Below are 143,171 nucleotides of genomic sequence, written 5' to 3'. Positions count from 1 at the left end.
GCGTGGTTCTGGAGAAAGAGCATTCCAGGCAACAGGAAAAATACCAAAGCCCCCAAGGCCCCCAGAGTGGCCGGAGCAGACAGGCAGCGTGAGAGTGCAGCAGAGAAGGGTGAGGAGGTAGAATCTGGGGGCAGTTCTAAGTGTAATGAGAGGCTAGTAGAGTGTGTTAAACAAGGGAGTGACATGACCCAATTTAATGGACTCTAGGGGTGCAGGAGCAGACACTGAGAGGCCAGTAAGGAAGCTGTGGCAATTAATACCAGCAAGAGTTGATGGTGGCTTGGACCAGGGTGGTGGCAGTAGGGAGTGAGAAGCAGCTGTGCAGGGCGGCGGGGCGAAGGGGGCCGACAGGCATCGTGCTTGCTCAGAGTCACATACACCACTCCAGGAACGCTTATACGTGTGTGCAGACCCATACACACGTGGAGTCACACCCATGGCAACGTGCACACACTAGGTATACTTTTAGGCAGACCCACCCTTCCACACCCTCTGAGTCACTCCAGGACTGAGTGGAAAAAGTGTGATCAGGAGGCCTAAACGAAACATGTTTCCACGCACCCAGCATGGCTGTGTAGCTGGAGCTTTCCCAGGGCCTGGCACAGGGAGCAGGGAGTTCTAGCTAGATAGTCCCTGGCTCTCCTATTCCCCAGAGCTCGACAGTACCCCTCTTCACACACACCCCAACATGAACTGGTCTCCCAGCTTTACCACCCACCAGCTGTGAGACCTTGGGGAGTTAGTTCCCCTCTCCCAGCCTCGGTTTCTTCTCTGTAGAATAAGATTCAGCCCCGACCTCACAGGATGGTAGCGAGGCATCAGCGAGGTAAGGTGTAAGAACCGGGTCTGGGCAGGCATCCAGCAGAGAAGGGGAGAGAAGGTGATGGACAGCACAGCCCTGGCACCCACAGTCCAGCCTTGAATCCAACTCTAGTTTTATTTATTTTTTTTAAATATATTTTATTGATTTTTTACAGAGGGGAAGGGAGAGAGACAGAGAGTCAGAAACATCGATGAGAGAGAAACATCGATCAGCCGCCTCCTGTACATCCCCCACCGGGGATATGCCCGCAACCCAGGTACATGCCCTTGACCGGAATCGAACCTGGGACCCCTCAGTCCGCAGGCCGACGCTCTATCCACTGCGCCAAACCGGTTTTGGCCCAACTCTAGTTTTAAATGATTGACTGGACCTCTGTAGATTTCATGAGTGGCCAGCATTTATTGAGCACTTACTATGTACTAAGTACTCTGCAACCCTTATCTTTGTAAGGGTAAATGAGGAACCTAAGAGCATCTGCCTCGTGGGGTTGTTATAAGGATTAAATGAAATCCTGCACATAGAGTGTTGAGCTCTGTGCTTGGCTCAGAGTAAATGCTCGATAAATAGGAATTGTTATTCCTCCTGGTATACTAGCTCTGTGACTCTGGGCAGGTTACTTACCCTCTCTGCCTATTACCTGTAGCTCAGGCAACATCATATCCCTGATCTCATAAGGTCTTCGCCGTGATCAAATGAGTCCATCCACAAAGAGCTCAGAACATAGTAAAAGCTCAACAAATGTCACCCATTCATTAACATATGGTCTTCCCTGTTATTCCATCAGGTGTGCACGGCCCCGGGCGCCCCTACCAGGCACCATGGACTGGAAGACGCTCCAGTCCCTACTGAGTGGCGTGAACAAGTACTCCACAGCATTCGGGCGCATCTGGCTGTCGGTGGTGTTTGTCTTCCGGGTGCTGGTGTACGTGGTGGCTGCAGAGCGCGTGTGGGGGGACGAGCAGAAGGACTTCGACTGCAACACCAAGCAGCCAGGCTGCACCAACGTCTGCTATGACACCTACTTCCCCATCTCCAACATCCGTCTCTGGGCCCTGCAGCTCATCTTCGTCACCTGCCCCTCGCTGCTGGTCATCCTGCACGTGGCCTACCGGGAGGAGCGGGAGCGGCGGCACCGGCTGAAGCACGGAGACCAGTGCACCAAGCTGTATGACAATGCGGGCAAGAAGCACGGCGGCCTGTGGTGGACCTACCTGCTGAGCCTCATCTTCAAGCTCATCATCGAATTCGTCTTCCTCTACGTGCTGCACACCCTCTGGTACGGCTTCAGCATGCCACGCCTTGTGCAGTGTGCCAACGTGGCGCCCTGCCCCAACACCGTGGACTGCTACATCGCCCGGCCCACGGAGAAGAAGGTCTTCACTTACTTCATGGTGGGCGCCTCTGCCGTCTGCATCGTGCTCACCATCAGCGAGATCTGCTACCTCATCTTCCACAGGGTCATAAAAGGCATACGCAACCAGAGGGCCCCTGGCAGCCGCAACCGCAAATCCTCAGCCAGCCGGGCCTCCACCTGCCGCTGCCACCATAAGCTGGTGGAGGGGGAGTTCGTCCTGGGCGCCCACGGCGACAAGCCGCATGCTTCAGCACCCGCTCTGACCCCCATCTGACCACGGGCCGGGGGGTGATGCCTGGTCTGCCAACGGGGACAGGTGGGGAGGTATCGCGCCGGTGGAGGGGTCCTGCAGGTGCTGGGTGCCCCCACTTGGAATTCACCGAGCTATCCAGTTTCATTCGGGGCAGATACTTTTTGAGTGCTGGGCACTGTGCTGAATACTTGGGTGTAGGTCACTCCACAGGCCCAGTGCCATCTCTTGGGGGAAGCCAACACTGAAACGAGCAAATTAACTACTGCGCAAGGGGATGCTTAGGGCGCTCATACAGGGCTTCTACCCAGCCCAGGAGGGAGCGATCAGGCGAGACTTTCCTGAGGAAGTAAAGTTTAAGAGAAGTGAGAAGTGCTTCCAAGTGGAGAAAAGAGCAGGCACAGAGGCCTGGAGGCTACAAGAAGAGACATGCTTGCCCTGGGTTGGGTGCACCAGACCAGAAAGAATGTTCCTTCCCTTTGGAGAAGCACCTGGGTCCCTGCGGTGCAGAGGAAGAATTCCCCCAGCAGAGGGAGGTCTGGAGGCCTGAGGATTCTTGGGAAGAGGAGGAGGGGGCTCTGGTGACACCAACAGGGATCCTCTGAGTCCCACTGCTCTCAGGGCAGGTCCCCCTCCGCAGCCTCCACTCTCCCAGCCTCAGGAAGCTTCGCTCCCATCTTCCTCCCTGCAGATGTGCTCAGTCTGGTGCCAGCCTTTCAGACCCTGCTTCGTGGGGCTCGGGGTGGATGTCCTAATAGGAACATCCCCACGGCAGTGTCCTTGAAATCAATAAAGGCTGGGTTTTATACAGGTTGGCTCCATCCTCTGTTCTTCTACACTCCCACCAACAAGACCCTGAGGTCAGGAAAGGTCGCCCTGGGAAGGAGAGAGAGCTCCATGGCGGGGCGGGGGGTGGGGGTGGGATAGGTGGGGTGGGGAGGGGGGGTACAGCTAGGGTGTGGGCTGAAGTTAGGCTGGGGCTGGGATTGACAGGCGGGAGCTGGGGTGGAACCTACTGTGATTGGAGATGTGACCACAAGAGGGCGCTATGCTCCCGCTATAGTCGTTCTAGTGATTTCATAGGGAGACTGTCCTGAGCGCACACAATCACTGCCCTCTCATTACAGACAAATCACAGTCCCTCCTCTGTAACCCAGGCACTGCCATCCACAACCGCATCCCCACCCTGTGTACACAACATCCCTGTTAGTCATACTCTCACTCTTATATGCTGCCGGCAGGCCTGTCGTCTCCTCTACAGGCATGCGGTCCCTGCCTCACCAAGCGTTATTCAGCTCCTTTCATTTTCCTGAGCATTTTTTCCACACCAGGCCCCCAGCAGGATGCCGGGGCTGCAGAGGGGGTAGGAGCTGAGCTCAAGGAGCTCAGGACCTGGGGGAGTCAGAAACAAACTCTTCTGCATTAACAGCCCTCTGGGTGGCTCAGCCCCTCTCCCAGCACTGTGTGAGGACCTGAAACTTAGGGCACACCAACATCAAGGCCCTACTAGGATGGGAAGCAGAAGAGGTACAAAGGCTATACTGACCTGGAGGTACATTTAGTGACTATTAAAGCCAAGGCCAGGAGGCAGCCCAGAGCCAATGCAGGCAGGGAGGTCAGACCATCGTGCAGACACAACAGGCTGTGATTCATCTTTGCTCTCAAGTGTGGCCATTAGTGAGATGGATAAGCCAGCCAAGTTTAAGGTCCCTGGGCAGGGCTGATATCCACCCCCCAGGTGTGAATCATAGCTTAACCACTTCCGGATCACAGCTTCACCGGGCTACACCTTGGCAAGCTTTCAGAATCTCTTCTTGTCACCAATACAATGGGAACCATATCAATCAGGGTCCTAGCAGGAAACAGATGACACAGTCAAACCGAATAATGTCAAAGAGTTTCCCGGAGGGGCTGTTTTAAAAGGTGTGGGCATGATTAAGGAAACCCACGAATCCTGGGGTAACTTCAGTATCCTGGGGCTAGTTCCAGAGTAGCAATGGACAGGGTTACTACACAGGTGCTCCATCCAACCACAGCAACCAAATAAATTCCCCAACTTCACTCTCCCATCTCCTGCTCACCTGCTGGTGGCTCCCACTGACCCAACCCAACCAGAAGCCAGAGATCCAAGAGGCAGTCAGCCTCCCAAGGCACAAGGCAGGGTGGAGAGGGGGGAAGAGTAGACCAGAGGGACAAAGGGAACATATTCGTCCCAGCACTCAGGACATACCTAGGATTGTTGTAGAGGTAAAAGGAGACACTGCGGGTAAGGCATTAGTACAGCGCTAACAACATAGCCAGTGACTATCCGAGTGCAACCATGCTCAGGAAAGTCTCTGCCTGCTCCCCCGGCCACATGGTACCTCAGCCCCAGCTTAGACTGGATGGTTGCAAAGGTCTTAGGGAGAAGGGATCTCTACCTATCTGCCACCATGCATTCCAGCATCTTCCAGGACATTCTGGCTGCCTGGCCAAGGATGGCTTAGAGATCAGAGCAATCAGGGCACATCAGTGGCTATCCCAGAATGGACTGAGCTTCCAGCCCGACCCTGCTTCTCCAGGGTGCAGGACAGGACCATGGATGAGGGACATTCCAGTCCTGGACATCCTGCCTTGGGCCTGGGAGCTATTTTGAGCATCACAGCTTGCTGTTCTCATCCAGTATGTGTTGGGCTAATGTTCATCACCCAGAGTCCCCCAGTGCACATCACTGTCATCAGAAGATAGCCCTCATGTCCCCTTGGCTTTCTCTGCTCAGGGTACACATCTCTATTTCCTCCTTCCTCAACTGCATGAGCTTCCTTCAATTGTGCATCTGATAGATTTCAATTTCATATACACAGCCTTCAAGCCCACATCTACTGAAAGATGTAACAGCCACCCTGCAGCCCTAGGTAAATAGATTATTTTGTATTCATCACCCTGGTCCAAGTCCCATTATGGACTGAATGTCTGCATTCCCCCATAATTCCTATTTTGAAATCCTAACCCCCCAATGTGCACAGAGAACCAGTCCAGTCTGGCTGGATCACGATGGTATTAGGAGGTAGTGCCTCTGGGAGGTGACTAGGTCACAAGGGTGGAGCTCTCACGATTGGGATTAGTGCCCTTATAAGAAGAGACTAGCCCTAGCTGGTTTGGGTCAGTGGATAGAGTGTTGGCCTGGGGACTGAAGGGTCCCAGGTTCAATTCCGGTCAAGGGCACATGCTTAGGTTGTGGGCTCAATCCCCAGTGGGGGGCGTGCAGGAGGCAGCCCATCAATGATTCTCTCTCATCATTGATGTTTTTCTCTCTCTCTCCCTTTCCCATGTCATCACAAGATGGCCGTCAGGGAGGGCAGTTAGGGGTGACTGGGCCAGCAGGGGAGGGCAGTTGGGGGCAACCAGGCCAGCAAGGGAGCAGTTAGGCATTGATCAGGCTGGCAGGGGAGTGGTTAGGGGCAATCAGGCAGGCAGGTGAGCGGTTGGGAGCCAGTAATACCTGATTGTGAGAGGGATGTCTGAGGGGTCCCAGATTGGAGAGGGTGCAGGCTGGGCTGAGGGACACCCCCCTCCTCCAGTGCATGAATTTTGCGCACTGGGCCTCTAGTAATAATAATAAAGTATTAAAAAAAAAAAAAAAAGAGTGCAAATGATGTTCTGGGGAGTAATACCCATAAATGAAAAGGGGAGGAAGTAGACTGAGCAACAAGACCTGTGGCAGGGAGCTCTATATCTGGAGACAAATATTGTCTGTTAGAGAACCCTGCATTGGGTGGCAGAGGTTGGTTCACTCATCACTTGGGGCCACCCCAAGCAGAGATTGGCCACCTGGACAGCTGAAGCAGACCTGAAAGTGTTAACTGCTGGAGGCTGTCAGCTGACCAGATTCCGCACAGTTAGGCAACAAGTCTTATATTAAAGGGGGCCTCCACTGTTCATCACCCACCTCCATAGTGTAGTCCCAGCACAGCAGCCAGGGTGATCCTGTCAAAACCAAAGTCAGGTGATGTCACTCTTCTACCCAAAACCTCCAAAGGCCCCTCATGAAACCAAACAACAAATGGGTCCAGGCTGCCTGTCACTCCTTGAGCCAATTAAGCAGAGACAGGGTTGAATCATATATGAGCATTTATTCCAACATTGTGGACAGTAGTGGAGAGCAGCAGGCCATCCATGAAAAATCTGCTGGAACACCTCCTACTATATAAGGGACTAGAAGCCCAGTGCACGAAATTCATGTATGGGTGGGGTCTCTAGGCCTGGTCAATGATCAGGGCCGATCAGGTTCCCCGCCTCCCCACCTCCCCACCTCCTCCTTCCCTCACCACCCATGTCCACCGCCACCCACCCCCCGTTCCCTGTCCCAGCCCAGGGCCCAGCCCCGATCAGGCTATCAGGACCTAACTAGTGGTTGGGGGCAGCTTCTGCATTGAGCATCCGCCCCCTGGTGGTCAGTGTGTTCATAGTGACCAGTCATTCCAGTTGTTTCGTCATAAAGATCGCTTAAGCTTTTATATACTAGAGGCCCGGTGCATAAATTTTATTATATAGACTAGAGGCCCGTTGCAGGAAGATTCCTGCAAGAATAGGGCTTCCTGAGACTGCAGCAAAGCAGAGAAGGTGGGCTTCACTCCCTTCTCTGCTGCCTCGCTCCCTCCCTTCACTGCTTAGCCCTCAGCTCTCTCCCTTCTCCGCCGCTTTGCTCCCTCACCAGGTCACGGATCCAAGGTTTGCTCCCCCAGGCAACGTCACCAGGTCAGGGGTCCGGGGCCCAGGTCCTGCGAGCAGCGTTCACACGCTGCCAGCCCCGCCTGCAGTATGCAAATTAGCCACCATCTTTGTTGGCGGTTAATTTGCGGAGGCATAGCGAAGGTATGGTCAATTACCATGTTTGTCTATTATTAGATAGGATAGACAGGGAAGAAAGGCTGCATGCAAGGGGGGAGTGGAGGGGGGGAAACTGCAGGGTCTGTGGTCCCTGTGTCTCCTTCCAGAATCTTGAAGTCTGATAACAAGGTAGTTAACTTACAATGGTGTTAAAACCCAGCCTGCCAGCCAGGACCCAAGCAAGAATAGTCAGCATTCCTGAGGCAAACTCCCTGAGGGGGGTCAGAATCTAGGTACAGCAACCAAATCAAAGTGTCTCCTGTCCTTTATTCTCAAATGTATTTTCTTTTCTGAGCAATGGACTCTCCTAGCCCCAAGGTGTCGCTTATCTTTTTACAGCTCTGTTTTTCCTTCTTGCACCACATCCTCCAGTTTCCCAGGGTGTGTAAGATAACCTCTTATCGGTAGTCAGTAAAGTGAATAATCATTAAACCGCTGTGGTCCTATTCTTATTGTGTGCCCTTCCCCCCATCACTCACACAGGGCTTCAGGAGCCTGCAAGCTCTGCCTCCGCTCACACCTTGGCTTTCCCTTTCTGAACGCATCCCTCCTCTTGGCTCATCTCACTCCAGCCACACTGACGTCCTTGCACTTTCCCACGTAGGAGACACCAGGGATGCTCCTGCCTCAGGGACTTTGCACTGTGCATTCCCTTAGCAGGAGTGCGGTTTTCCCCAGAGACACAGGGCTCCCTGCTGACGAACAACAAATGTCAGCTGCCAGCCCCTTAGTGAGAATGTCTCCTTCCTTCTGTTCAAAATTAAAACTGCCACCCCCTACACCCTCAACCTTCTCTTCCTACTGTCCTTTCCACAGAGCATGTATTACCTTCTAACACGGTCTGCATTTCATTTTGTCTGTCTCCCCAGCTAGAACGTAAAATCCGCTAGGACAGATTTTTATTCCCTGGTGGCTCTCCAATGCCTAGGACCTGGGGCCATACAGGTTTGTTGAATTAATAAATTCATATATGGGCCTGGTGCCTGGCTACGTGCTGGAGATGTAAACAAGACTGTCCACCCTCCAGGAGCTCACAGTCTAACGGGGGAGGGGTAAAGACAAGTAAACAATACACAGAGGCTGGGGGAGGGGAAGTGGAGAGTGGTTCATGGGAATAGAGTTTCAATTTTGCAAAATGGAAAGGTTCTGGAGATCCGTTGCATAACACTGTGAACGTACTTAACCCTACTAAATGGTACCCTTGAGAATGGTTAAGGTGGTAAACACTCTTTTATGTATTTATTTAACACAAGTAAAATAAAATAAAAATTTAATTCCCCCAGGAGCAGTACCTGAGCCCCTGAGAGCATAAAGGAACACCTAACCCCGTGGAGGACAGCCAGGGGCCTTCTGGGACAAGGCTGCAGGGAGCAAAGGCCTCAACAGCTCGTAGGATTCAGCGTGTAGGGTGCTCCAGGCACAGGGAACAGCATGGACACGGCAAGAGTGCACAGAGAACCAGTCCAGTCTGGCTGGATCACGAAATGACAGGGGAGAGGGATGAGGCTGGAGAAGTGACTGAGGCCAGGAGGCAATGGGGAGTCACAAAGGGGTTTAAGCAGGACAGTGATCTGGTCAGGGAAGGGTAGAGGCTAGGAGACCATTTGGGAGGTCACTGAGATGGCGGCCTCCACAGGATCAGGGCAATGGGAATGGAGAGAGGGGTGGGGCTCCAGGGATATTTTCCAGGTGGAATGGCCAGGTTATGGCAATCACGGTCTTGGCTGACCCTCCCTTCCCTGGGAAGGGGCCAGGTCATTCAAACCCTGACCTCCAGAGCGCCTGAAGAAGCAGTGCGAGCAGGGTGAGGGCAGCCTTGACATCGCCTCCACTCCTCCCTCCTTCCCAGTAGATCAGTGGTTCTCAACCTTGGCTGCACATTAGAATCACCAGGGAATCTTTTTAAAATCCTGATTTCTGGGCCTCATCCTCCGGAAATTCTGTTTCTTTGTTACTACGGTTGTGGCCCCACCCCATAACAAAGAAACAGAATTTCCGGAGGATGAGGCCCAGAAATCAGGATTTTAAAAAGATGCCCAGGTGATTCTAATGTGCAGCCAAGGTTGAGAACCACTGCAGTAGATGGATCCCAAGGAAGGATGTTGGGAGCGCCTGGGCCTTGCCGCAGGAGCCGAGCTCTGGGAGCAGAACCAGCCTCTAGGGATCTCTGTTCTCACGACCTCAGGGGTCAAAACCAAGTAGGCGCAGTTATCAGCTTTGGGAACCCGGAAGACTCAGCTCAGACTGATCCTGATGTTCTGAGGTCAGAGCCAAGCCTGTTAGGTAGGACGTCAGTCATGAGCGGCTGGGTGGGGCCTGCCCTGGGGTCCTGACAGGGGTCAGACCAACACGGCCTTCCGACCATCCCTCGATGGGTGGCCCAGCAGCCAGCAGACCGCCCACGGCACGTCCGGAACCGGTAGGTCCGGAACCAGCCGGTTCTTGGTGCAAGCTCAGAGGAAAAGGACATGGCCTCCATGTGACCTTACTAGGGCCGTGGACTAATTATAATAAAATTTGCATTGTAGTTTTGACCACCCCCTCCCACCCCCCACCCTTGATGTGTTTGTCTGTATGCGTATGGGTAAGAGCATGCGCAGAAGACATATAGTTACATCACCCTTTTCTGTCAACCATCCTTGAATGCAAGTGAAAGTCTCCACCCAGGAAATTCCTCACGGAAACTATACAACCCAGGAGTCTGGGGCATTGTCTCTCTTGACTGGCCTGCTTCTCGCTCGCAGTGTATCTTCAATAAATCCCACTTCGCTGTACTTTCATTTGCGTTGACCTTAAAATCTCTTCTGCTTCGACGAGAAGAACGGAGGTCCCAGCCGGTAACCCCAATTGGTAACATCTTTTTGGTGCCGCTACTCGGACTGCACGAACCGTAAGTCCTTGAGACTGGAGAAGGGGCTGCTTTACTTTTCCTTCTTTTCCAGGATTGGGAGGGTGAGGCAACACAGAAATTAGTGCTTCCTCCTTACCTGTGCCCTGAGACTGAAGGGGACATCACGGGCCTACCTCTTTAAATTGGCCCCCGATTACCTGTATCTAGAGATGCCCACTCTTTGCCGAAAAGAACAGAAGATCTAATACCGAAGCTCTCCACGCAGCTTTAGCACATTCTCTCCATCCAGCAGATGCAGGCTCCCTGGGAAACGGGAACCTTTTACTCACTAGACCACTAATTCCTGACCACAACCTTAAAACCCTTTTCTCCATATTTGGAACAAGCTGATAGAAGGGATAGGAGCTGTCTAGTTTGGAACTATCGGGCATAATCCTCCCAGGGTCCTTATTGCCCACTTTTCTACCCCGCCCTGGAGGCCTTCCACATCTATTTAGGCATTGACTTCGTATGAAACCCCAAAAGGTCTGGGCGGATGACATTCATGGGCCAACTCTAAAATGGGAAATCTGTCTGTCCTCTTCCAGCCAGACCTATTGGGTAAATCTCTTTGTCTATCATCTGCAAATGCTCTCAGGGTTTAACGGGTCAAGTCTCTACAGCACTTGGCGGAAGTACTGCGGTAGAATTTCTACAGTATTAGGGGCTATGGAGGCACAGCGTTCCCACAATCTGGACAATGTAATAACTCTCAGAATAGGGGTCTACCTGTCAGAGTGGGTCACAGAGGGGTCCAGCGGAAATGGCAGAGGCATCATCAAAGGAATACATAAGATACCATGCAGAAGGCCACGGTATGAGACAACTAGGAAGTCAAGGGCACCCTAAATTCACCTCAAACCATTAGTCCTTCCATTTACTGTCTACTACCTCATTACATCAAAGCCTTTTAGCAAAACCCTCCTCTACCTATAAAACCCGTGGATACACTAGCTCTATTTTTTTTTCCTGCTCCTTTGCCCTGGTCGAGAAGACTTGCCTGCTCCCGGATCCCTGGGCATATCCCACCCCAGCCAGGTCTGCAGAGACACCCTTCACTGGGAAAGGCTTGATTTCCCCTCCTCTCCGGTTATGGTGAGAATAGGTGGTGCCCTCAGTCTCCCTGCTGGATGCCTGAGACTTTAGGTACTAATCTTTGAGCCCTGGGACCCCAAGCTCCACAACTGACCCCAGGATACTGGGCTGTCTAATTCCCAATTTCCTCCCTTCCAGATGGGGAATCGACAAACTATAGCAGGCGGGAGTCCCCTGGCCTGTATCTTGGCTAACTGGGCATGATTTGACTCCCGGACCTTCAGAAAGAAAAGAGGAATTTTCTATTGTAATAGGGTCTGGCCACAGTATAAGCTCCCAGATGGGGAATCATGACCTCAGATGGTACTGTCTGAAGGATACCAAGCCCTCACATCCACATAACACTTCTTATTTTGGGGCCCTGGATGGACATCAGCAGCCACCTCTCTCAACCCCAGTTGGTTACAGCCCTCTTCACTTGCTGCCCCAAATGGCCTGCCAGGGCTGAAGACAGGACCCTCGGGGACCCTGGGGCACTAGGAGTCCAAGGACTAAATCCTACTGTGGAGAAGCAGGAATCTTTCTGCCACCAGTCCCAGGCCTCAGCCCCAGGCCTCAGCCCCCACCTGCAATATTCCCCCCACCACCCCTGAGCTTCCTCCCCCCACCACCCTTTCTGCTCTGATATAAGAAACATTCAAACCTGTAGGAGTCAAACAAAGAATACATGTGGAAGCAAGATCTCGACAGACGATAAGATAAATGCTTCCAAGAAATGACCGTTTGCAGCTTCTTTTGTGCATTTGGAATTAAGGGGGGACCCTGAGAAATATTATGTAAAGGTGGGAGAAAGCCAAGCAAGGCCATGTGATTACAGGAGAGTCAATGAGAGTATGTGCTCTCTTGAGGGTGTTCACACTGGAAGGAGGAGTCTAAAAGAGGCATTTCAAAGAGGCATTAACCTTGATGGATAGAAACAATGGAAAGGGCTTCCTTAAGGCAAAGATAAGCCTTTAACTAAAGAAGTCACATGTCTAGGCCAGTGGTCGGCAAACTCATTAGTCAACAGAGCCAAATATCAACAGTACAACGATTGAAATTTCTTTTGAGAGCCAAATTTTTTAAACTTAAACTATATAGGTAGGTACATTGTTATTAACTTAATTAGGGTACTCCTAAGCTGGCCTTTGCTAAAAACGTCCTCAATCTGATTGAGGTACGTTTGCTGAGGTCGACTCCTTCCAATTCTCCCGTCCACACTCGTCTTGTATACTTGTTTCGTCTATCTCCTTTCGTTCATCCTCTCTATTAGTCCAAACCATCTCAACATACCTTTCTCAATCCTCGACACTACATCTTCTTTCACTTCACAACGTTCCCTAAAATTAACTTAATAAACTTTACTTAAAGTTTTAAATCAACTTTGCACTTTACGTGCGCGCCTGCATGTGGTATTTTGTGGAAGAGCCACACTCAAGGGGCCAAAGAGCCGCATGTGGCTCGAGAGTCGGGGTTTGCCGACCACTGGTCTAGGCTATTGACTACTCATCATGTCCTGTCTAGTTAGGAATTTATGATCAAATCACCTTGTGAGGTTACTGAAAGGTTAAAGTTGGTGGTGCACAGGCAGGCTACATAGCCATCTCAGATGGTGATTAAAGAAAAATTGAATTTATTTAAGGAAAGGGGGATAGGAGATGAGGGAAGGGCTACACAGAGAAAAGGGGGCCTTGGAGACAGGTCCAGGGGATAAACCCAGGACAAGCTGCCACTGCCCATTGCTCCCTTGGTTGCAAGTCTCATGGGGTCCCTTAGAGGCTGGGGGGTACGTGCCTGTGGGGGAATGAGAGGAAGGAGGGAATGGCGTGGGCGTACTCCTTGGAGGAAGAGCGCACACTGGGTCCTTTGTCCTGGGCATATTTCTCTCTTTCTTGCAGGTGAACATCTTAGGGGAGATCTCACAGGAGGGTCTCAATAGAATTTTAATCAGCTTTCCAGGTGTGCTCTTTCAGGGTCACGGTCTCCACTGACTGGTCAGTGCCAGGGCAGGGGGTCATTAGTCAATAGCTGGTCCTGAGGCAGCCACGGCATCACTCGTCTGGTTTTGCTACTTTCCTGGGCCTGGAGCTGAAATACGACTGAGGCCTAGATGTTATCATTAGGGAGGAAAAGGTCAGAGTGGTCTGGGGGTCTAACATTCCCCCCTCAAGGATTTTTGACACTGAATTCTTTCAGAGAAAATGGGCTCAGGGTCTCTTCTGTAGCTGCTTCCTGCTGAAATGTGTCAACATTTTCCCTCAGAGCCAAAAGCTCTTGTCTGTCTGTGTGAGGGACAAGGGAACCTGGGCACAGAAGGAGGTTGTAATGGTGTCTAGGGGTGGTATTTCCTGAGGACAAGGAGAACTTGTAACCTGGTGGAGACAAACTGTGTCATAAATTTTATTTTATCAGGGCAAATGCTAGAACAAAAATTATGATAAATGGTCTGGTGGAAGGAATGAAACATTAGTTCTAATAATTCTAAGTAAAAGGATAGGAGAAAAATGAAACATTCGTTTGGAGGGTAGTAGCCAAATATTTAAGAAAACTAGATAAATTCAGGGTCCAGTTCAATTCATAGATGAAAAATAAAACTTTGGGTTTAATATTCACAACTGTGTATTATAGAATCTATTGAAACACAATTTCCCCCCCTAAAATTACTCTCATTTTTATTAAAGAGCCAAATTAAAACCAATTTACTTACTGTATTAAGTCTAGTTACCATTTGGCCTGATCATTTGCATAAACACAATAAGAATAGCAATTGATTATACAAGCTTTTAAAAATCTGCTTTGCCGAAATCTCATGATTGTACTGTAATTAGCCCCTCGGGACAAAGAAGCTGAGCCATTTAGCTGCCATCAGGTTTGCCTGAAATACTTATAGACTTGGGTGAACTCCTTAAGTTCTTGAGGTCCCCAGTGATGTCTTGAGGTTCCTTCCTTCCCATCTCTTAGGAAAGCAACCTTCATTCCTTACCTGGAAAGTTTGCTGTGAACCATAGGACCAAACAAGGTACCAGGCTTTTTCCAAGGGGCTCTTATTGTCTTCAAAGTCAGTCTTCATTCCTTAAAGCTTTCTGGTGACAGTTAGAGTCCAAGCACATATTTTTCAGACATGACATTCCAGTCAAAGTCTTGGATAATAAAACCACAATTGAAAACTGGTCTTATTGAGTTTATGCAAAGGAACATATTGCCATGACTCATTCATTAAGAATTGCCAAGTTCTAGAGGGACAAGATAGGGAGAAAAATAGGAAAGCTTCCATATTGCTTACCTACATATATAAAAGGCTAATAGGTAAAGTGTCCCCTCAGGAGTTCGACCAGGAGACTGGGAGTTTGAGCCCTCGCTATGACGTGCACTGACAACCAGGGGGCTTGAGGAATGAAGGAAGGCCCCAGCTGGCACCTGGAAGGCCCTGATTGGTCCTGATTGCTGGCCAGGCCTAGGGACCCTACCAATGCACAAATTTCATGCACTGGGCCTCTAGTGAAGATATAATTTACTAAATTGTTCTAGGAAAATAAAAACAAGCTTTCTTATATCTGAAAGACAGAAAGCTTTCCATATAACTAATCTTTTGTTTGTCCTGATTATTTGCCAGTATTTTATGTTTTCAGTCATTCTTTAGAGTTCTATATTTTACTTACTTTAAAGAGATGACCTCTTAGTAATTTAGGGTAAGCCAGTGTCCTTGTTATGAATCTTTTCAAACACTTAGCTAACATATTTGTAAATGCATCAGAGTAAAACAATGATGGCCTGTAAATGACATTTAAGTGACATGGTTATAGATTTGACCATAAAACAATTGACAAAGAACCTTGCCATTTTGTAAGATATAACATTCCAAGATAATGATTTTCTGGTAAATAATAATTATTGTGAAATGACATAAGAGAATAATATAAAGTTTATATTCTTAGGTTCAATATAGAGTTTTACAATACATATAAAGAACAAACAACATGCAAGATTTTAAAACAAAGTACATGGCTCTTGGAAGTATGCATTGAGCACTGTAGACAATTCATAAACACCCCAGTGTGTGGATCACAAATATCTGGAGTTCTACTGCCAGATGCTGGGCCAGTGTCACCAACAGGATACCTGTTACTCCTGAGAATTTCCTGTTTAAACTCAGCTCTGAATCTTTACAAGTTCCTTCCTAGAGCAGACTGAAATTTGTATTCATTTTAATAAAAATATATGTATTCTAATAAAACATAGTTATTATTACTAATTTTTTTATTTGACAAAGCTTCCCATGTAATTTTTCAAGTATATTAAATAGGCCTAATTAGTTTAGAAACTTAGGAGAGAGAATGAATCCTTGAGATATTTCAGGGCCCATTGTAATAACTCGAAGTCATATTTCTGGTAAAAATAAATAAATAAATAAATAAGTCTTTTGAAATTTAAACTTTGGGCCTTAGCCAGTTTGGCTCAGTGGATAGAGTGTCGGTCCATGGACTGTAGGGTCATGGGTTTGTTTCCAGTCAAGGGCACATACCTCAGTTGCAAGCTCGATCCCCCGACCCTGTTGGGGTATGCAGAGACAACCAATAGATGTGTCTTACATCGGTGCTTCTTTCTCTCTGTCTCTCTCCCTCCTTTCCATTCTCTCTAAAAATCAATAGAAAAATATCCTCACAGAATTAACAAAAAGAGAAAAAGAAATTTAAACTTTGGGAAGGTTGTCAAATATACTAATCAAAAGATCCTATGTAATAAAACCCTAATATGCAAATGGACCAAATGGTGAAACAATCAGTCCCTATGATGAGCACTGACCACCAGGGGGCAGACGCTCAATGCAGGAACTGCCTCCCCCCCGCCACTCCCCCACCACCACCCTGGCCCCAGTGGTCAGTGCATTCCCACAGGGGGAGCACCGCTCAACCAGAATCCTGGCTCACGGCTGGCAAGTGCAGCAACAGTGGCAGGAGCCTCTCCTGCCTCCACTGCAGTGCTAAGGACCCCTCGGGGGGTCCACCTGCCAACTTAGGGGAGCAGGCCTAAGCCGGCAGGTGGACATCCCCTGAGGGGTCCTGTACTGTGAGAGGGTAAAGGCCGGGCTGAGGGACCACCTCCTCCAGTGCATGAATGTCATGCACTGGGCCTCTAGTTGTATTGTAAATCTAGGTAAAAACAAATGTATATATTATGTTAATAACTTTAAAAGTTATTAATTAAACTTAAACTGGTTTTAATATTAAATATTTTGTCTAGATCATAGGATCCTATTCAATTTATATAAGTATTTAATCTCTGTAGGCCAATAAAACATTATACCCTAGTGGTGCCATCTGGAGGCAGAAAACACATATAACATACAGGTAAATACATGAAGACCATACCCATGATTTAAATTATTAATATTTGTAGAGAAGATATAGTGCAATCTTAGGGGAGGTCCCAGGAGAGGGTCTCAATAGAATTTTAATCAGCTTTCCAGGTGTGCTCTTTCAGGGTCATGGTCTCCACTGACTGGTCAGTGCCAGGGCAGGGGGTCATTAGTCAATGTAGCTGGTCCTGAGGCAACCACAGGATCACTCGTCTGGTTTTGCTGCTTTTCTGGGCCTGGAGCTGAAATATGACTGAGGCCTAGATGTTATCTCTAGGGAGGAAAAGGTCAGGAGGTCTAAACCGCCTGACCAGCGATATGAAAGATCAGGGGTCCAAACCGCCTGACCAGTGACGTGCTACAGGAGGATAGGGGGTCCTGGGGACAAAGTTCTTGTTTTCCCAGTTTTGCCCCTTGCTGGGCATCTGGAGCTTTCTGCCCTGGCCAGTTTCTGTACCTGGGCCATCATCCTTGCTCTGGTGATGTAACAGTTACTTTCCATGGACCCCAATTTTTTTATTATTTTATTTATTTTTGGTCCACAACTCCCACCAAGAACAACCCACGGATCCATTTTGTCACATGATTTTAGCCACCACTCAACTTGAAAATTTCCTGTGTATCAATAATATGCTGTGTGCTTTGACTCGATCGCCTATCAACCCTACACAGTATTATTATTATCCCCATTATGCAGAGGACGAAACTGAGGCACAGGGGTTTATGCAAGGTGCCTGAGGGCCAGGGGTCCACAGCCAGGTCTCAATTTCGGCTTTACTGCTTCCACCCACCAAGGCCAGCACTCTGGAGACTGTGGCCAAGGTCTCAGGACCTGGCAACCCCAGGTCCTTGGTCCTTTGCCCTTTCTGTTCCTTCTTCCTAGAATGCTCTTCCCTCAGCCACCCCCACGCCCACTCCCAACCTGGCTAATGCAGTCTCCTCCAGGAAACGTTCCTAACCAAGTCCCCTGTGAGTCCCCCTGTCCTTCTCAGGAGAACTTTGCACATTTCCCAGTTTACTGTCATCCCAAGAGCTGATATACTCCCTTCCCACCTCCTGCTCCAGCTAGTGAGAGCGGGTGGCCAGAGACCACATCTGGCTGGTTAGGATGGAATCCCTGGCTCCATACCGCAGCAGACCCTCACTAATATTCACCAACAGGGTGAAGCCGGAATGAGCGAGGGAGCCGGAATGGTGTCCCACCCTCCCATTTAGAGGCATGAAGATGGGATCCAAGCTAAAGGTCCAGAAAGTCCCCTTCCCCAATGTCAAGTGGTGCATGGAAGTTGCTTGGTGACTTTGGTTGTGTAGTGGGGATGTTTGAGAATTCTGCAAGGATACAGGCTCAGTTGAGACGCAGGCTCCATCACAGACTCTAGGGAGGGCGCTGTGGTTCCCCATGTCCGAATGAGCCTTTATTGCCTGTCCTGGCCCAGTGCAGGCGGGGAGGGGGGCCACCATGGCTACATAACAAATGCTGGTCTCCCTTCTTCTCACCAAGGACAGACAATAGGCCCCCAGCGTGGAGGAAAGGCCCTTCCCTGGAGGCCCTGTTGCATAACATTTCCCAGGCTCGGAGCCTGAAGAGGCTTACAACTCCAGCATTAGTTACATCAAGAGTTTCTTAGGGAGCGTGCATTACTCGAGAGGAGGCACGTCCTGTGGGAAAGATGGTGTGGGCATCCTCCAGCCCTCCTGGCAGGTGCTAAACTGTCATGTCGGACAGGTCAGGATGGATCCGGGCGCTGCGCATGCCCCACCCCATCCAAGGGGAAATGCCTGACACTGGCATGTTTGTGGGGCAGGGCACCAGCCTGTTCCTGGAGCCAGCACCTGTGGAGCACAGGGGAGGGGTCGATGGGTGGGGGTGAGGGGGGGATGCGGATTTAGGAGAAGCGGTCTCCCTTGGGTGGCATCTGGCATCTAGGTATAGGATCTGGCCCCAATCACATCGTAGAACAGTCTCCTCCACACTCCCCCGCCCCATCTGCCCCCCTCACACCCCCTCACACCCCCTCACACCCCCCTCGGGCCAGTTGCGGGATCAGCAGATTCTTGCTGTAATACTTTCAAATACCCCCGCCCCACCCCGCCCTGACAACTTCGCTTTGGAGAACTCCTGTTCCGTCACCAAAGACACTGCGGCCAGGAGAGCTAACGCCTGGAATACCGTCAGCTGGAGGAGAGAGCGCCTTCACCCCAACCCCAGCGCCATCTCCCCAGCCCCTTCCAGGAGAGTCGGGTGTGAGTGCCTGCACCTCCCGTCCCCTCCCCGGGCTCTGAGAAACCGCCGCTGCCCTCCCGCCCCGTTTCCTGCCCCGCCCCTCGGCGCTATTTAAGGCCTCCAGGCGCGGTCCCGGCCTCCAGGCGAGGTCCCAGCAGGGCTCCCCGGGCGCCGCTGGGCCACCGCGCGTCCCCACCAACACCTGGGCCGCCTGGCAGGCAGGCGGTGAGTTGCGCTTGGGGCTGGGGGCTGCTGCGCAGTGCGGGGCGTGAGGGCGGTGGGGTGCGAACCACTTTAGCGGCCTTCATCCAGTCTGCCCGTGGCCAGGCTTTGTGCGAAGCAAGGTTCCTATCTTCTTTCACTTATAACCTCGGGAGGCAGGAATAGTATTATTTCCATTTTACAAGAGAGGTGCTAAGAGGTTGTCACATTAGCGAGGTCTCCCGTTTGTAAGAGGGAGTCAGGATTGGAACCCAGGTCTGGTTCCTTTGCTCCTCCTTCCCCTACCTCCCCTGCCCCAAGATGTTCTGGGAACCTTGCGGCCTGTGCCTCTCCCCTGCTATGACAATTCAATAGTCGAATTTGGCAGCAACAGCGTGGGGGGTCTTGGGATGGAGGAAGCCGGCAGGATCAAGCATTATACTTAGTGCGGGTCCCTATTGCTGGCAGGTGGAGCTCGTGCAGGATACTGACACCCCTCCTGCCACAAACTCAAAAGTTAGAATGAGACCAGAGGAAGGGAGTAGGGACCGAGGCTTTGGGCACCCTGAGAAGCTGAAGATAGCACCACCACCCCCTCCCACTGTCTGGGGACAGCCTGTCCCGGACAAAAGGGACGAGGGACATGGCACAGCTGTGTGACCTTCCTTGGACACGTTCCTCAAATTCTCCGTTCCCATTGGCTCAGGAGCCTCAGTTTGATCTGAATCTTTTTTGGGCTGTGGTCATCCTGGGACTCCGGCTGGGAACAAGAGGGACACGGATGTGTGCGACTAGACAGGGCCTTTGCCAGAGCTTAGCAGCCACCCTCCCAAGATCTGCTTTTAGTCCTGACCACCCTGCTGGGCGTGAGCCCTCAGGCCAGTCCCTTCCCCGCCCTGTGCCTCAGTTTCCCTGTAGGTAAAAGGGCATGGCCCGTCCCGCTGCGGGCCTGTTGCTCGGCCGGCTGAGAAGGTGCCATCCTGACCGTGTTTTCTGTCTCCCTGCAGACAGAAGCCCAGGAGCCATGGGTGACTGGGGCTTCCTGGAGAAGTTGCTGGACCAGGTCCAGCAGCACTCCACTGTGGTGGGCAAGATCTGGCTGACAGTGCTCTTCATCTTCCGCATCCTCATCCTGGGCCTGGCCGGTGAGTCCGTGTGGGGTGACGAGCAGTCGGATTTCCAGTGCAATACGGCCCAGCCGGGCTGCCCCAACGTCTGCTACGACCAGGCCTTCCCCATCTCCCACATCCGCTACTGGGTGCTGCAGTTCCTCTTTGTCAGCACGCCCACCCTGATCTACCTGGCCCACGTCATTCACCTGTCTCGGCGTGAGGAGCGGCTGCGGCAGAAGGAGGAGGAGCTGCGGGCACTGCCGCACAAGGACCCCTGCGTGGAAAGGACGTTGGCAGCCATAGAGCGTCAGATGGCCAAGATCTCAGTGGCCGAAGATGGCCGCATGCGGATCCGAGGGGCGCTGATGGGCACCTACGTGCTCAGTGTGATCTGCAAGAGCATCCTAGAGGCAGGCTTCCTGTACGGCCAGTGGCGTCTCTACGGCTGGACCATGGCGCCCGTGTACGTGTGCCACCGCGCACCCTGCCCCCACTCTGTGGACTGCTATGTCTCTCGCCCCACCGAGAAGACTATCTTTATCATCTTCATGCAGGTGGTCGGATTCATCTCCCTGCTGCTCAACCTGCTGGAGCTGGTGCACCTGCTGTACCGCTACCTCACACGGAGACTAAAGGCCCAGCAGGGCCAGCATGCCCCCCTCGCTCAGGGCACCACCCCGGAGCCCTACGCTAACCAGGTCTTCTACCTCCCCATGGGCAAGGAGCCCTCATCCGAGCCATGCCCCGTCTACAGCGGGCTCTCATCCAGTGAGCAGAACTGGGCCAACCTGACTACAGAGGAGAGGCTGGCTGCTTCTAGGCCACCCCCCTTCCTGGACCCGTACCCTCAGAGTAGCCAGAAATATCCCAGCAGCCATGCTTCTAAGAAACAGTATTTGTAGGAACCTGGGACTTATGTCACCCAACAGCGGGGCCTGGGAAGTCTGGCTGCCTTGGGTGCCCCCTCCTTGAAGGCTCTGCAGAGATGACGAGGGCGGGGGAAGCGGGTGCTTGCTGGCTGTGGGGCCTCACCATCGGTTGTTCTTGGACACCCGGGACCTTCCTGGTGACCAGACGACACCTCATGGTTTCCCCTCCAGAACCTGGCTTTGCCGCAGGCACAGACAGAGCCAGCTCGGGGTGCTCTTGACCGAAGGCTTCGGCCCTCTGGCCTTTTTTTCACTTTGTTCAGGGGGACCCGAAGCCAAGTTACTCCACCCCCACCGCCATGGAAGTTTCTCCTCCACCCAGATTGTCCTCACACCCTCTCCTCGCAGGAAGAGGCTGGGCCAGGCTGCTGGGTAGGCCTGGATTACACACACAGAGCCCTGTCAAGGAGGCCGGCGTCTTGTTCTCATCACTCCTTCCTGGTTCCAGTGTTTATGCTTCTAAAATAAACAGAACTTGATCACAAGTTAGGTGTGTATATTGACGCTGTCGTGATGTGCATCAGGGTGGGAGCTGAGGGGTGGCCTTGCTCTCCCCAGGCTTTCTTTGCTTTTCTGTCCTGGATAATCCGTCTTTGGCCTCTGCAACCCCAACTCCAGCGAGCACCTTTCACCTTCCACCTCATACACCCCGCCTCGCAGCTGCCCTGAGTCCTAAACATTCTGCCTTTTGAAATGCCTCAGGCACCATCCTCTTTCATCCTCTGCCTCAGCCCCTCAAGCCAAAGCAGTGTCTGTCCTCAGCCTGCCCCGTGGCCATGGAGTGCCCCCGCCACTCCACCCCCTGCCGTGTGCTTCCCCCTGGACACACACACCCTGCTCCCAACGCTGCTGGCCAGCTGAGCCCTTCACAGTCCAGCTCAAATGCACCCCATCCCACCTCATCCAGGGCCCCTTGGTATTCGAGAAGGCGGGTTTAGATCACTTGCCCCTCCAACCGTGGCCCTTTCTACCCACCAGAAGGAGCAACTCAAACCTGCATCATGTCTCCCACCGCCTAAAACTCACTCAGAACAGACAATGGCAACAGAGAAAGGTGGGAGGGATGGTGGAGGAGCTGAATCTTGCCTCTAAGTCACAAATGTTGCAGGAGAAAATGAACAATTGAACTGGATCTTGACGGGTAAATAGGAGTTCGCTGAGGAGGAGAAAACACTGAGTATTCAGGCAGAGAAAAAAAGTTCGTGCAAAGGTATGGAGGAGGGGAAGGGTCAGGTGGTTGTGGGAGGTGCTTAGGGCCTGGTGAGCCCTCTAGGAAATGGGAGGAATAGCTGAGGATGAGCCCAGCGTTGGTAGAGTTGACCTTCCATGTGGAAGATGACCCAGGTAGAGGGAACGCTCAGGTAGTGGCCCGTGGAGGCAAGCTGGTCGTTCTCCCCTACCCAGGGATATCTGGAGCTGGGGTTGGAGGAGGGAATGGGGGTCCATCTCACCTGGTCACATGCTTCGCATTAACAGCCTTTACCGCAAGTTGGCAACTTGGACCCTTGCCCATCAAAATAGGTCTCCAAGCCCAGCTGGTGTTGCCCAGTGGTTGAGCTTTGACCCATGAACCAGGAGGTCACATTTCAATTCCCGGTCAGGGCACAGGCCCAGGTTGTGGGCTCGATCCCCAGTGTGGAGCATGCAGGAGGCAGCCGATCGACAATTCTCTCATTCATGTTTCTATCTCTCTCTTCTCCCTTCCTCTCTGAAATAAATAAAAACAGAGATAGGTCTCCAAAACACCAGCTCTGTATCCCTCACCCCAGAACTCATTCACTCACTACTTAACCATCAAGTCTGAATGCTCAGCCTGATAAATGACCAGCTCTCTTACTCTTCCAGCTTCAGTCCCCATTGTTCCCTCTGAATCCCTGAGATCCAATAGCCCAGTGTTCTCCTGTCTCCCCAGACTCATCCAGTATGTCCCCACCCTGCTCCTTTGACAACCTGGAGTACCTCTTCTCATGCACTTCTGAACTTCATCAGTCCTTTAAACACTACTGGACCCTGGCAAAGGCAGAGCCTGGATGCAGAAGAATAAGATGAGCCGTGACATCAGAGGGTCCTCAATTTAAACCATGCCTCTAACATGTACAAAACCATGTGGTCTTAGGTTAATCATTTCACTTCTCTGAGACTCCATTTTCTCATCTATAAAATTTATATAATATCACCTGTGTCACAAGGGATAAGAAATAAAAATAAAAAAGCATATGAGTATGCCTGGCGCCTAGAATGCATGCAATAAAATTCACCTCACCCTCTCCAGCAAAGCCATCATAGGTTCTTTCTCCAGGAAGCCCTCCCTGACTTCCCCAGCCAGCCTCCAGTGATGATCTCTACCTCTCAGGAATCTGGACCGCTGCTTAGTATGTCTATTTCATCTCCCCAGTGAAGCTCTAAGAATCACCAGGGAGACACTTATATTCCCCCTGGGCCTAGCCCTGCCTTCACTTTGGCTATCGATGATAAGGTATTGATTGAGACTGGGCAGAAAGTAGGCTGCTCACCCATTGGAAGGGCATGATCCAGGAGGCTGAGGTCCTTTTCTAAAGGATCCGTCCCCAGCCAGGGTGAGAGGCCTTGGGGCTGTGGTCAGTAAAGGGCCCACGTACGGACTTTTGGCAAGGCTAGGGTTGAGACCTAGGCCGGTGCCAATGCAAACACAAGAGCAAATGGGCTGGGGCTGGGGGAGGGGGTGTTTAAGGGCAAGGATAGTGTATTGGGGATAGAGGGCCACACAGAATGGTGTGGGGGCAGTGCTGCAGGGAGAAGACATCCGGTGAGGAGTGGCTGTCAGCGTCATCCCACCGGTGTTCATTTCCTAGGGCTGTTATAACACAGACTAGGGCCTTCAAAAACAGATACTTATTCTCTCACAGTTCGGGAGGCTGGAAGGTCGAGGTGTGGGCAGGGTTGGTTCCTTCCGAGAGCTGTGAGGGAGAATCTGTTCCATGCCTTTAGCTTCTGGTGGGTGGCTGGTGTTCCTTGGTTTATAGAAGCATCTCCCCATCTCTGCCTTCCTCTTCACACATTGTCCCTGCGCATGGGTCTGTCTCTCTGTCTAAACTTCTTTTTATTTGATTGATAAATATATCTTTATTGATTTCAGAGAGAAAGAGAGAGGGAGAGAGAGCTAGAAACATCAATGACGAGAGAGAATCATTGATCGGCTGCCTCCTGCATGCCCCACACTGGAGATCAAGCCCGCAACCCGGGCATGGGCCCTGTCCAGGAATCGAACTGTGACCTCCTGGTTCATAGGTCAATGCTCAACCACTGAGCCAACTGACCGGGCTAAACTTCTTTTTGATTTATTTATTTATTTATTTATTTATTTATTAAATATATTTTTATTGATTTCAGAGAGGAAGGGAGAGGGAGAGGGAGATGGAAACATCAATGATGAGAGAGAATCATTGATTGGCAGCCCTCTGCACGCTCCCTACTGGGGATGGAGCCCACAACCCAGGCATGTGCCCTTAACCAGAATCAAACCAGGGACCCTTCAGTCCGCAGGTTGACGCTTTATTCACTGAGCCAAACCAGCTAGGGCTAAACTTCTCTTTATAAAGACACTAATCACATTGGATTAGGGCCACCCTAATGACTTCATTTCAACTTGATCACCTCTGTAAAGACCCTATTTCTAAATAAGGTCATTAGGAGGTACTGGTGGTTGAGACTTCAGCATACCTTTTGGGGGTAGACAATTCAATTATACTACCACCCTACCAGCCCCACCTCACCTCCAAGCACTTGTTGGGGGAGGCCAAGGACAGCGTTAAGTATATATTGGACTCAGGCATCTCCCTGGTGATGTGGCCTGGATGGAACACAGAAGGTTCACATCTCTCTTCTTCCTTCTTTGTCCTCCCACCAGCCTATCCTTCATACCACCAAAATCGAAGTGGGGTACAGGCAACTCTCAGTCACAGGAGGAGCCATAGGAGGTTGACTCCTGGCACCCATCCTTCACAGTCACTCGACTGTGGTCCTTTCCCCTCTCTGGGCCTCATTTTCCCTATCGTGAAATAGAAGTGTTGGGTGAGACACAGATATATGGCTGTTAGGTATGAGGAGCATTGCATGAACTTGTCACTCATCATTGACCTGAAGCTCACAGGTGATATGCTATTTTCCATGAATTAAAACAGATTCAAGATTGTTTCTATAATAGGACATATCCCAGTCACCTGAGTTCCACATTGCCTTCCTGAGTAAGAAGAAGAAAAAAAAGGTTTGGAGTTATGTGGAGTGCACTGGAAATTCTGCATAACCCCAAGTCATCTTATCTGGGACCCATGGGAGCATGTGAATGTCATGGGCATGCATAAACAAAGTAGACAGTGGTTGGGCTGAGTGATGGCAAAACTTCTTCCCATCCCGGCCGGTGTGGCTCAGTGGTTGAGCATCAACCTATGAACTGGGAGGTCACAGTTCAATTCTGAGTCAGGGCACATGCCCAGATTGCGGGTTCGATCCCCAGTGTGGGGGCGCACAGGAGTCAGCCAATCAGTGATTCTCTCTCATCATTAATGTTTCTTTCTCTCCCTCTCCTTTCCTCTCTGAAATTAATAAAAATGTATTAGAAGAAAAAAAAAAACTTCCCAATTAAACATGCCTGCTCGCTGACCACTAGGTTGCTGACCTCATGATTCTCACAGTGACCTCCAGAGCCTTGAGTGGGGCTCCTTCATTTCCTTTTCACGTTAGGCTCCGCATGACCACTGATGTTTGCAGGAAGAGGAGTCCACCACGGGACTGTTGGAACTTCTGCCTCCACCTTCCAGCTTCTCCCACCAGCCCTGGCTCTGACCTCAAGGGCCATACGAGGCTCAGGTGCTCTGCTTTCTCCATACAAACACTGCAGCCAGGCGGAGAAAGCCACCAGGCCTGTCCTGCGCCTGCGCTTCTCCTACTCCTCCAGCTGGCTCTGATTTCCAGAGTCTCTGGCAAACCTGCAGCTTGTCTACTTTCCTCGTAACACGTGTCACCCTCCTCTGGGTGCTAGACATCGTACTCCAAGTGATCAGAATCCAGATTATCACCTCTTGCCTCAAAACTTCTACCTTTATTTTTTCATTGAATTTATTGGGTGACATTGGTTTTCAAAACCATATAGGTTTTAAGTGTACAACTCAATAAAACATAATCAACTCACTACATCGTGTCCCCATTACCCCAAGCAAAGTCCTTTTTAGTCCCCATTTTTCCTCCCTTTGCTCACATCCACCTAGCCCCAACCCTCGTTCCCTCTGGCTGTCACCACACTGTTGTCTGTGGCTATGTGTTATATGTGTACTTAGGCCCGATGCACGAATTTACTAGTATGCATGGGTGGGGTCCCTCAGTCTGGCCAGTGATCAGTCCCGATCGGGGCCTATTAGGTCCGGCTGGCTGGGGAGGGACTGCAGGAGGGCTCCAGGGCGTGTTTGGCCCTCTCGCCCAGTCCTAATGGGCCCAGCAGCAACTAACCTACTGGTCAGAACATCTGCCCCCTGGTGGTCAGTAAGCATCATAGCAACTGGTTGAGTGGTCAACAGAATGGTCAACCAATTGGTCAGACACGTAGCATATTATGCTTTTCTTATATAGGATATGTTTTTTGGTTAACCCCTTCACCTTCTACATCCAGTGCTCCCCCCTGACAGCTGTCAGTCTGTTCCCTGTATCCATGCCTCTGTTTCTATTTTGCCCATCAGTTTATTTTATTCATTAGATTCCACATATAAGTGAGATCATATGGTATTTGTCTTTCTCTGACTGGCTTATCTTACTTAGAATAATAATCTCCAGGTGCATCCAAGCAATCAAAAAGAGGTAAAATTTCCTTCTTTTTCAGAGGCGCATAGTATTCCATTGTGTAAATGTACCACAGCTTTTGTTACCCACTCATCTGCTGATGGGCACTTGGGCTGTTTTCAGATCCTGGCTATTTTAAATAATGCTATAATGAATGTAGGGGTGAATATATTCTTTCAAATTAGTGTTTCCAGTTTCTTAGGACACATGCCCAGAGGTGGGATCACTGGGTCAAAGCAGTTTCATTTTTAATTTTTTGAGGAAACTCCATACTGTTTTCCACAGTGGCTGCACCATCTACATTCCCACCAATAGTGCACAAGAGTTCCCTTTTCTTCACATCCTCACCAGCACTGGTTGTTTGCTGATTTGTTGATGATAGCCATTCTGGCAGGTATGAAATATCTCATTGTGGCATGTTTTTTAAAATACATTTTTATTGATTTCAGAGAAGAAGGGAGAGGGAGAGAGAGATAGAAACATCAATGATGAGAATCATTCATCAGCTGCCTCCTGCAGTCCACTGGGGATCGAGTCCGCAACCTGGGCATGTGCCCTTGACTGGAATCGAACCCAGAACCCTTCAGTCCACAGGCCTATGCTGTATCCACTGAGCCAAACCAGCTAGGGCTCGTTGTGGTTTTAATTTGCCGCTCTCTGATGATTAGTGACATTGAGCACTTTTTCATATGTCTATTGGCATCCAAATGTCCTCTCTGAAGTGTCTGTTCAAGTCCTTTGCCCATCTTTAAATTGGGTTGCTTGTCTTTCTGGTGTTGAGTTGTATAAGTTCTTTATATATTTTGGAAATTAACCCCTTATCAGATATGTCATTGGCAAATATGCTCTCCCATACAGTGGGTCCCCTTTTCTTTGTTAATGGTTTCTTTTGCTGTGCAAAAGCTTTTTAGTTTGATTTAGTCCCATTTGTTTGTTTTTTTTCCTTTGTCTCCCTTAACCAAGGAGATACTAGTATATCAGCAAAACTATTGCTATGTGAGATGTCTGAGATTTTTACTGCTTGTTTTTCTTCTAGGATTTTTATGATTTTTCAACTTACATTTAAGTCTTTTATTCATTTTGAGTTTATTCTTGTATATGGTATAAATTGGTGGTCTAGTTGTAGTTTTTTGCATATACCTGTCCAATTTTCCCAACACCATTTTCTGAAGAGACTGTCTTTACCCCATCATATGCTTTTGCCTCTTTTGTCAAATATTAATTGAGTGTAATGGCTTGGGTTTATTTCTGGGTTCTCTGTTCTGTTTCACTGATCAATATGCCTGTTCTTATGCATGCTGTTTTGATTACAGTGGCTTTGTAGTATAGTTTGATATCTGGTATTGTGATCCCCCCAACTTTGTTCTTCTTTCTCAAGATTGCTGCCGAAACCGGTTTGGCTCAGTGGATAGAGCGTCGGCCTGCGGACTGAAAGGTCCCAGGTTCGATTCCGGTCAAGGGCATGTACCTGGGTTGCAGGCACATCCCCAGTGGGAGATGTGCAGGAGGCAGCTGATCAATGTTTCTCTCTCATCGATGTTTCTAACTTTCTATCTCTCTCCCTTCCTTTCTGTGAAAAATCAATAAAATATATTTTAAAAAAAAAAAAAAAGATTGCTGAGGCTATTTGGGGTCTTTTTGGATTCCATACATTTTTGGAATATTGTTCTATACCTGTTAAATGTGCCATTGGAATTGCATTGATTCTATATAATGCCTTGGGTAAGATGGATATTTTAATTCTTCCAATTCATGAACACGTTATATGCTTTCACTTATTTGTATCTTCCTTAATTTCTTCTTCAATATCCTATAATTTTCTGAGTACAGGTCTTTTACCTCTTTGTTTAAATTTATTTCTAGGTACCTTATTTTTTTGTTGCAATAGTAAATGGGGTTTTCTCAATTTCTCTTTCTGACAGTTCATTACCGGTGTATAAAAATGCCACCAATTTCTGAATATTAATTTTGTATCCTGCTACTTTGCCAAATTTATTTATTAAATCTATTAGTGGGTTTTTTTGGTGGCACCTTTAAGGTTTTCTATGTACAATATCATGTCATCTGAGAATAATGACGGTTTTACTTTCTCCTTTCCAATTTGGGTGCCTTTTATGTTTTCTTCTTGTCTGATGGCTTGGCTAGGACTTCCAGTACTATGCTTAATAAGAGCGGTAGAAGTAGACAGCCCTGTCTTTGTTCCCCATCTTAAGGGAAATGCTTTTAGTTTTGCCCATTGAGTATGATGTTGGCTGTGGGTTTGTCATACATGGCCTCTATTATGTTGAGGTATGATCCCTCTATTCCCACTTTGCTGAGAGTTTTTATCATAAATCGGTGCTGGATTTTATAAAATGCTTTTTCTGCATCTATTGATATGATTATGTGATTTTTATCCTTCATTTTGTTTATGTGATGCATCACATGTATTGATTTGCAAATATTGTACCAACCTTGCATTTCCAGAATAAATCCCACTTGATCATGGTGCATGATCCTTTTAATATATTGCTAGGTCTGGCTCACTAATATTTTGCTGAAGATTTTAGCATTTATGTTTATTAGGAATACTGGCCTATAATTTTCTTTCTTTGTAGTGTTTTTATCTGGGTTCCGACTTAGTATAATGCTGGCTTCATAAAAAGAGCTTGGAAGTCTTCCCTCCTCTTGAATTTTTTGGAATAGTTTGAGGTGGATAGGTGGTAGTTCTTTGAATGTTTGGTTAAATTCGCCTGTGAAGCCATCTGGTCCAGAACTTTTGTTTGCTGGGAGTTTTTTGTTTGTTTGTTTGTTTTTAAATTTTTATTACTACTTCAATTTCATTACTTGTAGTTGGTCTATTCAGAGCTTTTTTATTCTTCCTGATTCAGTTTTGGAAGATTATATGTTTCTAGGAATTTATCCATTTCACCCAGGTTGTCCAATTTGTAGGCATATAGTTGCTCATAGTATGTTCTTACAATCCTTTGTATTTTTGTATGTCAGTTGTCACTTCTCCTCTTTCATTTCTGATTTTATTTATTTGGGTCCTCTCTTTTATTTCCTTCATGAATTTGGTTAAAGGTTCATCAATCGTGTTTGTCTTTTCAGAGAACCAGTTTTGGGGTTCTTTTTTCATTGATCTTTTATATTGTGTTTTAGTCTCCATGTCATTTATTTCCACTCTGATATTTATTATTTCCTTTTTTCTACTTACTCTGGGCTTTGTCTGTTGTTGCTTTTCTAGTTCTTTTAGGTGTAGGGTTAGGTTGTTTATTTGAGATATTTCTTGCTTCTTGAGGTAAATGTAATGCTATGAACTTCCCTTTCTGGACTGCTTTTGCTGTGTCCCATAGATTTTGGGTTGTTGAGTGTTCATTTTCATTTGTTTCCAAGTAATTTTTATTTCTTCTTTGATCTCACTGATAACCCATTCATTGTTTAATAACATGCTATTTAGCCTCCATGTGTTTAAATGTTTCTCAGTTTTTTATTGTAGTTAATTTTTAGTTTCATACCACTGTAGTCCAAGAAGATGCTTGATATGATTTCAATCTTCTTGAATTTGTTAAGACTTATTTTGTGTCCTAACATATGGTCTATCTTTGAGAATGTTCCATGGGCACATGCTGCTTTGGGATGAAATATGTTATCTAAAGTTGCTGCTGCTTTGTTGATTATTTTTGTCTGGAAGATCTATCCATTGATGACAGTGGGATGTTAAAATCCTCTACTATAGCCCTAGCTGGTTTGGCTCAGTGGATAGAGTGTTGGCCTGCAGACTGAAGGGACCCAGGTTCGATCCCGGTCAAGGGCACATGCCCAGGTTGTGGGCTCTGTCTCCAGTGGGGGGCATTCAGGAGGCAGCTAATTAATGATTCTCTCTCATCATTGATGTTTCTATCTCTCTCTCTTCCTTCCTCTCTGAAATCAATAAAAATATTGTTAAAAAGAAAAAAATAATAAATTACATAAAAATCTTTAATTAAAAAGACTTAAAAACTAAAAAAAAAAATCCTCTACTATGACTGTATTGCTGTCAGTCTCTTCCTTACTGTCCCCCAAGATTTTTTTATATATATTTAGGTGCTCCTATGTTGGGTGCATATACTAGTATGTTTACAACGGTTAATCCTCTTGTGGGATCGATCCCTTCGGTATTATGTAGTGATCTTTGTCTCTTTTATGACCTTTGTTTTGAGGTCTATTTTGTCAGATAAAAATATTGCTATCTCAGCTTTTTTTTTCATTTCCATTTACATGGAATATTTTTTTCCATCCTTTCACTTTCCGTCTGTGTGTATCTTTTGTTCTGAGGTAGGTCTCTTGTAGAGAGCATATATGGAACAGTTTTCTTATCCATTCAGCTACCCTGTATCTTTCGATTTGAGCATTTAATCCATTTACATTTTAAAACTTCTACCTTTATTAATGCAACCTACGACTACATTAACTTTTCTATCTTCTCTTTTGCATATATATAGAAATTTTTATTCAGATTATAAAGGTAATGCATAATCATTACAGACAATGAGATCCTATCTCCCAGGGGTAACAACAGTTAATATCCAGAACTAATTTCTTCCACCCTCCTCCATACATATTTTTAAATAAAATCTGAGTAAAGGTGTACCTATAATTTCATATTCTGCTTTTTTCATTTTACATTAAATTATAAACCTTTCCCTCATGTCATAAATCTTTGGAAACACCACTTAATGGCTTTATCATTGCCTACTTAAATGTAATCTTGATATTGAATTTTTAGATTGTTTACAACTAATTTTCCTCTATTATAAATTGTACTAGGGTGCAGATGCCTGTACATAAATGTTTTCCAAACTGCCTATTTCCTTAAAAGACAAACATTCCAAGAAGTAAAATTACTGGGTCAAAAGGTATGAAATTTTAAATTTAAAAAAGTTAGGGGCTTTTTTCTGATTATGAAAGAAATTCATTGTGGGTGATTCAGAAATACAGAAAAGCACAAGTCAGTTACAAGAAGTGAAAGCACCAACTGCCTCTGAGAGTGGGAGAGAAGGTGGAGGTGAGAACAGAAGAGCTGACTGAGAGCAGCCCATGGGTCCCCTCCTCCCCAGCCCTGTGGAGGGCCCGAAGCTTCCTCCCTGGGAAACGCCGTGCACAGTAGAGGGTGGACACACCATAGAGGAATGAACTGAAAGTTCACATACTAAATGGTGAGACCCTCAGCCTTCTCCCCGCAAGTTGCCCCACGAATGCTGGTTGACTGATGGTTAAGGCTATCAAAAGAGGATCTAATCTAGACTGTGGTTTGTGGAAGGCTGTCTTGAGGATGTGAGCTGCAGCACCTGAAAGGTGAGGAGGAAGGGTCCAGGGTAGAGTTGGGAAGAGCATCCCAGCAGAGGGAACAGCATCCTCCCAGGCTTTGAAGAAGAAGGAAGGGGCTCACTGTATTCACTGCTCAGGATTATTTTTTATATGAACGACAAGATGCTTTCCAGAAAAAGTTACCTGTGCATTCAATAGCACTGTATTTTCAAGGCACCAATACCGCATTATTAAAATTTTTAAATTCCTTTGTTTATTCATTATTAAGCAGGTAAAAATATGGGATCACCTTTCAGTGCACAGGCATTGATTTTTAGTGAGGCTAGCATTTTAACATATACTTCCTCAGTACTTGTGTTTCTTCTGTATGTTTTTTTGCCCATTTTTCTCTCATAATCATATCAATAAATGCAAAGAAAGCAAAATCCAACACCCATTCATGATAAAAACTCTCAGTAAACTCAGAATAGAGGGAAACTTTCTCAACCTGATAAAGAATATCTACAAAAAGGTAAAACAATAGCTCACACCAGACTTAATGGTGAGAAAGTAGATTTCCCACTAAGATTAGGAGCAAGGCAAGGATGTCCCCTCTTACTACTTCCTTTGTTGTATTCAAAGGAGTTGAAAATTAAGGCCTCACAAAAATGTACACTCAAATGTTTACAGCAGCTTTATTCATCATTGCCAACACTTGGAGACCACTGAGATGTCCTTCAGTAAGTGAACGGGTAAATAAACTGTGGTACATTCGGACAATGGTGTATTATTTAGCACTAAAAAGAATAAAGCTATAAAACCATGAAAAGACACGGAGGAGGGGGAAAAGGAGACATATGTAATACTTTCAACAATAAAGAATTTCTTTTTAAAAGAAAGACCTGGAGGAGTCTTAAATGCATAGTGGTTAGTAAAAGAAGCCAACCTGAAAAGGCTCCATACTGTATGATTCCAACTAGATGACATTCTGGGAAAGGCAACGTTATAGAGACATTAAAAAAAACAACAACAGCGGTTGCCAGAGATCAGGGAGGCGAGAGGAATGAGGAAGCATAGCACAGATGATTTTAGGGCAATGAAACTATTTCCTATGACATTATAATGGTGGGCATATGCCCTTACACAGTTGTCAAAACCCATAGAATGTGCAACACCAAGAATGAACCCTAATGTAAACTACACACTTGGGTGATGATGATGTATCAATGTAGGTCCATCGACTGTAACAAATGTACCACTCTGGTGTTGTATATTGTTGGTGGGAGAGGCTGGAGTGGGCGGGTGGGGAAGGAGGCAGGGGCTAAATGGCAGCTCTCTGTACTTTCTGCTCAATTTTTCTATGAACCTAAAACTCCTTTGTAAAAATAAAACCAAAAACAACAAAGTCTATTTAAAAATAAAAATAAAAAGGATGGGAAAAATATACCATGCAAATACAATAGTTGAGTGGCCATATAACTATAAGACAAGATATACTTTAGAACAAGAAATGTGACCAGGGATAAGAGGGACATCTCTGATTCCAGGATACAGAGGGATCCTAAGTGGGTATGCATGTACCTAGTGATAGAGTCCCAAAATACATGAAGCAAAAGCTGACACAACTATTAAAAACAAGACAACAGGGAGGTTTGATTCCGGGCAAGGGCATGTCATGGGTGGAGGGCTCTATCCCCAGTGGGGGACATGCAGGATGCGGCCAATCCACAATTCTCTCTCATCATTGATGTTTCTATCTCTCTTTCTCTCTCCCTTCCTCTCTGAAATCAATAAAAATATTTTTTTTAAAACAAAAAACAAACAAACAACAAAAAAAAACACAAGACAACAGGCATAAAATGGAGTCACTTAAGCTGACATACATCACCAAACCAAGACTTACAGTTTCAGCTCACTCAAAAATGGAATCTTTAACCAGTCAATCAGGAATCGCCGGATCAGCACTACTTAAGTAATCAACCTGATGACCCCTGCCTTCCCCTAAAGCAGAGGTGGGGAAGGTTTGGCCCGCAGGCTATGTAAGGCCTGCAAAGGCATTAGGGGTGAGTTAATTAAATATTTGACCAAAAACAAATAAATAAAATAAAATAAAATAATAAAATAGCAATGAAAACAAAAAAATAAAGTTAATAAGTAATAAATTAATAAATTAATAAACATTTGACCAAATATAGCAGGCTAATTTTTAAGTTGATAATTCTGAATGGCCTGTAATGATGTTATAAATATCCAAGTGGCCCTTGACAGAAAAAAGGTTCCCCACCTTTGCCTAAAGTTATGTAAGCTGCAATAACCAACCTGCTTTTTTTGCCTAGAATCACTTCTTTGTTCCCACTCCCTTCTTCCTATAAAAATCTTTCATTTTGTGCAATTCTTCCAAGTTCCTTTCTGACTGCTAGATTGGATGCTGTCCGACTCATGAATCATTAAATAACACCAATAAGATCTTTAAAATTTACTCTGTTGAATCCTGGGTATTTTTTAAAACAAGGAAGAGACAAATCTATAATTACAGCTGAATATTTCAGTTGTCTTCTTTCAGTAACTGATAGAACAAATAAACCAAAAAATTGTCCTATATAATAAAAGCCTAATATGCAATTCGACCAAACGGTAGAACGACCAGTTGCTATGACATGCACTGACCACCAGGGGGCAGAAGCTCAATGCAGGAGCTGCCCCCAGCCTGCAGGCCCCAGGCCAGCCAAGGCGGGTCCCAGTAGGGGACCCCCTAATCGCCCCACCAGTCGTCCTGCAGAGGGCGGCAACCTGCGGCAGCAGCGGGTGGGGCCGGCAAGTGGGTGGCACCAGGCCAACCAAGGCGGCCCCCCAGTTACCCTGCTGATCACCCCCCAGATCAGCCCTGATCGCCGGCCAGGCATAGGGACCCTACCCATGCAAGAATTTCATGCACCGGGCCTCTAGTAAGGATATAAAAGCCTTTAACAACATTATCGAGCAACTTGACCCAATAAACTTTATACAATTCTCCTTCTATTAATAACAGAATACAGTATTTTTTAAGTGCACATGGAACATCATCAAGATAGGTCATATATTGGACCATAACACCAATCTTGATAAATTTAAAAGTATTGAAACCATATAAAATATGTTTTTGACCACAATGGACTTGAACTTGAAATCAATGGTAGATACCCAGTAAAAAGAAGATAAATTCTTGGGTTGGGTAAAGATTTGTGAACTTAGGTTAGGTAAAGATTTCTTAGATAGAACACAAAAAGCACAAGCTGTAGAGGAAAAAATTAATATATGTGGAAAAAAAATTAATATATGTGACCTCATCAAAAAGTAGCAACTAAAATACATGCAAAGATGCTCAATAACATCAGTAATTAAGGAAATGCAAATTACAACCATCATGAAATACCACTACAAAAAAAAAACACTAGAAAGGCTAAAATGAAAAAAGACTGATCATACCAATAACATGAACGAATCTCAAAAACATGCTAACGGGGGGAAAGACATAGAAGACAATATCATACATGGTTTCATTTATGAAATTCTAGAAAGGACAAAACTTCAGTGAGGGAAGGCAGACTGATGGTTGCCAGTTCCCTGAGCCGCAAAGTAGGAATCATCTCCATTAGTACATTCCTCACAGGGTTGTTGCAAGAATTAAATGAGCACAGTATCTGCACATGGGAAGAGTTCATTCATTGTGAGCTATATATTTTTTTTAATATATTTTATTGATTTTTTACAGAGAGGAAGGGAGAGGGACAGAGAGTTAGAAACATCGATGAGAGAGAAACATCGACCAGCCGCCTCCTGCACACCCCCTCCTGGGGATGTGCCCGCAACCCAGGTACATGCCCTTGACCGGAATCGAACCTGGGACCCTTCAGCCCGCAGGCCGACGCTTTATCCACTGAGCCAAACCAGTCAGAGCATATATTTTTTAATCGTTGATAGGTGTGTGACAGAGCCTGCTAGATCTCACCCCCATCACGCTGTCCTCTTCTTCCTGGACACACTGTAGACCCCACTTCTAGTCTCCTTGCATCTAGATCGGGCCATGCAACCCGTTCTCACACGGAATGTAGATGGAAGTGGTCTGAGTTATCTCTGCACAAGGCGGCTAAGAATGGCTGCCTCCTCCGTGCTCTGTTTGCTCTCTGTTTGGAGAGGATCCAGTGGAGGATTCTGAGCCCCTAGAAGATGATGGAACACAATATGGGAGGAGCCTGGCTGAATTGTGAAATAAGCAAAAAAAGTAAACCTTTATTGCATTAAGCCGTAAAGAACTGGGTGAGTTGTAGTTGTTGTTAATCCTCACCCGAGGATATTTTTGCATCGATTTTTAGACAGTGCAAGGGAGGGTGAGAGACAGAGAGAAACATCAATGTGAGAGGAACACATCACATGCACCCTGCCCAGAACAGGGGATGGAGCCTGCAATCAAGGTACGCGCCCTTGACCGGAATCGAACCTGGGACCCTTCGGTCCGATGCTCTATCCGCTGAGCCAAACTAGCTAGGGTGAGTTGGATAAGTTTTTATGGTTAGTATTGTTGTTACAGCATTAGTCTATCTGACTAATCCAATATACATATACAGAGTGAGGCAAAAGTAGCTTTTTACTTGTGAGTACACAAAAACTGTTTATTCTTGTATGATTATTTATTAATTATTGTATTATTTTCATACAAACAACTGTAAACTTACTTTTCCTCACCCTATGTACATATATACACCCATAGATACAATACTAGTGGCCTGATGCACAAAATTCATGCACATGAAAAGGGAATTAATTAGAGGAAATACTTTAATATTGCTATTTGCCCTTTCTCTGGAATAGAAGTGTCAGAGATGAAAGAAAAATAGTAAAATGTATATGAAAATCTCCCACCTGTCAGAGTCTGGGGCGTGCTGTGGGACCCAGGGTCAAGTCCTCGCCCACCCGTGTGCACCTCGAAATCATGCGAGACCCAGACCCAGCTGGCCCCAACCCCATTGGGCAAGATCCAGATCTGGCCAGCCCCACCCCCATCAAGCCCTGCCAGGTGGGGGGGGGGGGGGCGCAACCTCAGGTCCCCCATCAAGCCCCGCTGGGTGGGGGGGGGTACAGCCTCAGGTCCCCCGGCCTGGTGCCGGAGCGGGGGGTGTGGCCTGAGGTCCCCCGTCAAGCCCTGCTGGGCCAGGGGCGCAGCCTCAGAACCCTTGCCCTGGCTCAGTGCCATGCAGCCTCAGGTCCTTGCTGATCACTCATTATGGCTCATTACGGGAACCCCGCCTCTGCTGTGGGCACAGCCATCTTGTGATGGTGTGAGGGTCAATTTCCATATTACTCTTGACTATATAGGATTACATAGGATTGCTCTATCCTTACCCTTCCTACTCTGAAAACTCTGAAGTACTGAGTACTTCCTACTCTGAAGTAAGGTTCAGAGAGGTTAAGTAACCTGCTGAAAGTCACACAGCCACCAGGTAGCAGAGCTAGAAATTAAACTTATCCATATGTTTGCTCTTTCATTTATTTAGCCAACAAATTATCTCTGCTGCCTGCTCTGTGGCAGGCCCTGTGGTGGGCCTGAAGACACAAAGACGCAGGGAGACAACGTCTTCTGGGTGCTTGCGGGGAAACAGACCTGTGACTCATTAGCTACAGCCCCAGACAGAACGGAGCCCGTGTGATGCCGGCCCCTCTCTCGTCCCCTCCCCCAGCTCTGCTACCTCCCAGAGCTGCGGAACCCCAGCAGCAGCCCAGAAACGTTTCCTGAGGCCCCTGTTTTCCTTGGCCCCAGGGTGGGAGACAGTGCCCAGCAAGGTGGAAAACAAGACGGGCTGGGGGAGGTGAGGAGGGCGCAGACCTCCCCCAACCTGTCCCTGTCCCTGGTGGGAGTGGGAGAACAAACGGGGCTGCCCTTCCACCCTCCCACCCCCAGGCCATCCAGGCCATTGTTCCCTTGTTGTGACAGGGGGTTCGGCTCACTGCGCGCAGACCAGGGCCTTCCTCCCCAGCCGGCGTGCTTGGACAGCTGGAGGAAACAGGCGGCCGGGCAGCCAGCTCTCCATCCAACAACAACAGGCTGCCCGCCCGCTGGCCGCCTTGCTGGGGGGCCGGCCTGGAGCCAGAGAGGCCACCCCACTCCACCCCGCCACTGGCAAAACATGTTTTCTTGTTTTCCGAGGGGGAGGAGGGAGCCCGTACCCATCCTGAGCAAACATGGGAGCTGATAAGCCCGGAGAGCCGGAGAGCCGGGCTGCCAGGCTGCCAGCTGGGTCTGCCCAGGCAGGGCCGGGCCAAGCCCACCCTGAAGGTCACTCAGGCCAGAATGCCAGGTTCAGAGTTAGAGTGGGGACAATGAGCAAGGTCCTCACCCAACCCCCAAGCCTCCCTTCACTGAAAATGAAGACCCAGGGGCTGCCAGGCCCCAAGGACCATCGTGGACCTCAGATGCACAGTGGGCTAAGCTTGGAGAGCTGGGGGCCTGCTTCTCAGTCAGACTCTACGCCAGGCCCCTGCCCAGCATCACCGCTGTCAGTGCTCACAGGGAGTATGAAAGGTAAAGATCGCTGCCCTCGCCTTTGTCTGATGAGGAGCCTGGGGCTCAGAGAGGCAAAGTGACTTGTCCAAGGCCACACAGAGGATGGCCCACATCTCCCAGACCAGAGTCCGTGTTCTCTGCATCATGCCCTAGCCTAGCCCTTCATGTTTATAGGCTGCTGCGTTAATTTCCTGGGCTGTTGGGGAGCCATTATCAACCTGCCATTGCTACCCCTCATTTTTTATCAGGAAACTCAAAACAAACCCATTAGGTTAATATCTTAGTTCGGAGTCCCCCCCAAAGTAGGCCCTGAGGTAAGGGTTTGAGTGCAAAGCGATTTTTCTTCAGGAGCTGATCCCAGGAGCTCCCATGGGGAAGAGAGATAAGAAAGGGAGGAATCTGACCGCTGTGGGCATCTGGGGCTCAGCCCCACCGGGGACCTCTGGGACACAGCATAGGACAAGATTGTCCCCTGAGAGGCAAGGAAGCTGAAATATTTATCCACCACTCCCACCCATTCTTAGAGAAGTGCTGCTCCTGGCACCTTAACTTTTTAAGCTTCCAGACTGCGCTGTGAGGGGACTGAGCATGCTCCTGAAGCCAGAGAAAGTCCTCAGGCGGAAAGATGCAAGTTGACATGACAGCAGGTGCAGGAATAGTCAGTGTCAAGGGGACATGCGTGGGGCCCTGACAGCCCCTGCTGCAACTAGTACAACAGAGGGCATCACCTCGGAGTTAATAAATTAGTAATATGTTCTTAAGATCAAGCGAAGAGGCTTTTCTAGCAGTCCAGAGGAGGAAGCACAACCTGCTCAGCCTCCCCCGAGCGTTCCAGGGATCACTGAAGAAAATGTTCAAAACTTAGGTTTGCACAGAACTCAGATTGAACACTAATCTAAGCACCACGCATTTTGCATCACATGAATGGCCCTAATTCTTCACCCCTCCCTGAACCCACCGCCTTTGTCATTTGACTTTGTAGTTTTTCTCACTGCAGACATGGGCCTACCTTCCTATCCCTTGAATCTGGGCTGGCCTTGTGGCCTGCTTTGACCAAAAAAATGCGACAGAAGTGTCCATGGGCCCCTTCTGAGCCTAGGCTCTGAGGCCTTACATGTTTGCATTTGCTCTCCTTCAAGAGAACATGCCTACGGAAGGATGAGGGGCATGTGGAGCAGGGCAGAGCCACCAGTCACCCCACCAGAGCCAGTCTAGATCAGCCGACGGCCAACGAATCCCTCAAATGTGAATGAGCCCATCCAAGATCAGCAAAGCTGCCTGGCCAGCCCCCCAGTTTACTCCCAACCTATGACCCGTAAACTCTCATTGTCATACACCACTGAGATTGTATGGTTATTATGCATACAATGACTGACCAGCTTCTGCTCACACGCCTCTATCAGCCAGAATCTGATTACCTTCAAGGGCAGCCTATTCCCAACATATTTTCATATTTGGGGCTCACATCTCTCCGTGTCCTTCAAAAAAACTCCTAGATCCACACAAAAGTGACCCAATCTCTCTCCTGGGTCCATCTGCAAGTTCATATGGATGTCATCCAACCACTTCCAAGTCAGCATGTCCAACATGAAAAGCTGCTTTTTCCTCTCTCTCCCTGCTTTGCACAGGCAATCTCTGAAATCTTGTTCTACAGTGAAATTGTTGCCACATCATGATAATTCCACTTCCTCAGAGTCACACATCAGTCTCCAGTGCTGGCCTCATCGCTCTGGCCTAGATCCCTACAACGTTGCCTCCCTGCCAGCAGGGAGTCTTGCCCCACCATTCCTTCCTCCACACCAGCTGCAGCATCCACGCAGCGGCCTTTCATTCAAAGAATGTCACCTTGCACCTACTCTGTCCTAGGTACTGTGCTGAGGATGACGAAATAAAAGGCACAAGCTTTATTCTCAAAGGAGCTCATCTGGTGACGGGGCTCACTTTCTAGCACAGGGGTGTGATCATGATAATATTCTTCTTCTTTTTTTTAACTATAAGAGAAAGTTAAGAAAGTCACAGAGGCAGAAGAATTGAGCCTAGAAGAAATGGACTCAGGAAACAATCTACAGAGGCAAAAGAAGGCCCTTGGAGCTGGGAAGAGAGAAAGGTAAAGGTTACGTGCCTTGGGAGGAGAGCGGAGGAGGGGAAAGGCATGCTCCCAGAAGGGAGAGTACTGATAATATTATCCTTTATTGGATGCTTATTATATACCAAGTACTTTATATCATACTAGAGGCCTGGTGCATGAATTTGGTGCACAGGTGGGATCTAGCTGGGCCCAGCTATGGGGGGTGGGAGGGTGGGGGTAGGCACGGGCAGTTGGCCAGCTGGCCCCACCCCCTGGTCAAACTCCTGGTTGAACTCCCAGGGTCGAGGGGACAATTTGCATATTCGCCTTTTAGTATATAGGAGAATAGCTCAAATCCTTCCAACAATTCTACTGTAGCCATTTTTATGGATGAGGAAATTGAGTCTTAGAAAGTTCAAATGACTTGCTCAAGTCATAGTTCATAGGTGGCAACATTTGGCTGTTGGTCCCAAAACTCAGGCTCTTCCTATGGCACCAAACTACCTTCCAGGCTGTTATCATGTCTCTCCCCTTCTCAAAATTTCAGCAGCTCCCATGTCTAACAGAATAAAAGCCAATCCCTTTAGCATGAAATTTGGAGCCTCACCTGTTGCTATGCTCCTTCCAGGCCATCACGGTCCAGTTTGCCCACCTCTCGCTTGTTCTGTTTCCTTGGCCTGGCTCATTCTCTCTCATATCCCTACCTTCCCAGTCCTCAAGATCCAGCTTGATGCACCTTCTCCAGGAAGCCTTCTCCCCAGCTAGCAGGACCTTCCTATGTTTCCTTGGCACTGTCTCCACAGTAGACCTAGGGGTCCTTGTAGACAAGGACTGAGCCTGACCATCTCTGGGCTCCCCGGCTCCAATCCACTGATGGTTTGCACTCAGTAGCGGTGGAACCAGACAAAAAGAATTGGATCGGATTGCTGAACATAGAAAGTGGGCCCAATCATGTGACAGAAATTGGCTGTGTAGATTCATTCAACCAATATTTACTGAGTACCTACTATGTGCTCAGTCAGGATTCTTGGTTGTAAATAGTGGTGACAACCCTGGCAAACATGCATGGAAAAAATTATTGGAGGGGATATAGAGTAGCCACAGGAAGACTTAAAAACAACATTCAGAAAACCCCCAGGAATCCAGGGAGCTCATCAGGAGGAGCTTACATTCTGGAAGTAGAGGGGAGGAGGAACCTTAGAGATCATCTAGTGCAACATTTCCCAAGGTGTTCTCAACGGAACACCATGAGGACAGGAGTATGAGAAAGGTTAAGTGAGCGACGCTGGCTAACATAGATTTCTTTATTTCAGGACTTCTCAGAGCCTTTGCTATGCGAACATGCCCTGTGAAAGCCCAGGAGTGGAGGAGGTCATCAACTTTGCCCTTTTTTGCCCATGCAACCTTTTTCTTGGGGAATATTCTGTTGGATACCACAGCAGACCACACTCAGGGAAACCCCGATTTAACTCAACCCTCAGTTTCAAACAGGGAAACTGAGGGACTTTCCTGGCCCCACTGGGCCCCTGGCCTCCTGACTGTCAGCCCAGGATTTAGGGAAGGGACTCGTTTCAAGGAAGAGGAGGCAAACATGAAGGCAGGAACCTGGGCCGAGGGACTCAGCAGGCCTTCCTCTATCTGACACTACCAACATGAGCTCACCCTCCAGGTGCAGCCGAACAATGCACACCCTCTAGGCCTCAGGGCCCACTTCCACCCTCTGGAAACCTCTTCTGGGGAAGAGGGGGAGAACAGTCAAGGGCAGCATTAAGCATCTAAGGCCCAGCCCCCAGCTGCCTCAGCACCAGAGGAGAGTGGGCAGGACACCGAGCCCTTAGGAGCTCCGGGCCTGGCTGTGGAGCAGGCATGCTGGAGCCCAGCCCCAGCTCTGCCACGTGGCTGTGGTCCCTGAGAAAGGTGAGTTAATTCTCTGAGCCTTGGTTTCTGTAGCTGAAAAAAAGATCAGTTGAAACATTATAAATGATTCAGTAAAGCATGAAGTATTCTTCCAATATGAAGAGTTGCTAACATATTGGAGACCAGTTATGAAACACTGTGGGGGGACTTCCCACTAAAGGAGGTGAGGGGGGACCTTAGAGATCATCTATTGCAACATTTCCCAAGTTGGTTATATCTGGCAGACATAAAAGAGCATTAACACTGAAGTATGCATCCCAAATATATTTCCCCAGTGCCACTATGGTGTATGTTACACACACACACACACACACACACACACACACACACACACTCCCCATGCTAGCTTGCAACTCATCTCCATGCCCTTGGCATGATGGCACAGGCTGCCTAGAATATACTTTCCCAACTTCACATGGTAAATTTCTACTCATCCTTCCAAACTCATATGAGGTGTCACCTCCTCGTGTCTTCCGGCCTCTCCCTCCCTCCAGGACAAGTTGGATGCCTCCTCTGTATTGTCTGTGCAGATCCTCAGCACTGATCTTCCTGCCCTAGACGAGTTTTACCTATGGCCCCAGGAGATTGTGTATGACCTGAGAGCTATGGGCCTATCCAGGTTGAGTGGATGAATGTGTAACCCAGCTTCCAGCGCTTTCTGTCCTTGGAAGCCGGGGGTGGGGGCTGGGGTGTTCTTCATATCAACCCTTGAAACAAGAGTCCACATGCTTTCACATCTGCCCCAAAGAAAACATATTCCACAAAGCATTTGCATATTGGAGATTTTGTAAAGAAAGACAGAAGACACGCACACCCCAAAGCAAGAGCCCCCAACCATTCATCAGACACGCTCATTCCCAGGCTCCTCCTCACCACCAGTTGTCCTCAGTGGTAGGCAGAATGCTGCCCCCTGCGAGATGTCCCCGTCCTAATCCCCAGAACCTGTGACTATGTCAGGTTACATGGCAAAGGGGAATTAAAGCTGCAGAGGGGATGAAGATTGCTAGTCATCTAACAGTCAGATGGGGAGATTAGCCTAGCCAGTGGTGGGCAAACTGCAGCCCCTTGAGTGTGGCTCTTCCACAAAATAGCACGTGCGGGCACGCACATACAGCGCAATTGAAACTTCGTGGCCACACTCAAGGGGCCAAAGAGCCGCATGTGGCTCGTGAGCCGCAGTTTGCCAACCACTGTCCTAGGCTATCGAGGGGGAACATTGTAAAGCAGAAGAGGAAGGCAGAATGGTGGTCAGAGTGATGTGAGGACTTGAGCTGGCTCTACAGATGGAGAGAGGAGGAAGGGGGCCACATGCCAAGGACCAGAGCCGGCCTTCAGGAGCTGGAAAAGGCAAGAATAGGATTCTCCCTTGGAGCTGCCAGAAAGGAACGCAGCCTGGCAACACCTTGATTTTGGACCAAGGAGACCCATTTTAGACTTCTGATGTCCTGAATTGTAAGAACACATTTGTGTTGTTTTAAGTCACTAAATTTGTGGGGATTTGTTAGACCAGCAATAGGACACAACTACATCCTCTTGCCCTGCCCCTTACCATGTCCAGACCCTGCTGTCTCAAGCAGTTCCACTGTGACCCCAAACTGGCTCCAAACCCTGCAGTTGCCCAAACCCACCCTCCTAAAAAGGCAATTTAGCAGCCTTTGTTGTTACCCAAAGATATATCCCCTGATAAGAGGGCTCACAACCTAGCAACTAGTCAAAATATTCCTTCCAAACAGCCCTTAATGCTCTGTCATCTCCCACAGGGCTCTGCGACTCCAGTGATGAGCTATCTAGGCTCCTAACCTCCCTCTTTCCATGGAGGGTCAAGGCGTTTCTCTCTCTCTCTCTCTCTCTCTCTCTCTCTCTCTCTCTCTCTCTCTCTCTCTCTCTCTCCATTACAGAGGGACAACCCCAGTCTGGAAGGCCGGCCGGATTGATGGTGCATCCCTTGCTAAGTACCTGTCTCGCTGGACTTCCGAAAAGTATAATCTGGAATTGCATTGGCCACTCTGGGGATCTTTTGAGACTCTGCAATTAGTATACTTACATGCACAGTTAGATGCTCTTAGAAATGTGTATGGGAGGCTTTTTTCAATTGGTATTAGAGGCCTCTAAAAAATCACATGATCCAAAGATAATTTTTTTTTTTCAAAGATAGTCTTAACGTCCCTTTTGTCTTTTTGTCCCGCAGTGACAACTTTCAGGGGAACTGATCTTTAGCATGGGATCTTACTCTCTAAAAGTTTCCAAAAAGCTCCTTCCTCGGAAACTCTAGCTAGTTATGTATACAAACGTTTTGATCCCTCCTCTTGTGCCTTTATAATAAAATGGACCAACTTAGTCAAAATAATTTAAACCTCTAATGCCATTAAGGAAAAACTTTGCCTTAAGTCCACCTCAAGGAACTTAAAGCAAAGAGAGAATTCCAAACCTTTCCAGGACAATGGGATTTATTTTAAAAGACAAAGTGACGTTAGAAAAAAAATGACAAAAGACAAAAAAAAAAGTTCTAAAAGGATCCTAAAAGAAAATTGGCCCATGTGAGCAGGCATTGTAAAATTTCCGTCTCTCCAGCCTGAAACCTGACAGGATATATGAAAGTGCTGTAGGCAGCTAGACAGACGTGAGCAGAGCGAGGAGGATGGGCCAGAGGGATCAAGGGGTGAAAAGCCCCAGGGGCCTAGCAACAGACAAACAATTGTAGGGTGGGACCTCGCCCCCAGGGTGGCTTTTCCTCCCCCAGCCTATCTCTAGTCTGGCCGTTTGGATCCCCGGACCTTTCCTCCCTAGAGATAGCATCTATGCCTCAAGTTGTATTTCAGCTCCAGGCCCAGATAAGCAACAAAACCAGCCACAGCTAATGTCAGGACCAGCTACATGGAATTAAGACCCCTTTGTCCTGGTGCCAGCCAATCAATCAGTGGAGAACACAACCCCGAAAGGACACACCTGGAAAACTTTTTTTAAAATATATTTTTATTGATTTCAGAGGGGAAGACAGAAACATCAATGATGAGAGAGAATCACTGATCGGCTGCCTCCTGCCCGTCCCACACTGAGGACTGGGCCCACAGCCTGGGCGTGTGTCCTGACTAGGGATAGAACTGTGACCTCCTAGTTCATAGGTCGACACTCAACCACTGAGTCACATCAGCCATGCAGAAAACTTCTGAATATTCTATTGAGATCTTCCCCTGGGACCTCCCCTAAAATCTCCACCCTAAAACTTTTAGCCCAGCGTTCTCCGTCCTGGGAGCATGCCCAAGCCTTTCCCTTTACCTTCCCCCTCCCCGGCTCCTACTCCCTCCCCCAGGCATGTTCCCTTTAGCTTCCTCCCTCCCAAGCCCCAAGGGCCCTTCCTTTAGCTTCATAGCTTGTTCCCTAAGCCCATCTCTTCTAGGAATTACTTCATCTACCTCTATTATTTACCAAATAAATGTTCTCTTACAGTTTGCGTCTTGCTCTGAATTCTTTCCTAGCCAGAACCCAACTACCAAGGTTGCTGAACCCAGGTTGGGTCTGACCCCACAGGTCAGACACCTGGCGCTGTTCCCACCGCCTACAACAAAAGGATTTAATAACTCCTTATCGGAAATTTGGCCAAATTGTCCTGGCCAGTGTGGCTCAGTTGGTTGGAGTGTTGTCCTGTACACTGAAAGGTCTTGGGTTCAATTCCCAGTCAGGGTACATGCTCAGGTTGTGGGTTTTGTCCCCAGACAGGGCACGTACGGGAGGCAACGTACGGTGGGCGAAAAGGGGCTGCATGCTAACCTGACTGGCTCAGGAAAGGCCTGCACGGCGGCTGTGCAAACTCAGAGATCCAGAGTAACTGAAACAGGAAAACCAGTGGGTCTGGGCTGCCTGTCACCATTTGAGCCAATTCAGCAGAGACAGGGCTGAATCATATATGAGTGTTTACTCCAGTAATGCCGGCAGTGTGGGAGAGCAGCAGGTCATCCACAAAAATTTGCTCTACTCCTCCCCATAAACCAGCTGCTTATATTGGAGAGAAGGACAAAGATTAAGTGGGGGAGTAAGAATTACAGGAATGGGGAAGTAGGTAAGGTATAATGGTTACAGGCAATGCAGGCTGGGGGAAGGGGGGGGGGGGGGTGTCACAGAGGTCAGGTGCTTCCTGACACCTCCAGGGCCAGATAACAGGCAATAGGGGCTGGGGGTGGCAAAGGGCAGGCAAAGAGGCAGGAGCATCCGGGACTAAGTTGTTTCAGCAATGAGGTTGTTAATCTTTGCATAATGACAGGCAGTTCTCAGAAAAGGAGGATGGACTGCATTCCGATGCTGGCTCCCGTGTCCCATGTACAATTCTCAGCCAGGTTAGAATGTGCTTTCTCTAATCAGAGCAATCACGGATAACAGAAATTAATATTTCTTTTTGTTTTTGTTACTGTTAATCCTCACCCGAGGATATTTTCCCATGGGATTTTAGAGAGAGTGGAAGGGAAGGGGAGAGAGAGGAACATTGATGTGAGAGAGACACATCAATTGGTTGCCTCCTGCACACACCAGAGCCTGCAACCAAAGTGCGAGCCCTTGACCAGAATTGAACCCGGAACCCTTTAGTCAGCGGGCAGATGCTCTATCCACTGAGCCAAACCGGCCAGGGTGATTAATATTTCTTACAACTATAGCTTGTCCCCATGATTCTATTTCTGCCCCTGGCATAATCATAAAGGATGGCATGAAATTAAAACTTTTTTTAACTGAAAAGCAGTTTATGGTGGGTAGTCATGTCCTAGTCTGGTATATTCCCTGACAAAGGTCAATCTTTACCTTAACTGAGACTATCTATCGTCTTTTTGCATCTACAATAACAGGTCGTTGGAATGTCAAAGTAATTTTCCTTTTTCCGGACCCTTCAAAGCACAGACACCGCTCTGCAAAGACAACAAATCCCCTCATTGTGACTGAGTTAACTGTTGGCTGTTAACTATCCTGCACCCATCTAAGTCAGAGAAGTACTGTATGTGTCTATCATTTTACCTTGTATCCAGTCCCAGAGGTTTCCCAGCTTTGCTTTCTCCCACCTGACCAATGGATTTCATGTTACCCACTTACTGTTTCCTCTTTTGATTGTAATGCATAAAACAAGATGCAAAACTGTCATTCTCCAAATCATTATCTCAATCCATTGAGATTCTGCTTTTCAGCATTTGTCAACAGTTTGGCTCAAATATATTCACAAAAATTCTTCACAGGTTTGAATGTTTCTTATGTTAACATGATTGATGTTTCTCTCTCACATCGATATTTCGCTCTCTCTTCCCTCTCTCTAAAAATAAAAAAATTTTTAAAAAGGAAACAAATTAAAAAAAGAAAGAAAGAAAGAAAAGTGGCCAAACTGGAAGCTAAATATTCAGAGTCTGATAGGAATTTTTTTTTTTTAAGCCTCATCCCCTAAGCTAAAACTATGTGCTCAGAGAGAAAGAAACCCATTAGGAAGATGAATGGGTAGATCTACCTATGGTGTCACTTAAGTTACAAACCAATTCTTTGACAATTGAGAGCAACTGTCCTTTATTAAAAATCTTTTCAAAACCAGAAATGCAAATCTAGAAGCAGTTCAAAGTCACCTATCTTCACCAACAACCTCAATTACTCAGACAAGAAAAAAATAGGAAACAAGGATTTTTGTAAAAAGCACAAACTGCTGCTCTGGCTCCAAGGCCCCTTGCCAAGGGCAAGTACAAATCTTAATTGTCTTCTCCAAAGGCTTAGGCCCGCTCCCCACAGAGGCTGGCGAGCACAGAACAGGCCTAAGCTATCAGTCGGACATCCCCCCCTGAGGGCTCCCTGACTGCGAGAGGGAGCAGGCTGGGCTGAGGGACCACCACCCCCCCCCCCCAGTGCACAAATCTTGTGCACTGGGCCTCTAATTTCCAAATAAGATAAAACACTGAAGCATTAATTGTTAAATAAGTCAACGTTGATCTACTTTTGTTTTCTTACAGAGAAAGTTAAAAGGTAAATTTGAATCTGTTTTAATAAATGTTTTGTACTTTGGTGAGGAAACATGTTTCTAAAAATTATGAAGTATATTTGCCAATGAAAGAACCCATAGGTTATTAAATATATTTCCAGAGGTTATTAAATATATTCATAAATTTGCCAATCTAAAGAATACTGATGCCCTAGCTGGTTTGGCTCAGTGAATAGACCCCTCAGACTGAAGGGTCCCAGGTTTGATTTTGGTCAAGGGCATGTACCTCGGTTGCAGGCTAATCCCTGGTCCCAGGTTTGATTTTGGTCAAGGGCATGTACCTTGGTTGCAGGCTAATCCCTGGTCCCAGGTTTGATTTTGGTCAAGGGCATGTACCTCGGTTGCAGGCTAATCCCTGGTCCCAGGTTTGATTTTGGTCAAGGGCATGTACCTTGGTTGCAGGCTAATCCCTGGTCCTAGATTTGATTTTGGTCAAGGGCATGTACCTCGGTTGCAGGCTAATCCCTGGTCCCAGGTTTGATTTTGGTCAAGGGCATGTACCTCGGTTGCAGGCTGATCCCCAGCCCTGGTCAGAGTATGTCTGGGAGGCAACCAATCTATATGTCTCTCCCACATCGATGTTCCTCCCTCTGTGTCTCTCCCTCTCTCTTCCACTCTCTCTAAAAATCAATGGAAAAATATCCTCGGGTGAGGATTAACAACAACAACAAAAAAGCTGACTGCTTCCTTTTTTAGCTGTCATTATAAATTAAGGTTTTTAAGGGTTAAGAATGCAAACTAGCTCTGCGCAGTGGCAGTATCGTAGCCAATGAAGTTTATCCGAGGCGCAATTATTGCTAAAAAAAAAAAAAAAAAAAAAAAAAGAATCCGAACTAATATGGAAGAAAATAATATTTTGGAGTTTAATAACATCTCATGGAGTTTTCATGAGTAATCTAAACATATTCTGGTAAAACTTTTTAGCAATAATTATATGATAAATGTATTTTAAGATATACATTAAAAGAAGATATAGGAATGGAAATCCATTTTTGGTAGAATTAAAAGAAAATTGTCTACCTAAAATAAGTTGGTTATTTGAATAAGAAGAGACAAACTAAAAGGCACAGGAAAATTGTAGGTTTGTAAAAAAGAAATCTTGAGAAATGAATTTTGTGTGTGGTCAAGCTAAATAAGATTAAAGTGAATTTAATTAAATAAGCGAATTGAAAAATCAAAAGTAAGCTGATGCAAAATTAGAGTTTGGTTCTTTCTCTGTTAAAAGGACGAAGTTTTCCTGAACTATTCCTATGCTCTTAAGAAGCAATTATAAAAGGAAAGGAAAGATTGTGTGTTTTATTAAAATTATTTTTTGTGCTCTGTTTCATTAGTTTTTTATTGTTTCTATAAATCAAGTTTTTTTAATATTAAAAGAGCTAAATTTTGCTTATAATTATTTAACATTCTGTATTTACCTGTGAAGTCTTTATTATCACTATGATTAAATAGATAACTGAATACTGTTTCACAGTGAATTATGATCCTATTTGATTGTTTTATAAACTTTTGATATGTTTGATAAACTTCCCCATAATTAAATTATCTTTTTCTTAACCTGAAAATAGCTTTGAAATTTTTAAGAAAAATCCCTAAAATATTTCAAAGGACAGCTCTCTCACTTTATAAAAGGGGGAAATTAAACTAATTTCCAAAAATCTAAAAAATCACATAATCATATCAATTGATACAGAAGGCATATGACAAATCCAACACCCTTTTCTGATAAAAACACTCAGCAAAGTGGGAATAGAGGGATCATACCTCAACATAATAAAAGGCTTATATGACAAACCTACAGCCAACATCATACTTAATGGACAGAAACTAAAACCATTTCCCCGAAGAACAGGAACAAGATAGGGATGCCCTCTTTCACCACTCCTGTTCGACATAGTACTGGAAGTGCTAGCCATAGAGATCAGACAAGAAGAAGAAATAAAAGGCATCCAAATTGGAAAAGAAGAAGTAAAATTGTTATTATTCACAGATGACATGATATTGTACATAGAAAACCCTAAAGACTCCATCAAAAAACTACTAGACTTAATAAATGAATTCAGCAATGTAGCAGGATACAAAATTAACACCCAGAAATTTATGGCTTTTTTATACAACAGTAATGAACTCACAGAAAGAGAAACTAAAAAACAATCCCATTTACCACTGCAACAAAAAAATTAAGATACCTAAGAATAAATTTAACCAAGGAGGTAAAGGACCTGTACTCAGAAAACTACAGGATGTTGAAAAAAAGATAGAGGAAGACATAAACAAATGGAAGAATATACCATGTTTATAGATTGGTAGAATCAACATCATTAAAATGTTCATACTACCCAAAGCAATGTATAGATTCAATGCAATCCCCATTAAAATACCAATGGCGTATTTCAAAGACCTAGAACAAACTCTCCAAAAATTCATCTGGAATTTAAAAAAAAAGACCCTGACCAGCTACTGCAATATTGAGAAAGAAAAACAATGTTGGAGGGATCACAATACCAGATGTCAAGCTGTATTACAAAGCCACTGTTCTCAAAACTGCCTGGTACTGGCACAAGAACAAACACATAGACCAATGGAACAGTACAGAGAACCCAGAGATCGACCAAAGCCACTATACTCAATTAATATTTGACAAAGGAGGCAAGAGCATACAATGGAGTCAAGACAGTCTCTTCAATAAATGGTGTTGGGAAAACTGGACAGATACTTGCAAAAAAATGAAACTAGAATACCAACTTACACCATACACAAAAATAAATTCAAAATGGATAAAGGACTTAAACGTAAGATGGGAAACCATAAAAATCTTAGAGGAATCCACAGGCAGAAAAATATCAGACATATGTCATAGCAAAATATCTTTACTGACACAGCTCCTAGGGCAATGGAAGCTAAGGAGAAAATAAACAAATGGGACTGCATCAAAATAAAAAGCTTCTGCACAGCAAAAGAAACCATCAACAAAACAACAAGAAAGCCCAATGCCTGGGAGAACATATTTGCCAACGTTATCTCTGATAAGGGGTTAATCTCCAAAATTTACAGGGAACTCATACAACTTAACAAAAGGAAGATAAACAATCCAATAAAAAAAAAATGGGCAAAGGACCTAAATAGACATTTTTCGAAAGAGGACATACAGAAGGCCAAGAGACATATGAAAACATGCTCAAAGTCACTAATCATCCAAGAGATGCAAATCAAAACAACAATGAGGTACCATCTTATACCTGTCAGGATGGCTATCATCAACAAATCAAGAAACAACAAGTGCTGGAGAGGATGCAGAGAAAAGGGAACTCTCTTGCACTGCTGGTGGGAATGCAGACTGGTGCAGCCATTGTGGAGAACAGCATAGCGTTTCCTCAAAAAATTAAAAATAGAACTTCCATCTGACCCAGTAATCCCACTTCTAGGAATGTATCCCAAGAAAACAGAAACACCAATCAGAAAGGATATATGCACCCCTATGTTCATAGCAGCACAATTTACAATAGCTAATATTTGGAAACAGTCTAAGTGCCCATCAGCAGATGAGTGGATTAAAAAACTGTGGTACATCTACACAGTGGAATTCTATGCTGCTGTAAAAAAGAAGGAATTCTTACCATTTGCAATATCATGGATGGAAGTAGAGAGCATTATGCTAAGCAAAATAAGCCAGTCAGAGAAAGATAAATATCACATGATCTCACTCATTTGTGGAATATAATTAACAACATAAACTGATAAACAAAAATGGAACCAGAGACATAGAAGCATGGAACAGGGAAGGCAGGGGTTGAGGGGGAAAGAGATCAACCAAAGGACTTGTATGCATACACATGAGCAAAACCAATGGACACAGACAGTAGGGGGGTGAGGGTTTGTGCTTGGGGGAGGGAGTGGCAAGGGAGAGGTCAATGGGGGAGAAAAGGAGACTCATGTATTACTTTAAACAATAAAGAATTTAAAAAAGAATAATTATGCTGTATTCATATGCATATATTATTGTTAAAATAAATATTCTAGAAATTACATAAAATTTCTAAGAATCTATGATGTCCAAATATAATTCTTTTATTTGTAATTTTAGTTATAATCTTAAAATGTTGTGTATTGCAGAAAAAAGCAAATTTTTAGTCAATTGTATTGTAATCAGATCTTTAACCATGTCAATTTAAGTCTTTGTCATTAACAGTCATTATTTTATTCTGACACTTTTCAAAAATATGTTTCACCATCACAGAGACTCATAGAGGATTCTAACACTTATTCTAAAATATAGATTTCTGATCAACTTTCAGACCAACCTTGAACCGGGTGAGGATTTGTAGAACTCCAGGAAAAACTGGGTTCATAAAACCACTAACAGAAAGATTAAGACCAATATAAATTAATAACATGGGACTGAATGAACTTATGAGGATAATTATAATTTTTATAACTTTTTATTTGAAATATTACTGGTTCTTCCATTGTTTGCTTACCAGATATATATAAAGGAACCTTTTCTCCTGAGCTGCTTTTGGAGTTCGTTCAACACTACCAGAAGTGAAAATAATAATATAGGTAACATTTGGGAGCACTTACCAGGGGCCAGGCACTGTTCTTAGGGCTTTACATGTGTTAACTCATTTCATCCTCCCAACAACTCACTGAAGCAGGTACTCGTCTCAGCCCCATTTCACCGTCAAGAGAACTGAGACATAAAGACTTTAAGTAACGTGCCCATGATCACACAGCTGAGATTTCAATTCAGGCAATCCGACCCCAGAGTCTGGGTTGTTAACCACTGCAGTATTCTGTCTCCCAGTCCACGAGTAAATAAATAAACGAGGCATAGGTACATGGATGCATGTGTGGTGTATGTCTGTGGATACAAATGCTGAGAAACAAAGTCATTAAGGCAGGGTACCTGGCTCCAGTTTCTCACAGTCCAGCCAGGAGGCAGAGATACAGCTCATCCGCACAGCCCATTGCTCTGAGAGCATCCTGCGTGGAGCTCTGGGCACAGAGGGGAAGGGTGTCCAGATTGGACAGGAGAGGTCAAGGAAAGCTTTCTGGAAGAGGTGGCACCGCACTGAGTTTTGAAGGGTATGTGGGCAGGCAGTCGTGGAGAGAGAGGTAGCAAAGGGCATTGGATCAAAAAGTCCCTGAGGACTGAAAGAGAAATACAGAGACAGGACGAGACACGGAGAGATGGAGAAATACTGACTGCAACTTGTAGAGGCAGAGAAAAGGCCCCAGAGAAAGAGGCAGAAAACAGCTGACTGTGTCGTGACTGACTGCTCCGGGCCTGACCTTCCTCCAGCTCTGGGACAGAAAATAGCCTGGCTGACCCGTAGTGTGCAAAGCATTTCCTGTGCAGCCCTGGGGACCCCTGAGCTGTACTTTCTCAGGGGTGGGGCTGGCTGCGGGGGGTAGGGGGGGGAGGATGAGGGCAGAGAAGGAGGGGACAAGAAGTCCCGGGACTGGATGAATTCTCCAGGAATCGAGTGACAAGATGGGAAGGAAGTGGTGTGCATATGTCAGGGTCCTTGGAGGTGATGTGGATGGGTATGCAGGCGATGAGGGTGCCTAAGGCGCGGGTGATGTGCCTCCACATGTGCACATAGCTAATCCTGGAATTCTGTCTCTCTTCATGGAGAATGCAGGCTAGATGGACACAGACACAGCCCCTCACGGTGGCCACCTCCAGCTCCGAGAGCCTTTTTAAGGGCACGAGTCATCACCTCTGGGAAGCTGCCAGCTTCCGTGTTGCAGAGCAGCTTCCAGTAGACTCTCTCCTGCTGGTCCACGCGGACACCACCTCTGCAGGCTCCCTTCACAGGTCAATTCCCTGGTCCCAACTTTCGCTGAAACTTCTCTGAGGGCCTTTCCCAGGGAAACAGAGGAGAGGTTGGGAGACAGGCCTGGATCCCAGAACCCAGAACATCTAATTGGGGAAGATCTCCTCTCGGGCGATCCCAAACATCCCCCAGTGACTTCTCCACACCTTCAGCCTAGCCCCTTGCCCAGCCTCCCCACTCAGTCCCTGTCCCCACCAGGTTCAAGGTTGTTTTTGAGACTGACTATCTTTAAACCAGCTCTCCCCATCCTGTCTTTGTGCATTTTCTCTCACCCTGTATCCCTATTAGATTGCTCTCATTCCCACATGTGAAGATGTCTTTGGATCTAGAGCATGCCCTTTCCCCTATTGAATGGACCAGCTTCCAGGATCATTCTAGCAGAGGGACTGCTACCCAGGGAACGTCTGCCGGGGAGGGACGCTGGCTTCCGTTTCAGCTAGGTAGGCACGCACACCGCAGGAGGTATTCCAGGTGAAAAGGGGGTTTTCAGGACACCCCAAAATGTATGTTCCCTCCACTCTCTAAGTCTGAGGTCTCAGCCAGGTTACCTTCCCATGTCCTATTGGCTCAAATCCTGACACACCTAACCACCAGCCAGGATCTGTGATTCCACTACATTGGGACTCACAGAGCTCACCCAGAAGACCACAGAAGGGCTGCTAGGCTGGATGTACACTGGCCTCATCTGGCCGGGCCATTCCAGGCCCTCCTGGCCCTCACTGGGTCTGCTCCCCTGGTTCCCCAAGTAGCTACACAAATCAGAGGTGCCACCATTCCTGCCTTCCCAAAGGAGACGAATGAATTCCTGGATTAAGGAAAGGGAAGTAACATTTGTTGAGCACCTGTCATGTATCCCCTTTACCTGACACCCCAACCCTTCTAAAAGGGAACTGCTATCCTGGTAAAGAAGGTTTTTCCAGACAATGCTAAGTCAGGATTCAGAGTTGGGTTGTGTCTGATACATGGAAAGGTTCGTGCTCCCTCCTCCCAGCATCCCTCCTCTCGAAGGGGGAGGGTCTGACTTGGGGGTGGGGTATACGGGAGGTGGGATTCTGGAGAAGGAGAGCCAGAGCAAGGTGAGCTTTCCCCAGCCCAGCTCCCAGGACTGGGTCAGAACCTTAGGGAAAGATGGGAGGGGGGGCGCCGGGGAGCTGCCAGCAAAGGAGCTTTCTTTCCTGGGGATTATGTAAGAGAAGCTCGCACGCCCACTGCTGTGAAGCATGGTGACAAGGTATGATCTGGATTTGGTGAGAGGAACCCTCTCCCCACTTCTTCACAGAACCCCAGTGGTCCAGTTCAGAGAAGACTAAGTGAATGATTCTCTCTCATCATTGATGGGACCTGGCGCTTAGTCTGTCTGCAGGTTTGAGGGTTTGGGGATGGGACTGGACATGAAGTAAGGGCTCTTTCAGGGGCCCGAAGCCCTTCTGTGGCTTGCAGGCCAGGGCCAGTCATAAATAATGGGCTACTAACACATGTCAGATATCCTAGGGGCTCTCTGAGTAGGTAGAAATCTGTGGTCCTATGCATTGGGCGGGGGGGTTACAAGGCAGAAAAAGTGGGGCATTAAGGTCAATGATTTCATTCGTAGCCACAGGTTGATGAGACCAGAAAACGCCCCATCTCACGCACTTTTAGAGGGAGATCAAGTTCAAAGAGGCCAAGTCATTTGTGGGGGTGTTGGAGCTACTGCCAAGCCTGGGTCCACAGCTATGTTCTTTCCAAATTATTAGTCTACCAGGACCACCTCCAATGCCTAGTTCAGTGCCAAGACCCCAGGAATCCTCCTGGTGACTCCCACCACAGTCCCACTTCTAAAGCCGGTGCACTTCTCGTCAGAAACCACCATAGCAGAGAGGACTGAACCCATATTGCAAACCCCTGTCCTGCCTAAGAGACATCGCCACACCTCTTCCTCCTGTAATGTCATCTGAGAGACTGTACCTCCTCTGGGAACCGTGGCCCTGTCCACAGGCCACTGCAGAAGTGGCTGTGCTCTTCCCTAACACTTCTTCTCCAGCCACTACCTATTGGTCAAGGGACAAGTACCCGAGCCGGTGTGTCCCTTCTCTGGGATTTTTGGAATTGGGAACCAAGGATCAACATTCGTCCTGTGACAGAACCTCTAGGATCAGACTCAGGAATCTTCAACACCCCTGGTTTTCTTCCCGTGGAAGAAACAGGCCTGGCCCGGCCTCCGTGGTTCAGGGGTTGAGTGTCAACCTATGAACCAGGAGGTCACAGTTTGATTCCCGGTCAGGGCATATAACCGGGTTGTGGGCTCGATCCCTAATCGTGCAGAAGGCAGCCAATCCATGATTCTCTCTCATCATTGATGTTTCTATCTCTCTCTCCCTCTCCCTTCCGCTCTGAAATCAATAAAGATATATTAAAAAAAGAAAAAGAAACAGAAACAGGTTTGCAGTGAGAAGTTGGATAGAGCCACCGTAGAGAGAGACACAGCGGTGAGAGGCAGAGAAAGAGAGTACCAGTGTCCCTACTGCGGCCGCTCTGGGAACTGTGAAGGTCTTGTTGCCTGGAAAGTATAAGTTGGATTTTGGTTACTTGCCCAAGGCTCTCTGGCCAGCCCCCATGTGCCCTTTCCCATCCATCCCAGAATAGGCAGCACAAAGAGCCGCAGCTCCAGGGAAAAGAAGAGCGGGGGGGAAGGGGGACCAGTCGTACTGTCCCTTGGGTTTCTCCCAACAATGGCGTGGGCAGCACATTGTTTATTTCTGGGTGGAGACACCTCCCCGGATACCCCCACCCCGCAGCTGGCAGTCAAGTGAGGCAGCGACGGGAATGGGTGGCAGGGGCAGTCGCCAGTCTCTTTGGAAACCTTCTGATGCCTGGGGACCACCTCTCTGACCACAGCCCACACAGGCAGGGCTGGAAGGAGGAGAGGTCAGGCGGGGGAACAAGAAAACAACTTGTTCTGTGCTAGGGAGGAAGGGAGTGACCCCAGGCCTGGATGGGGAGAGGGGCTTGGAGAGCTCTGACTAATAGAAGCAAGATGGATGCTCGATCCGACTCAGACCCTCGCTGTGACCTTGAGTCAGCCATTTCTCTTTATTTTCCCTCAGGGTCCCCAACGGTGAAACAAGCATCAGGTTCTGAGCTAGAGAACTCTGATTTCTCTCAAGTGTGGGGACAACTTGGCCTCGTGTGGAATCCCAGACCCACTCCTGTCCTTAGTACCTGCCCAGCTCCTCTGCACTCTAACTGCTGGGGTTGTCTGTGTACCTGCCCAAGGTGGGCAAGCCTAGGGGGCTAACAGCAAAGGCCTCAGGTGCCAGGGATGCGGGGACTCCACTGTTGGGAAGGGACAGGACGCTGTGACTCGAACCAGGCAGGGAGGGTAAGCGACTCCAGGGTAATATCCAGCCCAACACTAATGTCTGATGTTCAGAACAGACAGATTTCAGAGCTGGAGTCTCAGGAGATGGGTGTATTCAGAGCAGGACAACAGTCCACATCTTAGGAGCACAGGAACCCAGCCCAGGCACTTGGGCTGTAGGAGGGGTAGGGGAGAGAAGAGGACACTAATGAGGCTAGTCAGGTGTCAGGGAGCAAAGCAGAGCTTACAAACTGTATGAACTGGGGCAGTGCAGCTGGGACTAGACGGCTAAGTCCAGGGGTGCCCAGGTCTCATGCCCACCAGGCTGTCGGCAACAAAGCTAATTTCAGAGCCCAGAGCCCTGCCAGGCCTTGGGGATTAGCACCTGTGGCTACGCACGGGGATTAAGAAGAGACTTAGAGTCATGGGCAAGAGCCACCGTCTACATGGGGAGGAGCTTGTGTGATGTACGTCAGAGCAAGGCCACGTGAATGGCTCTAGTTTCTAGGCCAAGGATGGGAGGCAAAGGGGTAGAAAGTCTGGAGCAGCAGCCTTAGGAATAAAGAGTCTTATGGGGGTTGTGCCTCCCAAAGCCACTGTTCACAACTGCATGGGGGCGTGGAACACGGGCAAATTGTGTTCATCTGTAAGGCCTGGGGATGACCCAATCCTGGAGCACAGGGTCTTACGGGGGCAGCTTTCATAGCAGTCCCTGGCATGGGAGTGTTGGCCCAAGTGTCCACTGGATTAATTCCACGGATGGAGGAAGAGCACACATGAAGAGTCCAAACACCACACACACTTCAAGCAGCAGGGGCCACTATTTAACTCAGCTCTCGGCTCCCCATTCATTTATGCGTATCAGATTCCGTGATTGCACACACCCTCCAGCTCAGCGCTGTCCAAGAGAACATCTGCAATGATGGACTCATCCTCTTTCCCCTGTCCGAAACAGTAACTACCAGCCACATGTGGCTACTGGACACTGGATGTTTCATTTCAGCTCATTTTTACTTTTAATAGCTGCATGTACTAGCTAGCAGCTACCATATTGGACAGCACAGTCTTGGCTCTTCCATGTGGTGGGTGGGGCAGTAAAACCCTCAGAGGTCCAGGCACTTAACCACTTCCGAGTGCCAGGAAGGATCACAAAGACCTCTATCTTCAGAATGGGGCTGAGGTAACAGAGACAAGAGGGAAAGAGATGGTAGGCATATGCATGACCTTATTCATCCTCACAGAAACGCTGCAAAGTAAATCGATGAACCCCACTTCCAAATGAAGAGACTGAGGCTCAGAAGAGTCTAATAACATGTCCGAGGCCCCACAGTTAGAGACCCAAGGGTCTGGCTGCAAAGTCCATGCTTTTCCACCTCATCACATAGCTGAGGAAGAAAGTGCCCCTTCCTGGCACCACCGAGTTAGGGTTGCACAGGGCGACGCCGGGGCTGTCAGACAGTTCTCCAACTCGCCTCTTCCTGAGCTGAGTCTGCCCCGTCACTTCGTTATTTGGCTAAATGTGAATTTCTAGAGCTCGGACACACCCAGATGCACACATAAGGCCAAAGGCACATGGCCAAAGAAAAATTATCTGCGTCTAGGCCGTCCATTAGTGCAGATAATTAACCGTTGATTTGATATTCTTGGCATACGAAGGCAGAGCTCTGCTTTGTTTGGGCTGATATTAAAACACCTCTTCATCCCCCTACACACGCTGATTCGCTCGCTCACTGGAGGACCGGACAGCGGGGTCAGAAGTGAGCTGGAAGGGAAGGAGATGAGGGTGGAGAAGGAACTCCCGTTTCTTAGATAGCTGCAATGTGCCAGGTACCAAGCTAAGAAGTTCAACAGATTATCTCAAGTGACGATCATCCCTAGGAGGTAACTATGACTATTGTTTTGCCCGAACAGGACTGAAGCTCAGAGAGGTGAGCCCAAATCACACATACAGTTGATAGTGGCGGAATGTGGTCTGCCCGACTCTAAGCCCCAGTTTTTTTGTGTGTTTTTTTTTCCATCCTCACCCAACAATATTTTTCCATTGATTTTATTTTATTCTTTTTTAAAATATATTTTAATTTATTTCAGAGAGGAAGGGAGAGGGAGAGAGAGATAGAAACATCAATGATGAGAGAGAATCATTGATTGGCTGTCTTCTGCATGCTCCACACTGGGGAATCGAGCCCGCAACCCAGGCATGTGCCCTTGACTGGAATCAAACACAGGACCCTTCAATCCACAGGCCGACACTCTATCCACTGAGCCAAACCAGCTAGGGCTTTCCATTGATTTTTAGAGAGAGGAAAAGACAAAAATATTGATGTGTAGAGAAACACATTGATTGGTTGCCTCCTGCATGTGCCCTGACCAGGGCCCAGGCTGGGGAGGAGCCTGCAACCGAGATATGTGCCCTTGACCGGAATCGAACCCAAGACCCTTTGGTCTGCAGGTCGACACTTTATCTACTGAGCCAAACCAGCTAGGGTTCTAAGCCCATTCTGGCTCTTGGCAGAGAGCTAGAAAAGCCACCATGGCTCAGAGAAGTCCTGCACTCCTTTCCAGCTCTAGCTGTCCTAACGCCTGAAGCCAGGCTCCTGCTGCCACCCTCCCTTCTCCACAGTCAGGTTCCCAAGCGCAGGAGAGGATCCCCGCCCCCAACCCCATTGTGCGGTCAATGACAATGAGAGGCAGGCGTCCCCGTCTTACCCACCACTTCCCTCCCCGCCCCATGGGGTGCTGCCAGTTGAGCACAATAGTGCATTCTGTGTCCAACAGCCTCGGCTGGTGGCCCCCAGCCTTTTGCAGCCCCTCCAGACAATGGAAGAGCCCAAAAGGCTTGATAGCCGGTGACAAATGTATGTGAGTGACCAGCTCACAGGAAGTGGCGTTCAATAGTCTGATAGCTTCCTGCATCCTGACATTGTGAAGGCCCACTTCCTGTGCTGTCTCCGAAAATACAGCAAAGCAGAACTGGGGGCAGGGGCAAGGGCTTCCCTGTCTACCGCTCCCCAGGCTCTCCTACAGGACTCAAATATTCATGTCCCCAAGGATGCCACAGTAGACACCGCTGATGTCTACTTCAGCGGTGAATTCCCTGCTGGCCTCTGACCAGTCCCTCCACCTCCTGACCAAACCCCACCCAAGCCCAGTCAGAACTGAGGGACCTATATTTAAAGATTCCACCACCTTAGTCAGTGCCCCCTGCCCCACCCAGTTCCAGGATTTCGGGCTCTCTTCTGGGAAAGGCTTTCCCATGTCCACGTGCATTGATCTCTGCATATGAAACGCACTTCCTATTGTCCGCTGGTCAGTGGACTCTGAATGATAACCTCCGATAGGCTTACAGATGCTTCTTGAGCCTCCCCTTTGGCCTTATCTCCCCAGAGTGGACAGTCACAAATCCTTCAGCTTCCTCCCTGTCACAAAAAGCAAAGCACAGCAAGACAGCAGGGAGGCAGGTGAACTGAGGGACCTTATGACTTTAAATTTAGTTCTAAAGCCTAGCCCTAGAAATCATCCTATATAATAAAACCCTAATATGCAAATCGACTGAACAACAGTACGACCAGTCGCTATGATGTGCACTGACCACCAGAGGGCAGATGCTTAGCACAGGAGCTGCCCCCTGGTAGTCAGTGTGCTCCCACAGGGGGAGTGCCACTCAACCAGAAGCCGGGCTCATGGCTGGCGAGCGCAGCAGCAAGCAGACATCCCCCAAGGGGTCCTGGACTGCGAGAGGGTGCAGGCCAGGCTGAGGGACACCCCCCCCCCTCAGTGCATGAATGTCGTGCACCAAGCCTCTAGTATCTCTATATACAGTATTGGAAATAATACCATAATTAATAACTAATAATACAAGAATAAACTCTGTTTCAAGTACTCACAACTGTAAATCTACTTTTGCCCATCTTGTGTACACACACACACACACACACACACACACACACACACCCGGAGAAGACAGTATAGCCCAGATCTGATTGGTGAACACAGGGCCAGGACCTCTGGCGGCTGAAACGTCTTAGGTTATGTTTCCGTTCCAAAGGTGGAATGCCCCCTGGCTATTTTCCCATGGACTGAAGAGAGGAAAAGACCTCAGAGCTGTCCTCAGACCTGAAGAAATGATTTATTGCCATTACCTCATCTCCAACCAATCAGCTCCCAGCACAACCCTGAACCCCTAACAGACGGTGTCTTGTGATTTTGCCATCCATAATCTGCACCTACATGCCAGGGGGAGTTCCGGCTTTTGAGCATTAGCTTCCTGTTTTCCTGGGTGGCGCCATCCATAATAAAATAGCCAATATTTCTCCACTGCAATTCCCGGTGTTTATTGTTTGGCTCTGCTAGGGCCCGGGCAGACACTCTCTCTGCTCTGTAACACAGGCAGGCCTTCTCTCTCCTCCAGCTGGACACGGGGACAGGCTTCCCAGATAATGCCTCCCCACGCAACCTGCCCGCCAGCAGAAGCTGGTTGAAGAGATCAAGATCCCCTACCAACTAACAGGGAGGTAGGGGCAAGAAGGGAGCTAATGTGCTGAGTGTCTGTGGAGTCAGGCACTAGGCTTCTCCCTCCATTACCTGGTGACATAGGTGATGACGGCGATACTGGCCCAGGGTTGCCCAGCTAACAAGAGGCCGAGCCCCAGTGATGCTTGGTTGGCACTGAGAGACAGGAATAGGTGTAGGGGAAAGGGCAGGAAACCATTCGCCGCCTCCTCTCACACCCCCTTAGGATCTCCACTCCAGATCCCAGACACTGAATCCTCCCCGACTTCCTGGCGCTGGAGCAGCAAGCCTGGAGAGGGGCCCTGGCTGCGCCCACCCTGCCAGCGGCTTGCCTCTGTGAGTATTGTTCTCCACTTTCAACAGAGCAGGCGCTGAATCAGCCTCGGGCCATTGTGGTCACCTGGGGGTAGGGGGGCTGGTGTGGAAGGCAGGGACGGGTCAATAGGTGACACCCATTCATCCAGCCCAGCCACTGGAGACCAGAGGGCTGCAGCCCAGCCAGTTAGGAGCCACAGGCCCCAGTGTCCAGGAATAAAACAAAGAGCCCTCGCCGACTTTCCCACCCTCCTCCGGCCACTTTCCCACCCTCCTCCCCCCACTGTCACAGGGGAAGAAAGGCAAAGAGCACAGGGAAACCAGGAGGGACAGCCTGGGGGGGGGGGGGGGGAGGGACACGGACAGCAAAGCCAGCTGAGCTCAGCTTGCCTTCCTTCCAGCACAATCACCTCCCCCTCTGACTGAGAGGTTCTTGAGTCTCGTTTCCTCGTCTATAATAATGGAGACGTCACTCCTTGCCTTGCAGGGATTTGGGGAGGATTAAATGAAAGATTATAAAGCCCCAGCCCAGGCTGAAACCCAGTGTGCAAGCAGACTTTCCTGCTTTTTTTTCTTTTTTTCTGGGATTGGTCTGCCTCAGTTTCCCGAGACTAACCAGGTCCATGGGAGGAAGAGGTGGCTGCCCTCCAGCCCCTTCCCAAGCTGGCCGCTCCTCCAGGGCAGCCTGACCCAACGCACCCTTCTCCCCCGCCTCCACGGCTGGCTCCTGGACCCTGGGGGAACCAGCGGGCTGCTGACCGCAGAGGGCGGCGCTGAGAGCTGGAAGAGCAATGCAGCGTCAGAGGCCCTGAAATGCTCTCTAGCCTACCCAATAGGCCGCAGGAAAGGGACAGGGAGGGGGGCCCCAGGTCAAGGCCAGGCGCTCACGTGTTATCTGTGGCCAATGCAGAACCCCAGAAAACCACTTCCGAGCCTCTTCCCCACCCTGCATTCTGCTCAGCGGGGAGTGGCTGCAGTAGAATCCACCCTGAACCAACCCCTTCAGGCAGGTAAGCCTTCTGGGAAAATAATGAACGTGATGTTTGGATTCTTGGTGCTGTTTCTATCACTCCCTCCCTAGAAGAGTACAGACAGAGACAGGGTGCAGAGGGCAGGGAGCGCAGCTAGCACAAGGGCGGCCCCTTCAGAGTCCTGCACCCGCACTGGGAGAGCCTGGGACGGTTGTCTAGAGGAAGAGCATCCAGGCTCTGATAAGGCCGGGAGGAACAGGACCCACGCCTGGGGCCCTGACTGTTCCTTCACCCCAGAGACCATGGGGATAATCAGCTCCCAGAGCCTTCCGGCCTAAGGTCTCTTGAGGAGAGGAGGGAGAGGAGCCAGCACCAGCCTCACCCCAGGGCCGGGCAAGCAGCCAGGGACCAGCGGGACCTCGCCTCCAGAGGCTGGGCACCCCATGCCCAAGCTCTGGCAGGGGCCACTCTCCCTGGGATTTCCCCAGAGGCAGACCCTCTGGGCTCTGTCCTGTCTTACTGCCGAATCATCCTCTCCCCAATCCTTATGTTGGAGCCCTGAACCCTGTACCTCAGAATGTGACTGTGTTTGGAGATAAGCCCTTTAACGGGGTGATTAAGTCACAGTGAGCCCTAATCCAATCTGAATGGTGTCTTTATAAGGAGGTTGGACACAGAGAGATACCAGGGCCCTTGCACCAAGGGTGGCCACCTGCAAGTGTAGGAGAGACCTCAGAGGAAAGAGCCCTGCCTAACTTCCAGCCTCCAGCACTGGGAGAAAGTCAAGTCCTGCTGTTTAAGCGGCCCAGCCAGTGGCGTTTTGTTGCCGAGGCCCTAATGAACTGAGACACCTGCCTTGCCTCCCTCATCCGGGGGATCATGAGGAGGGGTGTGGGGGGACTTCCTCCTCACACACTCCCAGCTGAGCCTCCCAGTGGGTTGGTACGCCAAGAGCCGCAATAACCAGGCAGGGCCCTTCAGTCCAACTTCTACAGCCTCCTCCAGAAATCTTCATTTGCCTGCAAGCCAATCAGTGAGCCAACCAAGCTAGGGCCGTGTGGGTGCTGGAGACCTGTCCAACAATGGGGCAAATGTGTAATGGCTACCATAATGAGAAGGTATCATTTTTTAAAATATATATATTTTTTACTGATTTCAGAGAAGGAGAGGGAGAGATAGAAACATCAATGAGAATCACTAATAGGCTGCCTCCTGCATGACCCCCACTGGGGATTGACCCCGACAACCCATGCATGTGCCCCGACCAGAAATTGAATCATGACCTCCTGATTCATAGGTCAATGCTCAACCACTGAGACACAATGACTGGGAGAGAAGGTATCTTAACACCGACAAACAAAGCAAGCAACTCCATAGACCCGTGGTTCAGCAAACTGCGGCTTGCGAGCCACATGCAGTTCTTTGGCCCCTTGAGTGTGGCTCTTCCACAAAATACCACGTGCGAGCGCGCACGTACAGTGCGATTGAAACTTCGTGGCCCATGCGCAGAAGTCGGTTTTTGGCCTGGGCGAGTCTATTTTGAAGAAGGACTGTTGATATTTGGCTCTGTTGACTAATGAGTTTGCCGACCACTGCCATAGACTATAACAACTTTATTAGAGGGCAATTTACTTACAGGGATGTAGGGTCAGAGTGGAGAGATGACCAGCAGGTCTGTGAAAGTTACTTTCTGCTAACAGACCCCTGTTACAGTGCTTTTTAAATAATATAACTCAGGTACTAACGATTGACAAGACCAAGAATGCAGGAGCCATACCTCCTGGTGGTCTTGTGATAGATGATTTTTATAATCGATACTATTACTAGTGTGATTTTTAGCTCGGTTGTCATGCTATTCCAACTATTATTAACAAAAATATTTATGGCTGCCTATTTTAAGGAACACAATCAACTAGAAGGTTTTGTGGGGAGCGGGGGGTATGCTTTGCTAAGGACACTAAGGTTGATCAAAAGCCACAGCATGGAAACTCCAGGGACCAAAGATGGAGTTGGTTTTGTTCACATCTAGATCTATACAGGACCATCTGGGGCTGGGGCTGCCACAAGATTCCAAGGCGGTGCAGGGAGGCAGAGGAGCATCAGATGGCCGAGCCAAGGGGCCTCGGGGCTGAGAATCAGTGTGCACCATCCCCAGCCTCAGCCCAGCATCGCTATGGGCCTCGGTATCCCTTCTACACACAGGCACACCCTTTTAGTGCCAGAGAGACCAGAGTCTTGAAGGGTGGGTTAACCCACGGGATGGAAAAATACTAATCAAAAAAACCAACTCTTCCTAAGCGCTAATTACATTGAGTCTCTGTTCCAAATGCCTTGCATGTTTCCTTTCAATCCTCACAATAACCCTATGAGATAAGTAATGTATTAGCCTCATCTGACACGAGACTGAAACGCCGAGAAGGGAAGCAGCTTGGCAAAGGCCACACAGCGATGACTGGCAGTGTGGGCTTTGAACCCAAGCAGTCTAACTCCACAGCCGAGTTTCATGGAGGGGCAGAGGGAGGGCTGGGATCTGAGCCCTCTGAGGCCCCAGCATGTGTCAGCAAGGCAAACGCCAGCCAAGAACAGGCCTTTAGGAACAACAGCAGCTGAACAATCCACCTTGTCATCAATTGACCACATAAACACACAGGACTGCATCTGTGTGTGGGAAAGACGGCGACCTCCTGCCCTCCCACACGTGGGGAAACAGCTTGGGGAGCATCAAAGGGAGACAGCTACCCCGGAAGGTTTAGCTTTGGTCTGTGCACGAAGCGCAGCCCGGAAGGGGCCGGAAAAGCAGGCTGCAGCCTCCATCAGAGGTTCAATCTGCCAGCAGAGGGAGCTGCCAGCGGAGGGGCTGTGGCTGTGCCCGCTCTGTGCCCGCTGGCAAGCTGGCCCTTGAGGGTGTTTACCCTCATCAAGTCAACTGGTCTGCAGGCCAGCCGACCTTGGTTTGGGGTACGAACAAGAGGCAAACTGAGAAGGGGAGGTGGGCACAGGGTGGCTGCAAGCCCAGCTCTGCCAAGAATGCCCTGTGTTATCTTGGGTGAGCCATTTCCTGCTCTGGGCCTCCGATCCCTGTTGTTAGCATAAGGAGAACCAAAGCTCTTCGACCTTCTAGTTGAAGTCCTCAGGGATGGAGGGACAAATGAAAAGAGGGCTTCATAGAAGTGCAAGACGTTTTACATCAGCTCCTTGATGAAATGAGGAAGGCAAAGCCTGCCCTGTTTGCAAGGATTCCTTCTGCCTCATCCTTCCAGCCTGCTCCACCCTCCGGGCCTCGGCCAGAGAGAGGGACGGCACTGAGGAAAATGGAGACAAAGCAGAGATTCCAGAAGCAGCGGTGTCCTGCTCCCAGGCATTCCCACGCCTCCTCAGGATTTCCGCATCCCACGAGGTCAGCCCTGGGGTCTGCTGAGCTGAGGGCGAGCCCCACCTGGTAAGGGCTTCAAGTGGTCCCCAGGGCCTCTCCCGATTCCTTGGAGCGCTCCCCTCCACCCACTGGGCTGCTGCGGAGCTTTGATCGCCACTACACGAAGGGCTTCCTGAATGCTTTCCTGAGGACATTGTTCCCCACTACAGAGTCATCAGGGTCAAATTCATCACGGCCTCTGCTAGTGGAGGCCCTACCCAGTGGGGAAAGCCAGCCCTCTGCCCAAGCCCCACTTCCCCTGGGAAACGGAAGGCAGCCCTTTGGGTTCAGCTCCTCACCAGCCGCAGGGAAGGCAAAGCTGTAGCAGAACAGGGCTGTCCTGAGCTTGAGGCCGCTGGCCCCTCAAAGCACCTGGTAGACCTGTCTTCCGAAGAGGCTCATCTCTGCGCCCAGCCCAGTGCCTGCGCCACCTCAGACTCACACTCAGGGGCCTCTCCATTCCTTCAACATTTATTGGAAATGATTCTGGTGCCAGGCCCTCTGCAAAGAGCAGAAAGGAGAGTGAGACTTAGGCCCTGCCCTCGAGGAACTCCCGGTCTAGGCGGGGACAGACACTCGCCCATCACAGTGCCTGGTAATAAATGCTGCCAAAGAATGAGCTCAGGGAGGGAATGACAATCTCTGCTTAGGGGAGTGGGTACGGACCCACGGATGCTAAATCCTGGAGTATGATAGCCCAGGAGGCACGAGGCACAGTGCACACAGAGGCATCAGGGTTTGAACAAGCATGGCACGTTCAGGAAATGGCAAAACTCGGTTCTGTCCTGGGGACGGGATGATGGGAGAGAATGGAAGGCAGTGAAGGATCCCGCATGGCTTGCAAGGGGCTTTGGTGAGAGGAGCCACGGAGGTCTGTTTCAAAGATGTGTTTTAGAAAGAAAATGCTGGCAGAAATGGGGAGCATTTTGAGGAAGAGATTAAAAATTCAGGCAAGAGATGATGGGGGCATGAAGCAGGGATGTGAGATGGTGAACAGAGGAGGAGTTCCAGATACAGACGTCACCACGGTGGGTGATGGAACCCAGGAGAGGGGGCAGGGCAACAGGACAGAGGAAACAGACCTGTGCCAAACGCCGTGCTGGGTGTTTTACGAACATCTTCTCAGCCTTCATCACTCTGTGAGGTGGGTAGATTATCCCCATTTTACAGATATTGCTCAGAGAAGGTAAGTTACTTGTCTAGCCACACTAAATTAGAGTTAAACTTCAAACACTTTTAACCATCACACTATTTGGGAAATCTAGACAGAGATGTGCAGTAAGCTGTTTCAGAGAATGACCTAGAGTTTAGGAGGACATTCACGAGAGAGAGATACTTAGGAGTTGTCAAGGTAGATACAAGTAGTGGCTGATGCCACAGATGAGGCTAAAACTGTCCAGCAATGAACTGTCCAGGGTGAAGATGGGAAAACACTCACATTTGGAAGAGTAGAGAGAGCTGGGGCAGGATTCTGAGATGAATCCCATAAAGAGTGCTGAATACTGCAAAGAGCCACTGTGTGAGTAGGGATCATGAAGATATGACATTTGAAGCTACAAAGGCTTTTAGCCAATATGGCTTCATCACAGTAGTGGTAGAGGAGAGCAAACAGCAAGGGGTGGAGGAGCCCAGGGATGGGGTGGGGAACTTAAGGCACTTGGAATACATCTATAATAATAAAAGCATAATATGCTAATTAGGCCAGACAACCGAATGACCTTCCAGATGACCTTCCAGCGAAGCCAGGGCTGCGAGGGCTCAGGCAAGCTGCCATGGCTGCAAGGGCCAAGCCCCTTGCATGAATTTCATGCATTGGGTCTCTAGTATATCTCTATATATAAAAGAGCAAGCGACCATTACGACTGTTACAACCCGTTGACCAGTCGCTATGATGTGCACTGACCACCAGGGGGCAGCGGGCGGTAAGGAGCGAGGGGTCCCGGACTGCGAGAGCCCTGGACTGCAAAAAGGATGTCTGCCTGTCAGCTTAGGCCTGGCCTAAGCTGGCAGGCGGACATTCCCCAAGGGGTCCCGGACTGCAAGAAGGTGCAGGCCAGGCTGAGGGACTCCCCCTCATATATATATATAATCTTGAGCAGCAGTCACCAACCAGTTGGCGACCACTGGTTGGCGACCAAAGGTTTCCTTAAACTAGTAGTCACCAACCTTTCGGACCTCATGGACCACCAGTGGTCTGCAGACCACTGGTTGGTGACCGCTGATCTTGAGGATTATATGCAGAAGCCATGAATGGAGAGCACCAAGCAATAGGGTCATGCAAATATTTCCAGCTGCACTTGGCAGGTCAGGCCCTGAAGCAAATAGAAATGGACAGTGGAGCCAGGGTTGGCAGTGAGGAACAGGGGCAGTGGAGAGGGGCATAAGGGCACAAAGGACTGTGGGCCCTTCTAGACAGCAGAGCTGCCCCTGCTGGCATGCCAGCAAAGATCTTTTAAAATCTCAAATATTTGGAGGATCCATTCGGAATTTTTAAACAAAAACAAAGCCAGGGTTTACCTTTGCCTTACCTTCCTCTTTTGGAAGAATGTGATAAACAGATAACTAATGGTAACAAATTTAAATAAAAAAAAGAATGAACTTTTACAATACATCAGAGGCACCACTGGGACTAAAACACTAAATACTAGTTACTCCTTTGCCAAAACCGGTTTGGCTCAGTGGATAGAGCGTCGGCCTGCGGACTGAAGGGTCCCGGGTTTGATTCCGGTCAGGGGCATGTACCTGGGTTGCGGGCACATCCCCAGTAGGAGATGTGCAGGAGGCAGCTGATCGATGTTTCTCTCTCATCGATGTTTCTGACTCTCTATCTCTCTCCCTTCCTCTCTGTAAAAAAATCAATTAAATATATTTTTTAAAAATGCTTTTAAAAAAATAAATAAATAAATACTAGTTACTCCTCTTTACTCTTAAAGCTGACTCCCCAAAACTCCTATTTAGCAAATATTTTGGGAGACTGTGTACAGAATAGCCATAAAAGAGCATTTATTTCTATTTCATTATTCAGACAGGCTGCCATCCCAAGTCGATAAAAGCCAGGTTTTACTGGGATGTAACATAGCACTTGCCTGTTTTCAAAGCACTTTCTGATTTCTCACTTTTTAGATCATCAGCAGGAATGCATGAGTACCCCCATTTTGCAGTGGGGACACTAAGGCCAGGACAGGTGAAGGCACATGTCTGAGGTCACCCAGTTCTCTTGCCTCCAAGTCCAAGGTTCACCCCTGGCCATTCTCCTGATATGTGACACTCGTGGGCATCCCACGCCTTCCTCCCCACTTCTCACCTGACCTTGCAGACGGCACCAATGGCACCACTCCTTCGCAACACAGGTCTGGAGCTTGCTGGCCCTGGGCTAGCTTGGTTCTTATGGGAGGCAGTCCTTTCTGTAAAACACCCCAAAGAAGCCCTCAACCACCAGGCCTGTGAGCTCACTCTCCCAGCCTACGTCACTCTCGCCTCCGTATCCCTGCCTCACCAGGATCACAAGGATACATGCAACTACTGCAGGAAATGTAGGATTTTCTTGTAAAAAATTCAAGCAGCTAATATTTATTGAGCACCTACTGGTTGCCAAGGACTCCGCTAGGACCTTGACATGTTCCCTTCTCACCACCACTCAGCAAAAATTGGTATTCTCATCCCCATTTTACAGACGTGGATACTGAGGTTCAGAAAGGCTAAGTGACTTGCCTAAGGTCAATCAGCTGGTTGTTGAGGCAGTATTCACTGCTCAGGTCTGTTAGACTCTAGGTCCCACTTTATTTTTAATCCACCTCACTGCCTTGGCTCGCCACTCTACAGGGGCCGAGAGACCCACGCCAAAGTGGAAAAAGAAAAGCGAGCCTTTCATTGTTGTTGCCTGGCTCCCACAAGACGCGGGGGAGCCTAATCCCACGGTGTTTACCCCAACCAACAGCCCCATGAGCTGGGATCCTGGGAGGCTCACAAGAGTCAAAGGGCTCCCCGGCAGGTTTGTCCTGGCAGCTGGCCAGCAGACTTGTGCTAACACAGCAGCAGGCACAGGAAAGGCTCCAGAGAGAATGGAAAAGCACCAGACACTGGGCCACTGAGGGGAGAGAAGTGATTCCTGCCGTGTTCAGACGGGGTGACGCTGCCACCATCACTGGGCCGGGAAGGGACCCCAAGGCAGGGCAAGCGAAAAGCCCCAAGCACATCCACTTACTGTAGTGTTTCAGTGAACAGGACTTCGGGGCCAGTCCGAGAGGGTCACATGGCTCCAAAGTGAACCAGCAGGCATGGAAGAAAACCAGCAACCCTGGCCTGCCTGCCTTTGCTCGCACACATGCCCACCCTGCTACCGCCTGTCACCTGGCATGCAAGACAGCACGCGTGATCCTATAGCAGCACAGCGGCAGCAGACCGCAGCCAGCCCGTGGGAAAGCAAGCTAACCCAGAATATTAATAGACTTGCCAGAGGCGAAATTTAGTGAGGGCAAGCCCTAGGAAATAAAATTATTTAAAAGGGGGCACAATTAAAGTGAGCCTGGAAGAAGGGAGCAACTTGGATTTCCACAGGGAGGGCTTCCTCGGCCCGGCGCTGGGAGGAGGTGCGCCAGCAGTGGCAGGGTTATTCTAGAAAATCCAAAAATATCTTCGTCTATGGGAAAAAAATGTTGGTGTTTCTGTAGCTCTCCTGTCTGCTGATGTTTTGCTTAGGCTGATATTACACTACATATGCGCAGGATGATCAAAACTGTTTCAAGGGAAACCACTCCTGGGATCTAATATTTGCTACAAATTCTTAGGCTGCCAAAATAATTAACTGTTAACTATCAATTATTAATTTACTCATTATTGTCAATTTATTAATGACTAATTATTGATTATGCTCAGGCCTGCCACAGGGGGCAACTCATTAATTAAAAGGAGAGGGGCAGTTTGAGAAGTCAAAAACCAGCAGCTATTGAGATCAAATTAACCCCATGGGTATGTTAGCCTGCTTAGAACTTTTTAGAAAATGAACTGTCATCGGTTAATCAGAAGGTTACACACACACAAATCTGAATTTCTACCATTTTTTAGAAAACCTGAAAAATCTGGTATCACTGGGCAAGCAGCACAAATTGGAAGATGCTGAGTAGCGACTGCCCCCTTCAGGCAGGCCCCGTGCTTCCCAGCTCCTGGCCTGGCGCACTCATTTACGCCACATGACTGACCCCTGTAGGCACCCTGGTTTGTTACTCCTAGTTAAAGCCCAGGGAAGGGAATCACAGACTTGGTCATGCTCAGGACTGCCACAGGGGGGCAGCACCGGTCTGCCAATGAGGCCTGTAACCAAATTGAGCTTGGCTTACCCTTTGGTAACCAGAAATCCCATCCTTACTTGGGTAGCAGATACTCCTCCATATTCCCGATCAGATTTGTTCCCTGAGAAGTTAACAGCAGCTCATGTCAACACTCCCACTAGGTCTGGGCAACCTGACTTGTTCTCTCCTCTCTGGCCACCACCTTCCACATCCTCCCAGCTCCTCTCATTCCACAGCTGATTTTCCCACCTGTTCAGGAATTCGTCCTTCACCTGCTAACACCATCAGGCCTCAGATCCTTCCCCCTTTTAAAGGCAGTTTGTTCTTCATCACATGGGCATCACCTGCCCTTTGCTCACTTAGGGTAAACAGTTGACCACACGAGGCAAGAGGTTATTGTGCCTCGTCCTGCCCTCTGCTCTCACCCCCTTCCAACCGCACCAGCAGCATCTTTTTTATTTAACACTCACCCGAGGGTGTTTTTAATGATTTCAGAGAGAAAGGGAGAGAAAAAACATCAGCGTGAGAGAGACATCAATCGGCCGCCTCCTTTGTGTGGATCAAACCCAAAACCTGGATATATGCCTTGACTGGGAATCGAAACTATGACCTTTCCGTGTATAGGTCAATGCTCCAACCCACTGAGCCACACCAGCCAGGGCCCTGCGGCATCTTAAGTGGTAGCTTTTAGTATGATCTTCTACAGCTCTTTAGGAAAGACATTTTATATGATGTCTTGAGATCCTTAAAACTGCTCATCCCATTTCATCCAGAATGCCATTTACTATTCCTACCATTTAACCCAAAATTCAGGAAAAGCCTTATATATTCATTGCACTATTTATACTGGTGAACAACCAGAAACAACCTAAATGTCCTCCGGCAATAGGGAAATTATTAAAAACATAACAAAATGTTAGCTTTTCAGTTGTATTAGAGCCCAGGGGAGCTGTACTAGAGCCCTTTTTAAAAATCCCTACCAAATGTTCTTTTAAGTACATCGATTACTTTTATGGGGAAAAGTGTGTGTGTGGAATTGGAAAATTTGATAGCAACTGTTAAGCACCCTGGTGTGTTCTAATTTAGATGCTGAAAGGTCCAATAGCCTCTTATTACCATGACAGAAAAGCCTCTGGGAACCTGGGCCTCCAGGACTCACCATCTCCAGGACCCAGGGCAACCACACTAGTAAAACAAAGCCTTCAGGACACAGTAGTCCTTAGTTAAAGGCCAATGTTATCCTATCCTGAAATCCTGAAATGCCTGCCCTTGCATAACTCCTGAGGAGACCCCACACACCATTTGGAAGATAGAATTAGATCAGTATGGTTCTCAGATGCCACTTTAATCAAGTTTTGCACTATACAGTGATGGGGGGGGGGGGGGGATGCAAGATGGTGAAGATTTTCAAGCAGATTCACCTACCCCAAGGTGAACAGCCTTGGGCTGCCAAGAACAGCCCTTCCCCAGCGAGTCCCCCCCTTTCCTGAGCTGGTAGGACAGGATTTCAGCAAGAGTGAGCACAAAGGACTGGGCAAACGAGGGAAGGAACCAGGTAGATTTCTGAAATCTTCCCATGCAAATGAGAACTAGACATGAGGTATCTCTCTTAAGGCAACACCCCAATCCCATGCACTTCAGCTTGAGGCCAAACTGCCTCCCTGCAGGGACTGACAGCCCAGGTTCATCTCATAACACTACTCCCAGCAGTGCGCCCAGAAGCCTGGGCAGTTGTGCCCACCATACAACAGATGCAGCCTGCAGGCCAGAACCCTCCAGGGCCTTCCTCTTCACTGGCCCCTCAGCTTCTAGTGTGTCCGTGTGCCTGGCTGTAGAAGAGCACCCAGTATGTGTGTGGCCGGGTGGCGCCCGAGGGGCCAGAATAAGCAACAACGCAAATCAGATGTGGATTCTGGAGCTGGGTCAACATGGTGGCAGGACCAGTCAAGGCCTATGGAAGGACCCATATGGCCTTGTGTTCTCTACTAATTCTTCTCCGGGCGGTTTCTGTTCAGGACAGCTTTAGGGGCAAATTCCAGCTTGTCCTTAAGGCTCACCACCTGGGTGTGGTCCTTGCCTAGCAGCTCATCCAACTTTCGGTCCTCCCGACGCTCTGAGATGCTCTTCTCCTCCTCCACGGGCTGGGGATCTTTTCCCCGGATGAACCATTCCAGGTGGTAGCCCACAGCCCCGACCACGAAGGCCACAGGAAACGTGACATAGGGAGCATAAGTACGCACCACGGTCCAAAACACGGGCCACATGACATCTGCAGAAGAGCACAAGGCAGCATTAGGGAGACACCAGCTGCCCCTCCCCACCAAACGGACCACTACCAAGCTCCCCACTCACCAGGCAGCCGGGCACCATTTACTGAGCATCCACCCCTTGCAGAGAAAAGCAAGAGAGAACCCTGCTTTATGCAACAGTTGGGTCCCTGAAACAATCCAGAAATTTTTGGAAGATTCAACTGTTAGGGAAGGGGACAAGACTCTCCATTTTATGACCCATACTTTTTGACAGTTATGTAACCATGTACAGCAGAGTTCCCCATGAGGGGACCTCTGGGCTTACCGAATAAAGCTTTAAGTCTTTTTTTTTCTTTTTTAAAAAAATACATTTATTGATTTTTTACAGAGAGGAAGGGAGAGGGATAGAGAGTTAGAAACATCGATAAGAGAGAAACATCAATCAGCTGCCTCCTGCACACCCCCTATTGGGGATGTGCCCGCAACCAAGGTACATGCCCTTGACCAGAATCAAACCAGGGACCCTTCAGTCCGCAGGCAGATGCTCTATCCACTGAGCCAAACCGGTTAGGGCTATTTTTTCTTTTATGAGACTGACCTGCTGCCTACTGCACTAAGAGGGCACCTTTCTTTTTTTAAAAAAAAAATATATATTTTTATTGATTTCAGAGAGGAAGGGAAGGGGAGAGAGAGAGAAACATCAATGATGAGAGAGAATCACTGACAGGCTGCCTCCTGCACGCCCCACACCGGGGATTAAGAGGGCAACCGGGCATGGGCCTGGACCGGGAATCGAAAAGTGACCTCCTGGTTCTCAGGTAGATGCTCAACCACTGAGCTACGCCGGCCGGGCTTTAAGCCTTATCTTGACCAAAGGCCTTCCCTCCATAGTGTGCCAACCTCTCAAGAATGGGAACGAAGTCTTTCCCTCAAGTGCCCCAACCTGGCCTAGGAACAAATCTGTAACCCAGGTACCTGCCCTTGACCGGGAATCGAACCTGAGACTTTTCGGTATGCGGGCTGACGCTCTACCACTGAGCCAGTCCCGCCAGGGCAAGTTCTCTCTTTATAAGCCAACACTCTCCCTAAACAGCAACCCTCGATTCAGATTCCCAATTTTTCTTAAAACGTATCAAGGATGAGTCCACAGTATTACCTGTCACCTGCTGCACCAGGTCTCCCTGTCCTCCTACTCGCATTCTAACCACTTTCAAATAAGTCAATGAATTCATTTACTTAACACTTACAACCATTTCCGCTGGGGACACCTGGTGCTGGCGCACCCCACGTGTCTGCCTCAAAGCACTTTAAGCACCAAGAGGGCAAAGACCATAATGTCTGTGGCCCCCTGTGCCCTATCCAACCCCCAACACCTCCCTCCCTTGCCCGGCCTGGCATAAAATGCTCCAACAAGTTTGTTGAGTGAATGAATGAAAGCACGAGCAACACACTAATGTAAAACCACAGCAGTCATCTACCCACCCACCCACCCGCCCGCCCGCCCGCCTTCAAAAGGTAGCAGGAAGACAGCAGGTGCCTCTGAGGATTACGAGAGACTCGAACCAGCCGCCCCCCGGGGTAACAATACGAATGAGGCCAAGGGTCTCGCACACACGGTGACGCGTATTTCCAGCTCGGCGTGGAGGGGCCTAACGCCAGGTAGAGGTCAACTGGTTGCCGGCAAACCGGCCCTTGTGCCGGGGCCCCGGAGGCCCGATGAGGTCCAAGCCCGAAGTCCGAGATTCGAGAGCTGCTAACAGGGCAGAGGATACCTAACGGGATTGAAGATTAACCCTGACCCTGACTCGAGCTCGGTCCAGGGGTGGGGGCGCAGGTGAGGTCAGGGTCCAAGTATCCAGCCGTCTCCCTCCGCTGGGCGCCCGGCCCCGGCCCCTATCCCACCACGATCACGGCCTCGTCGGCGGCGTCCGTCCTCACCCACGTGCCCGAGACCGGGAGGCCCTGGCCCCGAGGGCCAGCGGGGCGCCCAGACTCGACCTCCAACCCCCTGTTGGAAGGAGAGCCGCCAGGCCCGGCCGGGGCCACAGCGGACACTCGTGATCACCTGTCCGGTAGCTCAGAGGTCAAAGTCAGGAGCCGTCGCCAAGACCACGGGCGGCCGGGCAGCCGCCCCCGGGAAGGGAACTGCCGGCAGGGCCCGCGTGCTCACCCGAGCCACGGCGTCCGGCCCCCGCCCTCCGCCTGCTCGCCCGCACCGCCGCCGCCGCCCCTCCCAGCGGCCCGCGGGGCCTCGCCGGGACCCCGCCCACCGAACCCCAGCTCTCTCGGAGCGCAGGGATTGGCTGAGCTCCAAAGGAGCCGAGCAAGCGAGGCGCCCGCAAGGGAGCCCGGCTGCGCTGAGGTGGACACACGCCCCCTAGGGGCTCGGAGGTTTACCAGGGACGTAACCACGTGCTTCTCGGGTGGAGAAAGGAAAAGGTCATCCGCTCGTTTATTCAGCTGGTGATGATTACTAGGTGTCTTCTAAGACCTAGGTCTGCGCGCGCACACGCAGACAGGCTCACTGACCTCAAGAAGCTCCCTTTAGCAGACTATAATCTAGGGCTTAAGGACTCTTCGGATCTGGGCTAGCTTTCTAACTGTGACCTTGGGAACAGTATAAATCAGTCTCAGCCTCCCTTCCCGCTCCTAGGCAAAGGTAATAGTACTTATTTCACCGGATATTGTGAGGGTTAGATAAGATAATGTAAGTAAAGTGCTATACCAGCCACACAGCAAGCAGAGAAGTAAATTGTTAGTTTACAAATGGTACAAATATAATAAAACCTAAGTTTTACCTGACCCTTTAGGTACAAGTATTCACACACACCCATGTCCCCACTGCTCCCTGTACAGACATCTATTTTTTATTATTATTATTGATTTCAGAGAGGAAGGGAGAGGGAGAGAGAAAAAAAAATCAATGATGAGAGAGAATCATTGATTAGCTGCCTCCTGCATGCCCCCTACTCGGGATCGAGCTCGCAGTCCGGGCATGTGCCCTGATTGGGAATTGAACCATGACCTCCTGGTTCATGGGTCCATGCTCAACCACCGAGCCACATAGGCCAGGCTAGACATCTATTTTATTGCGTATAGAAAAAAACACCAAAGCTCAAGCTCCCACCTAGCCCTGTCTTTCCACTCTCATTCCACTAGTCTCAGCCAGGCATATTTATCGTTAGTAACACAAGCTTAATCCCTCCCTTTCCTCCATGCAGACCACACTGTTTGACACCTCTATGCCTTTAATTATGCTTTTCATCTGCCTGCAGTGCCCTTCCCACCTTTCTTTACCAAGTATCTCTGGCTCATTTTTCAAGCTTGAGGAATACCACTGTGGAAGCCTCCTGGGCTGATTATTACCCTTCCTCTGTAATCTCAAAGAGCTCAATGCTAAGATCTAGCAGTGCAGATGGAAAGAAAGGAATAGTATAAAGAAATGTGCAGGAAACTGTCATTAGCAGAACTTGTTCACTAATTGAGTAGTTACAGAGAAGGGAACAGAACTACAGTGGGGCCTTGACTTACGAGTGTCCCGACTAACGAGTTTTTTGAGATACCAGCTGTCCCTCGACTGATTTTTTGCATTGAGTTGATAGAATAATTTGAGTTAACGAGCTCAGTCTCGGAACGAATTAAACTCGTAAGTCAAGGCCCCACTGTACCTAGAATAATCAGCATTTAGTCGGCCAATTAATTAACATGTGCTAGGCATCAGGGATGTAAAAAATGAATGGGACCATCCCTGCCCTCAGTTCTCTGACTGATGGGGAAGGAGACTGGTCTACAAAATGTCAACAGTATGAGTGCCCTGGCTGGGTGGCTTAATTGGTTGAGCATTGTCTTGTGCACCAAAAGGTTTCCGGTTCAATTCCCAATTGGGGCAGATGCAGGAGGCAACAAATCAATGTTTCTCTCCTTCTCTCCCCACCCCCCTTTCTAAAATCAATAAACATATCCTCGGATGAGGATTTAAAAAAAAAAAAGTCAAGAGAGTGAGAAATGTGGCGTTAGAAGTATACACAAATGGCAAAGAGAAGGAGTCCCAGGAAGAACTAGGGAAGGTTCCCAGAGTAACCTGCCCTTGAGCTGAGTCCTGAGTGACGGCTAGCAGTTCCATCAGGCAGAATTGAGTGGGGCTCAAGACTTAGGAATCAGCCCAGCCAGTGTCGCTCAGCGGTTGAGCATCGACCCATGAACCAGGTCTCGGTTCCATTCCCGGTCATGGCACATGCCTTGGTGGCGGGCTCTCTCCCTAGGTAGGGGCATAAGGGGCATGCCGGAGGCAGCAGATTGACGCTGTTTCTCTCTCATCAATGTTTCTATCTCTCTATCCTGCTCTCTTCCCCTCCCTCTAAAAATCAATAAAAACATTATTTAAAAAAGACTTAAGAATCAGATAGATGTGGGTTCAAATCCTGCATCTGCTGCTTGCTAATCTCAGAAAAACTATGTTTTAAAAAAGACAATAGCCGGACCGGTTTGGCTCAGTGGATAAAGCATCGGCCTGCGGACTCAGGGGTCCCAGGTTCAATTCCGGTCGGTCGGGGGCATGTACCTTGGTTGCGGGCACGTCCCCACTGGGGGGCGTGCAGGAGGCAGCTGATTGATCTCTCTCGTCGATGTTTCTGGCTCTCTGTCCCTCTCCCTTCTTCTCTGTGAAAAATCAATAAAATATATTAAAAAAAAAAAAGACAATAGTACCCACCCCCTGGAATTGCTCTGAGTACTAACTCACATAATGTGTACGAAGTGCACAGCACTCAGTATGTCCTACGTGCTTAGTAAGTGGTCACTGGTATGTTCAGTATACTCCAAATTTATTTCTCCTTCTGTAATAGCCTATGTCCATTTTTGGCATTACTTATTCACTAAGCCAAAAGCCTGAGTGAAATCTTCAAGGTATCTTCATCTTTGCATTATTCCCCAGATCCAATTCATGTATAGAACCTACAATTCCTGAATGTCTCTCAAATTAATCATTATCTCTCACCTGGACCCCCCTAACAACTCCCTCAATGGTCTCTCTAACTTCCATTTTCCCTTTCAGTGTATTTCCATTCTGCTGGCCAAAGGTTTGCTAAAAAAAAAAATTTTTGCCCTAACTGGTTTGGCTCAGTGGATAGAGCGTTGGCCTGCAGACTGAAGGGTCCCAGGTTCGATTCCAGTCAAGGGCCTGTACCTTGGTTTTGGGCACATCTCCAGTAGGGGGTGTGCAGGAGGCAGTTGATCAATGTTTCTCTCTCATTGATGTTTCTAACTCTCTATCCCTCTCCGTAAAAAAATCAATAAAATATATTTTTTTAAAAAAAAAATAAAATAAAAATTAAATGAGCCCTGGCCAGTGTGGCTCAGTTGTTTGGGCATTGTCCCCTGCCCTGAAAGGTTGCTGGTTTGATTCTCAGTCAAGGCCCATGCCCAAGTTTCACTCTCAGGGTCTCACTCTCACATTGATGTTTCTCTCTCTCTCTCTCTCTCTCTCTCTCTCTCAAAAAAAAAAAAATCAATAAACTATTCTTTAAAAAAATTTTTAATAAGATCTCCAGCTTAACCCCTCCTTCCCTTCTCTTTCTTGACTGCAAAACTCCACTTCATCCTGCAAGGCCCAGTTCAAAATGTCCCTCTTGCCCTAGCTGGTTTGGCTCAGTGGATAGAGTGTTGGCCTGGGGACTGAAGGGTCCCGGGTTCAATTCCAGTCAAGGGTACATGCCTGGGTTGCATCCCCAGTGGGGGCATGCAGGAGGCAGCCAATCCATGATTCCCTCTCATCACTGATGTTTTTCTCTCTCTCTTCCTCTCCCTTCTTCTCTGAAATCAATAAAAAAATATATATTTTTAAAAAGTCCCTCTTACAAAGTTTTCCCAGACCATGGCCATTTTGATTCCTGGTCAGGGCACATACCTGGGTTTTGGGCTCGATCTCCAGTTTGGGACATGCAAGAGGCAGCTGATCCAGTGACCTTCTCACACCGATGTTTCTCTCTCCCTCTCTCTTTCTCTCTCCCTCCCTCTCCCTTCCTCTCTCTCTGAAATCAATTTAAAATTTTTTAAAAGTTTTTCCAGACTCCCTGACTGCTAGAGGCTCCCTCCCCGTGTCTCTTCAGCCCCCTGGGAGACCAGGCCTCCCTTTATACTATACCTTTCTGTTTATGTGTCTGGTTATGGCCAGGACTGGGAGCAACTCAAGCACAGGGAGGGGATCTAATCTTTCACTTATCCAGCACAGGCCACAATACCCACAGGAGACTAGCCCCCCCCCCCCTCACCCTCAGCCCCATTTGGGGTGGTTTTGGACATCACGTCTGTAGAAGGATGCCCACACAGTTGCAGGCGCTGACCTGTTTCTCCCTGTCCACTCCCATATACTTCATCGTCCCGGAAAAGCTGGCCTAGTTTCTGGGAAAAGACATAGACCCATTAAAAAAACACGCACACACAACAAATTTATAATGTGGATGGTTAAACTCAGACTCAGCCACTTCCCAGCTTTGTGATTTGGGGTAAGTTTAGCCTCTCCAAGCCTCAATTTTCTCATTGTAAAATGATGGTGATGACAATATCTGCTTCATAGGATTGCTCTGAGTACCTTACTGTCTAGTTCAAATCTCACCCATGACCCAAATATTACAGATGAGAAGCAAGATCAGACAGGGTGTGACTCAGCCAAAGCCTCACTTGGCTGGTCTACAGGAAATAGATGAGGTTTTCTGGTGGAAACTTTTGGACAGTCATCCAATCTAAGTGTTCCCAGACCTAGCTGCCCATCATAATCACCTGGAGCACTTGTTAAAAACGCCGTGGAGGGCAGAGAGTCTAGTCCAGGGGTGGGCAAACTTTTTGACTCGAGAGCCACAATGGGTTCTTAAACTGGACCGGAGGGCCGAACAAAAAAGCATGGATGGAGTGTTTGTGTGAATATAAATTCAAAGTAAACATCATTACATAAAAGGGTACAGTCTTTTTTTTTTTAGTTTTATTCATTTCAAACGGGCCGGATCCGGCCCGCAGGCCGTAGTTTGCCCACGGCTGGTCTAGTCACTAAGTTTTGGACAGGGCCCAGGAATCTGTCTGAGATCAGCCTGAAGTTGATTCACTTTTGGAAATTCGGATCACATGGGGGGCCCTCTCCACCTTCCAGTGGTCTCATGTGAGTGTGTGTGCACGGCCTCTTGCTTTTCAGGCGGTCCCCCAGACCAGCCTGTAAAATACCTGTTCATGTCACTCTTCCGTTCAAACCTTTCCATGGCTCCTCCCCACAGCTCTCAGAATCAGGCCTCCCCTACGCAAGTTGCCCAGTATGATCAAGCTTCGGCAACCCCAATGCCTCTTTCTTCTCCAGGCCCTTGCATAGCTGTTGTCTGATCTCGGAACATTCTTTCCAGCCTCAGGCCCACTTCAGTGGCTAATATCTCATCACCTTCCCAGCACTCACCCTTATATTTTATCTGCTTGTTCACTGTTTTTTCCCATAAGACTGTAAGCTCCATAAGGGTAGAAATTACACTTGTTCAGGGCTGTCTCCTTGGTGTTGGGTGCCAACAGTGATTTAAAAAAAAAATTTTTTCCCCCAGAGACCAAGGGAGAGGGAGAGATAGAAACATCTATGATCAGAGAGGATCATTGATCAATTGCCTCTTGCACGCCCCCTGCTGGGGATCAAGCCCGCAACCCGGGCATGTGCCCTTGACCAGAATTGAACTCGGGACCTTACAGTTCACAGGTCAACGCTCTTCTACTGAGCCAAACCGGTGAGGGCCCAATAGTGATTTTTGATGAATGTTTGCTGAATAAATGAATGAGAATTGGCTACTCCAGTGTGGCCCAGAAGAGCAGCCAAACCCCTGGAAATCTTCTCCTCCTGCTTCAGGGTGACACACCAACCCCAAGGACTACTTAGTGACTGGAAAGGTGGCTTTCTGGGTGGACACTGGGCCAGCTAAAAATTCATGATTAGTCAGACCTGGGTCCACCACCCTCAGCCCCGTGACTTTAGACAGGTCACTTCACCTCCCCTGGGCTTCCACTTTCTCATCTGTCATCAGGATGAGCCACATCCGTGTAACGCACTCACCCTCTGCCTGACCCACAGTACGTATCCAATACATATTAGCCATCAACACTAGGTGTGCCTGCTGTTTAGCTTCCAAGGAAAGTTCTGTTCTCTGCCCCCCACCGAAGTGCCCACCCATAGAGGCATCAGAAAATATGGTAGCACTAACTTGAACAGAGTGTTTCTGTTGCTGATCTGGAATGACTGGAGCAGAGGGAACACCGGGTCCTCAGGGGAAGGGAAACCAATATTGGTCCATATCGAAGAATAACCACACTCCCTGTTTATTGAGCACATGCTGTGTGCCAAGGCACTGGGCTCTGGGCTCCCCTCCCTGGGGGCCCTGGAGGACTGGGAGGCAGAAAGGGAAAGGCCTGCAAAGGTGGAAGTCCTCCCCTCTTCGCCTCCAGGAGGGCCGGGACCTTTCCCCAGCCGGCTCAGGCGATCTTTGCTCTCCCCTAACGGAGAGCTTGGCGCCCCGCCTCTCCCCCCTCCGCCCCCAGCGCCCATGCACAGTGCAGAGGTGGCTTCTTCAGGAGAGAGCGGATGGCTGGAGTGCAGTTCTGCCGTTTTATTATTTCCTGGGATACTCAAGGGGATGTGGGAACAGCCACAGGTGTGGTGAGGGGGAAGCCCCCAGCTCCCCTCCCCAGCAGCTGGGTCAGGGGAGAGGCCCAGGCGCCCTGGTCCTGGGTTGGTCCAGCCACTGTGGTCCCTGGGCCCGGTGGGCTGAGGGCGGAAGGTGAGCCCCCGAGAGGGTGGGGCGGGCTCCTAGGCGGGGTTCGGATTCTTCATAAAAAGCCACGAAGCTGATCCCCACGAAGCCCAGCCCCGCGGGGTCGGGGGGGGGGGGGGACGCAGAGCCCAGATGGGGGACCTGGCCCGGCCTGGCCCGTGGGGGGAGTGGGGGGCGGGGGGAGGAATGGCAGAGATGGTGCCGGTGGGAGGAGGTGGGGACGAAGCGTCGGACCAAGAGAAAGGAGGGTCCAGGTGGGGGCGCAGGGCGGAGAGGCACGGCCCCCGGCCCAGCCCGGGCGCCTTCGCGTGGGGTCAGGAAGGTAAAAAACCCACGAGAGAGCGGCGGGCAGGAGGGGCCGGGGCGTGCGGAGCCGGCGGGGCGGGCGCACGGGCCGCCCGCGTTCACAGTGACCTCGACGCTGGGTGTACAGTACGGGTAGAAAACCGCGGCCGGGCCGGGCGGGCGGCCGGGCGGGTCACAGCCTGGTCTGGGCCTCGGGGATGTAGATCTCGATGCTGTCGGCGCTCTCGGTGGCCGAGCTGTGGCGGAAGGAGGCGGCGCGCTTGGCCGCCAGGAGCCGCTTGCGCGCTTCCTGCCGCTGCCGGTCCACCGAGTCCAGGGAGCGCTCCTTCACCGGCACGCCCCGGCCCCGCGGCGGCTTCTTTGGTATCGGCGGAGGGACCTTCTTCTCCTCCTGCGCGAGAGGGGCGGGCGGGCGGCCGCTGAGTGGGGGGCGGGGTCCCACCGGGCTCCCCAGTTCACGCCCCTCCGCTCTCCCCCCGGGGCTCGGCCAGGTGAGAGCGGTTAGTAACCGTTAGACGCTGCTCTCTGTGCCCGCACCCCAAGCCCCGGGTGTACCTGTTCCCACAAGGTCAAAACGCACATTTTTCTTTTTAAAGAAATATTGATTCGAACGCCCCTGGGTGGCGCCGTTCGAATCAGTGTTTGCTTCACTCCAGGTCCGGAGGGACGCGGGCAAGGCAACGGGAGTGGGGGGGCGGGGGGGCGCTCACACACCAGGCTTCTGGGCCCATCACGACAAGGTCTAGTGGGATGACGGCTGAGGGGCCCCTGTAGGTCCGAGCTGAGGGCAGCCCGCCCTTCGGAAGCTCTAGGTCTGCGCCCTCGAACTGCAGCTGGCCCAGGGTGGCTGCTGCCACCTCGGGTTCTGGCAGCTGCGGCAGCGATGAGCACTCGGGCCAAGCGGGCAGCAGTGCCCCAGGGTGGTCATTTTGGAAGAAGGTGGTCACCATCATCTGTCCAGGGCTGCCTTTGCTGCCCCCGGGTCTCCTCCTGGCCCCCTACCCCCACCCCCAACATGCCTCTATGGCGAAGGGCATTTTCCAGGGTCTGGCTCTTGGTTCCAAGGGACCTGCCCCCACCTTAGGCTCCAGGAGTTTCCAGCTGTTGGCCTTGAGTTGCTGTAGCTCCAGGAACTTGAGGGTCACATCCTCGATAGAGAGCTGCAGGAGGTCCCAGAAACCCGCCAGGTCCTGGAAGGTGGGCACAGGGAACGCAGTGGGGTCCTGCAGAGGAAGGAGACATAAGAGAGGCAGCCAGTCAGGAATGTCTGTGCCCCAGCCAGGACCGGGGCAAGCCCCGCCCACCCTCAACTTGGGAGAGTGGGTGGGGGTGGGAGGAGTGGGAGACAGGGAGGCAAGAAAGCCTTTGGGTACAAACACCTGGTCCCACTTCCAGGCACACACACTGGGCACCTTCCAGGCACACGTCTGATAGGCTCTGCACCCAGGGGCACTCACCATGCTCTGCTGACACAGCCTGAAGAACTGCTGAACCTTCTGGGACAGGAGAAGCTGCGTGCTGCCCACAGCACTGCGGATCTTCTCCAGGACTGGGGAGCAGAAGGAGATTCAAGGAGGGGAATGGTGACTTTCCTTCCCCCGCCTCCAGGAAGTCTGCCCTGACTGACTCTTGCCCTTCCATTACCTGACATTTTCTATGTGTGTCTCCGCCTGCCCCTCCCCATCCTACCCTCGGGTTCCTAACAAGCAGCTCCTAGCCTACTTCACCCTGACATTTCTTCCTTCATACAACCTACATTTCTTAAGTGCTTATCCTCCCGGGTCAGAGAACTGAGAACAGCAGTCCCAGCCTAGCCCGGCAGCCCTATGGCAAGCAGGCACTGGCTCCATGACCACCAGTGTGCGGCTCCTTGACTCCTTAAGAATCACTGAATTTCATGTGTATGACTCCTGTCTCACACGTCACTATCCCATCTTCGGGGTTCTGGGGTAAGGCTGTCTCTCCCCTCGGATTGACCTTGCAGGGAAGGGCCATGTCTTCCTGCTTAATCTTCAGGGTTGCCTGAGACATGCCCTGACATTGTGCACGGCCTGCCCCTGGCTTCTGTCCTGGAGCAGGCCCAGATCCCCACACCAGCGCAGATGGGAAGAATTCCCTTGGCTGCCATGCGCTGGCAGCTGTCGCCTAGAAGGCCCGGCCTGGTCACTTTCCCTAGTCCCAGCCCTGGCCTCTGAAGCTGCTCCCTGCTTCCTTCCAGGAGCTCCAGGAACGCCCTGCTGCCCACCGGGACCCTCCAAGGTTTGGTGCTAGAGAATCAAACCCTTAGGACGGCACCCTCGCGTCCAACCAGAGAGCTCCCGGCCCTGACCCCTCCACCAGAGGCTCTCACTCACTCTCCTCGGGCAGCTCATAGTCCTCCGCCTCGCGTTCCATCTGCTGGCACCAGTGCTCCAGCTTCTCCACTTCCGCCCTCAGCATCTTGATGAACCACTCGCCGTCCCGTGGGCAGGGGGACGTGCGGCCTGAGTCGGGGAGGCTACGTGAGCCGCGCTCCATCCAGGAGTCCCGGCGGCCTGCCCCGGGGCCCGGGGTGGGGGCCGGGGCAGGGCCTGGTGACCCATCGGTGGCCGGCGGCTCGTACGGCAGTGGGTAGCCCTCGCGGTAGGCCCACTGGCCCTGGGTGTGGACGGTGCGGAAGACTGAGTAGGTGGGGGCCCGGGGTCCGGGCTGGGGTTCAGAGGCGTGCCGCTGGAAGGAGCGTCCGAACTGCAGGGCCTTGTCTTCTGTGGCCACCGAGGCCAGGCCGGCCAGGCCCTCCAGCTCCAGGTCTGCCTGCACGCCAGCCGTCACACTGTTGGAGCGCTTGAACCTCGCCCGCCTGGTGAGAGAGCTGGCTGTGATCTCTGCCCTCCCCCCCCGGCCTTCACCCCCCACCCCAGACTAAAAGGAAAGGGAATGAGAAAGGAAACCTATATGACCTTTAACTATATTAGTCCTTGTAACAGGTGGGTACATCATATACCTACCTGTGGCATCGCCTCTGGACAGGGTGATACTTACAATAGTTCATCTGTACAGAACAGCTGCTGGCATATGCCCATGAAAACAGACACAGCCCCCGTGCTAGAGCATCTCCCTGCAGAAGCGGGGTTGGGGGTGGGGTACCAGAGGGGCCAGGGAGGAGCTAGGGTATTTGCCAATGAATAGAGAGGGATTTCAGCACTTTAACAAATGCTGCGTCTGCTTATTTACACCAGCTGTACAGGTAGGTCCTCAGCCCTGCAGACATGAATAAATCACAGCCCAGAGAGACCCATGGGTCCCCAGCTGTAAAGAAGCAGAGCCAGCATTTGGACCAAGGGCTGCTGCTTGCTCCACAGCCCAAGCACTTCCCAAGGCACCAGCTGCTGGAACATCAGGAAGAACTGCCTTGAGCAGCTGGGGGGAAGGGAGGTGGGAGCAGCTGGGAGGACTTCTCCTCCTCTAGGGACCCCCTGGCTCAGCCCAGAGCCTGGCCAGACACAGTCAGCCGGTGCCAATGGAGTTGAATTAAGTTGTTGGCAGGAATGGCAAAAGGCCTGGAAATTTCTTCTTTGAGTTAATGAGCAAATCATATGCAAAACAGAAAGTCAGTTGGTCTTGTTCTTTTTCCCCTCTGGGTTCTATGAAGAAATCGTGGCCCCTGAAGTGCATGAGGCGGGGGTCAGACCATACTTGAAGTCGGAGTCAGGAGATGTAGGGGTGGGTGGAGAGGTGAACAGAAGTTTGAGGTCTGGAATTTCAAGGATCACAAAAGAAAGGCTCTTGTGTCCTAAGCAAACTCTACTCATTATCAGGAGAGAGGGGCTGGGGACCAGCTCTAGGGGCCCCTCCAGCTTCCCAGGAGGTTCCCCCAACCCCCACAACTTCAGCCTTCCTCTTGCTGCCCAGGCCTTCTCTCCCTGCCTGCCTTGCCTGCCTGCTTTCCTCCAGTTGGCAGGCTGCCTGCTGGGAGCTGTTGCCATAGAAACCAGGCCCAGAAGGATGCTGCAGGACCCAGGAAAAAGAGATGCGCTCATGTGCAGTCTCCAACAAGCCCTATGTCCCAACCCCCACCCAGAGAGAGAGAAAGAGAAAATATATCACATTGCCTCTCACATGGTCTTCACCTTGGTGTCTGCCCTGTCCTGCCCTGGTCAAGACCTGCATCACTCTCTGCCTAGACTGTTGGATCAGCCTCCTTTCATACATCTCTGCCTCTACTGAGTAGGGCACAGAAGAGCACTGGTTCAGGAGTCTGACCTGAGTACTAATGCTGGTACTGGTGCTGTTGCTATGTGCCTTTGGGAAGCCACTCACCCTCTAGCTAGGCCATTTAATATACATGTGTGCGTATATAAAATTATATATGATATATAATTATATATGATATATAAATACACACACACTATATAAAATGATAGGAATGGACCAGTAATTGCCAAGGTTCCTCTTCTCTCTAAAATTATACCTTGCATATTTTAAGATCTAGTACTCAGCACGCCCCTCATCAATCCACCCAGGACTGGAGTAGTCTTCCTAAAGTTGACCTCCGCTCAATTCGTTCCCCTGCTCAAACCTTTTCCACAGCTTCTTCATGCCAACCAGGTATAGTTCAAGCTTCCTGTGTTAGCATCTACCCTAATGCTAGCATATCCTCTGGATGCAGTTCTCTCCAACCTCATCTCCCCTGCATTCTCCTTGTTCCCCACGTAGATTATACTGGCCCTGGCTCTAAGCCTTTGCCCATGCTATTCCCCTGCCTAAAATGGCTTCCTCCTCCTTGCTCCCTCTCCATTCTCTGCCCACGTCTCCTCTTCCTCTGTGAACCTCCAGACTGCCTCCAAGACCATCCTCTGTACTGTACCTCCCTCAGCAATCTTCTTGCATTTGGAGGCAACCCAACTGTTTGGTTACACTGTTCTCTGTTTCTGGCGAGTCTTATCTAACTGAACTGTTAGGATGCACTTTGGCTCCCTTCGAATATTTTTGTGCCTTTGGCTCCTTCAGAGCTCCAGCACGGACAAAGGTGGGGTCTGCCCCAATAAACACAGTATGGAAGACATGCCTTCCCTGCTTGCTTTCCTGTTACCCCCATGAAACATGGATCTGTCCTTTGGCACCATTGGGTTTGCTGCCTTTCACCTGTCCTCGCAGGGGTCCTGAAAGGACCACACATTCTTGATGGAATAGGCCACACAGTCTGGAACAAAAGCATAAGTGCCCCAGGCTTCATGGTTCTCAAGTCAGCAGCCACCTCAAGGAGCTCTCTCATTGGGTCTACTTCAAGAAAGACCAACGAAGTTGAGGAGTTTATGGGATTCCTGAAAGCACAATCTTCATCAACACTTCCAGCCAGGGATTTTCACAGCACAGGCGGGGGTCAGTCATCCTTGTGCAAGTGGCATTTGCAACCAGAAGTGTGGGACAAGATCACCCAAGAGAAGAGCAATGGAACAAAGAAGCAAAGCCCCAGGGAACACGGACATTTCATGGCTAGGTGGAGACAGTGTACCCCCTAAGGTGCCTACGCCATAAAGAACAGGGAAGAAAACCAGGACAAAGGCACTTAAAGGCAGATAGGGGACAGATGGGTCTCAAGAAGGAGTGAGCAACCAACATGGAAAATGCAGCCGGGTAAGAATGAAAGGTGTCCATTGATTTGGCAATATGGAGGCCAATGGTGATCAGGGCAAGTCGGTCTGGGGGAGTATGGGAGCAGACGCAGATAGCAGGTCGTCAGGAGGTGGAGAAAATGAGCCAATACAGCTCTTGAAAAGAGCTTGTTGAGAAGGGAGGAAGAGAGAAGATAGTGTACCTTTTTAAAATATATATATTCTTATTGACTTGAGAGAGGAAGGGAGAAGGAGAGAGAGATAGAAACATCAATGATGACAGACAATTATTGACTGGCTGCCTCTTGCATACCCCTACTGGGGATCAAGCCCACAACCCGGGCATGTGCCCTTGACCGGAATCAAACCTGGGACGCTTCCGCTAAGGTGACAGTGTACCTTTAAGGGAGAGATATTTTTTTAAAAATATATTTTATTGATTTTTTACAGAGAGGAAGGGAGAGGGATAGAGAGTTAGAAACATCGATGAGAGAGAAACATCGATCAGCTGTCTCCTGCACACTCCTATTGAGGATGTGCCCGCAACCAAGGTACATGCCCTTGACCGGGATCGAACCTGGGACCCTTGAGTCCGCAGGCCGACGCTCTATCCACTGAGCCAAACCAGTTAGGGAAAGGGAGAGATATTTTTCTTATTTGTTAATTACATCTCAAAAATCTGGGGAAAAGAAGGGAGGGGTATTTTGTTTAGGATAGTTCTCACAAGCCATATCTCAAGTGGGGAGAACTTTGGTGGGGGGGATAAACAGAATAATGACTGTCCAAAGACATCCATGCCCTAATTCCTGGAAGCTGTGGATGTTACCTTCCATGGCAAAAGGGACTTTGTAGATTACTTTAAGGATTTTGAGATGAGAAGAGACTGGATTATCCAGGTGTGTCTAATTTAATCACAAAGGTCCTTATACATGAAAGAGGGAAGCAGGAAAGTCGGAGTCAGAGAAAAAGTTGGGACAATGAAATCAAGGTTGGAGTGATGCCATGTGAGGACAGCCTGCCATTGCTGGCTTTGAATACAAAAGTGAGCTACAAGCCAAGGAATGCAAACTATCTCTATAAACTGGAAAAGGTGACTAAATGGATTCTTCCCTGTGTCTCCAGGGGGATCAGTCCTTGATTTTAGCCCAGTGAAACCCAGTTCAGACTTCCAACCTCTAGAAGCACACTGACCACCAGGGGGCAGACGCTCAACACAGGAGTTGCACCCTGTTGGTCAGTGTGCTCCCACAGCCAACCTCCCGGGGCCCCTGCCCGCCAGCTGGCCAACCTTCCACAGTCCCTTACCTCTGCTGGCTACTCCCCCACTCCCCATAGGCCCCGATCAGGGGGCCAGATAGCCAACCTCCCAGGTCCCTCCTCTGAGCCAGCCAGCCTCCCGATAGGCTTCGATCACCAGCTAAGCCGAGAGACCCCACCTGTGCATGAATTTGTGCACCGGGCCTCTAGTAAAATAATAAATATGTACTATTGGAGGCCACTAAATTTGTGGTCATTTATTAGAGCAGCAATAGGAAATTAATACAACTTGTAAAGAGAAATCAATTGAAGGTAGAGAAGAAAGTAGTCCAAGGTACCAGAAAATAGGGGAATCCTATATAATAAAAGCTTAATATGTTAAATATCTGACCATTTGTTCAACCAGTCGCTATGATGCACACTGACCACCAGAAGGCAGACGCTCCGACCAGTAGGTTAGTTTGCTGCTGGGGTCTAGCCCACCGGGACTGGGCGAGATGGACCGGACACACCCTGGAGCCCTCTTGCAGTCCCCAATGGGCCCCGACTGGGACTGGGCGAGAAGGGCCGGATAGGCCCTGGAGCCCTCCTGAAGTCCCTCCCCACCCCGTGCACCCCACCTGTGCACCGGTGGGGTCCCTCGGGCTGGCCTGCGCCCTCTCACAATCTAGGACCCCTCAGGGGATGTCAGAGACCCGGTTTGGCACAATCCCTGAAGGCCAGGCCAAGGGACCCCACCAGTGCACAAATCCGTCCACCAGGCCTCTAGTAGATAATAACTAACACTCAGTGAGCACTTAGTATATGCTGAACACTGTACGTGAATAAACACGCTCAATCCTCACAAATAGTCCCATGATAAGGGTGTGAGTACCACCCCTACTTACAGATGAGAAAACAGGCTTAACCTCTAGAGTGCCGGGGAGCGCAAACGTGCTCCTCCTGTCTTTCGCCAAAAGTGCCGGGAGCGCTATCAAAGCTTCGAAACGGTGTCCAGTTCTAAGTCTGCTTTTATTAGTGATGATGATATTGCTGAATATGTCAATGTACTAAAGGTTTCCTTAAGTTTTTGAATATGTAACTTCATTTACTTGCGATTCATAATTTTTTTCCTAAACTGCTGTAAAATCAGCAAAAATGCCTTGGCAATTTTAGCATTGTTCCTAGGATATTGGTTGGCACTCAAAGGGTTAAAGAGGTTAAGTGACTCCCTAAGATCAGACATTTATCAAGTTAATACAATATGGCTGAGCGGCCAGCTCTCAAACACTCCACTGCCCACCTAGGATTGAGGGAGAGGGGAGGCTTTAATCGGCAAGAGAGATGACTCACCCCTGAGGCAGGACTGGTGGAGAAGGAAAGGGAAGAGATGCAAGTAAGTTAGGAGTTGGTCCAGAAGTGGAGAGAGGTCCCACCAGATGACCTCAGCCATGATAATTAAGCGAGCAGAAAGAATGCTGGATACTTGGGGGTGGGGAAGTGGGGGGAGGAATGAAAACAAGCAGCTTTAGGGGAGTAGCCTAGCAGAGTGGTTAAGCACCCTACTCTGAAGGCAGACTTCCTGGGTCCAATACCCAGCACTATGGCTTGTGCCTCAGTTTCCTTACATATACAGAAGAATGATAATAGTGCCTGCTCCTAGGATTGTTATGAGACAATAAATGTAAGAAACTTAGAGCAGCACCTGGGCTGCCCATTGTAAATGTTAGCTACTATACAGAGAGGCAGAAAGGATTGCAGCTCTTGCTGAAAAGAAAGGAAGCTGGACAAATAATATCATGGGAACGTAGCACTGAGAACCCAGCTAGGGCATTGTAGTTATTCATTACTATGATTGCTGTTGATCATTGCCATCTGTTCTCCCACAGCACTCTGAATAAAACCTCTTTTATACTCCATATCACATTGTATTGCAGTAAGTTATTTGCATATCTATCTCCCTTACTAAATAGGGCAGTTACTCATCCTTAAATGTTAGCTGAACGGTTGGCTGGAAGAAAGGATGGTAGAGAACACTAATAACCCCCACCATCCATTCTTCCTAAGTAATAAAATCCCACGATTTTAGGATGGACACATGGCCACTTCTAATAAAGATCTATTTACCAATCTCCCTTGCAGCTAGATGTAGCCATGTATGGCTAAGTTCTAGGTCACACAATATAAGCAGAAGTTGTATGTGCAACTTCCAGGAAATGTTCTTCTTTTAAAAAATATATATATATTTTATTGATTTTCTTACAGAGAGGAAGGGAGAGGGAGAGAGAGTTAGAAACACTGATGAGAGAGAAACATCGATCAGCTGCCTCCTGCACACCTCCTACTGGAGATGTGCCCACAACCAAGGTACATGCCCTTGACCGGAATCGAACCTGGGACCTTTCAGTCCGCAGGCCGACGCTCTATCCACTGAGCCAAACCGGTTAGGGCTGTTCTTCTTTTTTTAAAAAAAATATTTTTTATTGAGAGGGAGAGAGAGAGAGAAACATCAGTGATGAGAGAGAATCGTTGATTGGCTGCCTCTTGCACCCTCCACACTGAAGATCGAGCCCGCAACCCGGGCATGTGCTCTGACCGGGAATTGAACCGTGACCTCCTAGTTCCTAGGTGGACAGAACAACTGAGCCACACTGACTGGGCCAGGAAATGTTCTTAAAAGGAGCACATGCCCTTCTTTGTTCCTTCCTCCTCCCTGCTGACCGGAAAGCAGACGTGATGGCTGGACCTCACGCAGCCATCTTAGAACATGAGATGGAAATCAGGGTGGAGGAGCAATAAAATAGTGGGAGCCTGGGTCCCGACACTGTAGAGGACCTAGCAGCCCCTCAGTTGACTCTCTCCGGACTTCTTCTAAGCAAGAGAGAAATAAACTCGTATTATATTTAAGTCACTGTCATTTGGGGGTTTTCTGTAACTCACAGCCAAATCTAATCCTAACTATAATAGATGCATTTTCAGGGTAGTGAAGTTCAGGGCTTATGTCCCTACTTAGCTTTGCATTTGGCAGTATCCGCTGTGGTCCTCACCAATGCTATACACATAGAATAGAAACTGGCTTCAGTTACGAATTGTCACTAATTTATAACAATGCCTTTTCCAGTATTTTCTCCCCAAGCCTTTTGACAAAGTTGAGAAGGCTCCCTCCCCTCAAGTTTTTTAGGGTCACAATGATGACATTTCTGATTATTCTGGAAGTTGCTATCATGGTTACTTCAGGGAGACATTTCTACTGTGATTCTCTAGGGGAAAACACAAGAGGCTCTGGGAAAAAACTGGCTCATCCCAGGAGACACAGTGTCTAATGCTCAACATCCAGGAGTTGTCAAGAGGTTTTGCCAAGACTACTTGGCGGCAGGCTGACAGGAGGTGTGGGGGAGTGGGCAGGGAGGAGTAAGGGTAGAGACATTTCAGCAAGGCTCAGCCATTGTGCTGGCTCCCGCTTTGAGAAAGCATCTAGAAGCTTAAACATAAAATCAATTGGGGTCCCTGAGTGCCCCCACTTCATCCTGGGGGGCTATGATAGGGTGGGAGATTTAAGTAGAGCCATGATGGTCAGTCAGAAACCATCTTGGAGTTGATAGCTGAAGAATGGAGGCAGTGTCCATTCTTCAGCTATCAGGGCTTGTGGTCAGTTAGCAACTCATTGTTCCTGCAGGACTTTTATTGGAATATAGCTTCATGAGGATGCAAGCTTCCTTCCCAATGCGCAAGGGGCTCTGTTCTTTCAGCACACTCCCTTCTCAAGGTCCCAAAGCCACAAATGACCATGATCCTAAGGAAAGATCGTGAGTATAGGATGGCTTTCCTACACAGAGTTCTCCTGACGGCCCTGACTGGGCACAGTGGGTAAAAGTAGGGTTGTCAGAATAAACACAGGACTCCAGTTCAATTTCAATTTCAAATAAATAACAATTTTTTTTCCTACTTCATCTATGAGGTTCGTAGGTGAACATGGCCATAAGCTTCACTGGGCAGGGGCTGTGTGTTCTGCTCACCTTTGTATCCTCAGTGCCCAGCAGAGTAATCCTATATAATAAAAGCCTAATATGTAAATTGACCAAACAGCAGAACAACAGGCGGGACGACAGGTCACTAGATGCAAACTGACCACCAGGGGGCAGGTGCTCAATGCAGGAGCTGCCCCCAGCCTGCAGGCCCCAGACCAGCCAAGGCGGGTGCTAGCAGGGGCCCCCTGGCTACCCCACCGGTTGCTCCACAGATCAGCCCTGATCACCGGCCAAGCTAGGGACCCTACTTGTGCACGAATTTCGTGCACCGGGTCTCTAGTTGACAAATAATAGGGTTACAATATATATTTGGGTGGAGGTGCAGTGGAGATGGAACTGAAGGAGTACCAGCTCCCACCCTTGTGTATTTCTAAGCCAAGTCAACACTAATGATGGGCAACTGGAAGGACCTGCAGATGACTTCCAGGTATCAGAGGCAATAACTCTGAACTCCTCACCCAAAAGGTTAGCAAGGAACAGTCTGAAAGGCAGAAATAGAGACCTTTCCTCCCTGGCAAGTTTTAAAACCAAAGGGGACAGAGAGAGAGAGGAGGGGGGGTGAGATAGATAGAGATAGAGACAGAGACAGAGACAGAGACAGAGACAGAGATAGAGATAGAGATAGAGATAGAGATAGAGATAGATACTGGGACCAGTGAGATAGGAGCAAAGACCAGAAAGTCCAAGAAAATGGGGTGGCAGCAGGTGCGGGGAGAGGGGCAACGAGTCCTCAATATTTGCCTAGAAAGGCTGTTGGTATTCATGGCTCCCTTTTATGTACCGGTTGGGGCATGGTGTGTGGTAAGTCAGACTGAACGTGCCAGGGACATAAGGGACAGAAAGGACAGTGCAGGTGTATAACTAAGGATGCCTTCAGCAGACAAGCAAGGGAGCCTGGCCAGAAAGATGTGCCAGATTTCTTCTCTCCCCACCTGTCACCCCTCTGAGTTTCCAATGTGATCATCCCAAGTAGTTCAGTTCTTTACACATTTACCCAACACCATCTCACTGGCCTTCCCCACCAAGACCTCCCTGAATACCTACACAAGAGCAAAGAAGAACTCATTGTCTGCCTGTCCCTGCCCTTCCTGACTTCACTCCAAATGCTTCTCAAATTGGTCCACTTCTCCCTGGATCTGCTGCTACCAGCCTAGTCCAGACAACTGATCAATATTGTAGATGGAACCAACTTGGGAAGCTCCCTCCCACACCTTAAACATATAGAAATGCTGGCTAACATAAAGTGGGAAAGGTGGATTTGCTATAATGCCAAGCCTGAAACAGAAAAGAGATATCTTCAGGTACTAGAAACAAAAAGGCAATTCGAAACACGAATAGTGAGAGGGGATCTAAGCCAAATGAGCCACAGGAATATCAGGCCAGACATAGGATAGAGGCTAGATGGTGACACCCAAGGAGAATAAGAGGAGAGACCCCAAACCTGTGCATCTGAGGAGCTGGAAGGAGACCCTATGCATAAAGCCAGCAGCCAAGAATGGTCATTTCATTTACAAACTTGGACTTGAAAACTCATATCATGATTCAGAAAAGTGGCTAAGAAGTAAGATGCTGAGAAAACAAAACATTAAGGCTGCTTTTTGTGTGGGTGTGGGGTTCAAATGAGTACTACCAGTGAAATATAGAAATCTCAAGCTGAGATATTAACTCTAAAACTGGTCTCAAGCTCAAGAAGCACTTCAGCATAAAGGAAATTGAACCCATGAGGAAGGAGTGGGCAGTAACAAACAATAGTGAACACATAAATTGTTAAAACATGTTTGTAAAACTAAATATTAAACCCTAAAAGATATAACAACAACTGATTTAGAGGGTTGTTTTTTTTAAAGGTATAATCAAAATACTAGATAAATATATAACATGGAAGATGGGAGGAGGGAGTTAAAAAGGAAATTAAAGTGTTCAAGGTACTTGTTTTGTACCTAAGAATGATAGAAATAATGACAAAATTTAGACTATTAGAAAAATATAAATTAAGTATATTTGTTACAATTTTGAGAAAAATTATCACTAAAATGTACTTCCCACCCAGTGAAAGGGGGAAAAAAGAGATATAAAATAAATTTGATCAGTTCAATAGAAGGCAGAAAAGTAGGAGAGGGGCACAGCAAAGAAAAGCATATCAAATGGAAAATTTTTAAAGAGATGACAGAAATAAATTAAATAAATCAGTAATCAAAATTCATATAAGTGGATGAAATATGTCTACTAAACTCTAGGTCCATACTGCTTACAAGCAACACATCTAAACAGAAGGATATAAGAAGGTTGAAAATAAAAGATGAAAAAGATAAATTGGAAAATTAACCAAAAGAAAGCAGCCATAGCAATAAAATCAGACAAAACAGAATTCCAGGCAAAAGCCATTAGTAAAGATGAAAAGCAGCCTATCTATATATATAAAAGCCTAATATGCAAATTGTCCCCTCAGGAGTTCAACTGGGAGACAGGGAGTTCGATTGCTCGCTATGACATACACTGACCACCAGGGGGCGGCGCAGAATGAAGGAAGGCCCAGGCCAGCAGCCAGAAGGCCCTGATTGGCCCTGATCACCAGCCAGGCCTAGGGACCCTACCCATGCACGAATTTCTTGCACTGGGCCTCTAGTTTCATAATAAAATGGCCAACCTACCAAGAAGATACAACAATCATAAGCCTGAATACTTCTAAATAGCACTTTATCAAACTAAAAATATTAATAAAATTACCAGGAAACATGAAAAGTAATGGGAGTCATTTTAACACATCTTTCTCAGAAATGGTAGATCAAACCAAAAAAAAAAAAAATTGAAGATAAAGAAACCAAAAAAATTTGAGGATAAACATTTGGAAAATGTTTACATGTATGATCATATGTACTTATATGTGCCTATGAGAGAGGAAGCCTCACCAAACTCTACAGAATGAATATCATACAGAAGGCATACTATGACCATAATGTAGCAAATTTAGAAATCAACAGTAAAAAGGTAGACCTTCTCCCCAAAAAATACAGTTAAAAACTAAAAAAAAAAAAGTCTAAATAATTCACAAGTTAAAAAGGAAATTATGATGAAAGTTACAAACCATTTCAAATGGAACAATGAAAACAGTGCATCTCAAAACTTATGAGTGGCAGCTATAGCAGTCAGTTATGAGGGAATGTATATAGCTTTAAAAGCACATGTCAGAAAATAATGTTCAAGAGGCTGAAAAAAAAGACAAAGATGGCAGAAGAGAGAATATAATAACACTGAAGTAGTAGATGGCAGGAAATATTAATGATAAAATAGAAACAAACAATAGAGATGCTCACTGAAACCAAAAGCGAGTTTTTTAAAGACTAATAAAATATAACTTAATAAAAATATTTAAATGATTACATATACAAACCTCAGACAAGACTGATCAAGAAAGAGAGGAAGGGATGAAAAGAGGCATAACCTTTAGATACAGTAAAAGTTTATAAAATTGTAATACTATAACAGAATATTTGTGCCAAAAATTTTGAAAATTGTCAATTTTTGTAAATTGGTCCATTTTTTAGAAAAATATAAATCACCAAAATTAACTCGAGAAGGAAAATGAAACCAGAACAGTTCAATAACCACTAAAGAAACTGAAGCTGTAGTTCAAAAAGTTTCTCCTGCCTGGCCTGTGTGGCTGGGTCAGTTGAGCATCATCTCATGTACCAGGAGGTTGCCGGTTTAATTCCTGGTCAGGACCCATGCCTGGTTTATGGGCTCAATCCCTAGCAGGAGGCAGCCAATGAATGTTTCTATCTCTCTCACCCTTCCTCTCTCTGAAATCAATAAAACATTTTTTTTTAAAAAAAAAAAAGTTTATCCTATTCCCCAAAGGCATCAGGCTGAGGTAGTTTTATGGGCAACCTTTACCAAACCTTTAAGGAATAGATAATTCCTACTTTACACAAATTGTTTCAAAGAACAAAACACAGAGAGTGCTGTCAGACTCATTTTAGGAATCTAGCATAAGCTTAATACCTGAACTAACAACAATAAAAGCAAAATAATAGGCCAGTATCACCTATGAACACAGATATAAAAACCTTAAATAAAGTAACAGCTATTCAAAAATCTAACAAGGCATCTATAGTAATAAAAGCATAATATGCTAATTAGATGGATGTCCTTCCATCCTTCCTGATGAAGCGAGGGCTGTGAGGGAAGCTCGGTCCCAAGTGCTAGAGGGAAGCTGCTGCTGGCAGCCGGGGGAAGGAAGACCTACTCTTGCACGAATTTCATGCATCGGGCCTCTAGTATAAAAATAATTAAGCAAGTCTGTGACCAAAACTGCTAGAGTTCAATATATCCATTCTTCTCTTTGTCTATTCCACAGCCTCCCTTGCAGCTAGATACCACCAGGTGATGAGGTTTCAATGTGATGTAGGTGAAAGTGTTGTGTGTAACTGTCAGAAAGTCTTATTAAAAAGGAAAGATTGCACTCCTTCTCCTTCCTTCCTACTGCTCAGAATGCAAACAGACCGGCTAGAGCTTGACCTACAGCTCCTTAGATATGAGTTGATACACAAAGGATGGAAATGCAGCAAGATAAAAGAAGCCTCAGGTCTGACACTTCACTTCTATATCCAGGCTTTTAAAAATCTATATATATATATTTTATTGATTTCAGAGAGGAAGGGAGAGGAAGAGAGAGAAAGAAACATCAATGATGAGGGAGAATCATTAATCGTCTGCCTCCTGCACATCCCACACTGGGTATCGAGCCCAAAACCCAGGCATGTGCCCTAAAGGGAAGTCGAACCTTGACTGTCTGGTTCCTCGGTCAACACTCAACCACTGAGCAACACTGGCCAGGCTGGGTTTCTTTTTTTCTTTTATATCGGGGAAAAACATTAAGACACTGTTGAGGCACTATTACTCACAGCCAAACTTAATCTCAACTGATAATAGTATCAAGTAGGGTTTATCCCAGGAATGAAAGAATGGGTCAACATGGAAAAATCCATTAATATAATTCACCATGTTACAAAGAAAAAGAGAAAAATCTATGATCATCTAAGTAGTTTCTGAAAAAAGCATTCAATAAAATTCCACTCTCATTTTCTACTTAAAAAAAATTAAAATGAAAACTCCTAGCCAAATAGGAATAGAAGGGAATTTCCTCAACCTGATAAATAGTACTCATCAAAATCTGTAGCAAACATCATCATACTTATGAGTGGGAACTGAGAAGATATCCACTAACATCAGGATTGGGACAAGCATGGTACCCTCAACAGCGAACTACAAGTCCTATTCAATGCACTATTACAAAAATAAATTAAAAAAAAACAGATTTAAATAAATGTCCTTATTTGCAGGAAAAAAAAATAACTGACTATATGGAAAACCCATTATGATTTTCAGGTAAACTATGAGTCCTAATAAAAAAGAGCAGCAAAGTTGCTAAATATAAAACCAATATATAAAACTTAACAGTGTCCCCGTACACTAGCAGTGCCCAATTATAAGGTACAACAGAAAAAAGATCCCCAACACAAGATCTCCCATAATGCAAAAGACCATCACCTTTCTCCCCCATATCCACTATTGCTTCCCTCAAATTCATTCTCCACTCAGCAGCGAGTGATCTTTTATAAACATAAATTAGATCATGTCACACTCCTTTAACCTCTTAATAGCTACTCATTAGTTATCATTAAATTCTACTTCTTTATCATGGCCATGCTCGGCATGACCTGGCCCCTGCCACTGCCCCATTCCACACCGGCCACATAAACCTTCTTTTAGTTCCTGATGCAGGTCAAACTCTTTCCAACCCCAGCACCTTCACATATGCTATTCCGTCTTCCAGGAAGGATCCGCACCGCCCGCACCCCTCATCACCTGAGTGTTTCTAGTCAATCCACAAGTCTCAGCTTAGATGTCTCCTGCTTAACTTAAATAAGGTCCTTTCTCTCTCAGCTCCTGCTTTTTTTCTTTCATACTCCCACCATAATGTGAAATAATACCCCATTATATGTTATACTGCAATGAGTAATCATATTTTTATTCAGGGATGATTTATTCATTGCCTTGATTCCTCTCTAGACCATAACTTCTATGAGGGCAAGAGTCAGGTCTTTGATATTTCCCTGAGCATTTAACAGGAGCTGTCATATATTTAACAAGTATTTTCTGAATGAATGACTCAATGAATGAATGACAGAATTTGCTGGTTTAGCCAGAGTCTCAGTAGAATGCCTCCTGCACTCTTCTGAGGATTCAGGCTTGTTAGGAGGAATAGGAGGACCCCAGAGATGTATCTGTGTGAGGGACCAAGAAGCCTCATTTGGAGTGAGTGAGGAGCACATGGGCTTAGTTTATGATCCATGTGGCAGCATTAGAGGGGGCAAGGGCTCTGAACACAGAGCTGTACCCATCCATACCTCCTAACACACCTCTCAAGAAACTCAAGTCATAGACCATAAAGTTGGCCATAAAGTGCTACTTTTCTGTGATCTCTGTGAAATAATATGGGTTTAGAGCAGCGGTTCTCAACCTGTGGTTCGCGACCCTGTTGGCGGTCGAACGACCCTTTCACAGGGGTCGCCTAAGACCATCCTGCATATCAGATATTTACATGACGATTCATAACAGTAGCAACATGACAGTTATGAAGTAGCAACGAAAATAATTTTATGGTTGGGTCACAACATGAGGAACTGTATTTAAAGGGCCAGAAGGTTGAGAACCACTGGTTTAGAGGATAATAGCTTTCAGGAGTGATGGGGGCAACAAAAGCGAATTTTTGCCATCCTTGATGGGGGCATTTACAGTCTCAGCAGCATGTAGAGCTGCAGGGGGAGCTAGAGTAAGAGTAGAGAGAAACATTTGATCAGGCACACACACAAGACACTCCAGGAGTTCCCAGAACAGTTGGGGAACTTTAGGGGAGGCCCAACAATGGCAACTGGAACAGCGCTGCAAGGGACTGCTACTGGGACTCTAGTTTTATTCCTCCAGTGGGTCTGGCTTGGACAACACGGATTACCATGTAACTCTTAACAGCCAGCGTCTGGCAGAAACCATACTTAGGGCCACCGGCTTGGTGGCATTGTAGCCCAGAGGACAGATGGCCCACATGGACACTGCCACCTGGTCATCAAAGAAAGCACCTTCCCACAGGAACTCAACAACAGAGGGGCTTCTCCCAGTGTTCCCTCCAGAGCTCACAATGCTAATTTTCCCATGAGAAATTACGGAAGCAATGTTTCTGAGGCCACCTCATGCCAGAATGCTGGCTGTTGGTAATGCCACCATCTCGGGTACACCAATGACTCAGGCATATGATAGGTACCCCCAACCGGTTAAATGCTGTGTGAGCCAAGTGAAGAGGAGTGCTATATGTGCCAGGGGCCCCTGAGAGGCAATCTTCAGATTTATTTGTTTTTCTTTGAGCTCACATACTTGTACACCACAGGAAGTTAACAAGGGGTTGGCAAAATCCTGTTATCCCCTGTAAAGGACGTTTGTTGGAGACCTGCTCAGCACCTACCTGTTACCTCTCCCCACCACTCCCTGCCCTCAACCTCTGTATTGCTCCTGTCCACCTCAGACCACCGGGGACAGGCATGGGTACAAGGAGAACTCACTTTAGATTTGATGGCTGCCTATTCTCTGTGGATAACCTCAGTGGCTGCTCTGACTCCTCCCCATTAAAAGGGCTTGGTCTCAGCCAGGAAGAGAGGGTGCCCAGGGAGACGAGGCCAATGAAGTGGATATGCAGCCTTCTCTCCTCTTCTCCCCCAAGGAGGCTTAGGATGGCCCCACTCAGACCTACCTCTTGTCCTCTTCCACCTGGACGCCTATGGAGTGGAACTCTCTTCGACTCCTGTTCTCCGTGTCCGAGTCAGAGATAGTCTCCACCTGGTGGCAAACTTGGGGAGTCAGGGCGGGGGCTAGACCAGGGACGCAAGCCCTTCCCAGGGAGAAAGGCCAGCAATGTTGGCCCCCACTACCCCCCACCCCCAGCCAGCTGGCAGATCCTGCGAAGACAATCTGCCTGAACAAGATGAGAGACTCAAGAATCAGCGGCATCAAGGCGGCAAATTCTGGGAACCACTCTCCACTCGCCAGTAGGGATGATGGTGCCAGGAAGAGGGACAAGGGTGTGGGCTCGGGCTGCTTGGAGCAGCCCTGTCCATGACCAGGCCCAGGGGCTACCTGCAGCTCAGAGTAAGCCAAGGAAAAGGCCTATGTATCCAGAAGGCCCCGATGGCCCACTCCACCCATCCCCAACCGACCCGCCCGAGTCCCCGGCTGCCCGCCTCCTTCCATACCTGCACCCCAATGGACGGCCGCCACTTCCGCTGCCGCGCCAGGCTCCGCAGCTCCTCCCTGCCAGGAATGGTCTTGATGATGAGTGTCGGGGGCTTGGGGCTGGCCCGAGGTGGCACCGGCGCCAACTCCAGAGTGCGCGCGCCCATGGCGGGGCCATCCAGCCCATCGGCGGAGCTGCAGCGCCGGGCGGGGCCCTCGGCCGCCGTGAAGCTCTCGTGGGCAGAGTCGGTGCTGCTCTGGGCGGTGATGGAGATGCGGGGCGGGGCCTGGCTCCCCGGCGGGATGGGGGGCGGGGCCTTTCTGAAGTTGAAGGCTGCGGCCAGGGACGCGGAGACGCAGCGGGTGAGAAAGGCGGCGCGGCTACCCACCGTCCGTGTCCCGCCACCCCACACACCCACGCGGGGCCCAGGACTCCACGTGCTGCCACGCACAGCGCCAAGGGCTGTTCTCCCCATCATCCACCCCAGAGGGGCCAGCGACCTGCCCAAGGTCACAACGCACGGCTGTGGCGGGGGTCAGACCCAGCACCAGGGGCTCTCTCCGACCCAGCTGGGGGCAAGCGAGGCGTACTCACAGGAGCCGGGCCTCCCTGAGACAGAGGCAGGGGCAGCAAGGAGGGGCAGGCAGTCGTCGTCTTGAGAGCAGCCGGCCTGGATGGCCCGGAGGTAGCTGTGGCTCCGCATGCGGAAACAGCCGGGCAGGTCCAGGGCGTCCACGGCTTGGGACTCAAGCTCCCCAAACACAGACCCGCACACAGCCTCCAGTTGCTGGCTCAGCTCCTCGCTGAGCTGGGGACAGGGGCCGAGAGGAAAGTTACCGGGGTGGTGGGGTGGGGGTGTCTCTGAGGCGCTTTGCCATAGGACTATGTCTAGATCTGCAGAGGCGGTGTCTCTGTGCGACTCTTCTACATTTGGACTAAAAGAAACCCTCATTCTCTGCAAAGAAAGATGAAGGCGCCTCTGCCCTGTGCTGCTCGCCAAAATGCCTTTAAAGGCCAGACTTAGGGGTCCAGTCTTTCCTCTAAATACTCCTCCCTCCGCCCCATCTATGCCTCTCCCAGATGTGTGGCTGTACCTCAGCCTCCAGACCACCCCATCTTCCTCTCCCCCTGTGCTCTGGGTGTAGGGCTAGCCCCTCACGTTTCTCTCACCTGACCCTGACTTGGCAGGCACCCGCTTGCCCACTATGGGGGTGCAGGGCTGCAGGGAAGGCTAGTTTTTATTTTATTATTTATGATCCACTACATTGTAAATCTGATTGAAAGCAACTTATAGAGATATACACCATGTGGCAGGACAGAAATAACAGGTAAGGGATGGAGCCAAAATTATTAACTTTCAAGTTTCCAGGACTCTCCCACCTTCTGCCCACTAACTAGGGCTCTGGTTTGGCCTACTGGTTCCTTCCCTGCCCTCCACCTCTAAGGGAAGTTCAGCCATTGTTGGATGAGGTTCTTGTTTTCACTTTTTTAATCCTCACCTAAGGATATTTTTCCACTGATTTTTAGAGAGAGTGGAAGAGAGAGGGAAACACAGAGAGACATATCGATGTGAGAGAAACACATTGATTGGTTGCCTCCTGCACGAGCCCCGACCAGGGCCGGGGCCGGGAAGGAGCCTGCTACTGAAGTATGTGCCCTTGACCAGAATTCAACCCGGGGCCCTTTGGTCCGCAGGCCAATGCTCTCTCCACTGAGTGTTGTTCTTGTTTTTATTTCTGATATTTTGTGGTGCAGAATCCATAGTGTTACAAAAAAAAATTAATGCAACTAAGAAAAGAGCAAAACAAAAATTTTGTTCACAGAATCCTGTCACACAACACTGCACTAAGACTAAATATACCACGGAGGCTGCAGCTTCGTTTGCGTTATATGAGCAAACTGGCTCAAAGGAAAAAAAATAAAGGTAGGAAAAGGAAGTGGTCCAGTGGTAAGCTCTACATCCAGAGCACAAAATGGGTGCACATTTGACCCTGAGCTTCAGAGCAGCCAAAGCATCGAGGGGTACAGCCTATGGGTTGCCCACACGAGTTATGAAGTGAGACCAGCTGAACTCAAGTGCTGCCCCCCCCTACTTCTTAGCAGTGTGGCCTGAGAAAGTTAACGTTTTGGGGCCCCTGTCAAATGGGAATGCGAATGGTACCCTCTTCATGGTCTATTTGAAGGAGTAAAAAACAAAACAAAACAAAAAAACCCTGTGAGGCACTATGTGCAGATACTGGCACACAGTCAGCACTCAGTCAGTGGCAGGCAAAGGTCTCAGGGCCTGTCTGGTAAACACAGGCCCTAGCTCATGAGAACCACAACTCCTCCTGTCATGGAGCCCAAGAGAAATTCCCCCACGAGTGATTATGTAGAGGCCCTGGAATGAAGTCATGGACAAGGGCCTCAGTAGCATCCACGTGGTGAGTGTGACAGCAAGTATCCCATGGCGGCCGCTTGTGACATCTCTCAGCCTCGTGGCATCATATTTATGTGCGGTCCACAGAGGCCCAAAGGAGTGGCTTGCTCCATGTGTAAAATACAGCTCAGCGTTTCCATAACTTAGCCTCAAAAGCACAATATGCTACCACAAGATTCTACATCAAATGGAGGAGGAATTTTTCATCCCGTTCTACCAATGGGCAAATAAGGCCCAGAGAGGGAGATGAATTATCTAAGGATGCCCAACTTGTATGTGATAAAGCCAGTGAAGTGCCAGGTTTCCTGGCTCTCATGCCAGGCTGACTGAACCGCAGAATCTCCCAGAGAGCTTGTTAAACTGACACGAACTCAGGCCCGCACCTCAAGGATCTGGCCCCAGGGCTCTTCGACTCTATGCCTCTCTCTGCTTTGAAGCTCAGAGCCAAATTAACTGGAGATCCAAAACTCAGTGGTTCTAACGTGGGGCCATCATTTAAAAAAAGGACTGTCTGGACTGCTTTTGGCAGCTTTTTCTGAAGGAACTTTATTACAAGTGTACAGGAGTCATAGGCCATGGAAAAATCAATCCAGGATCCTGGGAAATTCGCCCACATTTGACTGGCATAAGCCCCACCCCTGGGCAGCTGTGGCTTCACCATGACTCGTGTGAGCCTCCCTCTCAGTTTCCTATCTGTGGGCCTCTGGGGTACCAAGGACCAGCAGTGGCAGGGTATTTCCTGAGGCTCAGGAGCTGATCTAACTCCTGCTACTTCTAGGCCAGGCTCAGGATACTCCCCCACTAGAACCAATCCAGCCCAGAGGGTCCCTCCTGGAGCAGAGAGCAATCTGTCTCCAGTCAGGAATCCAGTGATGGAAGAACTCTCACTTAGCGGCTTGTCTCTGTACCTCCAGCCCTCTTCTGTGTGTAAAGCACTTGGCATAATAACTGACATGCAGCAGATGCTCAATGCACATCAGCTACTATTATTAGTAGCAGGCGGTTCTTAAATCGCCATGGAAATACCTCTCAGAGACCTCTCTTTCCCAGGGGTTCTGAAGCTCTTGAAATCCCAACCATATGTTATCCCCACAATGAACTCTATGGCAAGGCAGAGAGAGAAAGGCTGAGAAGCTCCCTGGGGCCACACACCTCCCATCTGTACAGGCCAAGAGGAGTTTCTGGAGTTGAACAGGAGACCAGAACCCAAGGGAAATACAGAATCATATAGACTCTCAGAGGAATATTACACCTCAAGTTGGTCTTTACTGTATTACGATTATGAAATTGTAACATTAGACTTTGAATTCTCCTATGATTCCTGGACTGCCTTCCTCCCACCCTGCTCCTTCGCTCCCACTTTCAGAAGAGTCAAAGTCAAAAGAAACCTCTTGGGAAATAAGAACCTGAGCCTTTTCTCCAACCCAGATTCAGGCTCAATAAATATTTCCACGGGAGTGGGATAGTTAGAAGAAAATACTTTGTTGGGACTCATTGAAAATTGTCCGTGGTAGATTGTCCAATTGGGGGCTAGGCTGTACACTTTATATATGGCGTATAGTTTAGATAACCTTGAAAAACCCTCCCATTTCAAAACACTCTAAAACACCGGATAAAATATAACAAACGTTGCTTTATATGCATAGCTGAGCTCGCAAGAAAGCAAGGTAAGTCCCCAGGGGACAAAAGCAAAGAGGAAACTGGAAATTCAGAATATTAACTGTGTGAGCCAATGCTGCAAACAGCCTGGTGGAGGTGGAAGGCGAAGCGGGGGGGGGGGGGGGGGGGGGGGTTGCTGGTCTCAGTAATCAAAGGGCTTAGGTTTTAGCACCCACTTGGGGGCAGCTGTAAGGCTCTGGGCCCACATGAAGCACAGAACCAAATGAGAACCTGCATAAAAGTAGGAAAAGAGAAAACCTTTGATGAAAAGTAAACTAGGGAAAAATATTATTAGCACAGACTGATGAGAAGGAAGCTAGCCCATAGTCTAGGCACTGTGGGAAAGGGAAAGGAAGCAAACCTTTTAAGAATATGTACCTACAAGCTAATCTTCTCACAGACACAGGCTTCTGTGTCTGCATGGGCCTGCAGGGGCCAGACCCACCTAAATTAAAATTTAACATAAAATGGTCCCAGACCAAGAATTGTCTAATAGATGCCCAAAATATTTTCTGGGAGAACTACTCCTAACCCAGGCTCAGGATTCTCACAGATAAAGCTCCATTAAAGATGAGCTAATTTTTATTTTTCTGAAGACGAGCTAATATTAAACTGAGAGACAGACAACCTCTGACATGGCCCCTAATGATTTCCAACTGCTGGCATTCACACCCTTATGCATCCCCTCCCAGTGAGTGTGAACTAGACTCATTGGCCCACTACTAATTAATAGAATATGGCAGATACAATGGAATGTCACTTCAAAGATTTGATTACAAAAAGATTGTGGCTTTCATGTTGGATACCTTCTCTCACTCTCTCTCAGAGCCTTTGTTCTGGGGAAAGTAAGCTGTTATGTTGTGAGTAGCCCTATGGTGAGTCCCACATGTCAAGAAACTGATGCCTCTGGCCAAAAGCCTGCAAGATCTGAGGGCTGTCGACAGCAGATCTTCCTCCAGTCAAGCCTTAAATGACTGCAGCTTTGCTAACACCTTGACTGGAGCCCGTGAGACACTGACCCAGGTGGCACTCAGCTATGTTGTGCTCAGATTTCTGGCCCACAGAAACTGTGAGGTAAGAAATATTTGTTATTCTAAGACACTGTGCTTGGGATAACTCATTATGTAGCGATATGTAACTAATACAAACTATGACACAAACAAGAACTAAACTTTCTGAGAATTCAAGGTTTACCTGTAACAGCAGCTAGTGTTACCTTAGCTCAAACAGATTAGCTTTTAAACTATGCTTAAAATTTCTAAAACTTAAAAGATAAAACTGAAAATATAAGAAGAGACTAAAAGCTTTGGGGGAAAAAACTATGAAGATTTAAAAAGGAACCAAATCAGATTTCTAGAAATGAAGAAAAAAAAAAGACAGTGAAATTAAAAACGTGATGAATTAAACAGTAGATGAGACACAACTGAAGAAAAATTTAGTGAACCTGAAGATACCTCTGAGAAACTTACCAGATAGGAGCACAGAGAGGCAAAGAGGTGGAAAAAATGAAGGAGAGGTTAAGACACGTGGAGGAAAGAATAAGAAGTCCCACATACAACTAATAGGACTCTCAGAGGAGAGACCAGATAGAATTTGGAAGAGGCAATACGTGAAGAGATAATAATGATGGTAGTTGAGAAATTTCTAGACTTCTAATTTCAGGCATGACAGAGAAAGGAGAACACCAAATCCTATCCCACATGGAAAAAACTGCCAAAAACAATTATTTCATCACTCTGAAAATCAATCAAAGAAGCATTTATCAATAAAAAGTACTGAACTTTGGGTAAGAACAGCATGAATCTGTGGTATCCTTGCCTGGAGCTGCGCCCATTACCCCCAGCTCCCAGCTCTATTAGTTGCAATAGTTCAACAAGGGTGGAGCAGGCTGTGAAAACTAGCTGTTTCAGTGCTAATGGCGAAGGGACCTCACCTAATTGGAGCATCGTCCGTAGACTGGAGTGTCAAAAACAGGAATAGCCAGCAGCATTGGGAGGCTGAGGTTTTGGCACTGTTTGGGGCAAGCTATGGACTGGCAGACTAACCAGAAATTTAATGGGGAGTTCCAGGTGGGGGGTGAGATAGCCATAAGCAATTTGATAAGCTCTCCACATATCCTGGGTTAACTAGAGGCTGGGTGCATGCACACCAGAAACCAGAGAGGCCCTGAGTCAATGGAGTCTGTCCACATGTGCAAAGGAAACACAAGAGAGCCTGGTGAAAAGTATAAGCCAGGGCAGACCTGAAAACAGTCTGGAGATTATACTTCCCAGGCCATCCATGGAATCATAGCAGAGAGAAGAAGTCTTACTGGTGTGTGGTTTTGAGCATAGCCTCTCACCAATTTCTGGCTGAACAGTAAGCTATGCAGACTCAGGAGCAACCCCTGGGAAACCAGGCTTAAAAATAAAAACAAGAATAAAACTGATGGAGACAGGAGAGTTTGCATTTGGCAGGAAAGGTGGATTTTACATATTTAGTCTTGAGATTAACAAATAAACAAAACAATAACAACCTTCGAGAGGTAAAGTAAGAATCTAGAGTTGCTATAATATATTACCTAAAATGTTTAGTATTCAACAAAAAATTATGAAATATTCAAATAAATAAGAAAATTTGCCCAAATGTTTGATTGATCAAAGACTACAAAGCAGCTATTATAAATATGTTCAAAGAAGTAAAGGCAGTCATGTTGGAAGATTTAAAGGAAAGCACTGCAACAATGATTTAATGAACATAAAATCCTAACAGAAAGCTAGAAATTATTTTTAAAAGAAGAAAAAAATAAACAAATGAAAATTCAGAAGCTGAAAAGTACAATAACGGAAATGAAATAATTTATTAGGAGGGCTCAGAATAAGAAATAATCAGTAAGCTTGACGCTTGATCATTACAAATTACCCAATCTGAAAAATAGAGGGGAAAAACACTAGAAATGAACAGAGACTCAGAGACCTATGGGACAACATTAAGTATACCATGTACATGTAATGAGAATTTCAGATGAAGAGAGAGATAAAGGGGAAGAAAAAATATCTGAAGAAATAATGGCCAAAGAAGTTCAATGAACCCAAAGTGGTTTAAACCTAGAGATCTCTATCCAGGCACATTACAATCAAAATGTTGAAAGTTGAAGACATTAATAGCAGCCAAGAGAAAAACAATTCATCACATACAGAAAAACAATATGATTAACAACTTGCTTTTCATCAGAAGCTATGACCTCTGAAGGCAGTAGAAGAGTACAAAGTGCTAAAAGAAAAAAAAACTGTCAACCAGGAATTCTAGATCAGCAAACTATCTTCCAAAAATGAAGTAAAAATGCATTGCCAAATAAATATAGAATAATAACTGCCGGCCACTGTGATATTTGGTGGGAAGAAAAATGAAGAAAACTCAATCGACCCAAAAGAAGGCAGCAAAGGAGTAAAGAAGCATCGCCCAGGCCAGCCGGCCAGCATGGCTCAGTGGTTGAGCGTCAACCTATGAACCAGGAGGTCAAGGTTGGATTCCAAGTCAGGGCACATGCCCGGGGTTGCAGGCTCCATCCCCAGTAGAGGGCGTGCAGGAGGCAGGCGATCAATGATTCTCTCTCTTCATTGATGTTTCTATCTTTCTCTCCCTCTCCATTTCTCTCTGAAATCAATAAAAATACATTAAAAATAAAAAGAAGCATCACCCAAACAGCAGGATACATAGAAGGCACAGGTAAGATGACAGAAATAAATCCAAGCATATCAGTAAATCACAATAAATATAAATGTACTACACTCTCAAGCAATTGTCAGAATGTAGATAAAATAAAATCTAGCTATGAGCTATTTACAAAAGATATACATAAAACACAAGGAGACAAAATTCTTTTGAAACACGGAAAAAGAATGTTCTGGGAAAATACTAAACCAAAACATAGACTTAAGGGCAAAAAAAATTATTATAGATAATAGAATGACACCTCTAGTGCGTTAAACCTGTTTCTTCTTCTGTAAAGCAAAGATTATAAGCTATACCTCCCAGGAGAAATATGAAATGTATACACAAAGTGCTAAGAAGAAAATAAAGAACAGAAAAGAGGAATAGGAAATTTTGGGGTAGGAAAGGACTAAAATTTAGATTTTACAACATTTGGGGAAATACTTGAAAGGACTGAGGGAGAGATCCAGGCAGAAAGAACAGTAGATGCAAAGGCTCAGAGGAGCAACAAGGGGACCAGTATGGCTGGAGCAGGTGAGGGGAGGGAACAGTGCGAGAGAGGAACTCAGAGGTAGCAAGGGCCAGATGATGCAGGGCCTTATATGTCATAGTAAAGTCCTTGAATTTTCCTCTAAGTAAGGTGAGGGTTTTGAGTGCGTATAATTCTATTTTTAAGTGATTGTTCTGACTATATTGAGAGAGAGCAAGTGCAAGAGACACACTAGAAGGCAGTGCAACAGTCCAGACAAAAGAACATGGTGACTGGACCGGAGTGGTGACAGTGGAGGCAGTGGGGAGCGGTGGGATCCTGGGTGCACTTTGAGGGTGGTACCAAAAGGATTTGCTGCAAGACTGGATGTGGGATGGGAGAAAGAGAAGGAAGTCAAGACTGACTCAGGTTTTAGAGCAGAGCTCCTGGAAGGATAAAGTTGCCAGGACCTGACATGGAGAAGACATTGGATGGAGAGGAAATTTGGGGGGAAAGGGTATCGGCGGTTTAGTTGTAGACATCTTGATTTGAGATGTCTACTAAATATCCAAGTAAGATTTTAATATACCATTAGATATACATGCCTGGCATTTAGGGGACTGTTTGAGCTGGAAATATACATTTGGGAGTTACCAGGCTCTCGATAATAATCAAAGCCATGAGCCTGGATGACAGGAGCTCACCTAAGAAGTAAGTGTAGAGAGAAATACAAGAACTAAGCCCTGAAAAACTCCAGTGTTCAGATTCTGGAGAGTTGTAGGCACAGACTGAGAATAAGCAGTCAGAGAGAGACGAACCTAAAAGGTGTGGTGTCCTCAAAGCCAAGTGAGTAAGGTGTTTCTCGGGAAGGAGAGAGTCATCAGCTGTGTTAGATGCTGCTGATGGGTCAAGTAAAACAAGAATTGTGTGTTAACAAGTGGCTTTAGCCACAGAGGCTGGGCTGATGTGAAAAGACAGCTGTGCCAATCAGATTCCCTGATTCAGGAAATGTAACAGAGACGCTGAGAGACTGCAGCAGCCGACAATAGGAGCCAATGGGACAGCCTTTGGCATTGCCTTTGCGTTGCTTTTCCCCCCAGCAAACAGTCGAAACAGCTAACCTTTATGGGCTGTTGGCTCTGTGCCAAGAACACTATTATGATGTCTATTTTTAAATAGGAAAAATGGGGCTCAAAAAAGTCAAGTAACTTGCCCCAGGTCACTCAGCTTGGTAAGCAGCGGAGCTGGAATTCAAACCCCTCTCATGCATTTAATTACTAAACTGCATTGCTTCCCTTTAGTCAGGGGAAATTCTACACTTAAATATAGAACTCAAAATTATAAAACAGCAATTTGGGGCCAGGTACCTGGGGTTTGCATACATTTTCTCACTGAATACTCACAAAGCCCCTGCGAGAGAAATACCACTACTCTTGTCATTTTACAGATGAGAAAACAGGTCTTGAGAGAACGTCTTGCTGGTGGTCCCACGGGGGCAGGTGGCGGGGAAAGCCCTCAAGCCCAGATCATCTGAGACTGCAGCTCTGCCTGTCCCATCTGTACAACCAATCCTGCCTTTTGCAGGGGGTGGGCTTGGAGCAGCCAGGCCAGGGCAGGGCTGGAGGACTGAGAGAACTGAGGGTGCTCTTACAGGCTCATCACTTTGAGGACACTTGGTTTTTAAGGATGACTCTGAGATCCCCAATCTAAGTCAGTTCCAGGAGTCCCAAGGCCGGCTTCCCAGTGCCCCCAAAATCAGACCTGCACTCTCTCCCTGGCCAGACCTTTGATTTTAAGGCCAGGACTGAATCCCCTTCCCACCCTTTCCTCCAGGCATGCTGGGCCTCCCCCTACCTGTCCGGTGGTGAGGGAACGGCTGTAGCCAGGGATGGAGCTCCGGGGATGGATCCGGGGTGGGACGCAGCAGCTGGGAAAGGTCAAAATTCCAGATTCAGAATGGGGGTCTGTGAGGAGGCAGGGGAGGGGAGTGAGAGGATTGGGGGCCCTGAGCAGGTTCTACCCCTCAGAAACCCCCAGACAAGATCCCACAGAAGACTCCTGGGTAAAGGGACTCTCCCAAAGAGGCACTCAGATAGGGATTATCAGAAGGACCCCTTCTTTCTTTTCTTAGTATAATTATATATTTTTTTTTAATTTAAATTCTTAATTGTTTAAAGTATTGCATAAGTCTCTTTGGAACAGCGGTTCTCAACCTGTGGGTCACGACCCCTTTGGGGGTCGAACGACCCTTTCACAGGGGTCACCTAAGACCATCGGAAAACACATATATAATTACATATTGTTTTTGTGATTAATCACGATGCTTTAATTATGTTCAATTTGTAACAATGAAATTGGGGATCACCACAACGTGAGGAACTGTATTAAAGGGTCGCGGCATTAGGAAGGTTGAGAACCACTGCCTTAGAAGGACCTCTTCTTTCTATGGAGCAGACTGATACTCCCCAGTTGAACCTTACACAGGGAGCAGACTGGTACTCATTCTACACACACCTCCTGCAGGGACCCAGTATCAGCTCCCCATTCCCTCTGCCCACCACCCTCCCCTCCCCTTCCCTCCCAGTCCTTACTTGATCCGGGCCTGGTCCACACTGGAGGAGCGGCGGGAGGCAAAGCGCCGGGCCAGCGCTTTGGGAGATGTCTTGGGACTGCCATCCGAGTCTCCACTCTCCTCATCCCCCATGGCTTTGATGTAGCTGCCGCTCCGCATCCTGCGACAGGGGATCTCTCCATCCTTGCCCCCAGTGGGGTAACCCCCCCAATCATCTTGCGGCACCTGCAGGAACAGGGGCCTCTGTCTCTCAGACACATCCCTACTGAATCTGAGGCCAGGACACTCTTCTGCACTGCCAGTGGGAGGCGCTCCACCCTGGCTTGGGCAGGCCACACTCGGGAGCGTGCAGATTCAGAGCAGGAGGCAGACCTCCCTTCCGGGAGATGCCTCATTATCCTGCATGGACCTGGTGCTACTTAATTGAGGGCCACCTAGAGCAGCGGTCGCCAACCGGTGCTCCGTGAGGTCCGAAAGGTTGGTGACCGCTGCCCTAGAGAGTCTGGGTGGACAGTGACATGTAGGTGCCAAAAGGTCAAAGATCAGAGACCAAAGTGACCTCTGCCAACCCACCCTCATCAGCGAAGTGTCACCTGACCTCAGTCACCTTTCACCTTTCCTGGTCTTTCACCCTCATAAGCTGCTTATATCCCCAAATCTCCCTCCCTCCTCCCTTTCCTCTGTGAGGAGCCATAGAGGGTTTTAGGAGGGGAGTGACATCAGCTTTGTGTTTCAGAAAGAGCATTTTAACAGTCCAAACAGGATGGATTGTGAGGGCCAGGAGTAGGGCAGAGGCGCAAGTGGCAGAAGAGACCAATTAGGAGGCTGATGCTGTTCTCCAGGCAAGCGATGATGAGGCCTAAATTAAGACAGTGGCAATGAGGGGAAGAGGAGATGGAAATGAGAGGTGTTGAGGAGCATCAGTGAGCCTGACTAGATGTGGGGGGTGAGGGGGCAGGGAAGAGTTGAGGATGACTGGAGGCTGCTGGCTGAGGACCTGGGGGATGGTGCTGCCGCTCACTGAGCCACAGAATCCCAGAGAAACAGGTGGGGGAAGGTGAAAGCTCAGGGTTGCGCATGGTGAGTTTGGCAGAGGACTGTCAAACAGGTGGTTGGATGTTTGGTTCTGCAATTCCATGGAGAGATCTGGGCTGGAGACAAACGTGTGGGAGTCGTGGGCAGCAGCTGAATCCACAGGAGTGAATGAAAGTACCCAGAGGGGAAAAGAAAGAGCTGGGGAGGAATTGCTGACATTTAAAAGGGGCCTGCAAAGAAGGGAAGAGGAGCCTGTGAAGTCACCTGAGAAGGAGTGGGCAGAGGGGTAGGAGGGAAGTCAGGAGAATGACATGTCGTGGAAACAGGAGACATTTCAAGAATAAAAAGAGTTGATAATGTCAAATGTCAAGTGCATTCAGAGGTTAGTAATTCAAGCTCAGGAGTTAAACAGATCTAGGTTCAAATTCTGGGCCCGTGACTTGCTAGCTAGGTGACCTTGAGCAAAACTGATCAATCTCTAGGCCTGTTTCCTCATCTGTGAATTGGTAGTGATAATTATGCCTACATCGCAGGGTTGATGGGAAGGATAAATGAGCCGTATAGAATGTCAGCACATAGTAAGTGCTCAATATGTGTTAACTATTATTATTATAAGCATTGGAAGGTACCTTTCAAGGAAGGCTGGCAAGAGACCACTGTCAGGACATTTAAAATCCCTTTTTAGATGTCAGTGGATTCCTCTCCAGACTGTAGTAAAGGAGAGGATGAAAAGAAGTGAAGAAGTGGGGTCTATGGTCTAAAAACCTGGATATGAAGGGAAGTTAGGCGGTGGAAGGGGGAATAATGTTGATGAAAAATGTGTGGTTGTTTTTTTGTGTGTTTTTTTGGATGAGAGACTTGGCATGTTTTCAGGACCGGTGAAAAAGCCCGCAAAGATAGTCTTTAAATGTGGGGAGAGGGGGTACAGACAGTTCGGGGATGGAGGGGACCCTGGGGAGACAGGCTTAAGCCCACTAGAGGTATCAGCCCAGGATGGGTGGTCCTGGCATCTCATGAGCCAAGAAGGAAGGGATGAGGGTGGCTGGGGATCTACATGAGTGGGCTGACAGAAAAGCGAGGGAGTCCATGCTGGTTGGCTTACACTGTAAAGAATGAGTGTAAATGAAGGTGTGGGGGAGACAGTTGGGGCAGGGAGGGAAGATTTAAAACACCTATGATAAAAATAAAAACACAACAACAACAGGTTAAATTGGGGTGGGACTGGAGGTCTGAGGGGTCAGGGTTCAGGGGAGGGACACAGACTCTGGGATGAAGCTTGGTTAAAGGTCAGAGACCAGGGGTGGGATGGGACCCCATGAAGGAACCCACAAGAGACAGGGTTGAGGGAGAGCTGGAGACTGGTGAGAGGAACAGGGTCTCAATAAAAGGGCTGGGAATCCATCAAAGACACCCACTCTGATGGGGTCAGCTTCTCATTTTTGTGTCAGGGGAACACCAAGCTGTCTGGAGGGTCCCTGCATCCCCTGGTCCTCCCCCAAATGGGTTCAGACCTCCTAGTCATAAGATGCCCTAGAACCCCAGGCCCTGATGGATCATTCCCCTTCTCCATACTCTACAGAGAGGAGCCACAGGCAGGCAGAGAGAGGCAGGCTAGCAGATGGGAAAGCCAGGGCGCGCTCTGTCACACTGCAGGGCTCCCACTCCGTAGCCGTAGCCGCTGCTGCAGGACACTGTGAGGTGCATATTAACAAGGAAGCCCCCAGGGAGGTCAGGGCAGCCCTGGAGTAGCAGCAGGGAGCAGCGGAGTGGTGGCGAGGCTCCAGAAATGACGAGGGCTCGGTGATGGGAGAAGGGTCAGTACTCCCTCCTTGGCCCTTTCTGTTGGACCCTTCAACTGCAGCTTAGAGAACCTCTCTACCCAGGGAGGGGGCAATCCAAGGCCAACCCAGAAGTCCTGAATCCCAGCAGTCTCCAACCTCCCTTCTGCCTCCCACCACTTCTGGCTTCCACTGTGACCCATTTGTTCCTTTGAGCTTTCATGAGCTCTCCACCCAGGAGAGTCCCTAACGTGTGAACAACTTAACAGTAAGACCAGTGACACCCAAGAGACACATGCAAGCTCAGTTCCCATCCCTCTGACGGTGCTGTGGTCTCTTCCTGAAATGCCCTCAATCCACTTCTGCACTGAGATTCAGCTTAGAGGACATTCTTCCCAGAACTGCTGGCCACCATCACCCCGGGGCAGGCGAGACGCCTCCTCTGTGCCCTCTCCCGTCCCAGCCTTCTTTCACTGTAAGCTAAGCGATCTGCTGCCTTATCTGTCCCACCTCTAAACAGCTCCTCGCAAGCAGCATCTGTTTTCATCTTTGTATCCACAGGAAATGCTCACTGAATGAATGGCTGCGGATTAACTATATGGAATGTGGGCTTGGGAGGTAACCCTAAGTCTGCTGGACTTCAGAATTTGTATTGACTTTTCCTCCTAAAACTATGGGAAGGCTCAAGAAAAGAGTTCAGGGGGGATGTGAGGGGTGTCTGAGTTAGAAAAGAGGAAGGTTGATGGTGAGATGAGCCCTGACCCCATCTCAGTAAGAAGATGGCGAGTGGACAGTGTGGGATGGATGAAGGCTCCATAAGAAGAAGGGGTCAGAGCTTTTAGCCTCATCTGCAGAGACCGTGGACCATGGGGAGACCGGATGGGGACAGCAAGCCAGCTATTAGCTACACCAATCCAATCCCAGGAAGCCCTGTTCCTGGCTCAGACTCCAGTGTGTCCCCCAGCCTAGGAAAACCCAGGGGACAGGCTCCCAGGGCTCTTCCACAGCCTCACGGGTATCCTACCACAGGCACCCCAGAATGACAGACTCCACAGAGGGACTTTCTAGAAATGACCTTCATATTCAAACAATATCTGGACCACCCAGATTTGAGAGAAGGCCTGGGACAGGAGAGCTACTTCCCAACTGCTGACCTCCAATCTTAAGGGACGCTACAACCAGGGAGCACCATGCTGTCCTGTCCACAGCCTACCCTCAACCTCATTCTGCTCCAACCTCACAAGACAGGCCAGCACAGCTTGTCCAAAACAGCAAGTTAAGAGGAAGCCCTCCTGGCACTGCCACACATCGTCAAAATCAAAGGGCCGCTTCATTGCACAAATGGAGAAACCGAGGTCCCAAAAGTGGCTCAGGGTCTTACAGAATGAAGCAGGGCAGAACCTCCCTGCATCTAGACCCTCTATCATGGCAACAGCTGGCTCCCATCCAACCCTTTCCAGAGCTTACTGGGTGACAACACTATGAGGGCATCTGTTCCCCACCCCCACCAAGCCTCACCTGCAGATAATGATAAGTCCTGGTTTTGGCCTTGGCCTCCGGACCCAGGAGCCCCTTGCCTGGCCCGGCCCCTGGGTATCCATCCCGGCCCTGGCTCACCATCATGGTATGCCAGGCATTTCGCTTAACCGATTGTCCATCCAGTGACATGGACATGCCAGTGCAGGCCAGACAGCGGCCTTCCGACCCGCCTGAGCGCCCCTTGAAGCTCAAGTCCCGGTAGGACCCATCTGGAGCCTCCAAGCAGAAGGGACCACCTGGCTCCCCAGGAGGCCGCCCACCCGCTAGGAAGCCGCTATCACTGTCCAAGTTGTCGTCGGAGCTCCACCAGCCACCGGCCTTGGCCTGGTGCCGCCCATCGCCCTTGCGGTCCTTGCTCTTGCTCCTCTTGCCATGCCGGGACTGGTGGTGGTGGTGGTGGTGATGGTGGTGGTGGTGGTGGGAGGTGTGGGGGCCTCCGGAGCCTGGGCCAGGGTAGCTGTCTCCCCCAGAGCCACCTCTTCCATCAGCCTTGGGCCCATTGTAGTCCCGCTTCCCCGGGGCCTCCAGAGAGTGGGACTTGGCAAAGAGCTTCTGCACGGAGTGAACAAGGTGCCGGATGCGGCTGGGGCTCTCGCTGCGGGCCTCTGGGGCAGAGCCAGACCCCGGCCCAGGCCCGGGCCCGGCCCCTGCTGGACCTCGCTGGTAAGGTAGCGTGTGGAAGCCATCTTGCTGAACTGGCAACTGCTTTTCAAACTGGTCCAGGAGTGTAGGAGGCAGGCGGGGGGCACCCTTGCCCTGTGGGTGGCCCACACAGTCTTCACAGGTGTCGAAGGGGCCCTGGCCGGGGTACATCCTGGGGAAGGTGCTGCTACCCCCCCCAATTCCAGTTCCCCCTGGCCCTCCCTCAGGGCCTACCGATGGCCCCTCACTCAGGCTCAGGGGCCCTTCCGGAGAAAGGTGTCCCAGGCCAGCTCTTGGGGCACAGAAGCGGGGCTCGGTGGAGAAGGCCTCCCCGGAGCCCAGCAGGTACGGGGCCCTGGCAGCTGGGCCCACGTCCATATGCTGCTGGTCAGCAAAGCGGGTTGGGCGGGGATGGCTGCCTCGGTCGCCATGGTAACCCCTCATGGCCTCAGCAAGGGCTCTTCATAGTGTTGGGGGCCAGGCCCCAAGAACCTCCTAGGAGACAGGGAGAAAAGGGATTCAGACTGAACAATAGGCCACTTCACCTAAAACTATCTTTTATTAGGATTCTGGTATCCCTTTAGGTAATGCGTATCAATTTATGGAGATTAATTATACTATCTTTCCACAAATGGACTTAAAGTCCTTAAAAGAATCATGCTAGACAAAGACACTCACAAGGGCACAAAATAATACTGTCATTCATCAAATGCTGCAAATCTGATAAATATTTATTCACAAAAGGAAATGCCTGCAGCCAAATGGCTGTGTTTTTTTTAAAAGAAAAAAAAAATCCCAGGGTTACCAGAAATGAAAGGATACCCAAACAGATGTACAAAACATTCAAAGAAACCAGTCATTAAGTGAACTGGCTTTTAACAAGCTGACTTTAGGCAAATTGATCCAGGGACACACCCTCTGACCTATCCCTACCCACTTCCACTGCTGTGAAGAGCCAGGCTCCAGGGTCACAACTCCCAGCAGCAATAACCAAAGAGAATATACAGACCCAAATCTAAATATCCAGCTTGATTATGCAGGAAAACCCCTCCCCTTCCTTTCACACCCAGTTCCTTCCATCTGGCTGCAGGCTCATTCTCCCTCTCCCCAAGACTGAGGTAGGAAGGAATAACCTAAGATGACTCCTTTCCTCTTCCGGATTTCAAATATCCCCCCCTGGAATTTCCCCTTCGGCCTGTTACCCCTACCTGCCACCCCCATTCCACTAAAGGGGAATCATGAAGGGTGCAGAGACCATAAATGGGAGGAATGCTGGCTGTACAAGGCAGCATCTGAATCCTAAACTGGGATTGGGACCCAGGAGTTCCGCCTCCCAGGAACAGTGGACTCGCAGGGCAGGGAGTGATGGAGAGAAAATGTTGAAAGCAGTGCCCCTGGCCCCCTTCCCAGGCTTGCCACGGCTACAGGACAGAGAGGTCAGCTCTCAGCAAGAACTGCCTCCAATCAGGACTCCAGAGCTGCCAGGACAGGAGCTATGGCAGGAGGGGGTGACAGCAGGAGGAACAGGGACTGAGATGCTGGCAGACGGCGCCCTCCCTCATCCCAGACCAGGCTCCTGGGCCATCTGCTGACCAGGAGGGGATGACAGCATCAAAGACTCCAGACAACAGCCCCTTCAAGGCTCATCCTCCCTTGCTCCCCACCCACCACCTCCTAATATCCATCGTGTTTCAGCCTTCCTCCAGATCCTACTCACAGCTCATCGCCTACTATTTCCCAAGCACTTGCTATGTACCAGGTGCTGTGCATAATATTCTCTATTCCCACTGAAATCCTGTGTGTCGGTATTATCCACATCTACCTGTGAGAAGACCGAGCTCAAAAGGTAAGACACAAAGCCAGTGAGTGGGTGAGTCACTTTAAATCAAGATTCAAACTCAAGTTAATTCTGGTTTGAGAACCTCGATCTAATCCCCATCTCCCCAACTCTCCTACCAGACTCACCATCCTGGGTGTCCCATCCTTGGCGTCAGGATCCTCACCACCAGGCAGAATCCTAACTTCAGAAGGCTCAGGACCACTGGCTCCTGATGAAAAAGAAAAGGATGGTGAAGAGAGCAAAGGACAGAGTCTCCCAGAGTCCTCAGAGAACCAGCCTCTGGCTTTGCCCATCTCCGTTCCCAACCCCCCCAAACCAGGACTGATTGTATCTCCCATGATGCAGAGCCTTTGGACCCCTAGGGAAATGTGGTTGGCTTCATTATGCAAATACATGGAAATGAGCTTACAGGTTGGACTATCTCCAACTGCAGGTGTCTTAGTGATCTGTCCATGGTGCTGAGCCACTGCATTTTCATTGCCCTCCAATATGATTCCATTCCACTAAATTTTGTTCAGCTGCTACCATAAACCAGATTCTGAGTGAGAAGTGTATAAAGGTGATGTAAGTGTGATCCCTATCATCGAGGGGCTTATAATCTAACAGGGGAACAACCTCTTACATAACAGGGTTATTTTAGGTTGTATTTTCACACAAACTGGTCCCTCCTCCTAGAATTTCCTTTCATCCACCTCCCTATCCCAACCCTTCCCCTTTCCCACTTGCTCATATTAAGCCCCACCTTCCCTCAAAGACTTTCTGTACTCTTATTCTGGGTTATGCCTCTCTATTGGGCTTTTATAACACCCCGGGTTCCCCATGAAAGCAGCTATCATACTGCATAGAAATTGTCTGCTTCCGTTTCTGTCTCCCCCCAACTAGAATGTGGTCTTCTGCAGGGTAGGAACCAAATGCTATTTATCTCTGGATCTCTAGCACCTAACTCAGGGCTTTGCCCAGAGCAGGTCCTTAATAAATATTCACTGTGTAGATGAATAAATGACTGTGCTGGAAAGAGGTACCAAGATGCTAGGATAGTTCAGATGAGAGCAAGACCAGATGCAATAGGGAGAAATTGAGGAAGACTTCCCAAGGCAGAGTGTGTTTGAGATGGGAACAAGATGGCCCTCCCAGCTCCAGTCTCAGATCACTGTGTGTTCCACAGACAAAGGTGGGGCAGGAAGATAGAACTCCCAGTGGTGGAAATAACAGGCACAAAGGCAGAAGAGGGGGCCAAATAAGGAATTCTGAGGGATGGGGTAGGAGGGTTCCAGCAGACATTTAAGGTTTGGCTAATACTTTCAAGAGGTGGGAGAGAGAGAGTCAGAAAGAAAGACGACTCTAAATTTTGCAACAGCCGTGACTGGAAGACTAATGATGCCATTATTAGGCACAGGGATATCAGGGAGAAGAGCTAGCTTTTCGGACATGATTAATAGTAATGGAGGAGCCCTGGCTGGTGTTGGTAAGTGGTTAGAGCATAGGCCCAAAGGGTCTCAGGTTTGATTCCCTGATGAGGTCAGGTGTGATCAATGTGTCTCACATCGATGTTTCTCTCTCTCTCTCTCTCTCTCTCTCTCTCTCTCTCTCTCTCCCCTCCCCCCCCCCCAAACCAATGGGAAAAATATCCTCGAGTGAAGATTAACACACATGCAGAAAAAAGACTGTACTGATATAGATTTAATTACATAGGCTTTCTCCTTTGTATTATGTTTTACAATCACATTCCTCCTGATGCCATCTTATTACTAAACATAATCAATAAGAAGGAAAAACAAAGAGGAGATTAATAATGTGATCCATCACCAAGTCCTCTGGATTTTGCTTCCTAACAATAGATCTGCCCACTTATTTCCATATCCACCAAATCACTGTTAGCTGAGTAGCTAAAACTCACTCTCAACCTCCTTTCCCAGCCTCCCTTGGAACTAGAGGACATATCATTCACTTTTGGCTAATGAAATGTATATAAAAATCGAATGAGTGTTTCTAAGGAAGATTTGGCCTTTGTGATAAAAAGGGTGAAGCTTGCTAGTATCATCTTTTCTTCTTGGCTTGAATACAACCAGGATGCCAGAGCTAGGGCAGCTGTCTTGACAACAGGAGAGAAAAGCCTAGAGAATTGCAGAAATGCTAGTCTTGGAGTCATTGAGCCTGGGAACCAACACAAGCAGTTCCCTTCCTCCAGGACTAAATGTGGTAAGAAATAAACTCCTCTTTATTTAAATCACTGTTGGCCAGATTTCCTGTATTTGCAGCAGAAAGCACTGCTAACTAAATCCAACTACCTCCGAAACATCACCTCCTGACTAGATGTCTGCAAAAGCTCCTAACTGCTGCCCCTGCTTCTATTCTTACCCTGATCCAATCCAAATGGTCATTTGATAACACAAACCTGATCATGTCACTTCTCTGCTTAAAACTGTTCATTGGCTTATTGATGTTCTTAAGATAAAACACCCTAACCTGTCCAACAAGGCCTGCAGGTCTGGCCCTTCCTACTTTTCCACCTCCTCTCACAACACGCTCCCCCTTACTTGCTTTGCTCCAGCCAGGCCAGTCTTTTGCAGTCCCAGGATCCCTCCCATCATGGGGCCTGTTCCCCCTGTCCAGAAAGCTTTGCCTGCCCACCTCTGCCTTGCTAACTCCTACACACCCTTCAGATCTCAGCCCAGTTGTTGCTTGCTCAGGGAAGCTTTCTCTGGCCTCCCTGACTAGGTCAGATCCCCCTGCTGTTTGCTCTCAAGGCACTATGGGCCTGGATAGCTCTTAAATCATTACCATTTTCAATTTGAGTGATGCAGAGATTGTCTGTCTCTCCCACTAGAATGTAAGCTCCATGTAAGTGCCGGAACTTCATCCATCTTCTGCACTGCATCATCCCCAGCCACTAGAACAATGCCTGGCATGTGGCAGGTGTTTGCTGAGTGAATGTGAGCCTGCAAAGAACAAGATCCCTCCACTTAGGACGTTTTTATTTCATTCCCACAACTATTCCAAGGGAAAGATATTATCCCCCTCCCCAATTTACCGAAGATGAAACCAAGGCTTAAAGAGGCTAAGGTCACAGAGTTGGTGGCAAAGCCAGCGTGGCCTCTCCAATGCCTTAGCTTTCCTCTCACCTGGGATGCCAACCCAGAGAAGCCAAACGTATTAAACACCGTTCTGAAGTAAACACAGAAATGAAAATGAATCCTAAGAAAAGTAAACAAACAAACAAAAAAAAAAACCTCCCACGTACCACATACTCTAGAGCTAACCAGAGTGTGGTTTAGCCTTTCCCCCTGTGTGGTGAGTACTGAGTTTGTTCCAAGTCCAAGGTCAGATAAGTACAGAGTAAAGGAAGCTCTCTGCAGCCCTGTGACAACTCTGGGTGCCGGTGTTATGTTTCCCGTTTTACTGCTCCAAGTCATCTCTCTACAGTCCCAGGACACAGAGCGCGGCCCCACATGGTGACCCTCTGGGCCCAGGGAAGCAGTCACTTCTGCAACTGCCTGTGGCTGGCTGGTGAGTGGGGAGTGATGGCGTCTGGGAGGGTGTCGCATGTGACAAATTCTCTGATGCAGCTCGAATCTATCTGGGAATGGAAGAAGTGGCACACATGCCGTCACCAAGAAATTACCCAATTTAGCACCAACTACACAATCCAGCAATTATTTCCTAAACCGGAACTTGCTGGGGGCTGCCAGGCTGGCGGGATTGTTGTTACAAATCTCACTGGGAAACCAGCTGTGTAATTCACCAGGAGGTTGTCACTGCCCCAAGCAATTACCTTCCAGAAAAAGAATGGAAAATGAGAGAAGGAAAAGGGTTGCAGAGGAAGAAGTCAGGGCGGTTTCCTCCCCCGGGGGCCCTGCCCAGCCAGATCAGTTGATGTTCCTTTCTTGAGACCTAGGTGACTCATGAACTCCCTGGATCAAAGCAGTTATTGGTGTAGACTCTCTGGGTCAAGTCCCTTTCCACTCACTCACTAGCTCTGTGTACTTGGGCAGATGATTCAGCTCCCTTAGCCTATTTCCTCATCTGTAAAATGGGGATAGCCAACCAGATGGGAGATGATATTGCAAGCAGTAGCTCCAACAACGGTTTCATTTACAAAATATATAAAGAACTCATAAAACTCAACACCAAACAAACAACCCAATCAAAATGTGGGCAGAGGGCCTGAAAATACACCTCTCCCAAGAAGACATACAAACAGCCAATAGATGTATGAAAAGATATTCAACCTGACTGGCAATTAGGGAAAAACAAATCAAAACTACATTGAGATACCACCTCACACTTGTTAGAATGGCCATTATCAACAAGACAAGCAATAGCAAGTGTTGCAGAGGTTGTGGAAAAAAGGGAACCCTCATCCAGTGCTGGGGAATGCAGACTGGCAAAACCACTATGGAAAGCAGTCTAGTGATCCCTCCAAAAACTGAGAATAAAGCTACCATATGACCCAGCAATTCCTCTCCTGGATCTATACCCGAAAACCTCAAACTCATGTCTTCGCAAAGGTCTACGCACCTGTGTTCACTGCAGCATGATTTGTGGTGGCCAAGGCATGGAAGCAACCGAAGTGTCCCGAGATAGAGAACTGGGTAGAGAAGCCCTCGCCGGTTTGGCTCAGTGGATAGAGCGTCGGCCTGCGGACTGAAAGGTCCCAGGTTCGATTCCGGTCAAGGGCATGTACCTGGGTTGCGGGCACATCCCCAGTAGGAGGTGTGTAGGAGGCAGCTGGCCGATGTGTCTCTCTCATCGATGTTTCTAACTCTCTATCCTTCTCCCTTCCTCTCTGTAAAAAATCAATAAATATTTTTTTTTAAAAAAAAAAGAAGAAGAAGATGTGGAACATATACACAATGGAGTACTACTCAGCCATAAAAAGGATGAAATAGCTCCATTTGCAATAACATGGATGGACCTTGAGAACACTATGCTAAGCGAAATACGTCAGTCAGAAAAAGCTAAGAACCATATGATTTCACTCATATGTGAGATATAAAACTGAAACTTGTGAACACAAACAGCAGTGTGGTGGTTTCCAGAGGGAAGGAGGTGGGGGGAAAAGAGGGCCCTAATATATGGTGACAATACAAGATTTGACTTTGGGTGGTGGGCACATGGTGCCATATACAGATCTTGTAAGACAGAAACCCCCACCTGAAACCTATATGTTCATGCTGACCAATGTCACCCCAATAAATTTAATAGAAATAAATAAAAAGGGATAATAATAGAGCCATCAGAAAGGTACTAATGATATGATGGTTAACAAGGTAAAGCATATAAATCCCTTAGTACTGCACCATGCTGAATACTCAATAAAGGTAGCAATCATTATTTGTACTTTCATGTTTATGATTTCCATTGGTTTATAGTGTGTCTTTGGGTCGGTCACTTACTCTCTCTTGGGCAGCCATATAAGACCAAAGGTGTGTTTGACAAATGCCAGCATCTTAGTGGTTGACACAGAGTGATGCCTTGGGCAGAGATAAAGATTTCAAATATGAACTATTAACTGATTTACTCTCCTTCAGGACGCTGTCTGGAGAGCTATGAGCTGGACATCATAGTCCAGATGGCAAGAAAGGGATACAGTTGCTCTCTTGCTGGGGATCAGCTCATCTAGTCCCTTAACACTGGAGCCTATGAGGTCATCCCCATACCAGTTCCAACACAGCAGAACTTACAGCCGGTGAGGCCTGGAACTCATTTGAATGCTGTAGGCCTGGGCTCTTCCATGCCTATGGGTGAGCCATGTGGGCCCTTGGGACCCCAAAGTTTCAGGTTTTGCCTATCCATCCCCTTTCCCTGTGTTGGCTTAACCACAATGGCCAGGATTCTGTTGCAGTTTCTCTGTCCAGTCCTCTACACCCCACCCCCCACCATCCTGACGCAGCTGGAGTGGCTGGGGCTGTATGTCCACTGTGAAAGGGCTAGCTACTGGGGAGCCTTAACACAGAGCCTCTGACCTGCAGCCCACATTCCTGAGCCCATGGATTATCCTCCTCCGCTAGCCCCCACTTCCTCCTGCATCTACTTCTGCCTGAGCCCCCTTGACCATTTCAACACTGGCTTTGCCCAGCTGCCTTTGGCAGGATCTCTGTAGCTGGGCTGGTGTCCTCGCCCCTGGCTTCTCTCAACCCCCCTATCCAGCCCTGTTGCTGAAGACTCCATATGTCTTGTTCCCCATGCCAGCCCCTAAGACCCCAAAGGAAAACCTCCTTCTACTCTCACTGCACCCAGAAAAATGGAGAAGAAAGGAGAAATAAAATAGGAGGGAGGTCTAGGGTCTTTTTCATCCATCGTTTTACCGTATTTAATCAATTCTTTCTAGGGGTTTAAGGTAAGAATTTCACAGAAAATGGACTTACTGCTCCAAAACACTCAAGACATTTAGGCAGACCCAAATCTAAATCTATCTCCTGAACCCAGTGGACAGTGCTCAGACTGTGAATAACCCACACTACCTATAATCTCTTTGAAAATCCCACCTCAGGGGGCTTTGCACTTGATGTTCTCTCTGCTGGAACACTCTGCCCCAGATATTCCCATGGTGGCGTTTGTCTCATCTTCTGGGTCTCGGCACAGAGAGGCCTTCCCTGACCACTGACTAAAGTCAAGCTCCATCCCCCATGTACTCCCTACAGCAGCTGTTCCGTTGCCTGCATAACACTTATTGCTCTTTAAAATTATTTTCTTTATCTATGACATGTTTATAGTATGTCTCCCCAAGGCAGAATATAGGCCCCAGGAGGGCAGGAACTATGTCTGCCTCATGCCTGTAGTATATTCTCAGTATCTAGAACAATGCCTGGCATGAACAGGTGCTTAAACACTACCTACTGCATGAATGAAAGTCTTCGCTTGCTGTCCTCAATTACTCTACTCCTGTGCCCAGCAGCCCACAGAAAGGACCTCCACTCCTTTTCCCCTAGAGCAGTGGTTCTCAACCTGTGGGTCGCGACCCCTTCGGCGGTCGAACGACCCTTTCACAGGGGTCGCCTAAGACCATCCGGCATATCAGATATTTACATGACGATTCATAACAGTAGCAACATGACAGTTATGAAGTAGCAACGAAAATAATTTTATGGTTGGGTCACAACATGAGGAGCTGTATTTAAAGGGCCAGAAGGTTGAGAACCACTGTGGCCTAGAGGCTTCAGAGAGCCCCTAGGGAATTCCATATTGGAAATCCAGCCTGAGTTTCTGTTTGCCTGGACTTCTTTTAAGACCTCCCAGTCCTTGAGCATGCCAGAGACTGCATAGTAGCCCTGGTGGCCAAAGATGGTGGCATCTGAGAGAGCTTGATTTGCAGACCCCGTCAACCCCTTCAGCCGGGGTTGGTGGTTCCTCTTACACCTCCAGGGATCTGGAAGGGAAAGCCCAGCAACCTTATTGCTGGGTGTTGGAAAGACAATCATCTGCCTCCAACCATTATATTGCAGCCTACCTGCATGACCGTGAACAATTTGCTTAATCGGTCTAAACCTCAATTTTCACATCTGTAAAATAGGAATAACAATACCTACCTCCTACGTTTGTGGCAATGAGTAAATAAACTGAACTACCCAAGGCAACTGGCACACATATCTCCATATGTTGACGTCTCCTGACTTTAGCATCCTGGTGCCTTCTTTCATTTGTATGTATTTTATGAGATTTAGGCTGATGCTGCCCTGGCTTCCAGGATGCTGTCAGACCTGAACCTGTCAGGACCATCAGAGAAAAACAGGTAAGATCCAAAGTCAACAGCAAGGTCCACTGGGCAGCAGCTTCTCATCCAGACTAGGCCATTGGCTTTTCCTACTCTCTGGCCCAAATGTCTGGTTCCCCTATGGAGTCCAGAGCTTAGACACTGCCTCCTGGGTTAGCACACTCTCCTATACGCTCTTTCTGTGAGCTGGGGCAGAGGCTCCCTACACCAGGGCCTGTCTCCTCTTCTGGGCCTCTCTCATTGAGGAATCAAGCACAGGGATGAGCCTCACAGGATTCTTTGGAGCTAGTGAGTTGGCTGACTGCTAGGTTTATGTGGTGGCACCCCTTGGCACTGCCTGATCCTGCTCCAGCCTTCAGTGTACCTTAGCCACTGCTCTCCTCTGGATTCTAGGCTTAGCAGTAGCCAGGACCACAATGGGAGAGAGCATGGGGAGAGGAGGCAGCACAGACTGTGAGATCCTTCCATATGGCAGGCCTGTCCTCCCAACTTTGCCGTCTGATACAGTTCAGGGCTTCTCTCTTCTAAAAAAGCTTCCCTACAAGTGCCCTCCCCATCAACCCCAGGGCAGAGCAGTTGCTACCTCATCGTGGGTGCCATACTTCAACACAGTCGGGTAAATATTTGCAGGCCGTGAGCTCCTTGAAAACTAGCATTCACCTGATCTATCTCTGTATGGACAAGACTGGCATATAGTAGGTGCTCAATACATTCAGGATCAGTGACTGAGCCATCAGGAAGTAGTACCCCTCAGCTGGGTCACTGGGAGAAGGGGAGAAACAGGAGAAGGCAGGAGGGAAATGACTTCCTGCAGCTAAAACAGAACTTCTCACAGGCAGAGCTGATCCAGTGTGATGTGGGCTCCCCGTAGAGCTGGGAGTGTCCTGTCCAGGGAGGCATGGGAGCAGAGGCTGGAGGGCCACTTTGGAAGTTGGGTGGATTCAAGCATTGGACACATTTCAGACCAGACAACCTCTGAAGTCTCAGGTTCAGAGTGGCTAGAACTGAGCAGGCATTATGCTCAATGCTTTCGATGCACTTCTTTCGTGTAGTCCTTGCAAACTATCATTAGATACCATTATTACTCCTACATTATAGGTGAGAAAATTGAGGCTTAGAAATATAAAGAAAATTGCCCAAGGTCACAACAGGTGATGGAAGAGGAATTTAAATCTGGGTCTGAGTACAGGCCCTGGCACTCTCAGCACTAAGAGACCAGGTCCTGGCAGGTCTAAAGTAGTGTGTCTCTCTGACCAGATTGGTCTGAGAAGGCCACCAGATGGACCCCCAGTGAGCCCTGACTCATCACTCAGCCTCCGGAAACCTCCACCGCTGCCATCCCTCCCTCACACATGGGCATACATATTCCCCAAACTGCTTATGCTCAGTCGAACACGTGTTCATCCAGAGGCCAATTACAAGCCACACAGAGTTACTCAACACAACTCACGTGGTATCTGCCCTCACATACAGAGTCATCATCACATAATGCAAACGTTCCCAAGGGGTTCACACGCGTGTGCATTTTTATCCAATGGACACTGATGCTTGTGCACACAGAAACTGCACAGCTACAGAACCTTATATACATGTCCACATGTTGATACCCATGCAACACATATACATTTTCATTTCGCATCACTTAGGCACTCACATCTCAATATCACACACCAAATCCTCCCCCAACAAGAACTTTATCCATTGTTCCCAGATCCAATACTAGGCCCAGGTGAGCAATGATGCTCCCTCCCTCTGGGGCTAGCCAGGCAGCCCTGAGAGGGGTAGAAGGCTGTGATGGATGGAATTAATCTACTGAGCTGGGGAAACTAAATAATTAAATCCCTAATCACCCCCAAAGCCAGCCAGGCCAATATAGCTGAGGGAGGGAGGGGGCTCTGAGGCCCAGACCAATATCATGGAGAGGGGGGAGGGGCTTGGAAAAAGAAGCACAGACAGAACCCTCCAGCAGGGTTCTTTGGGAGGAGCTCTGACAGGCAGACAGACAGACAGACAGACATACACACTTGGTTCTCCAGTGCTGCAGGCTCTCCTTTTCCAGGTGGAAATGGAGCAGTTTGGGATGACAGCCCACAACTATCCACTAATAGAGAGAGGAGGGCTACAGTCCTCCCACCATACCCAGGGCCCAACCTGCCCCTCCACAAAGTCAGTCCTGGAGAGTATGGCGATGCTGGACAGGACACTCAAAGTGCCCAGGACTGTGGCCTTCAAAGGGATCTGCCCAAAGTGGAGCTGAGGATAGGATCAGTCTGGCCCTGGCCCACGCTGCTCCATCAGAACAGACCCCTCCGCAGCCTGGGCAGGGGGCAGGGAAGGACCCTTCCACATAAGCGCAGCTGCTTCCTCAGGAAGTGGGTCCAGCACGTGGCTAATGGGCTGAGGATGGGGTAGAGGCCTGGGCAGGGGGGCTAAGGCAATCAGCCTGGGAACGGGCTCCAGTCCGATTGGCTGAAAAGTGGGTCGTTTTCCTTTTGAAAAATAGTGAGGAAATGGAGAAGTAGGTCGGGCTCTCGTCCCCTCAGCCCCAGGCACCATCCAGGACTTGCCGGGTGGGGGAAGAAGGAGAGGTCTGCACACGCTGAAGCCCCATCTCCCCCAGAACCCTGCTGGCCCCAAGCACAGGAGACCAAGGTCATCATACTCAGGACACCCAAGGACACGCACACTCTGAGGCCAGCCCTGGAGCACAGGTCCCACCAGGTCCTGGGGGACTGGGGTAAAAGGAGCTAGGTCGGGCCAAGCTGGAGGGATGGGGGATCCAGCACGCAGGACCCCTGAGGAACCCCCTCCCATCTTCATGGCTGCCTTGATGTCTCCTCTCCTCTCTTCTCCTCCCTTTCCCCACCGTCCACGTGAACAGAGTCGTTGCCATGACACCGCGGGCAGGTGGGCGGCTCTGGCGGCTGTTTGGTCCCAACCCCCACGCTCAGAGCCCAGGTGGGAGGGGAGCGGCTGCAGCGCCCCCGCCCCTAGTCCAGATGAGAGAGATTGGCAGAAGGCCCCCTACACCTCAGAACCCCGCAAAGGGGCTCTAGCACTGGCATCTTGGGGACGAGGCAAAGCAGACGCAGGCTTAGAGGTCTGGGAAAGGAACTCTCAAAGAGGATCTGGGGTCTTGGCGTCCCCCATCCCCCAGAGGTCAGGGAACGGCAGCGGGAGGGGCTGATCCATAACTCCCTTGTCTTCCATTTCTCATCAACTCTGCTCCCAGCTTTCCCCACGTTCTAAGGCTCAGTCCCTTCATGCTAGCAGCTGACTGGTCCTGCCTGGGGTCTAAACTCAGGTCTTCATTCTGAAACACAGGTTCAATTCTCCAAGCTCTCTTGGGAGAGAGGAAAAGGAGCCAAACTTGAGACTCAGAGAGATTCCTTCCCTACCACCAAACTCCTAGGCTGTCCTCTAGAAATTGGATCCCTTTTCTCTGAGTGTCCCCCATCACATCACAGACTAGGGGGACCACTCACTCCCTACTAAGCCCACACTTGGCCAAGGCACCCACCCCATCAGGAGAGAGGAGCAGGAGTGGGGCAGGGAGAGGAACAGAGGAGCAAAGGAGGTGGGGGCTAGACTGCAGGTGCTGTCTGAGGATGCTGTCCTGTCTCCCCCTGTGTCTGGCCTCAAGAAGTCTGGGCCCTGAAGTCTGGGCCTTGACTTTGAGCCCTCTTCTCAGGGTCTGCATGCCTCTGTCCATGTGTCTTTAAGCCTCTGTTGGCTCTAACTTCCTAAAACCTTTCCACTGTTCAGGACCCTGCTCTCTACCCCTGTTGCCTGAGTGGGAAGCCCTGTATCACTAACTGAATAGAGCCAGAGGGACCTGGCATGGCAGCCCTCTGCACCTGGCTGGCAGGAGTAAGCATATGTGGGATGGTGATGACAAGATCCAAAAGGAAGGGAGAAAGCAGTCACATCTTGGCCCAGCGCCACCCATTCTCTTCACTGGCTACCAGTGTGATCTACCTAAAATTGGTGTATTCGGTAAGTATGTACTGAGGGCCTACTCTAAGCCAGGAACTCCGCTGGACACAGTGGATACAGCAATACACAAAACAAATGAAGCTCCCACTCTCATGAAATTTATGTCTAGTGGAAAAAGATGATAAACAAATATATGAAATAATGGAGGTGGTAAGTGCTAAAATTAAAAAAAAAAAAGTGCCATGAGGGGATAGAAAGACAAGGGGCTATTAAGATAGACTTTGGCCTCTCAAAAAAGTGACTTCTGAGCAAAAACTTGAATAAAGTGAGGGAACAAGTCACGTGGGTATCTGGGGGAAGAGCATTTCAGGCTGAGGGAAAAGCCAGTGCAATGGCCTCAAGGTGGGACTATGCTAGCATCTTCGTGGAACCACAAGAAAGCCAGTGTCGGGGTGGCACCTGAGCCCAGGAAGGTCACTGGGCGCATTTTACACACAGCACTTGTCTTTCGGGCCCCGCTAAGCACTTTGTATTTCTCTCTTAGTGAGATGGAAAGCCGTTGGAAAGGCATTACCTCATCTTACTCTGGCTGCTCTGCAGGAGAATCTGTGGAGGAGGGGCTGGCAAGGGTGGAAGTAGAGAGACCAGTTGGGACATTTCCTGTCACTGACACTCCTTTTCCTACAGTTGCTCACCTGAAGAACACCTGTTCAACCTTCAAGCCTCGGCTCAAAGACCTCCTCTCCTCTAGATCCTTTACCAAACCCCTCCCTTCCCCACTCCAGAACTGACCAACCCCTCAGCGGTACCCACCGCCCCTGATGAACACATGTTCTCCTACCTTCCTTACTTGGTTCCAGGTATTTTGCCTTCTCTACACTGTATGTTACCTGAGGTCAAGGACCATCCCCAGTGTCCAGCACAGTACGTGGCACATCACAGGCATAACATAAACATTGGCTGCACTGGGTGAGCCACATGTGATGGAAACAGGACTATTTACAAGCTGTGATTAAGCAGGGTGAGTGAGGTGCCCATGTATGCAGTCACAGGTTGCAATCAGGCCAGTGTTAGCATATGCCCACATATTTCTGCATATTCTTCAAACAGATATGTGTGCTAGCCTACATGCTAACATATCTTTTGGATTTTTCATGCGTTTATATGTTAGAAAGTGTATTTACTTTGAGGTATGCATACTAAGGCACTGACAAGGAATATGCATGTACATGTACACACATATTGCCACATGCCCCATATGTGTGAGGATTATGAACACACTTGGGCCTACCTACTATGCCTGTCCCTTTCATCCACTAAACCCAACTGGTTCTGCTTGATTCTTGAAACCTCTGTAGTGATGTGAATATTTAAGCTCCCAAACTCTTTCCCCATATACACCCCTGAGCACCCTAGTATCTGATCAGCCTTAGTCTCAGCTCCTTTCCCAGATGTCCCCAAGGCTGTATAGGTTTCTCTCCTACAAACTCCCTTCATATGGATGGTGGTGGGGAACAACTGGGTCCCTGTGACAAGAGAATTTGAGAGACTCAGGAACCTGCTTTCTGAAGAAGAGCCACAGGCATCAGAGTAGATCAAGTTCAAGCTTGTGGGAAACAGCTTTTGGACAGCCTCAATGTTCAGTCAGAATCAATCTCTCTCTCTCTCTCTCTCTCTCTCTCTCTCTCTCTCTCTCTCAGTCTTTCTGTCATATTAATTCACATGCATGACTCAACTTATGTACATATATTCATATGTGCATAAATGTGTTCCCACATGTATGTTCACATGCATACTTATACTCACATATATGCATCACTGGATGAGCACCACACACATAGGTTTAATTAAGTAATTGTCTCCACAATCACATATGTGCATGGATGCATACATAAGCCATACATACATATAAACATGTATATATGTCCACTTCTACACAAACTTCTACATAAATATGTTGGTACACATTCATATAGCATCCTCACACATATGTATGTGCGTATACACAGTGGCATACCCACTCACAGGCAGAAATACATATGCACATGCACTGAAAGAGCAGAGATATCCAGACCCTCTCTGACTTCTCTCCTGTGCACAAAGCCAGGAGCCCATATTCTCTCCAAGTGACACCGCAAGTTTGCATTTGCTCTCTATTCTTGCCAGTCTCCCACTTCTCCACTTGGAAAGTCATTTCTATTATCAATAGAATGTGCTCAAGAGGCAGTCCCACCCCCTATATACACAACTCTTTTATTCTAAAAGGGAAAATGAAGAGAAAATATCAAGGCCAGAGTTCTTCCTGCCAGTACCTCTGGGTATGTTCTACTGCTCCCAGACTCCAAAACAGTTATTGGAACTGGGCACAAGGAAGAAGCAGTAAGAAAATTACCCCTGGGCCCTAAAACCTCCTAGGATGACTCCTTCTTCCCTAGAGGGCAGCTTCGTGATTTTCAGTAAACCCTTCCCAGCCCAGCCCAAGGGCCTTGCCAAGGAGAGGGTAGGAAAGAGAAGCTTAAACATATAAAGGGGGTGACCTGGGCTCAAGATAGAAAAAGAAGTAAGTATTTAAAAAGGAAAAAAAAAACAACAGGAGCTGGGTAGGGAGAGGGGAGGCAAGCAGAAGACATCTCTCAGCAGGAAATCTGCTGCTGGAATACTGGGTTATGAATAGCAGGACTCTCCGAGAGGCCAGGGCGAAGGGGGTGGACATCCAGCATTCCACGTGGGGGTGGAGGGGTGCCTGCTTCAGGCAGTAGCAGCCGCTCCAAAGTAAAGTCTTATCAAAGCTGTTATGTAACCAAGGGAGCTGAGTGAAGCGCAAACACCTCCCCTCCCCAAACAGGCACCCACACCCACGCCCACCACCTCCCAGCACCCACAGCATAGGAAAGCTCCGCTCCTCCCAAGGAGCTACAGAATGGAAGGAATCAACTTGATGAGTTACATCAAAAACACGATGGGTGAAGCGTTCCTTATTACCTAGAAGTCACATCTGGGAAGGTCTTAATGGGTTCAGTTTAGGGTCCCTAGATACCTCTTTTCTTGAACTTCCTGCCACACCTAATTGTGCCCAGCGTCATCTGGAAACCCTCTCATTCCTCTCCCCTCAAGAAGGATCCCATTTGAATATTTGATTGTGCTCATGGGGATGGGAGGCAAAGCTGCCATCAACCCTTCCTGCCTGTTGTTCCCCCACAGTCTCATCTGCATGTCCTGACATTTGGCTCTCATCCCCCTGGGAAGACAAGGGAAGGGGCCTGGAGAAATGTCCCTGCTCGATTCCCTTCAGAGTTACAAAGACAGCGTGTAAAAACCCAGAACATTGAGATAACCCTGACCTTAGGTTGGTGGGAAAAGATTTACAAGGGAACTTAGGATTGAAACCAAGACCTTGTCCCCAAATTTGATTTCTTTCCTTCTCTGCCAGCTCTTCCTCTTTTTCATTGCCCCATCTCCAGTAGCCTCCTCCTTCTTTGCTCCATGGCACTGAACTACCCCACCCACTCCTTGAATCCTTTGCTTGGAAATCTTCCTCCCCAATAAAAGCCTCCCCAAATGCTGCTCTGAGCTGTGGTTGGGGTGGGCAGAGCATAAGGCAGGCTGGCAGGATATTTTACTGTACCCTGTCCCAAATTCAAAAGTATGGTGGGCAGGGGGATGTCACATAGTCAATCAAATTATCCTAAACTTTCGACCTCTAACCACCCCAGGCCTAACCAGCAAAACCTAAGCTCTCCTAATCCAAAACTGCCTTGAGCCTGAATTTCTGGGACCCAGTAGGAGAAAGGCTGGTGCCAGTACCCCCAAGATTATTGTACTAAACCATCTATGGGAAAACTGCTCACAGCCACAACATCATCCTCCATCCCTACCCCCACAGTAACAGTAGGGTAATTTTGGAAAGGGGAGGGGGAACTTAAACAGGGAAAGAAGAGTCCCTTTCCCAAATACCACTAATAACTGTGAGGCCTAAAGCCAGAGGGAGGACCCCCCAAACCTATGTTTCCATCCAGGAATTCTGTCCTTGAGAAGTGGGTCATCTGGGAGAATTTTTCTAGTGAGCCCTCAGTACTGCCCAGCCGCCTTTTCATCATCGGGCCCCAACGCAGGCCTATTCAGGACCCAGGACAGTTCCGAATGAGCAAACCCCCTCCGAGTTCCTTTCAGCACTGGGGACAGCTCCCAAGGATTGCAGGACGCCCTGCCAGAAACCCAGCCTGCCAGAAAGGAACAGGCTTACCCTAACACACACCTCTTTAGAACAGAAGCCCCTCTCCCCCAACCCCTCCCATACTCGCTCCCATCCACCGGAGGCATCTCGTAGCCCTCCCTTCAGTCTCTGTCCAAAGAGAGAAAAGAAACCCAGACATGAGGCTTCCCCGAGGGAGCCTAGAGACAGGACCCCACCCACCTCCTTTCAGCCCTGAGCCTCTTCACGCCACTCACAGCTGGTTCTAAACACCACTTTCCTTCCTACCACCACCCCCCAAAATAAAAGAAATACTCACGTGGGGGCTCCCAGCCCTGCAGGCAGATGTAGTGAGGGAGACAGAGAGAGGTAGCTCCCCACACCCAGTTCTAAGCCCCCTTTCTGAAGGAGCCAGCTCCCATCTGGACTGGGGGGAGGAGAGACATGTGGAATCACTGAGTGATGGGGAGAGGAGAAGGGAGAGGGAAGGAGGCAGGAGCGGGGGACTGCAGGGTGGGGGTGTTGGGATGGGGGTGAGGGAATCCTTTTTAATTTCATTCTCTCCCCATGTCTACATCAGCTCTGCAGGCTCAGCTCTTTAATATTTACACACAGGACGAGGAGAGGATGAGAAAGAATAGAGAGTGAGGGGGCAGAGGAGACCTGAGCTCAAGGGGCATAGAGGTAGGGGCATTTGGGAGCTGGGAGCTTAGGGCCCCCACACCATCCCCAGCCCACTCCCATTCTGCGCTCTTGACTGGAAAGAAGGAAGAAGAAACCCTGGGACTATTCTGTCCTTTTGTTAACAAGACACTTTGAAGCTGCATCAGAAAAAGATCAGATCCCAACCCACATACCTGGACACCCCCACAAACCCAGATTTCTTGGGTGCCTTATGTGCAGATGGCAGAGGCAGTATTCATACACAAGCATGTTCTGATGCTTGGAAACATATGTGCATGTGGGCTGCTGTGTAAAAGCACATGAACATGTCATCTTGCATTTACAGGTTTATTCAAGTATGTTCTGAGTGTACTGACATGTAACAGCCTATTACATATGCAAATTATGTAACCATATGCATAAACCAGCCCCCAAGTGACCTTCCCGTTTCTTCAGCTACAACCCCAATACAAGGCCACCCACCTCCCCAGACTCCCTTTTTCACAGACCTTTCCCTCACAGCCTCACTGTTTCTTTCTGTGACATGGGGAGAAGGGCTGTTGGGAAGGTATGCTGCATTTGAGCCCAGGGACTTGAAAAGTTATTAGCAACGATGAGCTGGCAGGTCGTTACCATAACAATGGTGCCAGTGCCTCACCCCAGCTCAAACCCAGACTCCCCAGACAGCAGGAGGCCCGCTGAGCCAGCAGCCTTCAGACTGGAGGGAGGGTGGGTAAAGGGGGAATTGAGACAAATGCTTGGATAGTGGAGGTTTCACAGCTGTTCTTTCAACCCCCACTGAGAGACGAGCTTTGAACCCACCAAGAGGGAAAGAAGTCAGACCCTGAGAAGGTTTCATGACCATGGCAATGGTGAGACACTGGAAGGGGCCTGTCTGTACAAGCTCCTCCAAACAAAAGCTACTGTTGTCATTTGCTCCCTTTGTCCCCTCATTCCAGGAACCTCTTCCACTACTGATCTTAGTAGATTAAGAGAAAACCAAACAAACAAGAAGCCCCTCTCTGAATTTCAGTCTTCCCATCTGTAAAATGGGAACCACTGTCATTATCATTTACCCGAGACTCCTGGAAGATTTAATTAGAAGGGTTAAGGGTAACATCAGACCTTTCCAAAATCGAACAAGCCCCAGAAGTTTCTCTACCCAACAGGAACCCATAAAGTAAGGAACTGTCAGGCCAGCCAGAAGCAAAATGCATCAGAAATTGGGTGGGATGAAAGAAAATGTAGCGCAGCCAGCTCAAGCATCAACATCAGCAGGCGAGAGATGATGTGAGGTGCCAGGCAGCAGCAGCAGAAAGCGGGCGCTGTCACAGAATAAAGTCTGGGAGTCTGGCCTGCAGCAGCTCCAGCCCCTCACCAGCAGGAATCAAGACAAGCCCATGGTCTACACTGATGGTGGGTATGGCTAGGAATCCCCATCTCCAGAAACATCTGTAGCTCCCTCTCTTTGGAAAGGGGTCCCAGGTTGAAGGACCCCTTTAGTCTTAGGTGTACTGAGTCTTTAACGCTTCTCCCCAAATCTCTGCTCAGTTGTGATGGGCATGGGGAGGGGACGGGGTTTCCAGGAATAGAAAGCAGCATGGAGGGTTATACAGTCCCTGGGCTAAGACTAGCCAGGAGCCTACACATTGTGACCTTGGGCAAATCCCCTCCCTTCTCTGGGTTTCAGTGTCTTCACTTTATAATTAAGAGGTTGGACAAGCTACTGCTAAGCTTCCTCCCCTAACCATCATTTTAGAGTGACATACAAGCTCATTCCTTGGACATGAGCCCCCTGACATAAAATGCAGCGGGCACTGCCTGTCAGGTGAGTGGGTTAGTGGGGGTCGAGCATGCAGGGGTGGTACGTAAAGTCGTTCATCCTCTGTTCATGTTCTTCATAGAAACACCTGCCACCTAGCCCTCCCAACTCCCTTTTTAGACCCTGATTCACTGCAAACTCACGAACCCTCTCCCTCCCCTCTCTCTTCTCATCTCCCCCTTTCTCCCATTTAGGCCTTGGCAGCTGGGTGCAGAAGGAGCCCCAGCACTCATGAAATGCTGGGCAGAGGTGGAGGTCAGTGCCCCCAGGATCAAGAGCGCACAGCAGGGAGTACCACTCTCTAACCTTGGCCCAACACAGCTCCTTCGGTCACCAAAAAACCTCGGCTGGAGCCTTTCTGTACCACTGACTATGGATTATAGAAAATACAATTTACCTCTGAGCCTCAACATCTTCGTCTATAAATTGGCATTATATTCGGCTGAGCTAGATGAAATCGCTGTTTTTGTAAATAAAAAACAAAAGCAGTTGAATATTTGCAATTTCACGTGGCTTAAGCTGGCTCTGGTTCCCAGAGCTGTTGGGGAGATGAAAAGAAAGACTTGAGAGGGAAGCATGTTTCAAAAGTCCTGGGCTGATGTAAAGGCACTGTTTTTATTTATTTTATTTATTTTTTATTTATTTATTTCTACTACGACTACTTCAAAGAGCTTCGGCACAGACCCACCTAGAGCCAGTAGACTGAACCAATGACCTAGAACTTGTAAATTCAGGGCTGAGAAGTCTGGTGGACATCCACCTGCTCCGGTGACTAGGAACAGGGCAGGCGCTTCTACCTGGCCTGCTCGGTTCCCGTTTCCAATGGTCCTTTGGTGAAACAGGACTGAGACAACACAAGTTCCCGGGCCCCAAGAAGATGCACACATCCTCTAGCTCACCCGGGGCCCCACTACCTCCAGGGGCCCCAGCATGCAGCAAGGACACAACCAGAGCATCACAGAAAGTACCCCTGAGGTAGGCGAAGGTGGGGCCAAGTGCAATTCAGCTCTTGCCTGAGGAGACACAGGAGGAAGAGCCCCTGGTGAGAGGGGATGCTCTGACCTCTGAAATCCCCTGGGAGAGGAAGGCAGAGAAGGAAGCCCAGATGTGGGCGACTCAGAGTGAACTCTCCTCAGATACATTCTCACACAGCCAACACACACACACACACACACACACACACACTCACTCACTCATACAGGCCACAGATACCAGGAGCTACTCACAGAGACACAGGCACACCGGCACACACACACACACACACACACACACACACACACTCAGAGACATACACAGGCACATGCCGTGACAACACACACTCATGCGCACACATGTCCACAGATATATATACACAGTAACACCCTCCACAGTCACACTGCATACACCCACTGACACGCACACACACTCGCCCACAATGACACACACACACTCGCTGCATACACTCGCTGGCACACATCATCACCCACGGACCCACACGGTGCCACACTCACACTCATCACAGACACCGTGACACGCACTCACACTCACACACCTGCAGAGGAAACTTCTCTCCGGATCTCCCCAAAGCCGCCACTTCCCCCCACCAGCCAGCTGGTGACTCCCTCCCAGACCCGAGCTTCCACCCCGGCCAAGCCCGGCAGGGGCTGGCCAACCCCCGCGGCGCTACCGGGAGAGCCGGTCCGCGCTCCGCGGGGTCCCTCCGCGCCCGTCTTCGGGTCAGGCCCGCGGGCCACCAGGCCGGGGCGAGGTTGGGGGGGAGGGGGGGCAGGGCAGCGGAGGAGGCCCAGCCTTCGCACCTCCCGGAGCCCGGAGCCGAGGCCGCCGGAGCCCGGGGCGTGGGCGGCGCCGGGCCGCAGCCAGGCCGAGGATGGGGGCGCTGCAGCGGGCGCGGCGAGCGTGGCCGTCCCCACCCCTCCCGCGGCTTACCTGGCCCGGCTTGGGCTCCGGCCGGGTTACATGGTGCCGGCGACTCGGGCCGGGGGCGCTGCGGCGGCGGGCAGGCGGGCAGGGACGCGCCCGGCACTGCGGAGCCCCCAGCGGAGGGGCCGCGCCGGCTGCGGAGCCCCGAGCGAGCGCCGAGCGGCAGCAGGCGCTGGAGCGGGAGGCGGCCAAGCCGCGGAGGCTGGATTTCCCGGGGACCAGGAAGGGGAGGCGGGGGGATCCCGCCCGCGCGCTCCGCCCCCGCCCCCGCCCCCGCGCAGGGCTGCCGAGCCCGGAGCCCGGAGAGGGAAGCGGACCTAGCTCCCCGCCCCCGCACCGGACCCAGGAGGCCGAGGTCGCCGCCGGGGTCTCCGAGGAGCGCACGCCTCGCTGAGCCACGGCACTGGGGAGGCGCCGCGGTGGACCACCCGGGTGGCGTCCGCGGGGACCAGGGCCAGGCACGCGGTGTCGCGGCCACGCGCAGCGGACCTGGGCTCAACGCCCCAAGCCCAGAGGCGGGCTGTCGGGGAGACGGTCACACGGGTTCACAGACACGGCCTCGCGCCCCATGGAGGCAGGCACACCCTGCCTGTCACGCACAGCCCCCCAGGCACGACTCTCCCTCGGGTTCTCCCGGTCAGCTACCCGACTTCAGTGCCTGGCCCCGGGTCCAGGAGCCCGCTTCCTCGGCTCCAGCCCCTGCCGGTGTGGGGCGCTGTGCCGGGCCTCAGAGCCACTGGCAGGCGTCCCCCACCCACAGTCCTCACCGCCGAGGCAACCCCAATGTGGAGGGAGAACCCCGCTGTACCTGCCGACTTTGCGGGGGCCCCACCTGTCCCCACGGTGCCCGCCCACCTCTAAGCCCCGAGCCAAGGGTGTGCCGAGGCAGAGGCGGGGTGGAGGAGGGAAGGGGACTCTCCGGGGCACAGCCGGAGGCTGCAGAGCCGGGACACGGGCTGCGGGAGCCAGGAGAGGCGGAGGAGAGCGGACTGCAGCAGTCCCTGGCTGGAATCCGTCTTGGCGCCCGGAGCGATGCTGTAATGGGGGGGAGGGGGCCGCCCTGGGGAAGCCGCAGGGGGAGGGGCTGAAGGTGTGGGGGAGGGTCTGGTTCTGGATTCTTATTTTCCACGGGGGGTGTGATTCTTATTTTCCACGGCCTCAGGCACCCAAAGTTGGGGTGGAGAATAGTGTGCGTCCTTCAAGACCTGTCCCTCTCTCCCTTCCTCCACCTTTTCTGATGTGGACAGCTCTGGAGTGGTGAGGTGTGAGTTTGGGAGCCTGACGAGATCGCTTCCTCTCTAGGAACAGGCCTTGAAGTAGTTCTCACCCAACAATTTCTTCCTCACTGTCCCACTGGCTCTCCTTGTGTACAGGGGGACACTGAGGTGCAGGAAGTAGAAGGCACAGGCCCAAAAGGGTTAAAACGGGGAGCAAGCCCTTTCTCCTTTCCCCACGGAGATGTGTAAAGATGCCATGTAACATAAATGACAAAAAGGAGTTTGGAGAGCGTTTCCCCCAGGAAACCTGTGAGTCTGGTGGGAGGTTGGCAGACTGGTCACCTATCCAAAACCAGTTCAACCAAGACTTTTCCATCATGCGCTAAGGTCGCAGGTAATTCCCAACCCCGGGGGTCAGTTAAGAGCAGATATCAGAAAGAATAAGGTAGAAAGTTGGTCCCAGGAACCCACTTTAGAACTTAAAGAAACATCTCCCTTTCCATGAAGCGTACGTACAGCTATCGTGTAAGATGCTAACAGGCACCACCATGTTTTCTCGAAGATGTACATTTTGTTAACTATTTGGAAACTGGGAAACAATCTTAAACTGGAGACGGGCATTTAATATGATTTTCTACTTTTTTCGAAAGGCTGTTATCGAAGAGTTGATGTGTTTCAGATCATAGTGCAGTTTTCATTTGTCCATTCAGCAGCCATTTACTGATTGTACCTGGCACCCTGCTAGCCCGTTTGGGGCATAAAGATTAAGCAGACAGGCTTCCCTTGGAAAGTGTTCTCTCCTACTCATCCAGTGACACATAAGGAAGATGGAGATGTAAATCTATAATTAGTATCAGGGATAGCTTCATGGGGGTGTGTGCTCTGCAGTCACACAGAGCCCATACTTAAAAAGGTTCCCACTTGCCCTGGCCGAGTGGTGCAGTTGGTTGGGGCGTTTTCCCATACACCAAAAGATTGTGGGTTTGATTCCCAGTCAGGGCACATACCTAGGTTGCAGGTTCGATTCCCCGGTTAGGGCACAACTGATCCATGTTTCTTTCTCACATCAATATTTCTCTCTTTCTCCCTTCTGCTCTCTCTCCAAAATCAATTTTAAAAACAAACACATCAACCTGGGGTTGGAGCAAACCGGCAATCTAGGTACATGCCTTTGACCAGGAATCGAACCCGCAACCCTCTGGTGCACAGGACAGTGCTCTAACCACTGGG

The 143,171-nt window shown here is 48.9% G+C and overlaps 4 protein-coding genes across 6 annotated transcripts; 2 read left to right on the top strand and 2 right to left on the bottom strand.

The window, feature by feature from the left end:
- Nucleotides 1-1,611: 1,611 nt before the first annotated feature.
- On the top strand, nucleotides 1,612-2,451 carry GJB3 (gap junction protein beta 3; the record flags this gene model as incomplete). Its single annotated transcript, XM_081087334.1, has 1 exon — nucleotides 1,612-2,451. Exon 1 carries the CDS (start codon nucleotides 1,642-1,644, stop codon nucleotides 2,449-2,451), a length of 810 nt encoding a protein of 269 aa, XP_080943460.1. The 5' UTR covers nucleotides 1,612-1,641.
- A 16,536-nt stretch (nucleotides 2,452-18,987) lies between these two features.
- Nucleotides 18,988-23,307, top strand: GJA4 (gap junction protein alpha 4). 2 transcript variants are annotated; one of them, XM_081088361.1, is made up of 3 exons: nucleotides 18,988-19,065; nucleotides 20,049-21,572; nucleotides 22,995-23,307. In XM_081088361.1, the coding sequence occupies exon 2, from the start codon at nucleotides 20,066-20,068 to the stop codon at nucleotides 21,053-21,055; it is 990 nt and encodes a 329-aa protein (XP_080944487.1). In that variant the 5' UTR covers nucleotides 18,988-19,065; nucleotides 20,049-20,065; the 3' UTR covers nucleotides 21,056-21,572; nucleotides 22,995-23,307. The 2 variants fall into 2 exon arrangements, with proteins under 2 accessions (XP_080944487.1, XP_080944486.1); XM_081088360.1 differs by lacking the exon at nucleotides 18,988-19,065 and having other exon boundaries at nucleotides 19,518-21,572; nucleotides 22,995-23,275.
- Nucleotides 23,308-73,668: 50,361 nt separating this feature from the next.
- Nucleotides 73,669-76,827, bottom strand: SMIM12 (small integral membrane protein 12). 2 transcript variants are annotated; one of them, XM_081085262.1, is made up of 2 exons: nucleotides 76,765-76,827; nucleotides 73,669-74,614 (listed from the first exon to the last, which is right to left on the bottom strand). In XM_081085262.1, the coding sequence occupies exon 2, from the start codon at nucleotides 74,607-74,609 to the stop codon at nucleotides 74,331-74,333; it is 279 nt and encodes a 92-aa protein (XP_080941388.1). In that variant the 5' UTR covers nucleotides 74,610-74,614; nucleotides 76,765-76,827; the 3' UTR covers nucleotides 73,669-74,330. The 2 variants fall into 2 exon arrangements, with proteins under 2 accessions (XP_080941388.1, XP_080941387.1); XM_081085261.1 differs by having other exon boundaries at nucleotides 76,660-76,796.
- A 6,080-nt stretch (nucleotides 76,828-82,907) lies between these two features.
- DLGAP3 (DLG associated protein 3) lies at nucleotides 82,908-140,771 on the bottom strand. The gene is made up of 12 exons (XM_081087094.1): nucleotides 140,731-140,771; nucleotides 120,603-120,685; nucleotides 117,975-119,132; nucleotides 113,663-113,868; nucleotides 112,926-112,998; nucleotides 103,426-103,639; nucleotides 102,851-103,164; nucleotides 102,352-102,437; nucleotides 86,044-86,528; nucleotides 85,147-85,238; nucleotides 84,769-84,912; nucleotides 82,908-84,080 (listed from the first exon to the last, which is right to left on the bottom strand). Exons 3-12 carry the CDS (start codon nucleotides 119,079-119,081, stop codon nucleotides 83,862-83,864), a joined length of 2,940 nt encoding a protein of 979 aa, XP_080943220.1. The 5' UTR covers nucleotides 119,082-119,132; nucleotides 120,603-120,685; nucleotides 140,731-140,771; the 3' UTR covers nucleotides 82,908-83,861.
- Between the last annotated feature and the right edge of the window lie 2,400 nt (nucleotides 140,772-143,171).

The sequence above is a fragment of the Myotis nattereri genome (genome assembly GCF_964212035.1).
Source record: "Myotis nattereri genome assembly, chromosome: 3".
Lineage (NCBI taxonomy): Eukaryota > Metazoa > Chordata > Mammalia > Chiroptera > Vespertilionidae > Myotis > Myotis nattereri.
The sequence above is the reverse complement of the archived record's forward strand: the minus strand, read 5'-3'. Positions and strand labels throughout refer to the sequence as shown.

Coding starts and splice junctions, on each gene's coding strand:
- GJA4 (XM_081088360.1), top strand. CDS start 19,970: ATGGCCCGTCCCGCTGCGGGCCTGTTGCTCGGCCGGCTGAGAAGGTGC.
- SMIM12 (XM_081085262.1), bottom strand. CDS start 74,609: ATGTGGCCCGTGTTTTGGACCGTGGTGCGTACTTATGCTCCCTATGTC.
- DLGAP3 (XM_081087094.1), bottom strand. CDS start 119,081: ATGAGGGGTTACCATGGCGACCGAGGCAGCCATCCCCGCCCAACCCGC. Junction 113,869..117,974: donor GGACTTATCATTATCTGCAG/GTGAGGCTTGGT, acceptor CTGTTCCTGCAG/GTGCCGCAAGATGATTGGGG. Junction 102,438..102,850: donor GGCCGTCCATTGGGGTGCAG/GTATGGAAGGAG, acceptor GTTTGCCACCAG/GTGGAGACTATCTCTGACTC.